Here is a 142,514-nt window from a genome sequence, read left to right on the forward strand (position 1 = left end):
TTTAGCAGCTTTACCTTTTGTCGAGGTGGAGAATGGCTGGTCTTGCCCACCCACTGCACCAACCGCTGCCTCCTGCACTGACTGTGCCTCTGCTTTTATCTCTCTTACTTTCATTTCTCGGGTGGTCTTTCTGAATTTTTGTTGCCTCTCCCACTCAAGGCTGGCCGCTTCATTTGTCTTTGCAATCAGCACATCGTCAGTGACTGCTGGATCATCCAGGTAGGGTTTGATCTGGTATTTCACATTGTCGCTAATCAGACCTGTGCCAACGGCTCGCAGAAACTTTTTCTGAATCAGTTCGACACTGTATTGTTCATCTGTTCCTGGCTCCCTTGATGATGCTAGGATTCTTTCTTTCAGCTCGATTGCCCTAAATAGAAAGTTCTGTGGGGACTCATTACTTCCTTGAGTGATATTTATCAGACGATGATAGAGGTCAGTAGAGCTATCCTCCTTGTAGTGTCCCCTCAGTATGGTACGAAGCTGCATGAGGGTGAGGTCTGTTTTAATCTCTAACATATCACGGAGACTTAGGCCTGGGCTTATGGCCCTAACAACAGCTTCAATAATTTCAGCTTCGCTGTGATTCTTTTTAAGTCTCATTTTGATTTGATGAATCAGGTTGGAGTATGACAGTTTGTCTTTCTGACCCCGTTCCCCAATTTGGCCACTGATTCCAAATTCCCTGCGTATAGTCACTTCAGGGGGCTGTGTTGCTGGTGAAGCAGGTAACGGTGATGGATGAGTAGGTAACTGTGCAGTTTCTTGGGAGGCCATTCTGTCTGTCAGTCTTGGCATTTCTTCCTCTAACCTTCTTGTTGAGGTTTGAAAACTTAGTCGCAATGCTGCATATTGTTCTTGTAGACTGGCCAATGCAACTGCATCCCTACCGATACTCTCTTCACGTTCCTGTGCAGGGTCATCTCTTTCCTTTAGTTCTTTAACAGTTTTAATTAATCTGTCCAGGAATGTGTGTGCTACTTCCTCTTCCTCCACTTCAATAATTGTTTCAACTGCTTCACTTATTGTTCTGATCAGCGTGTGCTTCTTTGTCTGTTTCCCAATTGAGATTTTAGCTTGTAAACACACTTCTTGTAGTTGGTCTGACCTTAACTGCAGCAAGCTCTCACTTAGCTGGTCTTGCAGTTGCTCCAACTCCATAATGTGTGTGACGATTCTGTAATCTCACACTGCTTCTCAGTAGCACCGCTGATCCCACCGCTGCCACCAAATTTTGTTGCACACTTGGATTAAAATGAATTGAAACCAGTGTGGCTTTGTGAGTTCGCCTTTACTGCATCTGCAAATATATACATGGACATAGCACAACGTTACACACTTTTGCAGTCTCACACAACTCTTATAGGCGCACTGCCTTATGGGTAGTCTTTAAACTCAAATCACTAATATTTCTTACAGTGTAACAATGAAATAAACACAAACAAAAGATAGTGTGATCCACCAGTCTATATCTGCTGTGATTACAGCCCGGTACAGGTATAAATCCACAAAAGTGCCACGAGGTTTCCGCACAAACTAATGAATTAGATCTAGCTGCTAATCGTTAGCGTCACGGCTAATTCACATTGCTACCAATAACTTATACACTAATGACACAACTTTCCCACATTCTCTGCAACCCCGTGGACTGATCTGTAGATACATTTTAAGTTATTTACCATCTTGTATCTGCTTACTCTCAAATATATACATGGACATAGCACAACGTTACACACTTTTGCAGTCTCACACAACTCTTATAGGCGCACTGCCTTATGGGTAGTGGCTGGGCTTATTTACTCCCGCTAGAGCTGCTCATTTTAGGGGATACTCGCTCTTGTGGTGTAACGGAGGAATAACTACACTCAAAAAAATGAATGAGGTGGATTGTTCAGTGTATATTAATTATTTATTTTCATTTTACTTAAAATATATGTTTTTGTTAAGTTAACATATGTTTTTCTAATCAAGTCTACGTAATTGTGTCTATTATTCAATGTACATAATACTGTGTTACTTGATCGCATAACATTTAAGTTAAGTCAATTAGGATCGATATACCTTGTATATCCACAAGGTGGCAGTAATGCAAAAACAGTTGTAATGAAACCGCGCAGAACAAGAAGGTTTCACGGCTTGTGCCTGCTCATGCGCAAGACTTCAAATTTAACTGAAAAAGGCTGTTTTGGCGCCAAGCTGCTGTTTCTTTGAGAGGTAAGACCACTTTTTTCTTTGACTATGTTGTGTAGTATCTATATGTCCAGCATGGTTATATTTTACGTTTGTCTTACAAGACATGTTATATCGTTTGCGTGTGCTTGTTTTACATTAGTTTTACTGGGTCCTGGACATGCTTATTTTGTGGACTGTGTAAGAAACATTTTTATTGTTTTTTGTTTTATTAAGGGATTAGCTACAGGGGTTCATGGGGTTATTCTTTCAAGGGGTTATTTTTCCATTTGCTTTCTTGGGATTCCTTTTCTGTAATCCGAGAGTCGGAAATATCGAATAGGATAGCAAGGATAGCATAAAGTGACATTTAAAATCCAAAAAGTGAAGGGCGAAAGCCACTGTGACACCATTGCTCTGCTCTATCAGTAATCTGTATTATGTAAAAATGGTCTGTAAATACAGCATGTTTCCTAGCGGAGTTATACATATCAATGTAGTTATAAATTACAGTTTGTGAAAGTACACACTTAATTTTTTTAATAAAATTATTCAAGACATATGAGTGGACAGACAATGGAGGTCGACAGACCTGGTGATAATTGCTTCTATAGAAAGTTAGCACATGGCAGTGTCAATCTCTTGCTTTTCTTCTGAGTAGTATTTTATTTAGTTGTAATTCAAACAATAATTTGCTTCTTGAAATTAAGTAATGAATTTCTTGTTTTACTTTATAAATCTCAGATCCTGCCTTTACCTGCTCCCTCCTATACTGATGTGGTGTATGTGGTATTGCTGAGCTTGTATGTGGTATGTGAACTGTTATACTTTTAAAAACAAAACTGTTTTATAAGTTAAGTTTTCTTTTGTGACCCATCCCATGCCCCTGTTATTTCTTCTCCACATCTGAACCATGGTAAAGGTTGCAGTTCAAGGGCCTGAGGCATGAAATTCTTTTCAGATCAGCTGTGATCAATATTTTTTGGAACTTGATAAATAACAATAAAAGCTGTAATGGCTCCATTAGCATTTTGTGTAAATGTTTGTGTTAAAATTATTGCTTTAATGAGGTCTTACTACATTAGTTTTAGTTTGTATATGTGTACATATAGTATGTATATTTACAGTACAGTATGTTGTGTTTGTTGACATATTTTCAGGTGGAAGCAGAATATGTGAGGATTACTACTGCTGCACATGTTCCAAGGCTTTTTACACAACTTGACCAATACACTGACCAGCTCATAAAAGTCTTCAAGAAAAAAGGAGGCGTTGCAGGGAAGAAAATTAGACAAACTTTGGCCCCAGCCACACAGGTGCATTATTCTGTTGGTAGCAAAATATTATGGCTAATAAGATCATTTTCAAATTTAAACAGCTAGTGTATGGTAGCTGCACAGTGCACTTACATTTATATTAAGCAAGACAAAGTTTGGTACTCAAAACGTTGGAAAATTTAAATTACCTAAACATATGTAAAATCTGATCCCTTGATTTAGGTTAAACCAGAAGTGAATGTTTTTATGTTATGTTTTGAATGCAAAAAAGATGATGTATTAGTTTGTCTTTACCTCCATTATGGACATATATAATGTGGTGGAAACCCTGCCCAACAGGTTAACTATTCATGTCCATGTGATGATTAGTTGGTCTTGTGTACATGTCTATCTGTGCAGTGGATATGTCATTCATTTTGCGTATAATGTGAGTTTCTGTCATCCTAAAGTATATCTGTTTTCTCTTCCTGTATCTCTGCCACTCTCTACAGAAGGAAACCATTGAAAAGGGGAGGGAGTGTGTCCTCAGGGCACTACCTTTTTACCTGAATGAAGACCCAAGCATCCTCTTCAAAGAATAATTGGTTGGTAATTTTAGTTTAGTTTTTTATCTGTATTAAACCAAATTTTGAATAACTAATGTTGTTGCATGTTGTAATGTTGTTGTTGTTGTAATTTGCATGGAACCTGTTTAAATGTTTTGGGAAATCTTCTTGTATACCCAAACTATTTCTATTTATCGTTGAATCTGTAGTCTAAAATAGTGGCACACTGGGGTGCATGTTCCTAATATTGTGTTTACGTCATTAAAGGGTAGCTTTGGCCCTTTTTCTTTCATTTTTTAAAACTGGATGCCATTTTTCTATGTTTTTGTGTCTAAGCTACAGCTGTTCAGAGGGAGCTGGAACAAATTACCCTTGCTATCTTTACCATCGAAAGAGCTGATGCCAGCACTCCTCCAGCCGATGTGGGTATAACCATCTAGTGTGTCCTGCATGGCCTGGAAGACCTGGCCTCTGCATGTGCACTCTTAATGGGTGGGATATATGCACTGAATCTCAGTTAACCTCAAGACTGAAAGCTAAGAGACAATCAAAAGTATTGAGATTTAAAGGATTTAATTGAGAGATGATACTGCACCAGAAATGTTGAAGGGTGGTGTGTATATTAGCGTTCAAGGCATATTGTTATGAGGTGGAAATATGTTCATATTCAGTTTGTGTTACATTGTGTGCATTGTAAAGGTAATTGCAATACATACTAAAAATAAGGGTAAGTTAGGAGGTTGATCTGATATCCTCGTGTTGGTGTTGTTCCCAGATCATCATACTAAATGTTGTTCCAGGATCAACATTGCAAGTGACCAATCAGAATGTTGTGACGTCATACTTTTGCGACTTCAGGAAAAACCGGCGTAAAACAAAAAACTGTACTTAAGCTGCGTGAAACCGCCTCTGTCCGCCGATCAACTGACCCTAACCCTAACCGTAACCCTTTAATAAACAGTAAGCAGAATTGATATTGTCCTTGCAACATTGGAATTTCATAAATGCACGAATGGCTTGGCGCGCAAAAGAATAACGTCACAACAATGTGATTGGTCACTTGCAATGTTGAACCTGGAACAACATTTTCACGATGGTCTGGGAACAACACCAACACGAGGATATCAAATCATCCAAGTTGGGAATGCAGGATGAATGTATATTTTGTGGACTTTTAAAGACGAACAATTGTTTCCATGTTAAAATGTTTACATCTGAAGTTTTTTGCCCAAACACTGGTAAAATAAATGTTGACAGTGGCGAGTGTTAAGTGGTTACTGCTGTGCTGTTGCAAAAAAACTGAACGCTGACAAGCTGTTTTATTGTTAGACCATAATGTTGGCATGTTTTGTTAAAGTTTTATTTGGGATGGTGATGTAATTTTCTTTGATTGCTAATATCAGTGGACTATTTATTATTATTATTATTATTATTATTGTTGTTGTTGTTGTTGTTGTTGTTGTTGCATAATTTTTTTTAAAATTGTGGCTGTTGAGGTGGACACTTCACTTTGCATTGTTAAAGGAAAGCACTTCATTGGCATTGTGTTACTGGACTGACCCTAAGCAATCATTGCAAATAGCAACTTTGCTATCCATTTTAGACACTAAAAGAAAAAAACACTCACAGACCTTACTAGCATCACATGTGCATAACTCAAGTGTCATCTTATTAATGTGTTATGTGATCTTCAATGCGTTTTTTTTTCTTCTATTTCTGGTAGATACAGACATTTAATTTAAAGTCTTGATGTTGCATCTGTCTACATACTGTTAATTACTAACCCTAATGAGCTGTTGTGTTTTATTTTGGACTGGGTTTACACAAATGCTCACTGAATGTGTTGGCAATAAAATAAATTTAAAAAAATAAGTTGGATGTACTTAATTCATTTGTGTGGAACCTGTTGACAAAATAGATTTAGGTAAAACTAATTAATAAAGCACAAGGTGGCTGAAAATATAATATTTGAATTAATCTAACTTAAATTTAACATTTTACTGCCACAAATAAGAAATGTGTTGAAGTAACTAATCTTAACTATCTAACCTGTAAATATATCATCTATGTTCATACAACATAACTTGATTTAGTTAGTCTTAAATATGTCTTGTTAATCTTAAGTAGTTTTTTTAAATTAGATGAACTAAAGATTTTTGCTTTAAACTAACATAATTCAATTTCGTGGAACCTGTTGACAAAATAATTTTAATTAAAGTCAACGTTTCATTTTTTTGCTTCCTGCACTATGTCATTTTTGGAGACTGGGGCACACATTATATTACCACAATCAAAGAAAATACATATTTGAACAATCAGACCATTTAACTAAAGATTATGGGGGGTGTCCTGTTTTGTCCACAATGTCTTTCTTGTCCTTACATGCACAGTGAAGGATTAAACTTATTGTGTTTTGATTTTGACCCAGGTGTCGTCTACATATCTGTACCAGTGGCTGGGTACTCTCCCTTTAAAAGAGCGAAGCGCTTTTCTTTCCACTTCTTCCATGTAAAGGTTGGCTGTAATAGGTGACACGGGGGAGCCCATAGCACAGCCATGTTTTACATGGGTTATCACTACGTCTCCACTGCTTCCGTGGTAGGTATGCAAGTGAAGAGAGAGACTACATACAAGGACACCATGGTTTCATCTGATTCCAGGGTAAGTTTCTGGACCTTGTCGGTGGAGTTATTGATGTGATGTGTGTGTGTTCCCCACAAGTGGTGCTAGGATGGTAGCAAGGTGTTTCGAAATGTTGTAAGTAGCTGAGTTTATGCTACTGACAATGGGTCTGAGCGGGACACCTGCTTTGAGGAAGTCCGTAGATGCAGGGTATGACATCCCCTGGGTAAAGGTGGTGATATGTAAAGCGGTCAATGGTTTTGTCCTTTTTCAATGTCTTGAAGCAAGCTATAACTTTTTGTAGCTGCTTGTGGGGTCTCGCTTTCAGGCTTCATAGGTATTGTTGTCATTGAGGAGAGTAGTGATCTTTGTGTGGTAATCCGTAGTGTTTAGGACCACAGTGCACCTTCCCTTGTCAGCTGGTAATATATATTGATGTTGTGGTCTTTGCTCAGGGAAGCGATGGCCTTCTTTTCTTGTATTGTGAGGTTAGACGGAGAGACTTTGGCACTGGAGAGGGTGGATGAAACTTTCATCCTGATTTGCTCTGCTTGTGTCTGTGACAATTTGTTAATTCGTATGGTGGTTTCTGTGGCTGTGATGAGGTCCACTAGGGGCAACTCCTCTCCTCCTTGCTGACTCCATATCTGTCAATATGTTGCGCACTTATCTCTTGCCCAAAAATCTCTTCGTGGTAAAACGCCACAAATCCCACCAGTGATTCACTTCCTTATAAACAATTGAGTCATTGGCTGTATCCCAATTCAGGGTCTGCAGCCTTAAAGTACGCAGCCTTAACGGTCCACAAGGGCCGCGTACTTAAAGACCGCTAAGGCCGGAAGTGCGAGCCTTGTGAAATGGGACGGTCTAGCCTCCGTTGCGCTGCCCAGGTTGCCCAGCAACCATGATACTAACAGCTGGAAACATTTCATACAGCTTTGTTCGACAGAAATGAAGGAGAAAATCTTTTGTTCGTTTGTTTGTTTCTACGTGAGCTTTGATCATTCTCTGTAAGATTAAGCTCAGCTATTGAACGGCGTATATTTTAAAGTAAAGGCGTTAAAACCAAGTTAGTACAAACGTCACTAATGTCACATAACTTTGTGTGGCCAACAGTAATGTTTTAATGTTCTTCATTATTAAACATTTGCACATAAATAAGTGACATAATATTCAGTACTTAAAGTTTACTCTTCGGGTGCCCCTCATCTGCCTTTTTTTCTTTTTTCGGCAAAATTATCCACACCCACCGCCGTGCTATGCATTCTGGGATATGTTGGGCCAGGAAGTCTACACCGCCATGTCCTTAAAATTCAGGGAAATGAAGGACGCATCTGAGGGCTGCATTTCGAGCAGCCTTTGAATTGGGACAGCCTTCGTCGCGACGCTGTGACGTAATCGGCCTTAAAATGCGGCCTTTAAGGAAAAGCATTCGATCGAGTGGAATCGGGGTATCTTTTTGCAGTCTTGAGGAAATTTGGTTTTGGTAACAATTTTATATCTTGGATTCATCTTTTATATACTACGCCACTGGCATCTGTTTGTACTAACACTGATTTCGGAGTATTTTACTCTCACCTTTACTTTTCACTTTAGCAATAGAGCCTCTCTCTGTGGCTCTCAGAACCTCGCCTCTGTTTCAAGGGGTTATTCGTGGTGGTACGGAACATAGGGTTGCTTTATATGCAGGTGACTTATTATTATATGTTACAAATCCAACAATTCATTTATCCTCTATAATGAAAATACTTCTACATTTTGGCTCTTTCTCTGTGAATGTTTTCCCATAAACCCAGCTGCACAAGAGCTTAGACAAACCGATTTTGATTTCCAACTAGCTTCTTCAGGCTTTAAAGTGCATATTACCAGTTCATTTAAAGCTTTGCAAGCAGCAAAATTTAACCCTTTGCTGACCTATGTAAAGTTGTCTTTTCAAAGAAGGGTAAACCTTCCTGTATCACTTCTTGGCACTATTATTTTCATCCCTTCCTGTTTCCCTGTTACAGTTTACAGACAACCCCTTTCTAATTGGCTCTCTAAAAATATGGTATCAATTCCAGCATCACTTCAATTCAGTCTCTGCTTCTGCTCTGACCCTAATCTGCAACAACCACCTTTTCCCCCCATCGCTGGTGGACTCCTCCTTTTGCATATACGCAAGAAAAGGTATCAAATGTTTTTATGACTTTTTTAAAGATAACATTTTTCTCAGCTTTAGTGACCTTTGTTCTTTGTATGATTTGCCCTCGTATCATTTGTTCTGCTACTTTCAAATAAGACACTGTGCATCTTCTATCTTGCCAGAGTTTCCAAGTCAGCTTCTCAAGCCTTGGTGGGAAGACTTATTCCAGTTGAAGCCTCACAGTAAGGCTCTAATATCACAAGTATATACTTTAATTATGGCATCGAGCAATTACTCAACCAAATAATTACTTTGAGTTGGGAAAAGGAACTGGGTCTTACGTTTGGGGAAGGTTACTGGGACAAAATAATTGACAAAATTCATACTTCAGCCTCATGTGCAAGACTCTCTTATTCAGTTTAAGACGGTATACAGATTACACATCTAGATTATCTAAAATATACCCCAGCATTCCTGACCTGTGCAACAGATGCAACGCCTGTTTTTTGCCTTCCCGACACTTAAGTTATACTGGACTTTTTATTTTGAAGTGCTCTCTCATGTTTTGAGCGTTACACTCCAACCATGCCCACTAGTTTGGTGTTTCTGAAAAGGCAACCGTAAACCTTAGTCATAAACAGCTGGATGTTATGTTCACTTCACTGCTGGCACGACGTAGAATTTTGCTGTCTTGGAAAGCTCATCACCTTCCAGCCCGATCACGTTGGCTGGAAGATGTTATGTTCTTTTTAAAAATGGAGAAAATAAAATTCAGACTCAGAGGAAATGTTAATAAGTTCTCACAGATGTGGCAGCCTTTTATTATTTACTTCAGTTCATTGAAAACACTTCCAACAGACTAAACTTTAGTACCATGGGGTTTTCTTTTGTTCTGGTTCTGGGGGGAGTGTTTTTTTGTTTGTTTGTTTGTTTTTGTTTGTTCTTTTTTTCTTTGCTTTTTCTTTTGTTTTGTTCTCTCTCTGTGTGTTTTTCCCACTTTTTCCTTTATTTTTATTTTATTTATTTAACTTTAATGGCCTAATCTGTATTGAGATATATCTTTGTGTCTGTGGTACCCTCTTTATTGGGCCTGATATGTCAACTTACATGTAAAAACTCTATAAATAAAGAGGGAGAGGGGCTGAGAAAGTTCAGTTTTGAATGGGTGTAAATATTTTATTTACAGTTTCTCATACAAAAGGCATATAGTATTCTTCATGTACATTCATACCAGCAGCAGGGTTAAATTCATACTGGCCGTTGTCTGGTGGCATCGACCAGCCAAATGTCTGGGGCGAGTTGGGGAAGGTCCACTGAGGTCCAGGAGCAAAACTGTCCACAGCATGATGATAGGGGCCCTGATGGTTTCCACCATTTGGGATTGGGTTTACCTCCTGGTGCTCGGTGTCCTGCTGCCTGAATGGGGGCTGTCCCTCTCCCTGAAACTGAAACACAGACAGGTGGACTGTCAGTAAAATAAGAACACTTTAAGAATACTTCAATCAATTCCCCGGATAATGACAGAATCAGAAACAGTGCTTTTTAATAATAGGAGATACTCTAATAGGAGATGTCTCTCTCCCTGAAACTGAAGGGGACAAGGGGACTGTCAGTAAAACGAGAATAGTTGTTTTAAATTATTGGCATTACACTTTTTTAAATACAGTCAATTCCCCAGATAATGACAGAATCATCTTCATCATCGTTTATTTGTATAGCACTTTAAGAACACACCAGGCAGACCAAAGTGCTGAACAACACAGATCAAAACAACAACCAAATTAAAAATACCATAAAATCAAAATCATAAACAATTCTGTTCAATAATTGGAGATACTTACATGAAGTGGGACGCCCTGATTCACATGCTGAGGATGTGACCTCCTCCTAAACTTACTCCGTCTGTTTTGAAACCAATTTTTTACCTAAAGACGGAAGAAAACAGAAAACATTTAATCAGTACAATGGACCCAAAATTCAATTTCTTATGTTCTATTGAATTGAAAAACACTCACCTGTCTGTAGGTCAGACCTGTCATCTCTGCCAACTGTTTCATCTCCCTTGGCTCATAGTAACGTTTCAAATTAAAGTGATGGACAAGAATATTCAACTGCCTCTCCGTGAACACCACCCGGGCCTTTCCTTTAGGTTTCTCTGGAGCAGTGCTGGGATGGTGCAGAGTGGCAGTGATGTTGCCATCCTGGCTTCTTGGGAGAGCAAAATCTTGTTTCTGCTCTGAGACTGAACTGGAAACAGCCTCAGAGGTATCAGCGGTTTTTTTGCTCATCTCCATTTTTAGAGCAGTCTCTGCCCATGTAGAGAGTTCTTCCAAGGATAGACTCCCTTCAGGGCCGCTGCCTGAACTCCACGAGTCTGTGAGGGTAAAGAGACAAGAGGACAAGTAAGCACAAGTCTATATGGTCCACATGGGTCAGTTGCTGATATGTTTTGGCACGACTGACTTTCTAACAGAAAAAATTAACAAAGGTTAAATTGATGAGTCTTAAATCCCAAAAGGTCTCAGACTGAAGAAGTCACAAAACATTTCTCCCATTGAAAACATTACATCCAGGTGAACTGAATCAACCTTCAGGGATTTACTTACCTGATGACTGAGCATCAACACAATGAATCTTAAACACAAAAGGTTCCCACAAAGTAGAAAAAAATAAGTCGGATATTTGTAGATTCTTTAAAACCAAAAAGAATTTAAAGTGGACTCTGTTCAGCTGTGGAGGGAGAAATGGTGACTTCTGCCATGAAGACTTACAACACAGAGTAAAAGAGTATTTTTACAAGTTTTCTTAGAGGTTAGCCAACTCTGTTCATATTAGCTCACCAGTCAACAATGCTGAGTACATACCTGGAGAAAAGTGCATCCCATAATCGTCCATGAAATCCCAGTGATTAAAAGAGGAAAACTGGAGAAAGTATCTCTGATGAAAGAGCTCCAAACCAAGCAGGAAGGTGACTTAAGAGCAATTCTCCTGGGCTTTTAAGGAGGTTTGTGGGTGTGGGCAGGAATGTGGGGGGGGGGGGTTGAGCTTCTTCTTCGCTTTACAACCAGTCAGGTTGTTTCTACCAACTGGCATCATTTACATTTCTTTAAAATGCTGTTTCTCAGGTCTGAATAAAAAAGTACAGTTAGAAAGCTGCCGTGCAAAATGAGCTTTACCAAATCTTTCCACCTCACACTTTATAAAATATGAAACACTTAATGCCTAAAATTAGCAGCTAAAATTAGCAGCTAATTACTGAAATGAACTCACTGCATGTTTGCATCAATTAACGCAGTATTAGATCACCCAAAGAACTTTCCACTCACATAGAACATTTTTGCAAAAACATCTTCACGTTATTTGACCTGCAGCCGTTCAGTTACACCTCTGTGTAAACCCCCACAGCAGCTTTTTGAGGCAAAAATGGTTTTTGTACTCACAAATGTGGCACAGAATATCACAATGACCGCTGACCACTCATTTTGTCTTTATTAACTTTAATAAATGAGTCTGGAAGTGGCAAGTGAAATTAAGTCAATTTATCAAGGTCTGCATAGTTAATCATGTGTTTAAAACGAAACAAGGTGGTCTATATAATGTGAAGAATTTATTTAATAAAACAAACAAACAAATCTAATGAGTTTAGATTGTTCTGCTTTCATGTCAACTAGATCTGTGTTAGATGATTTTGATTTAACTTCCTGCTCTGGTTGTTTCAGACAAGCAACCAGTTTGATCTTTTGCACCAATGATTAATTTACTTTCTATTATCAGGAGATTTGTGCAAATAGTTTATAATTTCAAATGTATCAGAGCAAATACAGCTGCTCTTTAAATATATTTTAAACAAAATGTGTATTATTAGTATTGAAACCTGATATTTATTAAATGTTTTAAAATAAGCCAAATTGTACCAATATTACACACAAATAATGACTTAGACCTCTAATTTAGATCTTTGTAATCATGTGGAGAACATTACTGAGTTTATAAGATAGCAAAAGGTAGTTTCCCCCTTCTTTGAAAAGCACCTCTAAATGTGTGAAAAGTGAAATTAAAAGACCCACATAAGCCAAGGTCAACAAAAGCAAGGCTAACGATCCACATCAACGCATCTGGCCTCCTCTGGCTCATTCAGAATTCGAGACGAATTCGAGACGCACCCAGTTCACCCAGTGACCACTAAACATACGCTAATGTGTCTTTTAGAGTTCCTGTATCACACCCTGCTACCTCTGATTAATTATCAAGTCAATGCAGACAGATGGCACCAGGGCCATGAGAGATAAATGAGGGTAAAGGTGTTTGTGTTAACATGTCTTGATTTGAAGTAACTGCAAAGACACAGAAGTCATATTGTTTGCAGATGATACAAAGTTATTGTGGAAGTAACTTGGAACAACTTCTGAATGAACTAGAAAATCAATTTAGGACTTGGTTTTTCTATAATGATTTAACACTGAATCTGAGCAAAACAAATCTCATACTATTTGGGAGTCAAGCAAATTATATCATTAATAAACTGATGATAAATAACATAGAATTAGGATAATAAACCAAACCCACTTTTTAGCCTTTTTATTAAATACTCTTACATTTAAAGGCTTGACTGACCTCAGAACTCTACACATAATTTATAAAGCAACAAACAAATCTTTGACCCACAACATTTAGGACTTGATCAGGGCTTGTGTGGAACCTTCTTTAAATCTCAGTGATTCACCGAGATAGAAAACAATTTGAAAGAGTGAGTGGTGAATCAAAGAGAAGAAATTAAATAAACTTAATGCAAACTGCACAAAAGAATGTAAAACTCAGCAATACATCTAGTGAGCAGCACTTCTCTGAGCGAAACGAGCTTCTTGATGTCAGAGGTCAAAGGAGAAAGACCAGATGACTTCATGCTAATAGGAAGGCAGCAGAGACTAAAAATAACCACTCATTTAAAGCAAACTATACAGAAGACCATCTCTGAGAGCACAACATGTCAGAATTTGAAGCACATGGGCTAGAAGCAGCAGAAGACCACACTGGCTACAACAGCTGTCAGCTAAGAACAGCAAACTGAGGAAACAGACTCACAAATATTAGACAATAAGAGATTGGAGAAATGTTTCCTGGTCTGATGAGTCTCCATTTCTGCTGTGACATTCTGGGTCAGAGGCTAAACACAAGATTTCATGACTTTCAATTTTTAATATCCTCAAATATTGTAAATTATGATGTTAGAGACTCAATGAAAGCAAAACAAAAATGCAGACAGTATTTAATCATAGCAAAGTCATCACTTGTTGGAAGAAAATGGATGGCACTGACTGCAACATTTACAATATATATAAAAAGTTGACTTTATTAATCTCCTACTCGAGCCTTTATCTGCCCCACCAACTCTGGGGAAAAGAAGGGAAAAAAGATTTACATTACATTTTAATGTTTTTCTTATTGTTTTATTTTAACTGAGATTCACTGAGTCTTATCAAAACAGCCTCTGTTTTATATTTAAATGGAAAGAAGATAGAATCTACAAGAAATAAAACAGTTAAACAGGATAAAACATGTGTGTAGCTTCCATGTTGAAAAACTGCAGATGAGTTGTGAGTCTTTTAAATCTTTGTGAAAAGCACCAGCATGTGGTTTGGCAAGACCAAGATTGAATAATAATAATGGATTACATTTATAATGTGCTTTTCAGGACCCCTCAAAGCGCTTTACAATACCACTATTCATTCACTACAGTTGTAGCCATGGCTGCCATATCGCGCCATCGCCTACTGTCCATCACCAGTAGGCGGTAGGTAAAGTGTGTTGCCCAAGGACACAACAACCGAGACTGTCCGAGCCGGCAACCTTCCGATTACAAGACGAACACCCAACTCTTGAGCCACGATCACTCATGATGGAAAAAATCTTCATCTGAAGCTTTGCTGAACATAAGGATTTCTCTCCGGTCATCACGATTCGGCCTTTATCCTGATCAAGTTCTAAATGTTTTGGCCAAAGATTTGTTTGTTGCTTTATAAATTATGTGTAGAGTTCTGAGGTCAACAAAGTCTTTAAATTTAAGAGTATTTAATAAAAAGGCTAAAAAGTAAGTAGATTTTAATTTTGAGATTGGACTCTCACTTTTATAAAACTTGTGTGTACTGCCAAGCACTGTTTTAATATATAAATATATTAAAACAGTGCTTGGCAGTACACACAAGTTTTATAAAAGTGAGAGACATCTGAAGAGAGTTCTTAGGGGACACACTCGTCACAAAAGCGTACTCTGACCTGCAAGTCTTGGTTAAATTCATTGACAACCAGTTGCAGTACTCTGGTAGCTTCACGCGTACTGATGGATATATGCTAAATGCAGAGAACATTGACTACGCGTGAGGAAAGAGGATGTGCACTTGGTGTTGACTGAGCTGGATCCCTGAGGGGTGGCATTGAGGCACACAAGACGTCTCAGGCGAAGGCGAACTATTTTTCAAAAGGGCTGAACTTCATCTGGCACCTGTACTCCTACGGCAAACTTAAACCATATGGCATCTCAATCAATGAGAGTGTTGATGGTTTGTCGAGAAAAATAATCTGTCTTAATGCATACACAACAAATAGTAATCTGAAAGTGATCGGGGGGTGTTACGTAGAAGCGGTGCAGCGGTGTAGAGTTGCCAGAGGTGATCTTGGAACTGAAAATGGCCATGTTATAGGCTTTCAGTGTTTCCTTGTGCCCGTGGCTCCTTACGACACCTTTGAGAGTTACCTGGAGGGAGGAAGTACTTCCAATGAAAGAATTGAATACTGGTGGCATTTTCTTCACAGCCAGTGTCTGGAGTTCTGGTTATTCTTATTTGCAGACATCAGAGACAATGGGTACTTTGATGGTGGGTTTCCGGACAAAAACCTTCAGTTTGTTTTGCATGGGTCTTATCCGGGGGAGCTAATAAATTATGTTTTCTTGCATGTATGGATGCATGCGTTTGTGAGTGAGAGATAAAGGGAATGGAGGAAGTGATAGAGAGGGAGTAGAAAAAGTATAGTGAGTGATGAGATGTGGACCAGATTGAGGGAATGGAGAGACTTGCAGGAAGAAAGAGACAAGAGAGGGAGAAGAGGTGGAGAGCAGCAGGGAGTAAATGAAATGAAAATTGTGTAAATACTATAATTTAGGCTTAAGAAATCGGCTACCTTAAAGAACAGTGTAACAACCAAGACTAGAGAAAGATCTGTGTTCAAGATGTTGACGTGGCATATGTAAACTTCTTATCTATAATATTAAGTCTTTACAATAAACACTATCCCCTGGTGAATAAAGCAAAGAAAACTGAAAACATGGCTAACAAACGCATGTAAGAAAAAGAATCTGTTATACAAGAACAAACTTATAAAAGGTATAAGATAAATTCATAATAATTATGAGAACGAGTAAAATAAATTACTACAGTAAACTTTTAGATAAAAAAAATATGAAAAGCGTGGACAGTACTAAATGATATTGTAAATAAAGGAACTAAAAGATTGGAATATCCCAATAACTTTCAAACACAAAATACACTGATCAGTGACATAAAACAATTTGCAAATGGTTTTAATGACTTTTTTTCTTAATGCTGGTCCTGGCTTACCTAAAGAAATTGTAAAAACTGGACACCCTTCTAAAAATAAAACATTAACTATTACTGTAGCAAACTCAGCGGGAGTAGATGAACCAAGCCAATGGTAAAGACTAATGTAAAATATCACAGCATTACAATCACAGGAGTTAGTGTGTGGAACACCTGTACGTATGAAATTAACAAAAGTACATCAATACAAAAATTCATACGATTGTTTAAAAATAATAAATTGCACAGTGGGGCAGCACAACTGACACAGCAACACACACGGGGAAACAAGGAACCAGGAGAAGATCACACCACAACCATAAATGATTAAGAAAGATGAATAAAACTCATATATATAGTTATATATATATATATATATAGGGCTGTTTTAATTTTATGCATTATGTGTTTTATTTCTATATTTTTGCTGTTTTCTGTTATTCTATTGTTTTGAACTTATTTTCTGTACAGCACTTTGTTCCTGTGCTGGGTATTTTAAAGTGCTTCATAAATAAAATTGGATTGGAACTTTGTTTTGACAAGATTGTTAGTTAAACAATTACAACTCTACAAATCAGTATTGTTTGCATGGACAGCAACTTTTTTTAAAATTTGTTTATTAAGAGATTATACAAACTTATATACGTTGTATTGTATACATCTTACGTGACATATTTTATCAAACATTTCTTTCCCAATCATTTTAACGTTTTCTTGTTAAACAAAAGACAAGTTAAAATACAAAAAACATCATACCAACACAAGAACAGAAAATTGAGAAAAGAAAAAAAGAAGAAAAAAGTGAGTAAATTAGAAAAAATATTCAATAAATAAATTTTAAAAAATTAAAATTAAACACTATATAAATACAATTTAAAAAATTAAATTAAATTAAAAAAGAATAGAAGGGGGGGGGGTAGATCCTATGCCTACCTTTAAAAAAAAGTACATTTCAAATTCTTTTCAATCTATTCGGAGGGTGGGTAAATTGCATTGTTCTAAGGAAAAGATTTGAGATATTCCACAAGAATGTCCGGACAGTATTAAGCCATTGCAATGCAGATGGAAGTAAAATACAGCATCTAGCAAGAAGGGAACAAAAAGCTAAGATCTCAGTTTGCTGGGGAGTTACATTAAGAGGGATCTTTGGAACTCCAAATATGGCAATTAAAGGCTCTTCTCAGATCTGACTTCCAAGAACCCCTGACAGTACAGAAAAGAAATCAGTCCAAAATTGGTTCAAACTTGGGCAGAAGAAAAACATATAATAATAATAGATTGGATTTATATAGCGCTTTTCAAGGCACCCAAAGCGCTTTACAATGCCACTATTCATTCACTCACTGGTGGAGGCAGCTACGGTTGTAGCCACAGCTGCCCTGGGGCAGACTGACAGAAGCGAGGCTGCCATATCGCGCCATCGGCCCCTCTGGCCATCACCAGTAGGCGGTAGGGTAAAGTGTCTTGCCCAAGGACACAACGACCAGGACAGAGAGCCCGGGGATCGAACCGGCGACCTTCCGGTTACAGATATGCTTCCCAAACCCCTGAGCCACGGTCGCAAGGGGAGGTGTGACATCTGTCACATTGGTCTATAATTGAAGGAAACTTTAAACTGTATAAGCTGTAGCCTAGCACATGGTGTACTTGAACGCATGATGAGATTCACCTTATCCCACCATGATTCAAACAGTTCAACACCTAATTCATGCTCCCAGGCGGTTCTGATTTTACCTGATGGATTAGATTCGGTCACCATAAGCATACAATATATATTTGATAGAGGTGATTTTTGATTAGGCGTAACAGCCAGAAGGTCAACCCATGATGGATCAGCAGGGAGAATTGGGGAATTTGGAAACAGTGATGAGACACAGTCTAATTTGCAAATAGAGAAGGGGCCTGTAGGACTCACAGGCCGTAGGCTCTTTGCCTTTCTTCAGTAAAACTGAAATAGATGCCTTCGTTAAAGTGGGGGGCAGCCAGCCTTTTCTCAGTGATTCATTATATAGATCAAGAAGGAGAGGGGCTAGCTTGTCTTTAAATTTTTTTAACAACTCAGCTGGAAATCTGTCTGAGCCTGGGGCCTTACCGCTCGCATACACTTGATTGAGCCAAAAACGTCCTCTATTTTAATAGGAGCGTCGAGCTGCAACTTTTTTTTTTTTTTTTAAAGTGAACATATAAGGAGAAGCGTCCACCAAGTATTTCCTGCCATGGCATCCACGTCACCATGGTAATGGCACAGCCAGATAACAACATGAGATTTCAAAACATATGTACATTTAACTAGTTACTTTTAATGAACCTCAACATAATTACTTTTATAATTCTTTGTTATTTATCAGACTCCTGAATAGTATGAGTTTTGTTTTGCTCAGACTCAGTGTTAACTGATTATAGAAATAACCGAGAACTCAGTTAAATTGATTTTCTAGTTCATTCAGAAGTTGTTCCAAGTTACTTCCACAATAACTTTGTGTCATCTGCACATAATATGACTTCTGTGTCTTTGAAATTACTTCAAATCAAGACATGTTAACACAGAAACCTTTATTTATGGCCCTGGTGCCATCTGTCTGCATTGACCTGATAATTAATCAGAGGTAGCAGGGTGTGATACAGGAACTCTAAACGACACATTAGCGTATGTTTAGTGGTCACTGGCTGAACTGGGTGCGTCTCTAATTCTGAATGAGCCAGAGGAGGCCATATCCATGTGTCCGTGGGTTTATGACGAGCGTTGTTGTGGATCGTTAGCCTTGCTATTGTTTACATCGACTTATGTGGGTGTTTTAGTGTCAGAGACTTTTACAATGTAGAGGTGCATTTCAAAGGTGAAAGCTACCATGTGCTACCTTATAAACTCAGTAATGTTCTCCACATGGTCAAAAATATCTTAATTATGTAAGTCATTAGTTGTATGTAATATTGGTATAATTTTGCTTATTTTAAAACATTTTCAAAGATGCTGAGTTCAATTGGTGTAATTTCAGTTGCCACTTTTAAACTGTTTCATTTAATAAAGTTAATGAAGACAAAACGAGTGGTCATCGTGATATTCAGTGTCAGATTTTTTTAATGGTTTGTCAGAGTTTGAAAAACTTGTTTTGACCTTAAAAAGCTGCTTTGGGGGTTTACACAAAGGTGCAACTGAACGCCTGGAGATCAAATTAGTGTGAGGATGCATTTGCAAAAATGATCTATGTGAGTGGAAAGTTCTTTCTAAATTCAATGAGAATGGGTGCAAATAATCAGGCCCACTTTTCTCATGCTGTGGGCAATTCTGCGGCTGGACCTCAATGGACCCTCCCCGACTCCCCTCAGATGTTTGGCTGGTCAATGCCACCAGGCAACGGGCATCACGAATACGACACAGCTGTTCAAAACCCAGCAAAAATGTCCAATATGATCGAAGCAATGGGAAGAGCTGTGAGTACTCAGACTGTTCTCATTGAACGCAACATGGATAAGATCTTGGAGAAGCTCACGGCTCTTCAACAAGAAATTGACAGACCTGGTGACGAGTGACAGACATTTAGACTGTCTGTGAAATTGGAGGCACCAAACCCAAACATCGTCTCTCCCCTGCATACCGATGTCCCTGGAAAGCCCATCAAGACCTTTTTTTTTACTGTTACTGTTTTAGAGGTCCTTTTTTTCCTCTTGTCCCTGATGTACGAATTTTCACTGTCTTTTTGTCTTTTTGGTTTCTTCCTGGTGCGGCTACATCCGCAGCCCCAGGACACAGGAATTTCATTGCATGTTGTACTTTGTATGACTGTGTATTTGACTAATAAAATTTGATTTGAACACCAGTTCAGCACTGAATGGAATATAAACAACCCAGGACTTTTTTAAAAATTATTTTTATTGTCTTCATGTAGCTCAACAGTCTCAGATTTGATCGCTTTCAGTAAAGTGGGAGGGGGGTATTCAATATCCAATGGATTTTAGAAATATTAGAATTCAGTAGGCTCCGGCTACTGTAAATAGTCAAAATAGCCAAAATACATACTGGGATATCAGAGAAAACACCATCAGAAATTCTGCATATAAGATTAAGAGATGAATTCATCAAAATGTGTTTTGTTTCATTTTGTTGTATTTGTTGTAAAAAATATTGTACATGAAGAAAATTCTCTTCCTTGTGTGTGAGAAACTGTAAATAAAATATTAGTTTCACCCATTCAAACTGAACTTTCTACATGTCTCCAAACCTTCTGTCAGAGACTGAACATCCCCATATGGAAAAGAAATAGTAAAAACTTATATGTGATTTACTCATGAAAGTGGCCACTTTCTCATTACTTTCATATATTGTTTTAGTAAGTATCCAAAACATACAAGTTTCATTATCTAATTTTTCAAGGGATCTTATATCTGTTTTCACTCTTATATGCTTTTCATACAAGTTTCACACAAGACAGATCCAAACTTTATAAGATTTATATATATCTTTTCCATATGGGTCCAAATGTTTTAGAGACTTTAAACCTGTATCTTTCCATGTTAACTTGAGCTACAATCCTCTATATTCACAATCAAAGTATGAGACAGATAATCTAAAGAATCTGGAGCTTTCAAATGGACAAAAAGATTTTTCCAGGAATACCTCAAATAACAACCCTACCTCAGACTTCATTTTAAGAAACCTGAGATGATACAGTGGAAAGTTTTTGCCTCTGTGATTATCTTCCTAAGACTCTAAATGTTGGGTTTTATTTTAATTGTTAACAAGTCTGATGCGGATTACTTGGTAAAGCTCCAAAAACATTTTATTGTCACCTTTTCTACTCTCTGCTCTGTGACTACAGAGTCTTGAAATGAAATGTGCAATGTTATTAAATCTTCCCCTTACTGAACACCTGAAGTCAGCTCATTTAAAGTGTAGGATGCTCCTGATGGCCATGTATGTTTGTACCAGGGCTGTGTTGGGATCTGTCAAGGAATGTTACGATGGGGCATGGTGGCTGGAGGTTGCCAGGTTCTTGCTCACAGTGCCACCATGATCATGACTGGGAAGCGTACCAGAAACCAGGCGCCTTGCAGCAGGAGCACAGTGGTGTCCAGCAGAGCCTGAGTGGAGCTGTCAGAACAGCGAAGCTGCAGGAATGAAAAATCAAGTCAATAAATGAGCAGCACTGACTCTAATAATCCATGTAATGTTGTCTTTGAGAGTTTCTGAAAAGCATTATGACATAAGGTGTTTTTCAATGTCCTGAATTTGAGCAATGAAATACAAGAGGCATACAGATTAATGAATGCATCATTAACTGAGTGAATGTGGATTGATATTGTACATTCAGCTAAGTAATTTCAAAGACACAGAAGTCATATTGTTTGCAGATGACACAAAGTTATTGTGGAAGTAAATTGGAACAACTTCTAAATGAACTACCAAAAAACTAAGAAATTGAAGACTTGGTTTTTCTATAATCAATTAACACTGAATCTGAGCAAACAAAACTCATACTATTCAGGAGTCTGATGATAAATAACATAGAATTAAAATAAATTATCTGAAAGAACAAACTTCTTCCGGTGATAATAAATCACAAACCATCATGGTCATTATCAGAATCAGAATCAGAATACTTTATTGATCCCTGGGGGAAATTATTTTTTGTTACAGTGCTCCATTTTAAACCAACATTAAGACAAGACAGACAATACGCTAACTAAGAATAGTACAATATATACATATATATATATACATACATACATAAGTCACTTATAAATAAATAGTTGGAAAAATTATGAATATATCGATAACCTGTAAAACACACACAAAGTGTAATAGGGATCATAAATAAAACCACTTCAACAGAACCATCATATCCACTTTTTATTAAATACTCTTAAATTTAAAGACTTGACTGACCTCAGAACTCTACACATGATTTATAAAGCAACAAACAAATCTTTGGCCCACAACATTTAGGACTTGATTAGGATAAAGACCAATCATGACGACCTGAGAGAAATCCTTATGTTCAGCAAAGCTTCAGATGAGGATTTCTTCCACCTTGGTCTTGCCAAACCACATGCTGGTGGTTTTCACAAAGATTTAAAAGACCTCCATGTCATCTGCAGTTTTCAACATGGAAGCTACACACATGTTTTATCCTGTTTTACAGGTTTATTTCTTGTAGATTTTATTTTCTTGCCATTTAAATATAAAACATAGGCTGTTTTGACAAGACTCAGTGAATCTCAGTTAAAGTAAAAAAAAGAAAGAAAGAATTAACATGTAATGTACGTCTGTTTTTGCTTTTTTCCTCAGAGTTGGTGCAGTAGATCAAGGCTCATGCAGGAGACTGATAAAGTCAACTTTATATATGTTGGAAATGTTTCAGTCAGTGCCATTCATTTTCTTCCAACAAATGACGACATTTCTAGGATTAAATACTGGCTCTAACATTATAATCTACAATATTTGATAGGATGTTAAAAAGTGCATGCATGTTACACTTTACAAGTCGTAAAATCTTGTGTTTAGCCTCTGACCCAGAATGTCACAGCAGAAATGCAGACTCATCAGACCAGGAAACATTTCTCCAATCTCTTATTGTCTAATATTTGTGAGTCTGTTTCCTCAGTTTGCTGTTCTTAGCTGACAGCTGTTGTAGCCAGTGTGGTCTTCTGCTGCTTCTAGCCCATGTGCTTCAAATTCTGACATGTTGTGCTCTCAGAGATGGTCTTCTGTATAGTTTGCTTTTAATGAGTGGTTATGTTTAGTCACTCCTGCTTTCCTATCAGCATGAACTGGTCTGGTCTTGTTGCTCTGACCTCTGACATCAAGAAGCTTGTTTCATCCAGAGAAGTGCTGCTCACTGGATGTATCGCTGAGTTTTACATTCTTTTGTGCAGTTTGCATTAAGTTTATTTAATTTCTTCTCTTTGATTCACCACTCACTCTTTCTCGGTGAATCACTGAGATTTAAAGAAGGTTCCACACAAGCATGCCCTGATCAAGTCCTAAATGTCGTGGGTCAAAGATTTGTTTGTTGCTTTATAAATTACGTGTAGAGTTCTGAGGTCAACCAAGTCTTTAAATTTAAGAGTATTTAATAAAAAGTGGGTTTGGTGGTTCTGTTGAAGTGGTTTTATTTATGATCCTAAGTCTGTTATTTATCATCAGTTTATCAATGATAGAATTTGTACATCTCCCAAATAGCAGAGTTTTGTTTTGCTCGTATCCAGTGTTAGTTCATTATAGAACTTTGTATCATCTGCAAACAATATGACTTCCGTGTCTTTGCAGTTACTTCAAATTAAGACATGTTAACACAAACACCTTTACCCTCACTTATCTCTCATGGCCCTGGTGCCAACTGTCTGCATTGACTTGATAATTAATCGGAGGTAGCAGGGTGTGATACAGGAACTCTAAACGACACATTAGCGTATGTTTAGTGGTCACTGGGTGAACTGGGTGCGTCTCTAATTCTGAATGAGCCAGAGGAGGCCAGATGCATGTGTCCGTGGGTTTATGACAAGCGTTGATGTGGATCGTTAGCCTTGGTATTGTTGACATTGACTTATGTGGGTGTTTTAGTGTCAGAGACTTTTACAATCTAGAGGTGCTTTTCAAAGAAGGTGAAAGCTACCATTTGCTATCTTATAAACTCCAAATGACCTCCACATGATCAAAAATATCTAAATTAGAGGTTTAATTCATTATTTGTATGTAATATTGGTATAATTTGGCTTATTTTAAAACATTTTAAACATCAGGTTTCAATACTCACTGAAATAATGCAGAACATATGCAAAAATATATTTAAAGAGCAGCTGTATTTGCTGTGAAACATTTGAAATTATAAACTATGTGCACAAATCTGATAATAGAAAGTAAATTAATCATCGGTGCAAAGATCAAACTGGCTGCTTGTCTGAAACAACCAGAGCAGGAATTTAAATCAAAATCATCTAACACAGATCTAGTTGACATGAAAGCAGAACAAACTAAACTTTACTCAACTCACCAGTGAAAAATATCCATAAAGATCCTGATATACACCAGCTCACAGTCAGCAACTCAACAGGTTTGGCTTTCTTTACAAAATGAGAATTTTTCACATCATATAGTCCATCATGTATTTCAAACACATGAGTAAAGATGTTTATTTAATTGATTTAAGCAGATTAAGTGTTTCATATTTTATAAAGTGTGAGCTGAAAGGATTTGGTAAAGCTCATTTGTATGGCTGCTTTCTAACTGTACTTTCTTTTTTCAGACCTGGGGTCCGTTCTTCGTACCTCGCTTACTACATCCAAGATCAAATCATCGCGCTAACTTTGAGCTCGCTAATCCGGTTCTCTGAACACACCTGTTGTTGACGATTAGTACAGCTGGATGTAGTAATGTGAGATCACTGGGTGGCTTAACAGGGGCTACGCATCGATAGTAGAAACATTGATCGGCAACCCTTTGATTGGTTGGCGAAAATGTCGAAGGAGCGAGTTCGGTATTTTGCGGCAGCAGAGCAAGAACTCTTGATTGAGGGATTTCAATCTGGCCAACACCAGTAGGCGGTAGGGTAAATTTATTATATTACACTATATTATATTATATTATATTACATTATATCCTCTTTCACATTAGTGCCACGACAGGACCCACTAGAACATGGGAACAAGTAAAAGTGAAATAAGAATATTCTACAGAATGGTAATATTTATCACTTATATTGCTTTTAGTGTCTTGGAAAGAGACCCTGAAATAATCTGTTTGTTTGTTTATAATAGCAACCAAGAAAAGGGCAGAGCAAAAAAAAGACAGGTGGTGGTCCTGCACCCCCTCGTCAACAAGTTGGTTAAGTAAATAATACCCTCACGGGAAAATCGATATCTCTCTATGAGCACACTGTCGCACTGAGCTAAAGGATCCTGACTATCCCGCAATATACGCTGAATTCTGAAAACTCTCCTTATCAATCTTGCACCTTCCGCAATGGGTGGCTCACGTATACGGACAGGACATTGCTGCGACAGACTTCCCAAATCCACCTTCGCTTTTATAGCCGTGGTCTCTCATCTTGATTACACGAAGTAATTTACTATTACTACTCTAAAATATGAATTACATCTGAAATAATCAAATACATGAAATAGAATGATTAATAGTACATTTCCCTTCTTTTTTAGGAAATGACCTGTATGTATCTGTATGAAATCAATAAAAGGATCAAGTACTGCATTAACTTTAGTTACATTGATAATATTTATTTATGGTAAAACAGTGGTAAAATATCGCTGTTGCTTTCATATAAATGAAGCGGACATACCTGAGTGGCCGCGATCTAATCCTGTTTACATAAAGTAAGCCTGCTCCCGAGCAGGTTTACGCTTACGGATCTGTTGCTATGACAGCAAATCCCAGATGAGCTTCGGGGAACCGAACGATTCAAGATCACGCGAAATCGTCAACAATCAAATCCAGCTAACTTAGCGAGGTACGAAGAACGGACCCCTGAGAAACAGCATTTTAAAGAAATGTAAATGATGCCAGTTGGTAGAAACTGCCTGACTGCTTGCAAAGTGACCAACAAAAGAAGAAGCGCAAACTTCCACATCCCTGCCCACACCCACAAACCTCCTTAAAAGCCCAGGACAATTGCTCTTAACTCCGTCAGTCTTAAGTTCCTATCCTGCTTGGTTTGGAGCTCTTTCAGCAGAGATACTTTCTCCAGCTTTCCTGTTTTAATCACTGGGATTTCAAAGATGGAAGATTATGGGATGCACTTTTCTCCAGGTATGTACTCAGCATTGTTGTCTGGTGAGCTAATATGAACAGAGTTGACTAACCTCTAAGACAACTTGCAAAAATGTTCTTTCACTCTGTGTTGTAAGTCCTGATTGCAGAAATAACCATTTCTCCCTCCACAGTTGAACAGAGAGTCCACTTTAAATCCTTTTTGGTTTTAAAGAATCTACAAATATCCGACCACTTTCTCCCCCCCCCCCCCCAAGGTTGTGTCAAACTGTTGTGTTTAAGACTCATCTATATAACCTTTGTTAATTTTTCTGTTACAAAGTCAGTTGTGCCAAAACATATCAGCAACTGACCCATGTGGACCATATAGACTTGTGATTACTTCTCTTGTGTCTTTACCCTCACAGACTCGTGGAGTTATGACAGCGGGGTTGAAGGGAGTCTTCCCTTGGAAGAACTCGCTATATGGGCAGAGAGTGCTCTACAAATGGAGATGACCAACAAAACTACTGATACCTCTGAGGCTGTTTCCATCTCAGTCTCAGAGCAGAAACAAGATTTTGATATCCTGATTGTTGCTCTGATATGTATTGTTAATCAGCACCTCAGCCTGACTGGTGGGCCTGTTTGTGCTTAACCCAACTTGCAATGTTGGTTAAAGTTAGCACCTAGTTTTCTTTAGATCTGTTTTCTCAGGATTAATAAATGGATATGGTTAAAAATTTTCCCCTGTGGCTCTGCTTTGTCTGTCCTGACTTAGCCGGGCATTTCACTATTCCACCCAGCATATACATTTCTGGTGTGGGCTTTCCCACCAGACACTGCTTCCACGGCTGATGCTGTTTGTTAGCACCTCATAAGGAGAAGCATGTCCTCACCTCACCAAAAGTGCTCTATGACCACTGGATTTAGATCAGAGCAGAGAGTTGGGGTGAGGGAGTGTTACGTCCCCCCCAAAGGGGTCTAGGCATGCGAGTGAGGGGACCAGTAACAAATTAGTCCAGAACAGTCCAGAACTCCTCAACATAGTGTCCCAAGTGACAGCCAGATGTTTTTTGAGCCATCACATATGGAGAACCCAGCGGATAGCTAGAAGGCCTTACTGAAACACTTTTCAGGCGCTTCTTTGCTAGGTCATGGCGACAGGCATGCTGGTTAGCCAGAGGTGCAGGTTGGAATGGGTGTGATACAACCAATCTGTCACACTGTAGGTCATCTGGACCTGAAAGACTGTCAACAGGTGGCGGATCACAATTAGTCGATTTCTGACAGGGACCAAATGACACCACCGAGCAATTATGCTCCAATTGTCGTCTCGGACTGGCAACTTTGTCCGTTTGTGAACCACGATTGACTCCTTTCAAAGCAGAGCCTTTTTGCTTTGAGTGGGCATTCAAACAGTTAGCAACCAGGTGGCCAGGTTTGTGGCAGAAGAAACAGAGCTGTGTTTTGGCTCTTGAAACCACACCTGTATCAGCTTTGCTAGCTCGTACACTCCTAGCCCTTTAGACTGACTGTTTCTGTTTGTAGGTCTTACAATTTGCTACTTGAAACAGAAAAACACTTTGGTTTTGCCTTGGGACGGGACACAGGTACCTCGCTCCTTGGGTACTGCACAGCTGGCACATTGCTAACCTTCACTGAGGCATCGCGTCGGTCGTGCTCAATAACACTAGTTTTATGGGTGAGGGCAAACTCATCAGCCAGTGCTGCAGCCTGCTGTAATGAGGAAACCTGTTCACTGAGGTATACTGCAATCTGCTTAGAGATACGGTTCTTAAATTCCTCCACCAACATTAATTCACGCATCAACGCCAGGTCAGTAGCTTTGCTGGACACACACCACCGATCAAAAAGCACACTTTTCTTCCTTGCAAAATCTCGGTAGGATTGATCCTGTCCCCTTTTTAATCCCCGGAAACGCTGGCTATAAGCTTCTGAGAGTAGCTCATAAGATAGCAGGATGGCACTTTTCAGCTTGTCATAATTCAGACTGTCCTGAGCTGACAATGAGGAACAAACTTCCTGAGCCTTACCTACCAGCTTACATCGTAGCAAAATAGCCCAAGAATCCCGTGGCCAGTGCAAGGCTGCAGCTATATGCTCAAAGGACTCAAAATAACTGTCAACCTCGATGTCGTGAAACACTGGAACCAGACAAATGTTTTTCCCCCACATCAAATGGTGTGTCTGCCTGCCGAATGGAGGCAGTCGGAGGAAGGGAAGCCTGCTGGAGTTCCAACTGTTGCAACTTAACAGCTGTGTCCACCTTTTTCAATTCAACCTCCTTGGCTCTGGCAAGCTCTGCGTCTAAACGCTTAAGCTCCAACTCCTTTAGCTGGAACTGCCTCTCATGATCCTCCTTTTCCAACTGAAGACGAGCCAGGCGGACATGTAGCATAGCATCGTGCTTTGAACCTACGGATGACTCTATGGAGAGTGGTTCAAAGTGAGGCAGTGTCATTGGCTTGTCCTGAGGCAGCCACTGAGCAACAGGTGTAGACACTGATGGAGCTACAGCTTGAGCTGGCACCTGCGGAACAGGCTGAGACGCTACACCATGCTCAAGTGGACTGGCAGACACTGGCAGGGCCACTATCCCTTTCTCCACCAAGCCAGACACAAGAGCAGCTTTCAGCTCAGCCTTACGTAGAGCCGTGGAGACAGAAATGCCATAAAATGATGCGACCTCATGCAAATCCATCTTCCTACAGGCGTCCAGCTGGACAAGCGAAGGGTTTTCCTTAAACACGGCAATTTCAAAGGTAGCCATTAAAACTGAAACTAAAACTACCTGAGGCTAACAGTAACAACAAAGAAGCACCACCTCCAATACACAAATGAAAAACAGGTGGGAAATGTTTGGCCACAGGTTAACCAATAAATAAAAATACCACCGACCCTCTCCCCAGACCTACCTACTAAAATCTTAGCCTAGTTAGCTTCTGGAGTGTACCAGGCTCGAGGCAACTTTAAAGGCTAAGCATCAAGTGCACAAAGCACCGACAAGCCTGCCCCCGACAGGGAACTAATCCCCACCCGGGATTACTCTGAAAATAAAAAAGGCAAAATAAAAAATGAGTGCCTGAAGGAGGAGCTTACGCTCAGCTAGACACTCCCCTTTGCTAACTGGAGAGAGAGCGTAGTAGATACCATACAACTAAACAGGCCACCAGCAAACAACTCACTAATACTCAATTGCTGTTCCTTCCATTCATATTCCGGACGAGCCCCCACATTGTTACGTCCCCCCCGAACGGGTCTAGGCATACGAGTGAGGGGACCAGTAACAAATGAGTCCAGAACAGAATGAAAGGAAAACAGACAGGTGTTTTTAGTAAATAAAATAGTCTTTATTATAGATAATCTTAACATAAAGAGCTGGCAAGGCCTTTTTACCAATAACACTTGGAAAAAGGTTGCAACAACACAGAACACAACAACCAAACAAAAACTCCACACCACGAGGAGGCACTTCCAGGGGCCCACAAGCTCACCCTGTCACTAGCAGCAGCTAGCTTTACTGCCACCAAGGCCCACAAGCCCACACTACTCACGTAAAGCAGGCATACTGCTTACACACTATAGGCAGGACCTTCACACAACTAGCACACAAAGCGGAGACACCAGAGAAAACTCCCTTGCTCAGAGCTCATCCCCAGCTTAAATAGCCTCAGAGGTGATTGCTGACTGGATTCAGGTGGCAAACAAGGCTAACCAAGAGCAGCTGTGTCCTGGGGAGAGAGGAGAGTGAGCGAAACAGAGGGGGTAGGAGTGGCAAGAGAGGAGGAGGTGGAGAAAAACACCACGCCCACACAAGGGCAGTTTCAGGAGGCCCAGCTAGGGCTGTAACAGGGAGGTTTACAAGGAAGTGAATTGGAACAGGTACATCCTTTTGCAGTTTATGAATACATCACTGATTATCATGCCTATGTCTTCCACTCACACTGAGCTGACATCAGCATGGTTGGTTATGTTGCAAAACCTTATAGTTTAAACAGAATCTGTGCAGCCTCTGCAACAAACTACCTGCTCCAGCAGAAATACTTAAACCAGTTTTGCCTTTTAGTCTTAGAATTCTGGCAGCAGCCTTAAAGGGAGTTGTCCCCTGGTAGACCTTACTACATGGGCTGAGAATGCTCTTGATAAGGTGATTTACCATGACCCATCGAAAATGAAAGAGGTGGTAAAGATGGCAGTACTATCCAAACAGTGTTTTTATTTTTATGTTTCTAGAATACAAGTGAGAGCCAGCCCCCACTCGAAGAAATTCTACAACCAGCGCATGATAGAGGCAAACTTGAGGAAAAAGGGTGGACTAATTAGAGGCATTGTGTAGTAATAACAATAATGTATACTTTATTGATCCCCGTAGGCCAATTACTCACCAAGTGAATTATGGGGCAACCACTTTACCTACTGAGCTATCCCTGCCCCAGATGACACAATCACACATGCACACCTGTTTTGAAGTCAGACATGCATGAATCACCAATGATTTTACTTCCAAAAAAATGAGGACTTTGGTAGAATGAAATACTGCTTCATGTGTCTATGTGAAGATCAATAATATTTTTTAATAAAGTGTTAAAAAGTTCATTAATCTTTCTGATTTTCTCCAGACGCCAGAAACACTCCATGTACATGGACAACAGTGACACCTACTGGTCCAACATTATATAACAAGTGTGTGTGGTCAAAGTTGCAGCAATGTCCTCACTGCACACACACACACACACACACACACAAAATCAAAGCTACACTTGAACAATTAGCATCCTCATTCTCACATTTAACAAGCAAAATAAAATAAAAAGATATTTGATGTACAGTGTGTTCTTCTTGCAGGTTTATACAAATTTTATGTTTTTTATTTTTTTTAAAAGAGTGGGACTGCCAGCCAGGACAGAAAGAATGAAAACCAGAGAGGAGGTTCATTGATGTAGTGAAGGAGGACATGCTGAGGTTTTGTGTGACAGATGATTAACCATTGAATTCAAAAGGTTCCAGAAACACTTCATGTACATACTCAACAGTCCAGCCTAGTGGTCAAACATTAAACAAGAAGTGTGTGTAGTTGAAGTCGCAGCAACAACAGATCATCTTCGTCCTCATGGCATGAAAACTCAGTGGGCAGATAAAATGAGGAAAAGAACAGGAAAAAAAGTCAATGCTTCACTTAGTTCACTTGAGCTGTTTCTCATCACACACGAACTGGATCAGGGCGTCATCCCATCGGCCTTCACTTCAGCTCCAGCAAGTGAAGGCCGATGTACTGCAGGATGGAACTGAAGTGCAACTCCTGAACGTAGACCCAATATGTGATTAAAACTGACATCATATTTAAGCTTTAAATTTGCAGTTTATCAAGCGTCACTGAGCACTTCAAATCTACCTTTAAATCTGTAACATAACAGCTGGACCTCCGCGTGCAACACACTGTGTGACAAACGACACAAAAGCATTGTCAGCTCAGACATCAGCAAACGCACAACCTTTGAATTTGAAATTATCTGACTAAGGTTTGATTCATGTTACAGCAGCTCATGAGTAAATGAACACGGTGCATTAAAACAACTTTTAGAAGTACATTTTTCCAAATAGATTTACTTTAATTTACTTGCGTAGGGTTAGGGGTTGCCACCTCAGCGCACAGTCAAGTTTCGATACCATCTGTGATCATTAGTGCCATGTGTGATGTAGCCTATCCCAGCTGTCATAGGGCGAGAGGCGGGGTACACCCTGGACAGGTCGCCAGTCTGTCGCAGGGTTAACATTTCGATATTCTCAGGTAATTTAATGCATTTTATATTAATTTACCACACCTCTGGCTTGTCAGTACAGAGTCTGTGTGCCTTTGTAACTGGAAAACCTTTGCAATGGCTTTCCATAGCGCTAGTCCTCTGTACACCATGCAAAGTGGCATTTTTGCTGTGGTCCTCCTTCCTTCGCACAGAGCTGGAAACACTTCAGCAGTCTCAAAGATGTTGTTCCTCATCTCCTAATCAAGAGCTCCCTCAGCCCACATAGTGAGGTATGCCAGGGGGAGACTACCTTCAAGGCTGCTGCCAGAACTCCACAAGTCTGTGAGGATAGGAAGACACAGGCCAAGTAAGCACAAGTCTATATGGTCCACATGGGTCAGCATGGTTACTGATGTGTGTTGGCATGAGTGATTTTAGATCAGAAAATACAAAAGTAAACCTCAGAGCTTTAAGGTTTTATTCTGGTGGCACGCTTTAAGACTTTGCCACCAAGTGTCGCCATTTGGGGGAAAAAAAACAAAACAAAACCAAAACAGTGGTGGTATAATTGGAAACAGGGATAGACCCCCGTTTCTAGTCTGGAAAGTACTTCTGGGAGAACTACTGAAACATGGCCTTACAACACAGAGGGTATTTTTGTAGCAGGTAATAGGTTAGCTAACTCTGCTAATATTAGTTCATATTACCAAAGAAAAAAAAAAAAGTCTTCCTTATAATATAAAGCACCGTGAAGTGACTGTTATTGTGATTTGGCGCTGTATAAATAAAAAATGAACATGCATACATACTATGATGAGCCACTGGCAGACAGCTTGGCCTGGCTTTCCTTTGTATACACTGGCTGAGTCCTGGTAGTGAAACTGGCCGTCCATGGTTTGCTGCTCAGAGCTGTGAGATGGGAGCTCTTCCTTGGTTCTGGCAGTAGCAGCAGCATTGTAGTACTTGGGTTCCTGTCTCCTGAGCTCACGTGGTTCTCCTCTGGAAAGATGTGATGCAGGTAGCATTAAGCAGGATAAAAGGAAAAGCTGAACATCATCAGCGTCTTCCAGTTCACCAGCTTTGCAGCCGTGTATGAAAACTGGCTTCAATTTATCTGCTTGTGATCAAGCTGCAGGAAGCTCTGTCTGCTAAATTGGACTTAAGGAGTAGCTCTTGAGGCGTTCAGAGGGCGTGGGGAAAGACATCGTTTTCTAATTGGTCCCTCATTCTTCATTTCAATCAAGCAGATTTTTTTTCAGGTTTGATGGGAACCCCCCTCCAACAAAAAACAACCCAGAAAATGAACTTAGAAAGTAGACATGTAAATGGACTTTATTAAATCTTTCCATCTTAAACTTTTCTGGATGTTAATCTCTGGATGTGTAGAATTTCTATGTCAAGAAAGGACAGCAAGGACAGAAGTGTAATCTCACAGATAATGACCAGTTTGTAGTATTTGGGGTCATAATTTTCTGTTTCTTTATACCAGTGATATCAAAATGTTGGCTGCAAGATTTGTAATCAGCTGTGTAAGATAATAGACTAGTATCACCTGCATATTAACTCACCTCCACATTTACTGTGGGAAATGGCCACTTATGTGTGAGTGGGTTTGTTTCACAACTGCTGTGAGCCAGTTGCTGTGATTGGGCTGGGTTCATTGAAGGCAGGTGTATTTGATTGCACTCTAGTCTAGTCTACTAATACACCACACTCCAAACCCACCTCGTATATTTTCTGTCTGGACAGATTTGTGACCCAGTATCAAAACTGTTTGGATAAAAAAAAAAAAAAAAAAAACAAAAAACTATGGAATGCATTTCCTGAAAAAAGCACTGCAAATGCTGATGCATGTTTTTTGTTGTTGTTGTTGTTGTTGTTGCTGCTGAAATCCTGTAATTTCTTAAATATTTGGGAAGCTTGTTAAATTTAACTGAAACACACATAATAATAATGCCAAATTATGGAAGAGGCTGACTGCTTTATGAATTGGGTCGCAAAAGAAGCTTAGCCCTCCACATTCCTGCCTTAAAAAACCCACTTGGGAGCATTGCTCTAGGTCAGTCTTAGGACATATAGCACCATCCTGCTTTGTTTTAAGCTGTTTCAGCAGAGAAACTGATTTCAAAGATGGGAGCTTGGGGATGCAAATCACTCTAAGTATGTACTTGCATTGTTGCTTATGAGCTAATATTAATAGAGTTAGCTAACCTCTAAGACAACTCGAAAGTCCTGTGTTGTAAGGCCATGATGTTAGCTGTTATTTTCTCTCTCCACTTCAGGTTCCTTTGGGTTTTAAAAGGTGGTCCAGATATCCTGCCACTTTGGTAAAATTCAATTTTAAGGTGGTGACATCTGGTAGCAAATATTAAGAATGCAGTCAACCTAAAATGCAAACAGTTTGTAGGAGCAGGAAACTGTTCTGTTTAAGGCTTGTCAGGCTACTATTTTTGGTTTAATTTTCTGTTCTAAAATCTCTCATGCAAACACATATTAGTGACCATGCTGACCCAGGCGGATCATATAGACTTGTGCTATAAGTCGGGCTTGGGATTCATTGCACCATCCTGCTTGGGTTTTAAGGCGTTTTAGCAGGTACTTATCCCAGGGTTCTTGTTTTAATTTGTATCCCATTCAAAAATAGGAGGGAGATCTTAATAATCAATACATCAAGGATGATTGGAAAGGAGCCATTAGCATAGTTAGGTCTACTTCTACCGCTTGCGAGAAACCCAATACAAACTTTTGCACCGCCTATATAAAGCTCCTAATGTTTTGCATAAGATTGCACCTCTTGTTTCCCCTTTATGTATCAAATGTCAAAAAGAAAATGTTATCTTTTTTCATTACTTCTGGGAATGTAAACTAATTAAAAGGTTTTGGAGTTCCATATCTCAAGAATTGAGCAATATTTTTAAGAATCAGATCCAATGGGACCCTGGATATTTTCTTTTTGGTTTAGCCTCAAAAGAAACAACATCAACTTATCCACAACGTAAACTATGTGATAAACTATTGTTGCTGTAAATGTATTCTTATTAACTCTGTTAAGGATAAACCACCTACTGTTACTTTGTGGTACAGTGAATTGTTTAGAGTTATTCCTCATGACAGAGTTGCTGCTATCTTAGCAGGAAATGAGAATTTGTTCCTCAATGTTTGATCTCCCTTGCTTATTTATTTGCCAGATGATTTGTCCCAACTGAGAGGGGCCGGTTGTCTTTATGATGCCTGAGCACAAATGAGTTCACTTCTGTCTCTTCTTTTTTAAATCTGTGGTTTAATAGATGGTAAATATTTGTCTTTTTTCTCTCTCTGTCCTTCCCATATCTGTGATTGCAAATGTGTGTAATTATTTTTAAATGTTTGTCATTCTGTTTGTTTTTGCTTTGTGCTGACAATGAATAAAAAATTAATCTTAAAAGAATTAACACTACAGTGTGTGTACTTTCTGTAAAAATAAATGTTTACTGAACTAAAAGTACAAATGTTCTCCATTAAAATATACTTCTAACTCTATAAAAAAGAGGTTTCAATGTTCTGTGTGTTTGTCTTTGGCGGGTAAAGAGTATGCAATATATTCAGTTTTAAAACTTATATTATATATAAATACATTAACTGTAGTAAGGCTATAATTAATGCTAGCTTATTTTAGTAAACGACACAGTCACAGTAAAGCCGCCCCGGTTGTATAACGGCTATCATCTGCAGAGAAATGCTTTATTTTCAGTGTTATTTTCAGCTAGCTTTTTGCTTTGAGTTAGACAAAGCAAAAAGCTAGCTGATACACTCCCCTTAGTTAACCTTTGAGTCTTAAAGACCTGGATTACCTGTAATTTCCTGCTTCTAAATTCAGATAAATCTTAGGTTTTTGTACTTGGCCCTAGAAAGCTTAGAAACAGAAACCTTGATTATTCAGGCCCAGTCTTATCTTAAACTAGTACCATCTCACCCTATTAGAGCACTTCGCTCTCAGACTCCTGGCTTACTTGTGTACTTACTAGGAAATTTAAAAGTAGAATGGGAGGCAGTCTTCAGCTTGCATACCCCTCTTCTCTGTAACCAGCTCCCAGTTGTGTTTGAGAGACAGACACTCTCTCCACTCTTAATATGGGGCTAAACATGTTCCTTTTTGATAAAGCATATAGTTAGGGCTAAATAAGGTGATAATGATAATCAGGCCTCAATCCTAAGGTAGGGTTGATCCTGCAATTAACCTAGCTTCTTGTGATGAGTGTTTCTTCTTCACTCACCATGTGTCTTCTGTCCCGTCATCCTCCTCTAAGCTAAACCACTTACGGCAGATAGTTACCCCTCTCTGAATCTAGTTCTGCCAAACATTTCGACCTCTTAAAGAATAGTTTTGCTCTTCCCGCAGTCACCAAGTACTTGCTCATAGGTGCTTGTCTGATTATTTGGGTTTTTCTCTTTTAATGTAGGCCTCTTACAGTACAAAAAGTCTTGAGGAAACAGTTGTGATAAAATGGAATTATGAGTTATGGATTGGCCTCTCCAGAGTACAGACCCCAACATGAAGGAGTGTAGCATCATCTTGACAGAAAACTGAACACAAGGCAACCAAAATCCAAGAAAGAGCTTTGAATGTCGTTCGAGAAGCCTGGAGAACTATTCCTGAAGACTTCTTAAAGAAATTAGAAGATGGCTCAGTTCCATGTACGTTTGCACTTTTCAAAACATTGCTGCAACCATTTCACATTTTTCTAAAAAGAAATTAGATTGCATGAGACTTTTGCATAGCACTATAGATTTTGAGGTTATATAGCATTTCTTTAGGATCTGGTGTGAGTATGAAGAAAGTTCTACTCAACAGTTGTGACAAAACAAGACTGAAGAGGGAAAAATCCAGAACACTGGCAGTATTGTATTAAAAAGAGTTTTACTGTAAAGACTATATTTACATCAGAACCAAAATCACAGTCAATGGAGACCACAGAATACAGTTACAATATTGCCCCATTCCCCACCAACTTCAATCTAAAAGGCATCATTCTTTTTATCCGCTGCAAGGCCATGTGGAGCTCAAACAGGCCAGTGCAAAACAATGCGTTTATTAATAGCTCTTGCACAATAAGCCAAAACTACAGTACCATTCTGCTGGTCTCAGTAGGTAAAGTATATTGTGGGAAATTTAGGACATATAGCTCCAGCATAACTGTGATGGACCATGAAGCGGGAATCAGATGCTGCACAGTCTGAAAAAATCCATTCACTCACGTAGCAAATCCAACAATTTACCCATTTATCCCTGATGGGAAGCAATCATCCCTTTGTGTTGAAATATCCCCTTTTATCATAAATCTATGCGATTCCAGCCCCATACTCATCTGAGCTTTCACCAATCCAGCACGCTGTCCAAGTTTAACTATTAACCCCTTTTAAATCAAGGAAAAGGCCCCTGTTTCTCCTCACTTTAATGCAACAGGTGTGTATGAGTGAAAAAGCAAAAGAGGAGAATGAAGATTGTCTTTGTGTGCTAAGTGGAAATGTCTGTTTTAAGTTGCGTGTTTCAAATTGAATTTCTAGTCCATCTTGAGGCTACGATAGATGTAGCGAATAAATGCCAATGAGGACCAGAAGGACACGCTGCCCAGCATCAGGGAGAAGACCATCGCTGTGAGCAGGGAGTACCCAAAGAACTCAGTGCTTTGCACCAGGCCGCTCATAGAGGACCGGTTCCTATAGTAGAAAACAGAGTAGACAAAGATGAAGATGCCGGTGGATCCCGTGCTCAGCACACTCCTCCACCACCATTGGTAGTCTTCGCCAGACAGCAGGAAGTAGGTCAGTGCCACAGAGATGCAGGCGCCCACAGACAGGAGAATGGCGAAGACACACAGCAGGATACCGTACAGCGTGTAGTGCTCTCTTCCCCAAACAGTGGCAAAGATGTAGTACAGCTCCACTGAGATGGCACTTAGGGAAAGATTGGATGGAAAACAGAGTTAAAAATCCAAAAATGAGAGGGAGTAATTCTAATAGTTTATTTTACGGAAGTCAATCAATCTAAATTCAGCTTCGATGTATACTTATGTAAATGGTGCATTAAAAAAAAAGAAAGAAAAAGGAATGAAGTGCAGCAGTTCCTGGATATTTTCCTGTTTAGTTTTAATTACAGGAAACATTAGTGAATAGTGAGCAGTGATCTATAAAACATGTGAATGCAAATGAGATGACCAAAAAAAAAAAAAAATTCACTTTTGCAATAACTGCCTATTATCTTCCTAGGGCTCTGGATGATGGGTTTCCCTTTAATAGTTCACAAGTCTAATGTTAATTACTTGTGATTAAAACCATAAAGTGTTTTATTGTCACCTTTTCTAATCTCTGATCTATGAGTACACTTCTACAAATCTCCCCTTGACTAAACACCTGAGGTCAGCTCACCTGAAGGGAAGGAAGCCACCGATGGCCATGTGCACAATCGTATGTTTGTACCAGGGCTGAGTCGGGATCTGTCTGGGGATATTACGGGTGCGGCACGGTGCCTGGAAGCTGCCAGCTCGGTTCTTTCCCACAATGCCACCAATGATTGTTAGCGGGAAGCCCACCAGCAACCAAGCGCCCAGCAGCAGGAGCACGGTGGTGGCCGGCAGAGCCTGAGTAGAGCCGCTCCACCAGTGGACAGAGTTCACTACACTCCACGTGAAGAACAGTGGAGCTGGAGGGATGAATAATCAAGTTAATAAAAGAGAAGCATCTAATAATCCATGTAATGTTTCCTTTGAGGGTTGCTAGATAGCATTATGTCATAAGGAACGTGAACAAAATACTGCAAAGTGAACACAGATTCATGAGTAAATAATTTACTAGGTGGATTGTACATTCAAATATTACAACTAAGTTCCTTTCATTTACTTTGAGGGTTTTTAAGCTTATATTTAATAACATAGTTATGAAAAACTGTGACAAAGAGTAGGTTAATGGCATTCAGCACAAAGCCCAACTGGGAAACAAACCAGAGATCAGCTGGAGAGACCATCTGTGCCCACATGGTGTATACCTTCACCATCAAGTCATCCCGCAAAATACTATCAAAATCAATTATATTGATTGTTCAAAACAATTTTGAAAAAGTTTAAAAAAAAGCACATGAAAACTGACCACATCCAAGTGCAGATATGAGAATGGAAATATCTCATTATCTAACTAAATCAGACATTAAGTCTTTAATCTTTAACCTGCCAGCTCCTTTGTAAATGGTCAACACGAGGTTTGAGTGCGGCAGATAACTGTTTCGCATTTCAAAAGTGTTGCTAGGAGGCCGAAAAACACGCACACCAACCGCACAGCCTTTGATGAGAAACTGACACGTGAACATGTGCTTTTAAATGCCGGGTCGCTTCCATTTTCACTTACCGGAGAAGAGAGATGATGTGAGGATGATGTTCCACACCCAGCGCTGGCCGTTGATCTGTGTGTAGAAACTGCACGAGACGTAGCCTGACACACAGCTGGTCAGAGCATACAGGACGATGGATGCTGAATTGATGGCGCCATGGCGGTGCACATTGAACATTCCCAGCAATGCCATGAGGATTATCGCTAAAGCAAACAAAGGACATATTTAGGCCCTTTATGTATATACAAGTTTCAGGTTTTCCCTTTTACTCTAATGCTTGGGACAAAGACTGTTGTTATGGGATAGAGGTGCTCAGAAAACCAGAATGCTCCATTTCAAAGGGAATAAAAAAACAAGACACCTCACTGGGATTTAACAGGCCAGTGTTTCATTGTGTTTGTGAATTTGAGAGTCAATACTCACCTGTGGCAAGGGTAAGGAACTGAGCCCCAACTCCCAGCACAGCACACAGCAAGCTTTTGAAAGGAGGAAACCTAAATACATCAGTATGGATGATTTTCCAACCATTGTCTCCTTGGTCCAGATCATCGCAGCCACCCTCCTCTTCCACATTGTACCTGAAGGTGAAAGCAAAGTATTTTTATGACTGGGAGAACCAAAATGAGAGCAAGAAAAGTCTCTGCTATATTTACAGGTCTTGCAGGTAATACAGGTCCAGGAATTGCATACAATTTTGCACATTTAGGCCAAAAAGAAACTACATTAAGGACTAAACTTCAAATTAAAGCTTTTATTTAAACATAGTAAAATGAGAGCTTGGAGACAGAAAAAACAACAAAAGCCCTTAAAGTGTTCAACAGATAAAAGGATATAAAATAAAGGAAAGGAAAATCTCAGATTTTCCTGCACACACATCTCCTGGTTTTACAGAAAATGGTCTGAAAAAGAGAATATCCAGTAAGCTGCTCATTGCTTTGCTTTGAGCTGGCAGGAAGGCAACAGTATCTCAAATAACCACTCGTCACAACCAACGTAGAAGAGCATCTGAATAAAAAACATGTCCAACCTTGAAGCAGATGGGCGTAAAGCAGCAGAACTCACTTGTGCTACTCCTGTCAGCCAAGAACAGGAAACTGGGGCTACAATCTCAATCAGCTTACCAAAGTCAGATATGAGAAGACTAGAAAAACTGTCTGGCCTTTTGATTTTGGTGTTAACAACGTGAAAGCATGCCTTATATCAACAAATCAGGCTGGTAGTGGTGGTGTGATGCTGTGGGAGAGACTTTCTTGGTCCACTTTGGCCTCCTACAGTATTGTGCCCAAAGGTTCTTTGGCAGGCAGACTGAAGCAGCTGGGAATTGCACCTCCAACCTTCTGTGCTCAGCCAACCCATTATTAAACCACATTAAAGGCACAAAGAGACCTGACATTTTGTTTTGTCTTTTATATTCAAGCAATGCATTATTCACTGTCTTTGCGTCACTTACTCACCTAGCAAAGTCATTCTTAAGGACTCTCATGAGAATGATGATGACGAAGCCAAGAAGCAGCACCACCAGCACCAGTGAGTTAATGATGGACAGCCAGTGGATCTCCAGTGTTTTGGGAAAGAACGAGTAGTCTCTGAGACGCTCGGCTCTCCGGGAATAGGGCAGAGTTGATTCAAACCAGTGCACGCTGTAGGTATGGGTCACCGTCAGGCTGCCTCCTCCTACTCCGACACCCCCCACTGCTGCACCTGCCCCCTCCTCTAATGGAACAGGCTTAACGTCTTTTACTGAGACATTGGCAAAGATCACATAGTCGCCGTTGTACTCAATGTTGAAATCCAGGTGAGTCCACAAACCCACCTAATAGAACAGAAAAGAGGCAGGAGTTTAGAAGTAAGAGGAATGAAGCTTAGTTTGGTTTACCAAAAGCTTAGCATTTCAATAAAACATTTCTATAGTTTCTACCTTGTGGCTGTGAGGCAGGAAACCACTCTCCTCTATGTATCCTACAAAACCCCAAATTGGAATATCGTCCAGGACAAATTCAAAGTAGTACAGCTCCTCAATGGCCTCACGAAGCTCGTCCACCTACCAAGGAAAAAAACAAGCACCAACAGTTAACAGATGACATATTTTAAGCAGTAGTTGTTGTCATTATTTGTTCTAATATGATGGGATCACTGTTTTTTGTCCTTGTCGATATACATGGTCTAGAAATAGTGTCTCTGTATGTTGCTATTAACTTGTATGTAACATCAACCTGGCAGAGAGTCTACAGATGAAAATTAGCCAAGGGCTATAATCTGGCACATTTACATTTGTTAAAATATTCATTAATATGTATTGTCCCTCTTTTTTTTTTTATTAGAACAAGGTTGTGGCCTCACATAATGAAACAGCTGTGCTAAAGTTGTACAGATGTTTATTATGTGAAACTGCTATTTTACAGACTCCAAGGTTCAGCATACAACAAAGTACAGGTGTAACAGCAAATATCAAGAGGGATTCGATCCTGATACGGATACATGTATCCAAGGTAACACAGGATGAAAGACTTCCATAAAATGCAAAAAACCCCAAAAGTTTTAGTTTTATTATCTTATCCAGGAAAAGAAAAAATAACTGCTACAGAACAGCAGATCTAAAAAGGAAATCCGTTTGCACATAATTTCTGGCCACTTTGAGAATGGCCTTGATTTCCATTAAACAAGGTCCAGGAAACATTCCTCAGAGACTTTGAGCACAGTCAATGCGATGTTTATTTAAGCTTTGTGACATGGTTTGTTAACCTCCTTGAAGCAGAAGATGGTGGTCAGCCAGTTCTGACTCATCAGACCAGGAAACATTTCTCCAGTCTTTGGTGAGCCTGTGTGAACTGTAGCCTCTGCTGTCCTGACAGGTGCTGTAGCCCATCCACTCTACTGTCATTTTATATGTCCAGAGATGCTCTTTTGCATACCTTGGTTGTAGGAGCCATTTTTGGGTTAATACCCCATGTCACCTTTTTCAGTTTTCTGTATGGGAAACTCGAGTTGAGGAGTAGAATAGCATTTTTGTTTCATTTGTAAGCGGTGCTGGTCAAAGCTTTCAGTGTTTGCAGTTTATAACCAACCAGTTTTCTGATGTTAAGCATGTTAACTATTACAAATTTACTCGTGTAAATACCTGTTTTTCTGAAAGAGTGAGCTGGCAGAGAATTGTTTTCTCCACATTCTTTTTGAAGCGGATGTTATATAAAGACTCAGCCATTCTGTCACCATCCAGCACTTCTCCCAGGCTCAGAGATTTATGATGTACCTGATGAAAGAAGTATTAGCATTTAATATACAGGATGTTTAAAAAAGTGCCAGATTAGTTGATCATAATTCTGAGAGCAGTTATTTTAAAACTGCCAGCTAAATAAAAATCAATACAATGTTACTCCGGCCTTTGAAAATGCAGGCTAAACTGCTACCAACACAATCAAACTTCCAATAATGACTTTTCCCTTAAACCTGTGAGCCATTAAATAAACTATCAACTTAAAGGAAAAGCTTGTGTTTTGGTGGAATGTGTGAATTCCTAACAGCAAATCAGTTACACAAAATTATTATTATTATTACTCTTATGTTTCAAGATGTCATTTTTTATCACATTTTTACAAGAAAATGCCATGATCTTTCTATAAAAAGACACTTCTTTACTCAACATGAATTAATACGTGTTTTCAGATTTTTTGGTTGGGAGTAACACTTCACCTCAATATCACATCCTGACGTAGAAACAAACAGATAAGGGATAAAATATAACATAGTAAAGTCTTTTCTTTGGACTCTGAGATAAAAATATGTTCACAGGAACTGGAGATGTAAGCCCTGAGATTTAGATATTATCATTACTCATCGACATGTCTCCAGTTCCTCTGTTTTGTTACAACAGACCAACACCACGCAGTGACACAGAACTAACACTGACCTTCTCCGGCCTGCAAACAGGCAATGTGTAATAGTGATATGTCTCCTGGGGGTTATGATAAGGGCCCACTTTGTTGACATAAAGAGTCACATTGTCTCCAATCTTGTAACCAAGGGCCCAGCCTAAGAACAAGAACAGGATCAAGACAGAGTGCAGCATCATCCTCTGACAGCCACCTGACGTGCGTCCTGTTCCACGACACATGGCCCCTGTTGAAAACACGACAGCTTATCAGTTCAGGTTCATTTTAAGCTAGCCTGTCTCTCACTTTTGTGCACTTCAAATGTGGCACGTAATTATCTTAACGCAGAGAGGTAGAACTGCACAATTTTATGCAACGTCATTCCTGCGATGCTTCAACAAACACAGCAGAAAATGATGAAACTGGCTCAAATACAGATGCTGTGTAACCACAGTGAATTGCAATGCATTTCATCAGTTTCATCAGCCCAAAAGAGGGTTTGGAATCAAATAAGCACCGTCAATTTCTGTATGTTGGAGTTTACAAGAGCAAAAAATAAGTAACATTGCTCAGAGCTTAAGTTTTCATCCAGGTGCAGAGTTTCAGAGTTGCTTTCAATTTCAAAGTATATTAGACAAACATTAGTGTTCATGTTATGCTTAACTTTCATATGAACATGTATTAAGTTTGTGTTGGAATGGTGACGCATTATATACAATGCCACACCTCCCCTTTCATTTGCATACTCTACAAAGCACACAAATGTGTTCCCTATCAACCACATTTCCTGAAAAACCACAATCCTCACATTTTTTTTTGCAAATGATAGAAGGAGAACTTCAGAAGGGCGACCTAAAGTTATTGCTGATGTGGCATTAGTGTTGAATTTCACAGCAATGCAAATTTGGTCTGAGTGGTAAAGTTGCAATGCCTTTGACATAAGGCATTGCAACTTTGATCGTCCCCTGTGACGAACTAAAGAGTAGCGTCACAGCTCTATGCACATCTGAACTTTTTACTAATTACAGGACTACATAAGAAGCCCATAAAGTATTTAGAAAGACTCAAGCCAAAAGAGTTAAATCAGTTGAATGAATAATAGCAGTAAACAGGCAGAAACAGGCAGAAATGCCTCACACAGCGAGATAAGTAATAGTATATACAAGAACTGTAATAAGCAGTAAGAGCAAGGTCGCAACACTACAAGCTCTGTCCTGTTTCTGTGGACAGCAGTATGCTTATAATCAAAGGGGGCCTCCTTAAATTAAGTAAAGCAAGCGATTCATCCACATCAACACTGTTTTACTCCAAATAAGCACATGCTCGCTAAAAAAAGACTACAACAACGAAATCAACACAGTCGATCTACCGTTCTCTCCGTCGTCAGTCCCGATGCTCCAGATCCAACAAAATCTGTCTGTCCGCCGGCTTCCTTGGACTTCAGGCCCCAGTAGGCTGCTCTCTTCTCCGCTACACTGGAGCTCAGTGTGAAGATTCAGCCTTACAGCCGAGCATCTTGGAAATTCTTGATACTTTGTGTAAACGTAATATCACTACCTTCATATCCGGGTACACTGAGTACTTTTATTCGCACATGGGCCAGTGTGGAAGAAGAAGAAGAGCTCCGACTCCACGTCACCTTACAAAATAAAAATAACGACGACTCGGCTGAGTTTTCCGGATTGGGCGGGGAAACAAGAATACACCTGAAATGTTACCGGTTAATCCCAGCCGGTGACAAATTTCACTCACAAGCAATGTAAAATAAACGTGGAGTATTTACGGTCTTTAACGCCTCGGGAAATTATGAACTAAAAGGTAGGAGTTCGCAGCTTTCGACGGTGTTATTTTCCCCCTTTTTCCAATAAACCGGATTTCCTTCAACGGTAAATAACCAATCAGTGCCTTCGCGGGTCTTCCGTGTCGGAACTCAGGCCTGATTAATAAACCCTGCACTATCGATGCACGGGTTTTAGGAGTACCTGGACGTGCGGCGCTCGATAGATCGATAGAAAATGCCTGCTATTTGATTTCCCGCGAAACAGTCACAATTCCTCGCGCTCTAGGACGTGGAGTAGCTGCACGAGCTGAGGCGTTTTACTAAATTGGTGAGTCCGTTGTAAATGTTAACATTATATAACCTGAAAGCTAGCTTTGATAATAGATGGCTACATCCTGTGGCATTTTCATTGAGGTCACTGGTACACACTAGTAGATCAAAGCCAGGACACATTTCTGCTCTCCAGTTTGCTTACATGAACCCGTCGATTTAAAGATCATTGTAAATTCACAAACCTGGCACACACATTGCTGAGAGATAACAAATGACGTGGAGCTCGTCTTTTAATTGATACGAAGCCTCCGTTAAAAAAAAAAAGGTTCGTATTTGTAAATAACTTGTACTGTGACCTCATTGTTTTCTCAAGCTTCTGCAGACCTGCACCAGTGATGGGGCCTTTGTGAAATGCAGTTGGGATGGAAATGACACAGCATGTTAATCCAAGAGCTTCACTCTCTCTCTTGTTCTCAGATATTCTGACACAATGGGAATACACGGACTTGCCAAGCTAATTGCTGACCAGGCCCCTGGTGCCATTAAAGAGCAAGACATAAAGAACTTCTTTGGTAACTGTTCCAGAATACACTCCTTATACATAAGTGATGCATGAGTGTCGGTCTACCCTCAGTTTGTTGCAACATACAGTCTGTATGATGCATGATGGAATGCTAACTCTTTATGTCATTGTTGAACAAGCACCTCTTTTCACCTTCTGTAGGCAGGAAAATTGCTATTGATGCCTCGATGTGCATCTACCAGTTTCTGATTGCTGTGCGACAGGATGGTAACGTTCTACAGAATGAAGATGGAGAGACAACAAGGTACTGCTGCAACAATAAACATTTAAAACTGAATAAGAAGACCTAATTGTAGATCATTTGCAGATGCAGTAGTTCCTCTGTTGAAACTTAGTGATTTGTAGCTCAGGTCTGAGTACACAAGAATGATTTTTGCCTTTACTCCTTTCTTCAAGCCACCTAATGGGAATGTTCTACCGCACCATCCGCATGTTGGAACATGGAATCAAACCTGTGTATGTGTTTGACGGCAAGCCCCCACAGCTCAAGTCAGCAGAGGTGAGTAAGGATTTCCTCTGGTCCTCACCCATCTGCAAATGGAAACATTTGTTTTCAGTGCAGTGGATTTCTGTCACTCATTTACAGTGGGGCAAAAAAGTATTTAGTCAGCCACCGATTGTGCAAGTTCCCCCACTTAAAATGATGACAGAGGTCAGTAATTTGCACCAGAGGTACACTTCAACTGTGAGAGACAGAATGTGAAAAAAAAAACCATGAATCCACATGGTAGGATTTGTAAAGAATTTATTCGTAAATCAGGGTGGAAAATAAGTATTTGGTCAATAACAAAAATACAACTCAATACTTTGTAACATAACCTTTGTTGGCAATAACAGAGGTCAAACGTTTACTATAGGTCTTTACCAGGTTTGCACACACAGTAGCTGGTATTTTGGCCCATTCCTCCATGCAGATCTTCTCGAGAGCAGTGATGTTTTGGGGCTGTCGCCGAGCAACACGGACTTTCAACTCCCGCCACAGATTTTCTATGGGGTTGAGGTCTGGAGACTGGCTAGGCCACTCCAGGACTTTCAAATGCTTCTTACGGAGCCACTCCTTTGTTGCCCGGGCGGTGTGTTTTGGATCATTGTCATATTGGAAGACCCAGCCTCGTTTCATCTTCAAAGTTCTCACTGATGGAAGGAGGTTTTGGCTCAAAATCTCACGATACATGGCCCCATTCATTCTGTCCTTAACACGGATCAGTCGTCCTGTCCCCTTGGCAGAAAAACAGCCCCATAGCATGATGTTTCCACCCCCATGCTTCACAGTAGGTATGGTGTTCTTGGGCTGCAACTCAGTATTCTTCGTCCTCCAAACACGACGAGTTGAGTTTATACCAAAAAGTCCTACTTTGGTTCCATCTGACCACATGACATTCTCCCAATCCTCTGCTGTATCATCCATGTGCTCTCTGGCAAACTTCAGACGGGCCTGGACATGCACTGGCTTCAGCAGCGGAACACGTCTGGCACTGCGGGATTTGATTCCCTGCCGTTGTAGTGTGTTACTGATGGTGACCTTTGTTACTTTGGTCCCAGCTCTCTGCAGGTCATTCACCAGGTCCCCCCGTGTGGTTCTGGGATCTTTGCTCACCGTTCTCATGATCATTTTGACCCCACGGGATGAGATCTTGCGTGGAGCCCCAGATCGAGGGAGATTATCAGTGGTCTTGTATGTCTTCCATTTTCTGATGATTGCTCCCACAGTTGATTTTTTCACACCAAGCTGCTTGCCTATTGTAGATTCACTCTTCCCAGTCTGGTGCAGGTCTACAATACTTTTCCTGGTGTCCTTCGAAAGCTCTTTGGTCTTGGCCATGGCGGAGTTTGGAGTCTGACTGTTTGAGGCTGTGGACAGGTGTCTTTTATACAGATGATGAGTTCAAACAGGTGCCATTCATACAGGAAACGAGTGGGGGACAGAAAAGCTTCTTACAGAAGACGTTACAGGTCTGTGAGAGCCAGAGATTTTCCATGTTTGAGGTGACCAAATACTTATTTTCCACCCTAATTTACGAATAAATTCTTTACAAATCCTACCATGTGAATTCATGGATTTTTGTCTCTCACAGTTGAAGTGTACCTCTGGTGCAAATTACTGACCTCTGTCATCATTTTAAGTGGGGGAACTTGCACAATCGGTGGCTGACTAAATACTTTTTTGCCCCACTGTATGTCAGCAACTCCTTACATGCTCTGTTTCATACTGACAGCTCTCTCTCATTCTGATCGTGTCTTCATCTTCTAGCTTGAGAAAAGAGGGGAGAGGAGAGCCGAAGCTGAGAAGATGCTTGCCCAGGCCCAAGAAATTGGTAAAGACTTTTGGGGGGGGCGGTTGTTGGTCAAAGAGTTTAAAGTCAGCATGGTTTGTTGGAAGTTGCTAGTTTTTAAACCAAACTTGAACTCAGACTATATCACAAGTATTGTGGGAAAGTCTGTGAACATGTTTTCCTTTAGGCATGAAAGTCTACCGTAATTGTCGGACTATAAGCCGCTACTTTTTGCACAAGCTTTGAACCCTGCGGCTTTTAGTCAGGTGCTACTAATGTATGTACAAAACAGGATTTTCCCCCGATTTTAGCTCGTGCGGCTAATATTCAGGTGTGCTTTGTAGTCCGGAAAATACGGTAATTGGATTTTATTCTCTCTCAAACCAGGGGAGCAAGAGAACATTGACAAGTTCACTAAGCGTCTGGTTAAAGTCACCAAGCAGCATAATGATGAGTGTAAGAAGCTCCTGACCCTGATGGGAGTGCCTTACATTGAGGTGAGATTTCTATTTCTACACATTTTTGTGGCATCGAGAATATTTCCACACTTCTTACACAGTTTGGAGACATCACTCCCATGAATGATTTGTGTTTTAGTGTTTTTACAATATAATAGGCTTCTTATCCTCTTACCCTTACTAAGTTACAGTTACACAGTCCAGCTGGGGTCAATCACAGAGAAAGACAGAAATGTAATGAAATTATGCCTAAAGCTTAAAAATATACATGAATTGGGATTCTGCAGTGCAGTTTGAGGTAGTTGCATTAAGACAGATTGTGTGTATCATTCTGTTAGATGTAATTTTATTTATTTATTTTTCATTTCCTTAAAGGCTCCATGTGAAGCTGAGGCCAGCTGTGCTGCTCTGGTTAAAGGAGGGAAGGTGTTTGCCACGGCAACAGAGGATATGGACGGGCTGACCTTTGGGACAAACATCCTTCTCAGACATCTCACAGCCAGCGAAGCAAAGTATGAACCGGCATCGCCTTTGACAGAGATATTAGCAGAGTGGAAATGACTTAAAGCTGTTGCCTTAATTCTACATCAGATTTATGTTTACCATATGAATATATGTGTATATGAGATGGTTTAAATGAATAAGTTCACGCTTAAAATTCATAAATTTGAACCAAGTTTCGAGGTTTTAGGATTTGGTAGTTTGATACCCACTATAGCAGCATAAATAGTAGTCATTAACTATAAGCTGTTCATTATTGTTTCAGGAAACTTCCTATTCAAGAGTTCCACTTCAATCGCATCCTGCAGGACATCGGCCTGACCAATGAACAGGTACATTTTTTTTCCTGACTTTTACAAAGGTTTATATAAATAAGTTTCTCTTTAAATCTGAAGCACTTCCCATGCTTCTCTCATGATGACACAACTATCACCTGGTGCGTGTCAGCATCCTGTGCTGTTTGTTCAAAGATATGTGGTGGTACTCTCCTGGCTATCAGATGTTTGTGCTGTGGAGCTTTAAACACAACATTAATCTCAGTCTTTCTTGACATTTCCTCCTTTCCGTGCTCCATCCCAGTTCATTGACCTGTGTATTCTGTTGGGCTGTGACTACTGCGGAACTATCAAGGGGATCGGCCCAAAGAGAGCAATCGACCTCATCAAACAGCACGGCAGCATCGAAGAGATTCTAGAGAACATTGATTCCAATGTAAGTTAAAGGTTGCTGTAGTCTGTAGTGCGGGTCAGCTGAGCGAGGTGCTGGTTCTGATTCTGTGTTTGTGCGCAATGCTTGTCTTTATGCAGAAGCACCCTGCTCCAGAAGACTGGCTGTACAAAGAAGCCAGGGGTTTGTTTTTGAAGCCAGAAGTGGTGGATTGTTCTACAGTGGAGCTGAAGTGGAACGAGCCGGATGAAGAAGGACTGATCCAATTCATGTGCGAAGAGAAACAGTTCAGGTGAACTAAATATTGACTCATTCTTATCTTCTGCTTTACCTATTTACTTAGTTTGACTGAGATGATCTGTTGTTGCTGTGACTTTGACTACACACACTTTTTGTTTAATGTTTGACCACTAGGTGGCACTGTTGTCTCTGTACATGAAGTGTTTCTGGCATCTTTTGCGTTCAATGGTTGATCATCTGCCTCCATCCAATCCTATCGTCCTTCTGTCACACAAACCTTCTGCATGTCCTCCTTTACTACAAACCGGATTCCAAAAAAGTTGGGACACCAAACAAATTGTGAATAAAAACTGAATGCAATGATGTGGAGATGGCAACTGTCAATATTTTACTCAGAATAGAACATAAACCACGGAACAAAAGTTTAAACTGAGAAAATTTATCATTTTAAGGGAAAAATATGCTGATTCAAAATGTCAGGGTGTCAACAAATCCCAAAAAAGTTGGGACAAGGCCATTCTCACCACTGTGTGGCATCTCCCCTTCTTCTTACAACACTCAACAGACGTCTGGGGACCGAGGACACCAGTTTCTCAAGTTTAGAAATAGGAATGCTCTCCCATTCTTGTCTAATACAGGCCTCTAACTGTTCAATCGTCTTGGGCCTTCTTTGTCGCACCTTCCTCTTTATGATGCGCCAAATGTTCTCTATAGGTGAAAGATCTGGACTGCAGACTGGCCATTTCAGTACCCGGATCCTTCTCCTACGCAGCCATGATGTTGTGACTGATGCAGAATGTGGCCTCTCATTATCTTGTTGAAAAATGCAGGGTCTTCCCTGGAAGAGATGACGTCTGGATGGGAGCATGTTGTTCCAGAACCTGAATATATTTTTCTGCATTGATGGTGCCTTTCCAGACATGCAAGCTGCCCATGCCACACGCACCCATGCAACCCCATACCATCAGAGATGCAGGCTTCTGAACTGAGCGTTGATAACAACTTGGGTTGTCCTTGTCCTCTTTGGTCCGGATGACATGGCGTCCCACATTTCCAAAAAGAACTTCAAATTGTGACTCGTCTGACCACAGAACAGTCTTCCATTTTGCCACACTCCATTTTAAATGATCCCTGGCCCAGTGAAAACGCCTGAGCTTGTGGATCTTGCTTAGAAATGGCTTCTTCTTTGCACTGTAGAGTTTCAGCTGGCAACGGCAGATGGCACGGTGGATTGTGTTCATTGACAATGGTTTCTGGAACTATTCCTGAGCCCATTCTGTGATTTCCTTTACAGTAGCATTGCTGTTTGTGGTGCAGTGTCGTTTAAGGGCCCGGAGATCACGGGCATCCAGTATGGGTTTACGCCCTTGACCCTTACGCACAGAGATTGTTCTAGATTCTCTGAATCTTCGGATGATGTTATGCAGTTGATGACGATAACTGCAAAGTCTTTGCAATTTTTCGCTGGGTAACACCTTTCTGATATTGCTCCACTATCTTTCAGCGCAGCATTGTGCGAATTGGTGATCCTCTACCCATCTTGGCTTCTGAGAGACACTGCCACTCTGAGAAGCTCTTTTTATAACCAATCATGTTGCCAATTAACCTAATTAGTGTTAATTGGTCTTCCAGCTCTTCATTATGCTCAAATTTACTTTTTCCAGCCTCTTATTGCTACTTGTCCCAACTTTTTTTGGGATTTGTTGACACCGTGGAATTTTGAATCAACATTTTTTTCCTTTAAAATGATAAATTTTCTCAGTTTAAACTTTTGTTCTTTATGTCCTATTTATGTCCTATTCTGAATAAAATATTGACATTTGCCGTCTCCACATCATTGCATTCAGTTCTTATTCACAATTTGTTTAGTGTCCCAACCTTTTTGGAATCCGGTTTGTACATCTATGAACCTCCTCTGTGCTTCTCTTTTCCTCCTGCCTGACGCCTCCACTTCTTTAGAAAAAGATATTTGATGTACAGTGTGTTCATCTTGCAGGTTTATACTTTTTTTTTTTTTTTTTTGCCTGTTAAATATGTGAACGAACATGCTCATAGGATAAGTAGCTTTTATTTATTTTGTGTATGTGTGTGCAGTGAGGACAGGATCCGTAACGGCTGTAAGAAGATTGTGAAGAGCAGACAGGGCAGCACGCAGGGACGTTTGGACTCTTTCTTCACTGTCACTGGGTCTGTGTCGTCCAAGCGAAAGGTACATGTCAGAAAACTATGGTACTGAGTGTGTGTTCCTTTTTGTTTTGTTTGTTTGTTTTTCTGTGTTTAAAATTGTTTCTATTCCTCTTGTAACTATAAAAAGCAGGCAGAAGTGTTTGACTGACATATTTAATTTAGATCTCGTTATAAAAACAGGAAACTGCTGGTGTAGACTCATTTCTTTTCTTAGTCCTGACACTTTCTATACTGCTTTCTTTTTCTTTGTCAGGAACCTGAGATTAAAGGATCAGCAAAGAAAAAGCAGAAAACTGGAGCCACACCAGGCAAATTTAAGAAAGCCAAATAGACTGAATGTATCCATAAATTAATGAGATGTTATTGTGATGAGTGATGTTTGGAGTTAAGACAAAAGGAAACTGCTACTGTTACTTTTTTGTAACTTTCTGTTGGATCACCTAACGAAACCTGAGCTAGCTGTATTTTAATGAGTGTTGGACATTTTTATTTCAAGTGTTGGAAATAAAAAAAATAAATAAAAGTTTTTTTTTGTAAAGATCCTCATTTGTTGCCCTTTAACAGTACTGTGCAAAAGTCTGAAACTTCCCCTCTTATCTTTATATTTTGCTACCAATGAGCTAGCCAATAGTTCTCCAGAGTTCCCTAATGTCTTGCAAAGTTTTTTTTTTTGTTTTTTTTTTTTGTCCTCTCACGTTCAGTATACTTGCATCCAACCATCAGGCAACATGACAAACAACTAATTTCAAACTTTTCAACAAGGTGATTTTCAAAAAACTGTTATTCTATGGCCATGATATAAAAAGCTATTAGGTGAAAATCTACTTTGATGAGTCTAATATTTAGAATACATTTTGGTTTATAGATAACATAAGATAAACCTTTATTAGTTCCAAAAGTAGGAAATTTACTTGGTCATGGCAGAAAGTGGACAGTATAAAGTTAAGAGCAGCAAAAATTAAGAAAAAAAAAACAAATCAAATCAATTTAAATGAAATTAAAAAAAAACAAAAAAACTTTGTCACAGGCAGTGGAAAATAAAATGTTCAAATGTACAGTCTAAAGAATGTACCATGTAAAATGGAATATAAATATGGACATCTGTATTTTAAGAATATAAATGTATGTATGGAAACTTAAAGTAAGACTAAATGTAGACTTGGCCAAGTTGTATACATGTACACAGCGAGCGTTTGTGTGTGTATATATACACAGAGTGGATGTGTAAATAAAACGAGAACATTGTAGACACACACACACACACACACACACACACACACACTTGCACATTCTGACCAAGCAGTAATAGCTTCACCCAAAAATTGCATGGCATCAGAAAAATTGCACTCAGTAATATTGCACATAAGAGAGACTAAGCAAAGGCATAGTGTATTGGAATTGTGTTTGTCCGTGTGTGTGGTCATCTGCAAAGTCTTTGTTGTGGAGTCTGACAGCAGTTAGAAGGAAAGTCCTGTGGCATCGCTCTGTCCCACATCGTGGGTGCTGCAGCCTGCCCCTGAAGGAGCTGCTCAGTGCCTTCAGAGTCTCCTGCATGGAGTGGAAGATGTTGTTGTCATGGAGAAATATATTCCATGATTTCTTTTTTTAACTCAAATTGCTTCAATTGGCCTCTCTGAAGTTCAACATAACTGTGGGATCAATTGGACAGAGAACAAAATCAAAAGGCAGCCAACATCCAAAGAAGAGCTTCAAATGTGCTTGAAGAAGCCTGGAGAACTATTCCTAAAGACTACTTAAAGAAATGTCAGGAAAGCTGCTGTACTGATGGGCCGATTGATCCAAATATCAATATTGCACTGCTATGTTTAGTTGTGCTGCAGTTATGTGACTCGGAGGCACTGAGAAGAGCTGTAAAGCTTTGTTTTATTGGAAATGAAAAAACATTCCTCAAACATGAACAATTTCTGAACTTCTTAATAATAATACTGATCCCCATGGGGACATTAGTCCTCTGCATTTGACCCATTCACTCAGTGAAGCAGTGGGCAGCCACTAAGCAGGCGCACCAGGGAGCAATGTGTAGGGACGGTACCTTGCTCAGGGATACCTCAGGGTTGTCATGTGAGGGCTGTGTGCAGGCAGGAATGGTGGACCCAAAGTGCAGACACTCGGAGGCAAAACGTGAACTCGAAACAGCTTTAATGCTAAACTAAAAGTTACAAAACTGAGAATCCAAAAATAAACTCAGGCAGACAGACAGAACACACAGCACAGACACAGAGAAACACGGGGCTTAAATACACAGAGGGAGCAATCAGGGAATGGGTAACAGGAGGGAAACACAGCTGGGGCAAATCAGCAAAACCAGATACATTAACATGGACCTTCAAAGTAAAACAGGAAACACAACACAGAGGCGCAGACTTGACACAGGGATACAGCGACTATAGAACAGAACAGAACACCAGAACACTAACAAAACCTAAACTAAGATTAAACCTATAACCCATAAGGCAAAGCTAGAATAATGAAATGAACAAAATCAAAAAACCAATAAAAGACAAAACACTGGGTCAACGGCCCAGACACCCTAACAAGGGTAGCCGTTCAGTGGCTTCTAATCCCCGACCTTCCGATTATGGGGCGACCACTACTGCGCCATCCCTGCTTTTTGTGTTGCTTGGCTGGTCAATTTATGTTATATAACACTTTAAAACCACTGCAGCTGGCCCAAAGTGCATATTTACATTCCAGGACTCTTAAAAAAGCAAGAAAGGTTAGTTTTATTGTGAAATATTATGGAGTTCTCAGTGATTTAGTGGTGATTAAAATGTGTCCAGAATTTTGAAAATTGATGACGATTTATTTCAGAAATCATGACACACATAAGATGTCTTTATAAGTTAAAAGTAATGGTATTGGCAATACTGGACCTCTGCTTGGTATCAGATCAATATTGAAATTTGCAGTATTACACAGTCCTAAGTTCAGGATTAACAGTGATCATAACAAATATTGACTTTCAAGCTCCTTAGAATTGTACAAAGTCTGTTTTTGCCTTATATACTCTATTTCTATGCATATATGCATAAAGCCTTGCTTCATGCCTACAGCTGAAATACTTATCATGTGTAAAAACTATATATCAGGGCATCCACACCATGCTGAGTGCAATTTCTCTGCAGGGCATTTGGGTTCCTGCTCTAAATAGAAAAGGGTTGATTGCACTTGCACACACATGTGTTGACAGGAAATCTTATATATTTATATATTAGGTTAAAGAATGCGTAAATTCACATAAAACAAACAGAATGTTAAAAGGAGAACAACATTACAGCAAGAAACACACAATGCGTGTGCTGCAAGTTCGTCCTGAGAATCCCACAGTCGTGGCATGACAACTAAAATGTGTGTCAAACAGTACCACTTCCTTTGTGCTTAACCCTGCAGGGTTTAATGGTTTGTTTGAGCTTGATGAAATTGCAGATATGAAAAAGTGAGATTTCATTTTGTGACCATCTGAGCCACAGTGAGATGAAGCTTGTATACTACACTGCCAATATGTCGTTTCATGCAGCAGATTCAATTTTACAGTTAATGAAGTTTTATCATCTTAAATATTATGGACAAAATTTCATGGCTTGCTATTGCGATGAAAAAAGAAAACTCTGCAAACACGACTGACTTTTTTGACACACAGACAAGTAAACATTTGATCATCTTCAAAACAATACTAATTAATAAGGTGGTACACATAGAAAAATGCTTAAAAGAAAATATGATTTCAAAAACATTTATTCAATAAATCTATAAAAAGCTGCAATGCTGTGAAGAAAAGTGTACCCATGATGTCAGAAGCTCTCATTTCCTTAGCAGTAATAAGTGTTGCACAAGTTCCCAACAGTCTTTGACATCAGCTTCCTTAAATTTATAACTACCGTCTTACACAGGAACTGATTGTGAACTCAAAGTTAAGTCCAAGGCTGCAGCCTGCACACTGCCTGAGCAGCATAACTACAGCAACAACACAATTTGCACCCACAGCTGCTGTTCAAGACACACATGTGTTATTCTTGACTCTAAACTTTCCTTTGACAGACAAATCTGTTCTGTTGTTGAAGATAGCTAAAGATAGGGAAAAGTCCAAAACTTTATTGCATCTGGATAACTGTAACTCCCAAGTCTCCTCCAATCTCTTTTGACATCGTTGGAGATAGTTTGAAATTCAGCAGCAACACTGTCAATTGACTCCAAAAAAATATAAATACCATTCCAGCCCTGGCCTCACTGCTCTCCATTTTAGAAGTCAGTTTAAGATTGTATTTAGTGTTTCTAAGGCTCTTGATGGTCAGGACCCATCTGCATAGCACCAGTCTCATTCATTTGCATTCTTTACATGTCCTGGGGTCACGCCTCAAACTAAAAGATATCAGAGCTTATGCAGTCACTGCTCCACATTTGTGGGATCAGCTGCAAGTTGATTTTGAAGTCTAGGCACAGAAATCCACCTTTATTCTCCAGCCCACAGAGAAAGGGCATGTGTGTATTAGTATCCTAGATTCCTACAGTTTTAAAAAATAATTTGGTGTTGTTGCTCCAAACAAGGCCTCACCATTTATTTTTACACAGACTTTCATAATGAGACACTAAAAAACATTCTTTAATGAGATGAAATGGATCTTCATCTCAGGGCATGCATGATGTAGACTGACCAATCAGGCTAACATGTAGCTGCAAAAACTGTGCATCTTTGGAACTGATTTTAAAGAAGAAACATAAATAAATGACTAAAAACACGAGTTCAGTGGCTTCTAATCCCCGACCTTCCGATTATGGGGCGACCACTCTACCCTACTGCGCCATCCCTGCTTTTTGTGTTGCTTGGCTGGTCAATTTATGTTATATAACACTTTAAAACCACTGCAGCTGGCCCAAAGTGCATATTTACATTCCAGGACTCTTAAAAAAGCAAGAAAGGTTAGTTTTATTGTGAAATATTATGGAGTTCTCAGTGATTTAGTGGTGATTAAAATGTGTCCAGAATTTTGAAAATTGATGACGATTTATTTCAGAAATCATGACACACATAAGATGTCTTTATAAGTTAAAAGTAATGGTATTGGCAATACTGGACCTCTGCTTGGTATCAGATCAATATTGAAATTTGCAGTATTACACAGTCCTAAGTCCAGGATTAACAGTGATCATAACAAATATTGACTTTCAAGCTCCTTAGAATTGTACAAAGTCTGTTTTTGCCTTATATACTCTATTTCTATGCATATATGCATAAAGCCTTGCTTCATGCCTACAGCTGAAATACTTATCATGTGTAAAAACTATATATCAGGGCATCCACACCATGCTGAGTGCAATTTCTCTGCAGGGCATTTGGGTTCCTGCTCTAAATAGAAAAGGGTTGATTGCACTTGCACACACATGTGTTGACAGGAAATCTTATATATTTATATATTAGGTTAAAGAATGCGTAAATTCACATAAAACAAACAGAATGTTAAAAGGAGAACAACATTACAGCAAGAAACACACAATGCGTGTGCTGCAAGTTCGTCCTGAGAATCCCACAGTCATGGCATGACAACTAAAATGTGTGTCAAACAGTACCACTTCCTTTGTGCTTAACCCTGCAGGGTTTAATGGTTTGTTTGAGCTTGATGAAATTGCAGATGTGAAAAAGTGAGATTTCATTTTGTGGCCATCTGAGCCACAGTGAGATGAAGCTTGTATACTACACTGCCAATATGTCGTTTCATGCAGCAGATTCAATTTTACAGTTAATGAAGTTTTATCATCTTAAATATTATGGACAAAATTTCATGGCTTGCTATTGCGATGAAAAAAGAAAACTCTGCAAACACGACTGACTTTTTTGACACACAGACAAGTAAACATTTGATCATCTTCAAAACAATACTAATTAATAAGGTGGTACACATAGAAAAATGCTTAAAAGAAAATATGATTTCAAAAACATTTATTCAATAAATCTATAAAAAGCTGCAATGCTGTGAAGAAAAGTGTACCCATGATGTCAGAAGCTCTCATTTCCTTAGCAGTAATAAGTGTTGCACAAGTTCCCAACAGTCTTTGACATCAGCTTCCTTAAATTTATAACTACCGTCTTACACAGGAACTGATTGTGAACTCAAAGTTAAGTCCAAGGCTGCAGCCTGCACACTGCCTGAGCAGCATAACTACAGCAACAACACAATTTGCACCCACAGCTGCTGTTCAAGACACACATGTGTTATTCTTGACTCTAAACTTTCCTTTGACAGACAAATCTGTTCTGTTGTTGAAGATAGCTAAAGATAGGGAAAAGTCCAAAACTTTATTGCATCTGGATAACTGTAACTCCCAAGTCTCCTCCAATCTCTTTTGACATCGTTGGAGATAGTTTGAAATTCAGCAGCAACACTGTCAATTGACTCCAAAAAAATATAAATACCATTCCAGCCCTGGCCTCACTGCTCTCCATTTTAGAAGTCAGTTTAAGATTGTATTTAGTGTTTCTAAGGCTCTTGATGGTCAGGACCCATCTGCATAGCACCAGTCTCATTCATTTGCATTCTTTACATGTCCTGGGGTCACGCCTCAAACTAAAAGATATCAGAGCTTATGCAGTCACTGCTCCACATTTGTGGGATCAGCTGCAAGTTGATTTTGAAGTCTAGGCACAGAAATCCACCTTTATTCTCCAGCCCACAGAGAAAGGGCATGTGTGTATTAGTATCCTAGATTCCTACAGTTTTAAAAAATAATTTGGTGTTGTTGCTCCAAACAAGGCCTCACCATTTATTTTTACACAGACTTTCATAATGAGACACTAAAAAACATTCTTTAATGAGATGAAATGGATCTTCATCTCAGGGCATGCGTGATGTAGACTGACCAATCAGGCTAACATGTAGCTGCAAAAACTGTGCATCTTTGGAACTGATTTTAAAGAAGAAACATAAATAAATGACTAAAAACACGAGTTGACATATTGCAAGATATTTCTAGCACTTGTAGCTGTGCTCTTATCAGAACAACGCAGAAACTGACTGGTGACACAGTGACTGTATGACAAACAATGAAAACCACGAGGACAGGAAGATGAAATTGTCTGGTTAGCTAATAATGCACTGGTTGCTTATGTTGGTGTGCAGCTTAAACAAAGTTGTTGTTTTTTTAAATGTATGTATTGTGCCCTACATAAAGAAGGCACAGCTTATAAGACTGCTTTGTGATTTTTTGATTGCTTTAATGCAGAATTACATTCTTTCAGGTCATCATACTGAGTCCCAAAATGGGTTTTTATTTTACAAAGGGAAATTCGTTCTTTCATTATTTCCCTTTGGCAGCTGAAATCCCAAAGTTGCTACACATTTGCAGAAATATTACAAGACCTTATTGTTTCTCTTTTTGATAGGTGGAGTGTGTATAAGTGCGTGTATGATACTTTTACTTCTTATCATTTTAAGCCAAAAAAGAGATCCTTGTTGGTTTGACTTTCAGGGTAAGTAGATTTTACACATTATCATATTATATGTGACAATGGTATTCATCCTGTGGATAAATATAAATGCCTGAATATATCACTATGTATAAAATATGTAAAGCTAGGAATTTGTCGACCTGTTGACTGAGTTGTGTTTGCAACGTCAGATGATGAGTGTCATGGCAGCACTGTGTGTGAACATGTTGAGAACCAACATGTTACTGAGTATCTTCATTCTTTCAAGTGAGTTGTTTTTATTTCAGAGACATTACTCCAACATTTGAACATCTGCATGCGTGCTAATATTTTCCACATTATTTTAATCTAGACACTAAATTCCTAAATTCACAGGCGCTCTGGCTGCTTGTCCTGAGGATTCAGCTTTACTCGTCACTACACCAGAGCAGATGGAAGCACTGAGTGGATCTTGTCTCCAAATCCCATGTAACTTTAGAGCTAAACCAGAAAAGGCTTTTAATGGGAGAAGAGCAGTTGCTGGAGTGTGGATTAAAAGTGACAGTAGACTTTTAATAGATCCAAACAATGTGATCTACAACAGTAGTGGAGCAGTTAGCATCTATCCAATGAGAATTACTGGGAACCTGAGTCAGAGAGACTGCACCACTCTGTTTTCTGATTTATCCACCAAGTACACAGACACATACTTCTTCAGAGTAGAGAGTGAACCATTCAAGGCGACAGCTTACTGTGATCATCTTCAAATTACAGTTAGAGGTAAGAGAGTTTATAATAAATAACAAATTATATTATTTATATTGTTATAGAAAACTTTAAATCATCATCATAAATCACAGGGCTGAAAGTTAGAGTAGAGAGAGGGAAAATGCTGTGCTGGAGTCATAACCAAGAAAAGAACTAGGTATAAATGTGGAAATCCAGAACATATGTCTATTTATTTAGATGACACCACCTCGACTTCACAAAGAGTGTTTGTGTTTGTTGTACCCTGTCCCAATGTGCGTGATTGGCTGGAAAGAAATATGATCCACATTTTACAGCCCTAAAATGAGCCCAGAAATGTTATAATCATCAAATCTCAGTTGTAGAAAAGAGGTTGCAGTTTAAAAGTAACAACTGTGGTGGTGTGACTGTATTCCAGCGTCAACAACTGACAGCAGAAATGTACTCATGTGTTTCAGCACAGAACTTTCTCCAGAGCATGTGAGGTGCAATAATGAAGCTTGATTATATATATATATATATATATATATATATATATATATATATATATTTTTTTTTTTTTTTTTTTTTTTTTTCTTTTGCCTGTCCCGTTTGGCTCTTTTGCCATCAGAATTGTTGTCTAAAGGCAAAGAAAGATGCCCAACGGATTTACTTTACCAAATGGACCATCCCAGCCTTGCCGTAATGGTCCATTTGATTCACCTTTTATTGTTTATTTTATTTTCACTTGCTGAATACGGGACAGACTTGACTGGGGGAAAGAAGGGGAGAAAGAAAGAGGGAAGGAGAAACAGCTGAGAAGAGGGACGGGGGAGAAGGGCAAAAAACAAAAACCAACAGAACGGGCAGAGAAAAAAAATGCATATATCAATCACCTGGATCACCTGCTGAGAAAGAAAAAAGAAAGCAAGCAGAAGAGAACAAGAGTAATAGAATAAACAACATCAATGATATATGGGAATATGACAGTAAATACTAAATATTAAACATTATTGTGCAGCACATAAGATCAACAGAACACAGTGTGCTTTGAGGTAGGAGCCAAAAAGGGTGTAGTTTGTGGGTGTGATCACCCGTGTGTACACCTGTGAGCATGGACGCGCTTGTTTTTTTTTTTTTTTAAAAGGTTCCTTCATGTAATGATCTGCTAGAGGGTGTGGGGGGGGGGGGGGGGGGGGGGGGGGGGGGGTCACAGCCCCGTCCTCCAGGGCATGAAGCAGGTATGGAGGAGATCAAAACTCCAGACATCCAGAGGCCCCCAGAACACAAGAGACCAAGGAAGACCAACAGAGGGGCAGCCGCGCCACTGTCCCAGAAAGAGCTGAGGAGAGTCCCAGATGAGGGCTCACTCAGCAGCCGCGGAGCAGAAGCCAGGGAGAGTTGCAGTGACGCGCCCGTGAGCTCCGCCAGCAGCCAGCCGTGCCTGAGTGACCGAGCCCCAGGCCGAGAGGCCCAAGCGAGCCCCAGGCTCCAGGCCCCGATAAGCGGCCGCCAAGGAGTGAGCTGGTGTGTACCTGGACGCCCATCCCCGGACACAAAGAACCACCAACGCACCGATGCCTGAGGGAGTCCGCCACTGGCAGGGGAAGTGGTGGTAGGGGGAGATAGGCCTCCAAACCTTGGAGGGCCTGAGATGTCCCCAGAGAGCTCGATTATATATTTAAGAGTAGATTTAATATGAAATGCAAAACTTTGTCATCTGGGACCAATCGGTTTACTTTAGTGTGCCTAAATTGTTTTCACAGGGAATGAGCACAAGTACATATTTGCTTCAATTCTAGGCGTATAAGATGTATCAATGCAGATGGCGATCCTCATTGATAGGTTTGTATTTTCAAAAAATCCACAGGAAAATGAAGGTGGTTTGAGTACTTGAGTAAAACGTAGTTTTTGTCAGCACAATAACATCATCACTGCTGAAGATCCAATCACAAAGATTTACAGGGTGAGTTGAAAGAGTGGCGTGAACTGAACCACCATCACTGAGTAGCTTTATAGTATTTTTCCTCAAATTTGATCAGAATTGGTTTATTTTTCCACTGAGCACAATGCTATTTTTTGAGACATTATTGTTCCCAAGTATGTATTATTATTAAATAATGTAATGAGATTACACCTCTATGCCAATGAGTCCTCAAAGCGCAAAGCTTAAAAACTACACACTTGTAAGTACACAACTGTATTTGAATGGTTATCAGCCTTGTGTACTAAAATCCAAATAATACCTGTATTAATTTGATGTGTCTGTTGTGAAACCACAGATTCTCCTTGGAGGCCCAATATTACAATCTCAGGTGATCTGAAGGAGAAGGAGTCTGTCACTATAACCTGCTCAGCTCTCACTCCCTGTCCACACTCCCCTCCTCAACTCACCTGGAATCTCCAACAAGACTCTCCCAACAAAATAGAGGAAAACACAGATGGAAGCTTTACAACTAAAATTCAGCAGAACATCACTCTGTCAGACACACATGATGGAAAGAAGATCAGCTGCTCTGCCAGATATCCTGTGAACCAAGGAAAAGACACCAAGACAGCAGAGACAGAAGAGACTCTCAATGTTTCATGTAGGACTTGAAGGCCTTATCTTTTAGAGAAAACCTTAATAAAGAGCCTCTTCTCTCTTTGTGCACCTTTATTCACTCCAAAATCTCTTCCAGATCCTCCCAGGCTGATCAGTCCCACTGGTCCTGTATCAGTGGGCAGCATGGTGACTCTAACCTGTTCCTGCCAGGCAAACCCTCCTGTTGACAGCTATGTCTGGTTCATGACCAGTGGTGATAAACTGGAGATGATCAAAGCTGACACAAAGGTTTACAGCTTTGAGGTGACCAAACTCGATCGAGACAAATTGTTTTACTGCAGCTGCGGGAATCATCTGGACATCCAGATATCAGCAGGCAGTCAGCTGCTGTTTGAAGGTAAACACAGGAATTGCATTTGTGAGGAGTCATTTTCCATCAAGGAGTTGACTGTGCTGTCGCATTGCAGGTGATGAACACTGGGGGAAAATGACTGTAATGAAGACTGTGGGAATCATAATACTTGTCAGCACACTGGTCATCTTTGAGTGGTGAGGCATTTCAAATGTATTTACATGAGTTACAGCATTAATTATAATGTAACCAAAATCAAATGAGAAGCTTTCCTCCTTTCTAACTTGTTTCCACCTTTTTCTTTCAGCTGGTTTAGATCGAGACGTCCCAACAAACCAGAGGCAGAAAGATAAGCAGAGCTTATAGTCTAACAACTAAAGTGTCTGCAAGTCTCATGAGGAAGTATAACCTAAGGAAGTAAAAACTTAAAACATCCCTGCATTTACTGCCACGGTTAGCAAGAAACGAAAGCTTGTACAAGTTTCTAAAATTCTCTGTTGTTTTAATGGTAGTACAGAAGAAAGGTGTAAATACTAGTGTCCTCACCAAATGTAGAGCACACAGCATACCGAGCAGCCACATGATAGAAAGGCAGTTGTTGCTGGTTTTGAAAAGTGCCACAGTGCAGCATTTAAAAGCTAAAGAAATATATATTACCCAATACTGGGTGGCAGAATCCTAATTCCCAAAAAAAGCATATCACTGATGTGTAAATGCACTTGTATTTTCTACCATTATGATCAGTTTGATTCATCCACAAAACCACAGAATACACTTTAAGAGTTTCATGTAACACTTGAAACTCTTAAAGACAAATTCATATAATAAACAAAAGCACTGATGAAAACAACTGATCTAGCCAATTATATATATTTAGAAAAAGATTCATTACTATAGCTTTAACAATAGCAACATAGAAACATTATCACCTTCATAGTACCAATGATGAATTAAGTAAATTCCAGACATTAGAAAACTTATGGATAAAGACTGTGACCTGGATGATTTTGGTTGTCGTGTGTTTGTTCTGCTTTGTGTTTGTCCATGTCATCTTTCAAAAATAAAAACAATCTTTATTGATTTCATGATTTTCGACTGATTGCTGAAACCTTTTTTTCCTCTTTAAAGGTCCACTTTGTGAGTGAACTGGATGCATGTGTTTCACAACATGTAGTTTTAAAGAGAGGAAACTGGAGTAGGGATGGGTATCGTTTAGGTTTTATCGGATACCGGTGCCAAACCGGTACTTTTGAAACGGTGCAGGTGCTTAAACGGTGCTCAAACTGGTGCTTAAAGAATAGAAAACACAAACTTTGTCCTAAAACCTCTCATGTTTAGCTGTTTTTTTTGTAAAAAGATAACAATGTTAGCCTTTTCTGCAGCTATGGGGCATATATGGTATCACTCTTGGCTGGAAGCAGTGCTTAATCAATGGAAAAAAAACCCACAAACTGCTAGTTGCTAGTTCATCTTACGTGTATTAATGTAATAACGTGGTTAGCCTACTCAACGTAAATTACGCACGAACAACATTAAGCCACTCACTCAGAGAAGAACGGCTGCTGCTGCCATCATCATCCTCATCATTTCTGCTACACTGGCAGGGCTAGGGGCCAGGACTCTACTCTTCGGGTTTTTGGGGGATGTTGCTCCGGGCCAGATAACAGGCAACCCACCAGCACTCGGTTTGCGCAGTGGCGTGTCTAGAAAATCTTTGTTGGGGGGGCCAGGTAGGGGCACAGATTTGGAAAAGGGTGGCAGATATAATTGGCAGATGATGTTTAAAAAAAATTCTACCAACTGTTAGTATTTTTACTGACATGTAGTGCACATATGTTTTGGGCAAAAACATTTTTGAATATTAAAATACGAACATTTCTAACATACAATTGGCAAATTAGCCAATGCCAATGCAAAACTTTATCTGCCTATTAAAAAAAGAAGATAATCTTCTCACAAACTGGTGTTTGATTTTGAAACAGGAAGAAAGTGGGGAAACAAATGAAAAGACTAACATTTGAATGAAACCTGAAAGCAAGTAAATACTTTCTATGCTGCCTTATGATAAACTTTGGTAATAATGATGTATAAAGAACAACACTCGCTGATGATGACATACAGTCAGCTGGCATGGTAACACTGCCAGTATTAACCTGCAGGGCTGGACTGGGACAGAAAATCGGGCATTTTGACTAGAGACCGGCCCACCAGGTATTAAAGCCATAAAGCCTTTGAATGAAAACAAACGCTGTTGTGACAGTGATGTACACTGTCTTGTTGGTATATGTATGATTTCTATGCATTTTAAATCAGATAAAAACTTTGTTCGCAAGATTCAGATAATTATTTAATAAAAGCGAGACATTTTAAATGAGAATAAGAAAGAAAAGTATTTCTTTGTGCCCCCCTCTCCCTGTTAATGCCCTACCTGGCCCCCTGGCAAAACTTTGCTAGACCCGCCCCTGCACAGTTACCAGCTGTCAGCTACATAGAAAAAATGATCCTGGTGTTATTTGTCTCTCAGAAACAGTTCATAACTTCCCTTCAACTCATTCATGTCACCTAAAAGGTAAACCTGTTTCTCCATCACCTGTTCAGCTCTGATGATTCAGTAAGGACATCTCCTGGTTTCATCTTCATGTTTCCCTCTCACCACATATCCAAACTGACATCATGACCAGCAGTTTTACAGCTGTGGCTCCAGCAAACATCAGATGATACTAGAAATTAATATTAAATAAATTCTAAAAACAGCTGATCAAGCTTAAACGTGCTGCTGTTGTTTAGCGTGACATCCGCTGGTTTCCTCTTTCTGGCGCAAAGTAGGCGATAAACAAACAAGAGAGAAAAGCCGATCAGGAGAGGGAGGGGGAGAGGATGAGAGAAGAAGAGGCAGCTGTGCAGCGTAACGACAGAGTAAAACCAGCTTTGTGTCTTTTTCCATTGTAGCTAAAGTTCGGGACAAACTGCGTCCCTTCTTAGCTCAACACGAAACACATAATATTTTCTCTGAATGAGGGACCATTAAATTTTTTAAGGAGCCGTTGGCAACTCTACTAACTAACCTTATGAATAAAATAAAGTTCACTATCAGTAACATCATAGCACCCACCCAGCTATAAATAAACTCCGTCATGCTAGCTAGTACACAGTACGTGTTATTGTAACTGACAGTAAAAAGTCAGCACAACGAAAATAAACTCCACCTAAACTTGGTTTATATCTGACCCAGATAGACTGCAGGTCATAACTTCTTACCTGTAGTTCAGTTCACCTGACACTCGGACCGGCGGCCGCCTCGGGTCTCTCCTCCTCCTGCCTCCCCTTTCACTCATCCACCTGCTGGCCTTTGTGGAAGCTCCGCCATAGTCACCACCAAACAACTGAGTTATTTTTACACATCTGCCAGCATCTGGCCAATGCACCACCTCTCATTGTTCATGCCGTTACAAAAAAAAAAAAAAAAAAAGTCATCAGCCCACTGGGCAAATGCTTGGGATGTAGTGATGTGCGATACCACTGATTTCCTTTCCGATCTGATACCAAGTTAAATTCAGGGTGGTATCGACGATATTGATCCGATACCGATACTTTGTACAATAACGTATTTTATTTATTGTATCTTTTATTGTAACTTCATCATGATTACAAGACATGAGATTACTAAAGGACTCCATGAGAGACGTCTATCTCCCCCTAGCAGCACCTCTCCCTGTCCACTCCTCCTCTTCAGTTCCCCCTTAACATACGCTCGTTATATTCTGTGATATGATTTACTCTGAAGTGTTTGACGAGGTTAGTGTTGTTGCCACAACACCTCACTTTTTGCCACATGTATTGCAAACCACATCTCGGCTGTTTGTGGAGGTAAAATACTTCCGCACATGACTCCATTTACGCTCAGCCATTGTTGTGAGTGCGCACGCCATAGTGCTGCGACACATTTATACAGCTGTATTTTGCACATGACTATGGAAGGCGGAAGAGGAAGTAGTTCCTTCCAATGTAGACAATCCGAATGATATAGTTTCTTTCCACTGTGTTCCTGTTAATGATAAACTACAAATTTACCCTAAATTACTCAAATGTCGATATTTTAATGTGAGAATCGATTCTAGAACATAAATAACTGGTATCGGAGGAGTCGATATTTCAGTATCGATCCGCACATCACTACCGGTATGCCTGATGGCCAGTCCAGCTATGTTAACCTGCAACCAAATCTGCAGCTCCCTACAGCAATGTTATGACTTGGATTGTATCTTATAACTTATAACTCTTATGCTCAGGAAAAAAAATAAAGTACCGAAATGTGCGCTGCTTTTCGGTCTGGTTACTGTCTGGTTACTACCGTTTATGTCAGAACTGGTGCCATAATGGCACCGGATACCGGTACCCATCCCTAAACTGGAGGTTGAGATTAAAGCTTTCAGTTATAACCAGTTTTAATCATTTGTGCCCAGACATCTTCAGAATACTTGTGTGTATAATTACTGTTGATATTGCAAGGATCCGAGATGGGTGGGGTTTGCTTTTCCTGTTTTCTTTAGGTGGGTGAGTGGGTGTGGCCGCAGTTCTCGGGGTGTTCAGCTTGTGGTGTTTGGCATCGTCAAGCTGGTGATGAACAGCGGTGTGCCAGCTGTGCTTCAGCTCTGTGGTAATGGGCTCATTCCGGGACTCTCCAGCTGTAATCTTCATCTTCTCGTCATCCCTCTGCAGCTACTCCTACTAAGATCGCTCGTCTGTTTACTCCGTTCGCCCCCTGGAGAACAGCGTTAGGCACGGATTCCTCACTTCGGACCTTCACGCTGGTGCTTCACCTGCTTACCTGGATTTCTCCTCATCACCTTCCTGCACCTTTCCCAAACGTCCAGCTGCCTGCTCCCATTAATCTAACGTTACTGTGTGTGCGCTTATCACCGGTCTTTGTCCTCTTCCTTTCTCCTCAGGTCCTTCCCGTTCCACTTGCTCACCAAGTGTTTCCATTTTTCTTCTTTAATTCACCATAAATCAACTTTTTCACGTGTTTGTGCGACTGAGTTGGTTTGCCCCTTTGAATCCACTCTAAGTGAAACATGACAGATATAATTTCATTCATGTTATTAAATATATAATATAAAAGCACAAAACCTTAGAATAACTCAAGTTAGTAAAGAAGCTCTTTGATGGTTTGTAAGTACTTTGAGACGTTAACGATGTTGTAATCTTTGACTTTCTTTATCAGAGGATATTAACAGGAAGGACAGATAAGTGACTATTTTTCTGCTTCGGTCAGAGCATCATGTGATGCCATGCCTGTAGCAGCTTTGAAACCAAGCAGGCTGGCCTTAGGACACTTTCTTAAAGAGCATGTTCTCCTTCTGAACTTCCTTTTTTTTAACAGCAGTCAGGCTACATGGTTCACTGTAACTGTGCTAAAACCCCCTCATTTCGTTGTGAAATCACTCGTTCACTTGGTAAGGAAACATTTCACTGTTACTCTCTAAAACTAATAATTATTTATTCTTTTACTTAAATGAAAGACGCATTAAGTAATTTTAAATGTAATATGTATTAAATTTTACTTAGTTGTGTTGTTGTTTTAAATGAACTGTGTGATTATAGATTCAGAGAGATCACTGCTAAGAAAAAAAAATGTCGTTAAATAGGGGAAGTTCTCTGTGAAACAACTTTGTCGGGGCTGTTTTAAAACTTCATGTGTGGAATGATTAGATAAACAGATGTCTTTGTGTTTGTCTGTTAAAATGCAGGGAAGGAGTTTGTGAACATGGTGACAGTCGGCATGTTATCGGTTCTCCTCTTTGTTTCAGGTGAGCCGTTTGTTCACTTATATTGAAATCATTTAAAATGTGAATTTTATTTGGAAGAAAAAGTGACCCTACAGCTACTTTTTCCAACTGTTATTGTCCTAACTTGAAATTGAAATTCTTTAATTGGTAATTTCTCTTTGGTTTGTTTACAAAACAAGAATTTAAATGATAACAGAAGAAGAAGTCAAATGACTGAAAGGGTGTTGGCTGAAGCTACAGCTTGTAACACCTACAGCTTAAGAAAAAATAAAGAAAGTATATTAAATCAACTACACTTTTAATGTCTAATTTAAAAACTGAATCATGACAAAAGAAAAAGAAATAATCAGTAACCCTTTATGTCTAATTCAGCTCTAGATGAGCTCTGTTAAAACCTGTGATTGTGTAATAAACACACAGATACAAAAATCAATGTAATTGAATCATTTAATCAAAGATTATGTTTTAAATCTTGGTGGGACTACAGTACAGTATTAATGTGTGAATAACTTAATCCATAAAATGTATTTACAGGTGCTTTGGCAGACTGTACAAAACAACCAGCACTCTCCATAACTGCACCAAAGAAGCTGGAAGCACTGAGCGGATCTTGTTTGCAAATCCCATGTAACTTCAGACCCAAAGACGAACAGACATTTATCAGCACAAGAAAAATCTTTGGAGTGTGGATTAAAAATGATTCTAGATTTCGCGAAAATCCAAACAATGTGATCTTCAACAGTAGTGGAGCAGTTAGCACCTATCCAATGAGTATTACTGGGAACCTGAGTCAGAGAGACTGCACCACTCTGTTTTCTAATTTAACCACCACATACACAGACACATACTTCTTCAGAGTAGAGAGTGAACCATTCAAGGCAACAGCTTCTTGTGATCCTCTTCAAATAACTGTCAGAGGTAACGAATTCTTGCTTTTTCATAGTTAAAGCAAACAATAATTTTGTAGTTTTGTTCTTGATTGTTAGATTTTTTTTCTCTGTCTATGTCTGTTGAGGATATACTATGTTACAGTCACAATTATTGTCTTAATAGCCTGAATGGTGTTTATATTTCCTTATTTATAATGTTTGCTCTGCTCAGGATCTGATTTCTAAAATTATCTATGAATTTTGGATAACGAGATCACAGGATGAAGTTTGAAGATTTAAACATGTATAAAGTGTAGTGTGCTCTTCATTTCTAATATGTTTGTGATGTGAAACCACAGACTCTCCTTGGAGGCCCAATATTACAATCCCAGGTGATCTGAAGGAGAAGGAGTCTGTCACTATAACCTGCTCAGCTCTCACTCCCTGTCCACACTCCCCTCCTCAACTCACCTGGAATCTCCAACAAGACTCTCACAACAAAATAGAGGAAAACACAGATGGAAGCTTTACAACTAAAATCCAGCAGAACATCACTCTGTCAGACACACATGATGGAACGAAGATCAGCTGCTCTGCCAGATATCCTGTGAACCAAGGAAAAGACACCAAGACAGCAGAGACAGAAGAGACTCTCAGTGTTTCATGTAAGAAAATCAGAGTTTATTGTTGGATCCTGTCAACATATCATGATTGATGGGATCCCCATTATTTATTATTCTGTTTATAATGAATAATGGGGATATGTGTTAATCTTTTTCTCCAGATGCTCCTAAAGACACCTTAGCATCCATCAGTCCATCAGGTTTGGTGTCAGCAGGCAGCTGGGTGAACCTGACCTGCTCCAGCAGAGCCAAACCTCCAGTCAGCAGCTTCACCTGGTTCAAGAAGAGCAGAGATGGAGCTGTGAAAGTATCTGAAGGAGAGATTTACAGCTTCAATGTAACAGATGGAGGAGTTTATTACTGTGTGGCCACTAATGATCTGGGTAATCAGACATCAGCAGAGACTCATCTTAATATTTCAGGTAAAGGCTCAATTCTAATCATTGTGTTTAACTTTAGTCATAACAGATTGATCAAAATAATCAGGAATGGGATAAATCTTTTCAGAAAAATGTAGGTAGTCAGCTGTTCATCACGGTTGAACATCTTCACAAAGTACAAGTGCAAATAGCAGGGGAAAGTAAAATAAGGAGGCTGGACATATATGAATGAACACTGAGTATACCGAGCAGAAAGACTCAACATGTGTTTCTTTAGGAACTGATACGTGGTGGGCTGCTGTTGGAGGGATCCTTGGGATCATCACACTTATTTGTTTGGTTTTCATCATTTGGTAAGTGTCTGTTTCTTAACCTATTTTAATAATTTTTTTAGCATTGTGAGTAGCTTGTTCATCACTTTGTTTATATATATATAATTATTTCTTTTTTTCCCTTTTACTTCTACAGTTAAGCTAAAAGTTGTCTTGTTCCTTTTAGGCGGCTGAAGTCAGTCAAACATGGAGCTTCCGATCAGACACAGGTGGGAAAACTGAACTTTATTGTGATTTTAACATGACTGCACAATAGTGACTGCAGTCTTTTCAATTCAGTTTAATTTTTTTTATACAACGCCAAGCCAGCTTCATGAAGAGCTTTATAGTGTAAGGTAAAGACCCTACAATAACAGACAAAAAACCCCAACAATCATATGAGGCCCTATGAGCAAGCACTTGGTGACAGCAGGAAGGAAAAACTCCCTTTAAACCAGAAGAAACTTCCAGCAGAACCAGGCTCAGGGAGGGGCCACCATCTGCTGCACCTGGTTGGGTTGAGGGGAGGAAGACACGACAAAGACACCCTGTGGAAGAGAGACAGAGATTAAACATAATTAAATGGAGAGTGGCATATAAACGCACAGTGAGTGAAAAAGCAACATAATGGGAATCATCCAGCAGACTATACCAACTGCAGTGTAATAAGGGAGGATTCAGGGTCACTGATCCAGTCCTAACTATAGGCTTTATTAAAAAGAAAATCTTATCTTAAAAATCTTAGAAAAGTAGAGAGGGTGTGTGTCTCCTGCATCCAAACTGGAAGCTGGTTCCACAGAAGAGTGGCCTGAAAGCTGAATACTCTGCCTCCCAGTAAGTAAACCAGCAGTCTGAGGACAAAGTGCTCTAATGGGGTGAGATGGAGCAGATTCCTCACTCACATGAAATGCGATTAAACGTCCTGTTTTTTGTGTTTTACTTGCTTTCAAAGCATCAAGTTGCTACTCTGAAGGTATCAAATTATATCACTGATTGAGTCAAACAGAGTTTTCTCCCAGTTCTTCATTACATCTCAAGTTTGGTGTGTTTGATTTCAGAGTCTGTCTCTCCAAGAAGCAGCCAGAACAGCAGAAAATGAAGACATCCATTATGGACAGATTGACTTCTCCAAGCAGAGACCCGGACCTTCTTTAGACCGATTGCAGGAGAGCACACAGCAGCAGGATTTGGTGTATTCACAGGTCAAAGTGTGCAAGACTCAAAGCAGAGACAGGCCATCACAGACAGCTGATGGCCCAGAGTGTATCTACGCTCAAGTGCAGAAGAAATGAGTGTGGAAGTGTCTGTTGGTGAAAAAGCACTTCCATACAATATTTCTTTTAAAAAGGTACTTTGAAGTGAAGTTTGATTAGCTGTTTATCTCCAGTAAAATATTTATTATTATTTTTTATCATTTCGTGTATTTTTGTGTATTTATCATAAGTTTATCATATATATTTTATTTTTAATGTTCCTAAAATGAAGATGATGCACAGTTATCAAATTTTCTCTTTAATGGCTTGGCATTTTGTATTTATTGAGCCAAAATATTGTGTTCTTGGAGGAGAAGCAAAACTGCAAAATGTTGCATGAAATTAGCTTCTTACATTTATTAACCTTCCCAAATTAATTTATCATGTTTTACTCTGAAGTTTTACTTATAACCCACAGTAAATATCACACTAACACCCTCACAATTCCTAATACACTGTTTATTTAAAAAATGGGGATGTGCAATGTTTACTTTATTAGGTACACATTGCTAGTATTGGGTTGGCCTCCCTTTTGCCAGTCTTAATTCTTTGTGGCAGAGATTTAACACGGTGTTGGAAACATTTTTCTTAATTTTGCAACATTTTGTATCACAGCTGCTGTGGAAGGCATTTGAGTAAAACTCATTCTATTATTAAAAAAACACAATCTGATATAATCTGAATATTGTGACATGGTGGCTTAGTCTGCTGAATATCCATTACACCACCAACAACCTGGCCTGTTATTAGCAAGGATCACTCCATTCTTCCATGATCTTCATGTCGTGCTATCAGAGATGCTCTTCTGTGAGTGGTTATTTGCATAACTTTCAGCTTTCTGTAAGCTTGAAGTAGCTTGACCAATTCTCCGCTAATGTCTGGCATCGTCAGCATGTTTTTTTTTCCCCCATCACTCACTGGAAGTTTTCCAGTGAGAACCTTACAGATGGCTGTGTGGGGAAATCCCAGTAGATCAGAAGTTTTGAAATACTTGGAGCAGACATTCAAAGTCACTTAAATCACCTTTCTATCTATTTCTGTTCAGTTCAATTTATTTTATTTATATAGCGCCAAATCACAACAAAAGTCGCCTCAAGGCGCTTCATAGATACAGAGAAAAACCCAACAATCATATGACCCCCTATGAGCAAGCACTTTGGCGACAGTGGGAAGGAAAAACTCCCTTTTAACAGGAAGAAACCTCCGGCAGAACCAGGCTCAGGGAGGGGCGGCCATCTGCTGCGACCGGTTGGGGTGAGAGAAGGAAGACAGGATAAAAGACATGCTGTGGAAGAGAGACAGAGGTTAATAACAGATATGATTCAATGCAGAGAGGTCTATTAATACATAGTGAGTGAGAAAGGTGACTGGAAAGGAAAAACTCAATGCATCATGGGAATCCCCCGGCAGCCTACATCTATTGCAGCATAACAAAGGGAGGATTCAGGGTCACCTGGTCCAGCCCTAACTATATGCTTTAGAAAAAAGGAAAGTTTTAAGCCTAATCTTAAAAGTAGAGATAGTGTCTGTCTCCCGAATCCAAACTGGAAGCTGGTTCCACAGAAGAGGGGCCTGAAAACTGAAGGCTCTCCCTCCCATTCTACTTTTAAATACTCTAGGAACAACAAGTAGGCCTGCAGAGCGAGAGCGGAGCGCTCTAATAGGGTGATATGGTACTACAAGGTCATTAAGATAAGATGGGGCCTGATTATTTAAGACCTTGTATGTGAGGAGCAGGATTTTGAATTCAATTCTGGATTTAACAGGAAGCCAATGAAGGGAAGCCAAAACAGGAGAAATATGCTCTCTCTTTCTAGTCCCTGTCAGGACTCTTGCTGCAGCATTTTGGATTAGCTGAAGGCTTTTCAGTGAGTTTTTTGGACATCCTGATAATAATGAATTACAGTAGTCCAGCCTGGAAGTAATAAATGCATGAACTAGTTTTTCAGCGTCACTCTGAGACAGGATATTTCTAATTTTAGAGATGTTGCGCAAATGGAAGAAAGCAGTCTTACATATTTGTTTAATATTTGTATTAATATTTCTGATGTCTACATGCATGAATGCTGCTACACAACTGGATGATTAGATATTTATGTTAACGAGTGAATGTAAACGGCAATACATGGGTTTGTTTGTTAGTGAAAATGAAACACGGTCAGTGAGCCGATGCAAATGTTTTGATGTATGGCTTAACTAGCCAGTACACCTGCAATATCATGATATTTCTGTATTTGACATCCATACCCTAAATCTAATTTCAGGTACTGGATGCTAACATGCTGCCATTAGGCATACTCAACTAAGGTACTGTAATTGTAATGTTACAGTTTCATAAACAGAGGTGCGTTTTGTGCCTTTCTCTATTGACCTGGTCTTTTATACTCTGCTTTGACCTCTGGTGTGCCTTAACACCACACAGGCGGAAAACAGTTGGTAAGCAGGTTAACAGGTCTGTGTGCTTGTAGACGATTTGTCACATAGTAATCAAGAAGATGTGACAGATAATGATAAAAGTGAAGAGAGGAAATGAGAAAAAGTGAAAGATGATGAGAGGACAGACTGTTAGAAATGTGTTAGATGACGACAACAAGAGCAGCAAGGCACATATATCCTTAAAGGTGCAAGTGTTTAAGTATAAAGTAGTAGAAGACTGCTGTCCTGCATAAATGTTTAAGAGACTTTGTGAATCACAGTGCCGCTATCTGTCACGTGGTGTGACTACATCATATTATTCCTTTACCTTGTTGCCTTGGAAACACTTTGCCTGCCAGTACTGAAATTTAGTTTAAGTTGAATAACTGATACCTGGTCAGACGTAGAGTGACTATATTATATTTTCTGGACCGTCAAATACAAGAAACTAAACCAGTAAACTGAACATGACACACACCAGACAGGAGACTATCAAAGTAAAACAAACGCACAGAGGGGGACACAGAGGACAGAGACACAAGGGGAACCTAATGGACAAGGAACCAAACAGAGAACAGAAGAACCTCAAAACAGACAAAACTAAAGACTACTAATGAGCCTAAGACATAAACCATAATACAAAAATGACACCAAAACACACAAAACTCAAAACACTGGGTCAAATGACCCAGATAAATGACAATTCCTTCATGAAATTATGAACTGTATAAATTACACAATACTAATATTGATATTTTCAATGTTTTCTGATGTTTTACAGAAAGAGGATTATTACTTATGAGAAGGTTCAATAAAGTCAAGATAACTTTTGTTTGGAAAAGTTCATAATGTAAGTCACCTGTCTGTCACCGGTAGGGAGAGTACTCAGGCACAGACTGGAATTCAAAGTTCAATACGACAGTTAATTTACACAACACCAAGCGCACAATATATACATGTGGGGGGAAAGATCCAGGGGTCCAGGGAGGGAAGGGAAAGGTCCTCTCACATACTTGTGCTCCACCACATAAATCCACACACCAACAATCCAAAGCAGGAAAGTGGGCAGCAGGTTCTGGGAGACTATTCACTAGTGATGGGCAGATGAAGCTTCATGAAGCACTGAAGCTTTTCATCCAATTGGTTCACCCCAGCACAAAGCGTCTTGAAGCTTCATTTGCTCTAGTAGGACATCTACTGGACGTAAAAATATTAGTTGGCATGAATTTGAAGAGTGTGGCATTTTGCACACAGCCTGTAAATGTCAACAACAAAAGGAGTGTGTAAAACATGTATATTGTAGTGATGGCAGTATACTGTGTATATTTATAGTGGCAGTATGGAAAATGATTATTTGGAAATGCTTAAAATGGAAATGATCATTTACTGTGAGGTGAGGTGTGGTTGGGGTGTGGACAGTGGTTGTGCTTTTGTAACGTTGAGGTATGGACAGCTACACACTGAGGCTTTGAGCCTCAGTCCTGCCTGTTCACATTTTATTCTGTAAAAACTAAATTTTCACTGCTTTTACGACCTTTTTAGTGGGGAGAACATAGCTGGGATTTAATGATTTAACAAATCTTTTAAATCCTTTGTCCTCCACAATGCTAAATGGCTGGGAGTCCTCAATCACCATGCTGACCAGGTCTTCATCTATTTGAGATTGTTCTCCTGAGGAAAGACAATAAAGATAAAGCACAAATATAAATATCACGTAACTTATAACAGTTGTATAATATTGTTATATCATTTAGTAACATTACTGCATGCTATATTATCATTGCATTTGATGGCTCACCTGGTCTTGCTCCACAATCGGTGTTCCTCTTATTCTCATGCAAAGCTCTGTAGTGCCTAAGCATGGATGAGGTGTTGTTATATCCCAGCTCCCTGGCACATAGCAAACACTTCACCTTGTACAAAAGTAAAGACAGCTTAACATAAATTGTATTGCACCATCAGTATTATGAAAATACATCTTCTGTAGAAATTTACATACCTTGTTGAGAGATATAAGATCAAAATGTTCCCACACAGGGGAGGACATCCTCCTCTTCTTAGCTGGCTCCATTCTCTTCTCACTCTCCTCAACCTCCAAACTCTCTCCAAACTCTCACTAACCGCAACTCTCCATCAAACACCTACATTTTGTCTGAGGGGTTTATATCGCTGTCATAGCTCGCAGCAAAGTTCGAACCACTTCATGAACCAGTCACGTGGTACAGCCGGGCAGCGAGGCTTCGGACATCATCATTTTCAGCTCCTCCCATAAATGAAGCAAGCCTCGATACGCGCATCGCGGAAACGCCCTGTAATGTTCTGTCTCAAATTTATGAATAACGTGTTCGTAATCTGCTTCGTGAGCCACCATTATCTTTATTGCCGCTCGTCCAGTTCCACATAAAACACCCCCACTGTCGTGAAAACAAACACTCCCCGTTGCCACTACGGTGGACCACAAGGGACAGTAAGCACGGAGTGCAAACATTATAAGCAATATAACACGCCCCCTCAATTACTCGACACAAGCTTTGAAGCCTCGATACAGAACGTCACATCACTACTATTCACAAAGAGAGATGAATCTCAAAAGGCAAACTCACTCATGAAATACAGAAACTAACACTAACGCGTCTCAAACAATCATCCAGCGATGAGAAGATCCGAGCCCCAGCCATAAATAGCCATGGAGTAATCAACTGAGGAATTAGAGCCAGGTGCGTGGGCCAAAGGCAGGAGCCTGCAGTGAGCCCCGCCCGGGCAGAGCGACAAGGGGGAGAGAAAGCACAGAGAACACAGAATAACCACAGCATGTGGAGACATGAGATTTGAAATATGAGTGGATTTCAAACTGTGCAGACTGATGCACATAACAAACATTTTTATTAAATGTGGCGATTGAACATTTCTTACTGGTTACCCTAATTACCCTAATTACTACAGATTACTGCTAATTATTTACTTAAAAAAAATCAGGTGATGATTGAGCAGTATGGCTCAAGAAATGAAGGAGTTGAAAAGAGACCCCTTATGTGTATGTCCCAGTGGCTTGAGGCCCCAGTGGTGTTAAATGTGGTCTCTGTCCATGTGTTCAGCTGCTGTTAGGGTGAACAACTGGTTTTCTGCCTGTATAAAGCTGTGTGTCATCTGCAAGAGGAAAAGATTTGGTTTTGATATTGTTGCAAATGAGTAATCACCAATTTAGTATTGATGATTCAGTATTGATCAGTATCTGAGGTTTTTTAGAGGAAAAAAGTCGCACTGATGATGAAGAAGTATCAGAACTTACAAAGCCAAATATGACACTTGGCATTACAGCCAGCAATATCTCACTTCCTCTTTCAGCGGGTTGTAAGCAGGAAGGCCAAACATAGTGCATCTCGTGTTTTAGTCAGTGAGTTTCTCAGTGCTTGCTTCTTTCTGATATGATGATCACTAGTTTACAGGGTTTATTGTAATTCTGCTTCATTTCACTCTAAAACTGTGAGACTAAACTGGGACTTGTTTGGTAAAAAAAAACAAACATTTGATGCTTTTGTAACCTGGACGTGTGTCCCTCTATCTATAAAGAGATGATCTATACTGCTCGCCCAAGTGCAATGTCTACAATATCCGAATCTAGGTTTGGGAAGGTGATTGGCAGTAGCAACTTTGTAAGAGCAATAAGACTTCCAACCCACATAACACGCACAACCACAGGTTTGTGAAACAAAGTTTGCTTTATATATATTTTCTTTGAATCAGTTCCCTTTGCTCATCCTCAATGTAGGGATACCTTCAAATGCAGTAACGATCTCAAATGCATCACAAAAATAATTGAAACAATCAAAATAGATGTAAGACAAGAAAGAACACACAATATTTCAACACCCCAAAGAAAAGGAAAAAGAAAAGAAAATAACATGTGAGTGTCCAGTTCCTTATGGTGTCAGTTTATTCAGTTACCCACTGTCTTGGGTTGAGAACTGAAAAGGACCTGAATCTCAGGTGGGGAAAAAGTAGCAAAAGAAAATGATAAGGTATCTCTCAGGTGGGCTTCCTTTTGTTTTTTCCCTACCGCCCTCCTGGTACGGCAGGCATCAACGTGTCAGCGTCCTGACACACAGAAGGCCTCCCCAGCAGCAACAGTGTTCAACTTTGTCCACAGTAAAGTTACAGCGGGATACAAATAACATCAGGCTGATCCTGCCACGATTTGTTCCCCGGTTCAAATCACAGACAAACATTATCCCACAGCTGTTTATGTTTTTAAACCCATTTTCCACAGAGAGACATTTTTTGAAAAATGTATTGACAGCAATGTTGAATATTATTGCACAGGAAAAAAACAACTGAACATAAAATAATTACACCTTGACGCCTCTGCCTTTCTAAATAGAGGGACAGTAACTGCGTGTGCATGTAAGCTTGTAAAACCTGAAGATAGAGACAAAATACTGTTAATCTGACTCTCTGCCATTCTGCAATTCCTCTCATGTAAGCAATAACGTGGCGCCCAGCTGACGTGAAAAAAGGCACATACCTTTAACTTTGCATGACGAACTCTGTATTCCTCGTCCACACGTAGACGCAACGTTTTAAAAAATCTCAGTTTTCGGTGATTCGAAACACCGTTTACGTGTGGACGAAACAGCTGCGTTTTCAAACATACCGGTGTAGCTGCGCGGAAGTAGCGTAAAAGAGTTAGTAGTTTATTTTATTACTACCTGCAGATTACTTGTATTTGCTTAATTGTTTACTAAATGTTTGAGGTGTGAAATAAACCACAATTGAGCAAAATATGGGTGTGTGTGGTTGGAGGATGTGTTAGTGCGTGCGTGTGTGTGTGCGCGCGCGGGGGGGGGATTTTTCTGTAAAACAAAGGGGGGCCCAGCGAAAAAAGTTCGGGAACCACTGTCCTACACCACACCTTCACGCGCACCGAGCTGCAGATGATGCCTTCAGGGCAAGCCCGGAAATTAAGCTATCAGCCAAGAACTACGATGCATTCAAAGAACCCTGTACTTCTGATTGCTGTAAATCTTACCAGGGTTACACTTTTATTTAATGAAACTAAAGCTTTTATTTTGTGATTCTTATTTTAGTGCACTGACAGTGACCCTGTTGTATTATTACTGTTTTTATATTTCATGCAGCAAATGCTGTTAACAATGGTTCCTTATGAAAAAACGACAGCTTCTACTGCACAGAGTCTGGATTATGAATATGTTTTAAGGAATAATGAAAAATCTCTTCAAAATCCATAATACAAATTATTAAATATGTGATGTGTGTTTGTAAATCAGGGTTTCAACAAGTTCCTGTGTGTGAAAATGGTGACAGTCGACATGTTGCTGATTGTCCCCTGTGTTCCAGGTGAGCTGTTTGTTCAGTCATTCACAGACATGGAGTCATTTTGTGTTCTGAACTTTAACAAAGAAAATCTTAAAGGTCAGTGAAGATAGAATCAACAGCTAATAATGACACTGTATTTAAGCTGCTTTGGTAGACTAAAAGAAGCATCACTCTCCATAACTGCACGATTTGTTTAAAAATGTGCAGTTGTGTGATTGGATTAATCATTATGTTGTATTTACAGGTGCGTTGGCTGGTTGTACTGTTAAAGCAACACTCTCCATAACTGCACCAAAGACTCTGGAAGCACTGAGTGGATCTTGTTTGCAAATCCCATGTAGCTTCAGACGCAAAGAAGGACAGAAATTTATCAGCACAAGAAAAACCTTTGGAGTGTGGATTAAAAATAAATCCCAATTTGGCAAATATCCAAACAATGTGATCTTCAACAGTAGTGGAGCAGTTAGCATCTATCCAATGAGTATTACTGGGAACCTGAGTCAGAGAGACTGCACCGCTCTGTTTTCTAATTTAACCACCACATACACAGACACATACTTCTTCAGAGTAGAGAGTGAACCTGTTCTGCCTTTTATAACTTAAATCGGATATTATAGTTGTAAGCTGCCCTAGAGCTCCCTCTAGTGGCTGCTTTGTAATATGGGTTCGGTTACTTTGGGAAAGGAAAAAATGAGAACGTGAAGAAGAAATAAAAGATGGCGGAAAGTGATACCGTAATGTTATCGTTCTAAGCTGATACGGACCTTAAAATGTTGTTGCCTTGGACAAGATATGTCTGTAAGTATGAATGTCGATAAAATAACTATTATCTTTTGTTTTGTGTAAAAATGGCACAATAATTTGTACATTTGAAAGTTTTATCTTGTTAGCTTGCAGTAAGAGTGTAACAAGCTAGTTTACATGTTAGTTAGCTAATACAGTATTTTGTACTTTCAGTTTTACGATGGTCAAAGAGAAGGCAATGGTCAGAGGCCATTCTTCAATAAATCAGCGCAAAAAGGAAAATAAGTCTGGTTATTGGAGCATCGTTATCTCGCTGTCTAGCTGGTGAAACTAAGAGACTCAGGGCGAGGACAGCATAGAACCATTCAAGGCAACAGCAGAATGTGATCCTCTTCAAATAACAGTCAGAGGTGAATGATTAAGTTTTAATGTTTAATAACAAAATGACAATAACCCACATTCAAATAGTTGCTCTCTGTTCTTTGCATACAATATCTCTTAGAGCTAAAAATAGCAATGTAGGATCAGTGATTGTCCTTACAGATTATTCATGTGCTACATAAAAGTCTTTCCAAAAAAGTCAGGCTGTAAAATGTAAGTGTCACGGTTCTGGGTCCATTGGACCCACTATTTTGAGTTTATTGTGTTTTGATTTAAGTTTGCATCAGGGATTGTGTTCTTGTTCTCTTGTCGTGTTATGGTGATGATTATGATGTCTATTATTAGAGTTCCATGTTTCTGTTTATCTGGGTTTAAGATGTGGGTTTAGTTTCATATGTCATTTCCTGTCTGTCTCTCGATGTCGAGCCTGTGTGTGATGTTTTATTGTGAAGGTCTGCGTCTCATGTGAGTGTGTTCAGTTTTACCTCTGTCTCATCTTACTGATTGTTCCCAGCTGTGTCCACCACCTGTGTGTAATTCCCGTGTTTCTCTGTGTGTATTTAAGTCGTGTCCTCCGTCATTGTAGTTGCTGGTCTGTCTGTGTATCAACCATGTCTCACCCGTGTGTTCTCCCTGCTGTCCATCGCCTCTGCTCGTTCTCATTCTTGTCCAGGTTTGTGCTCTGTAGTTTAGTTGTTTCCAGTCTAGTTTAGTTCGTGCTCCATTTGCTGTTTGTCCATATTTATTTCGTGTTCAATAAACCACCTTCACTTCTCCACTACTGCCTGCGTTTGGATCCTCCTTCATTTCCTCCACACGGCTCCTCTCACTCGCCGTGACAGTAAGTAAATGAATGGATGCAGTTTTCACTATTTTCAAAAACAGGTTTGGTCAGTTAAAGTCTGTTTTAATCTCTGTCTCACTTCATGTTAAATAAGTTCGCAGAAATGGGCTTTTCTGTTTCCAGCTCTACTGAGGTTTGATAGAACTGTCTATGTTCACTGCAGTTTGACCTGAAGGCATGAAGATCATTTTACAGATTTTTTTAAAGTGTGCTTAGATATTCCCCAACTTCTCCCATTCCCTTCTCCATTCCATTCACACGTTTACTGCTGACAGGCCTCACTCTTTTTAGGTCCATAAATATTTATTATTAAACTTGTTATTTGTTATATATGAAAAGATAACAAAACAAATTGTGGCGGTTGGGTCCTGAGAGTGGTTTTTGGTGATGTGTGTGGCTGGCAGCTGTAGAGCTGCAGCCAACTGTGTACAGCACCCGTGTGTGCAAATAAAGTAAATGCTAAAAAGCATAAACATGTGGACGAGTCTACTGTGTGATTGTTAGACAAATATCTTAATGAGGTAATCTGAAATCAAAATAAAGTAAAAAAAAAAAAAAATCTTAATGAAATTCATTCCAAGTAAATTACAAATGATTATATAAATTATTTCAAAATTAATACCGAAGCGCTGCAACAGCAAACATGTGACAACAGAGTGGTTCGTAATAACAAGTGTAGTGTGCAGTACATTGCCGTATACTGGATTAGTGTGTGTTAAGTGCAGAGTTTAAATAAAAGACTAAATGATTCTACATTTGACAGATATAGTGCATTATATACTGTATTTATTTGTATGTATTTGCAACATCTTCGAAACCACAGATTCTCCTTGGAGGCCCAATATTACAATCCCAGGTGATCTGAAGGAGAAGGAGTCTGTCACTATAACCTGCTCAGCTCTCACTCCCTGTCCACACTCCCCTCCTCAACTCACCTGGAATCTCCAACAAGACTCTCACAACAAAATAGAGGAAAACACAGATGGAAGCTTTACAACTAAAATCCAGCAGAACATCACTCTGTCAGACACACATGATGGAAAGAAGATCAGCTGCTCTGCCAGATATCCTGTGAACCAAGGAAACGACACCAAGACAGAAGAGACTCTGTGTTTCATGTAAGACAATCAGACTTTGTTTTTTCATCCTGCAAACATATCATGATTTATAGGATATAATTTATTTCTCCAGATGCTCCTAAAGACACCTCAGCATCCATCAGTCCATCAGGTTTGGTGTCAGCAGGCAGCTGGGTGAAGCTGACCTGCTCCAGCAGAGCCAAACCTCCAGTCAGCAGCTTCACCTGGTTCAAGAAGAGCAGAGATGGAGCTGTGAAAGTATCTGAAGGAGAGATTTACAGCTTCAATGTAACAGATGGAGGAGTTTATTACTGTGTGGCCACTAATGATCTGGGTAATCAGACATCAGCAGAGCTTCATTTGACTGAAGGTAACGTTACTCAGCAGATTTTTTTTTTTTTTCATTTCAAAATGTTTTTGATTGGATCCAACAAATGAAGTGTTAAAAGAATTTTTTTTTTCCATTATTCTATTTTTTGTAATATATGTCAGAAGAAAGCAGAGAGAGAGGTGTGTTTTATGTGAGACTTGAATTGTGTTTTATGAACTTCTAAGATTTTACTTCATCCTTCATCAAGACTAAGACCTGAACCTGTGGTTGTTCAGGTCTTATTTGTTAAAGTTATGGTTTTCTTGGATCTTGTTTCACCTTAAACGGTTCTATTTACTGTTAAATGTTCATTCTGTCACATATTGTTTTAATCACTCTAAAATCTTGTTGCATTAAAGGTGGAAACCAGGTTGGTGTCTACACTATAGTGAAGACTGTGTTAATAATAATGCTCGTGAGCACACTGATGGTTTTTGTTTGGTGAGACAAATGTTTCTGTGACACACTCATGTAAAGAAACTCATCTGTTGTAAAACAAAATGATTTTGTCTTTTTTTCCTTCAGCTGGTTCAGATCAAGACTCTCCAACAATCCAGAAACTGAAAGCTGTCAGATGAGCAGAGTCACATCACAACACATCAACTGAAGTTTCTTCAGGAGGACAAAATCCACCTGAAAATATCAGTAAATTCACTGCAGTGATGTTCAACAGTTTTGCTTTTTGTGTAGAGATGGTGTTGCAGGAATGGAGACATTTTCTTTGTGGACAAGTTCATGCCGGTCCTCAACTGGACTGAAATTTTTTAATAGGACCAGCTTCACTCTAAGGTCAAGCATTTTATCCATGAACACTGATCTAACCCTACACTTATGTAAGACTGCTGCAGCATGATGCTTGGACAATCCTGGCAGTTTCCACTCTGTTACAGTTTCAGCTGTTTTCCTAACATTAGTGTTAGATTCAGAATCAGACTTTATTTGGCCAAGTTTGTGCACACAAACAAAAAACAAGGAGCAAGTTACACAAAGTATTAAGAAACTATACAAAGTATTGGTACCAAACTGAGTGGTGTAATATGCATATGTGTTATGACCTGAATGATGTAAGAGTGGGTCATTTAACAGTGTTCATCAGAGTGACACCTGGGGGAGGAAACTGTCTCCGTGGGTTTTGTAAACAGTGGTTTGTAGCGCCTGCCTGAAGGCTGCAGTTTGAACAGTTATTTCTGGGATGTGAGGCCCTTGTGGATCTTTGCCAAAACAATTACAAATATTTGAATGCCCCGAGGTGCTCAGGCTGAGGTGGGGGAATATCAGTGATTTACAAGTGCAAATTAAGTTGTCATCCATTTACTCTGAGCTCATATCATCCCTTCAAATCTAAGTATGAAAATCTATTTTGTTGTATTATTATCCACCAACCTCCTAAGTCCTGCGATGACTTCTTGAATTAATTCTCTCATCTATTTTCATATATTGCCAAATCTCACCAATTCCCTTTGGTCAGTAATTTTGATTTAAACACTGATAGTGCAGCATGGTAATGGTCCCACACATAAAAGCGAGCACCCCTGGATCATGTTTTTACTCCCATCTTATCTACAACCTCCCTGCATATGTTGTCACGGTCCTGGGCCATTGACCCAGTGTTTATTGTTGTCTGTGCCTCCCTTATGTTTGGTCTCTGTGTGTCTTAGTGGCTCTGTTTCCCCTGTCATGTGTATCCCTTAGTCAAGTCCGCGTCTCAGTGTTACGTTTCCTGCTTTACTTTGAAAGTCTGTGTCCTTGGTGAATGTATTGAGTTTTGCTTCCCTTTGGTCTCGTCATGTCAAGCCCTGTGTTTTTTTTTTTTTCTGCCTCATGCTGTGTGTTTCCTTGTGTGCCTCTTGGTGAAGTTTAGGTTTTATTCTCCAGTTTACTTTGGTCCTGTATGATTTCCGTGTGTCAGCAATAAAGCTGCATTTTGAGTTATTCCCATGTGTTGAGATTTCTGCATTTTGGGTCCTCATCCTGTCTGCACACAGCCGAATCATGACATATGTCTGATCTACTGGCCACACATCTGTAATTTTTTTTTTTTTTTTTTTTAAACAGAGTTTTTCACTTACTGTTGTTCCCAGGAACAAACTGTTCAGTCTTGTATCTTTAAGGAGAATTCAAGAGCTGTATCAACACATCATTTTTCAGATGTCAGTGATTCACTTCATGGGTCTAATAGTCTATGTTAATCATCTATATTAAGTTTTAATATAGATGAGTAATGAAATTTGTAGGATTCTTCTCTGTCTCAAGCTGACTTTACAGAATGAAATTCTCTAAATTCTTATTGTGTCTCCATGTAATCTTTAAAGCAATTGTTGCCGAGTTTTCTGTTGTATAAATGTTCTAAATGTACTCTGTGATCATGGCAGGTAGATGCCTTCTCTCTGTAAATATTCTAGACTTACAATCCCTCTGTGTCAGAGGGCATGCAGACTGTGGTCATGCTGTCTGTACTGTTGTTGATTTCTTTGCAAAGGTAAATAAACTGGTAAAGAGTTTCAGAGTTGATTACTAATCAGTTTTTTTTTTTTAGTATTAATTAGTACTTGAATATTAATTTTTACGATGACCCTAACAGCTTGTAATAACTCCTGAACAGTGGCGGTCCTAGCCTGTTTGGTGCCCTGGACACACATAAAATATATTAAGGATTGTACATTAATATAAAACTGTTGTCGGAACCATACTGAATTTCACCAGAGAGAAACAAACACACACACACATATGGAGAGAGAGAGAGAATGCATGCATAGTATGCAAACAGCTACTAAACAGCCATCATAATTTGTCATACAATGAGAACAGGACAGATCATCAATTGATAATGACTAATTAATATTGTGCTGAACACAGTCCAAAAGATTCAGTAAGCGACATCAGTGTCTACTGTTTACTATCATAGCCAAGTGACACTTCACTATCCCTACTAGTTGATGTTATTATCTCTGTTGTGGTCAGTGCAATCCTCTGTGCTGTTGCATGCTGGGGCAGCAGGTTGAGGGTCACAGATGACAACAGACTAAATAAACTGATCCACAAGGCCAGTAATGTTGTGGGGATGGAGCTGGACTCCGTTAGGGTGGTGTCTGAGAGGCAGATGTTGTCCAAGATAAAGACAATGTTGGATAACACCTCCCACCCACTCCATGACATGCTGGCTAGTCACAGGAACACGTTCAGTGAGAGACTGAGATTACCGAAAAGCACCACTGGCCGACACAGGAAATCATTCCTGCTCGTGACCATCTCCCTGCACACCTCCTCCATCTAACACACTGTAAACACTGCTATAGTTACAGCCATTTTACACACGCTCTTCTCTACTCTGGAATATTCTTGTCAACTTTCTTGATATTTATTTATAATCCCCTCTGTTTATCATTGATATTTATAATTTAGTGGTCTGTGTGTATTAGTGCTATTTCTTAAATGTGTAAAATCTGTAACATAATGTATTGTTTGGAGTTTAGTCCGTTACTGTTACTATTTTTACCATTTCTTCTTGGAGCAACTGTAACCCACATAATTTTCTTAGGGATTAATGAAGTATTCTGAATATGAGTCTGATTGTTTCAGGATGACCTGCCATTATCCAATGACACATCTGCTTACCTGCATCTTTTGCTCGTTTCTCTTGCTCTTCTTTTCTCTTTTTTCTAAACTGAGGACCTGATGGCTTTGAACTTTTCTTGTTCATCTTCCATTGGTTTTCATTTTGCACTCCAGTATGAACACCCATCCCCCAACTCAGGGATCACCACAACATAACCTAATAGACCTACACCTTAGTTCACAGATTTGCTTTGTCTAAGGTTTATTTCTGGGATTTCAAATCAAGAATACATAATGGGCTTGGATTTACAACATTATGAAATAAATTTGCTCTATTTGCAAGCAGCAGGTCTCTCCTCCACTGTCGACAGGTTGTGTGTGACTTTAAATCATCAAACTGTAAATTATAAATTTTAAATTGTTATTGATCCCTTCACTCCTAGTCCTAAAGTGTATGTTTATTTTCTTACTCTTCTTATATTTGTTGTTCGTTTACTTGCACTGCTGTAACTGGAGCCTCGTCGTCTCGTCTCTCTACATACTGGACTGTATAGCGGAGATGACAATGAAGTTTACTTTGACTTCAGCACAGCAGCAAGCAGGCGCACTTTTCGCATACAGAATTTCGAAAAAAACATCGGTGCAAATTATAAGTCTGTATCATGATGTCTGGTGTTTTCGTGTTTGTTGGTTTGTTTTTATTTTGTTTTATTTTGCGAGTTGGTTATTAGATGCTGCTCCAGCCAGCCAGAGAATCCCCCGCCGCCCCGCCCTCTCCTCCCTGAGCCGCAAGCAGCAGGCGCACCTCGCAAACAGAGGGCGCCCTTACTCCCAGCAAATGGGCGATAGAAAACCGATGCCATTCCCAATATGCGCTGGCTGATGTCGGGGCAGCATGAGTACGAGCAATTTTTTATTTATTTTTTGCCGATGCCCCTGATGCCGCCCCCACCACGATGCCGCCCCAGGCAACTGCCCGTGTCGCCCGTATCAAAAACCGCTACTGCTCCTGATGATAAGTGACGTTCATATTGGGATTTTTTTAAAAAATATTTTAACTAAGGTTAAGTTTGCAGGCTCTGAAGGATTGACATTAAAAAAATCTTTTAGGTTGTGAATGTGAGTTCAGAGTGGACGTTAAAAATAGATTGACATGTCATATCCCCTGTTTCAGCTTTTAAGCAGGAAGGACACAGTTGATTGTATCGTGTGGTTTAGTCAGTGGGTATGTTAGTGCTTGCTTCTTTCTCAAATGATGACCACTAGTTTACAGGGTTTATTGTAATTTTGCTTCATTTCACTCTAAAACTGTGAGACTAAACTGGGACTTGTTTGGTAAGGAAACATTTTATGCTTTTATTTAACGAAACTGAAGTTTTTATTTTGTGATTGTTCTTTTAGTGCACTGACAGACACATTTATGTCATTTTCTTTCCTGGTGATTTAGTTTCACTCATTTCATATGTCAGATGTTGTTAACAATGGTTCCTTATGATGACAGCTCGTATTGCACAGAGGAAGTTTGGATTAAGAATTTGTTTTAAAGAAATATGAATAATCTCTTCAAAATCCATAATTCAAGTGATTAAATGTCTGATTTGTGTTTTTAATTCAGGGTTTCAACAACAGCATCAACAAGTTCCTGTGTGTGAACATGGTGACAGTCAGCATGTTGCTGATTGTCCTCTTTGTTCCAGGTGAACTGTTAGTTCAGTCATTCACAGACATGGAGTCATTTTACAATCTGAACTTTATTGACAAACAAAATCTGAAAGGCCAGTGAAGATAGAGTCAACAATTTATTAATCATGACACTGTATTTACAGGTGTTTTGGCTGATTGTGCTGATCAACCAGCACTCTTCATAACTGCACCAAAGAAGCTGGAAGCACTGAGTGGATCTTGTTTGCAAATCCCATGTAGCTTCAGACCCAAAGACGAACCAAAATTTATCAGCACAAGTGAAACTTTTGGAGTGTGGATTAAAAACAATTCTTATATTACCAAAATCAAAAACAATGTGATCTTCAACAGTAGTGGAGCAGTTAGCACCTATCCAATGAGTATTACTGGGAACCTGAGTCAGAGAGACTGCACCACTCTGTTTTCTAATTTAAACACCACATACACAGACACATACTTCTTCAGAGTAGAGCGTGAACCATTCAAGGCAACAGCTCAGTGTGATCCTCTTCAAATAACAGTCAGAGGTGAGTTATTTTTAAAATAAATGAATGTTTAATAACAAAATGACAATAAAACACATTCAAATAGATTTCTGTATTCTAAAATATAATTTTTTCAGCCTAAAAGTTTCAATACAGTCACAGTGATTTTCCTGATTTACATTTTATTTCTTAACTGTACAGGATTCTTTCTGAAGCAGTCAATATACTGTTTTTATTGTGTCATAACATTTTGAAAACAGTTTCAGAGTGTGACAGGTCTGTACAGAACACAGTATCGTTTAAAGCCAGTTCTAATCTCCGTCTCACTTCATGTAAAATAATTCCAACTAGACGAAGCAAGAATGGACTTTTAACTTCCATTTCTGCATCCAGCTCTACTGATGGCTTTCAGAAGTGTTCCTGAGCTCACGCACTGATTCTTTTGACAGAACTGTGTGTGTTCAGTGCAGTTTGACTTGAGGCCATGAAGATCACAGTCATTCAGTAATGATTTTGGGATTTTTACAACTTCTGCCAATTTGGTTTAAACTGTCCATTCCCTTAACATATTTACTACTGACAGGCTTCACTCCTTTTATGTCCATGCATGTTAACCCTATAATGCCCTTTGTATCATAACCTCTATCTCATCAACATGATCAATATTTGCCATAATTTCAAAATGTTATGGACAAAACTGTTTTTTTTTAAAAATGAACATTGTTTTTAACAAACAGTTGCCACGTATCTTATGCAATACAAAAAAATATAATAAATATTTAATAAAAAATATATCATGATATAGCAAACAAAATGTGGATTTTGTTATAAGGGTTTATAAACATCTCATTTCTAAAAAAATCTGAATTTTCTGGCTATTTTTTGATGGGTTGGGTCTTACAGGGTTAATAATAACAATTATTTGTAAGATATGAAAAGATGACAAAACAAATATCTTAATGAGATAAAAAGTAATCTGAAATCAAAATAAATTGAATAAAGTAAAATAGAAATGATAATACACATCATAAAAATATTTGAAAATCAAAACAAAAACAATGCACCAGCAAACATGTGACAGTGGAGTGGTTCATAATCACCGTGTAAAGTGTAGTGTGCAGTGCAATGCAGTACACTGGATTAGAGTGTGTTAAGTGTAGAGTTTAAATAAATTGATAACAGAACAAATGATTCTACATTAGAAAGATATAGTGTATTATATACTGTATTTATTTGTATGTATTTGCAACATATTTGAAACCACAGATTCTCCTTGGAGGCCCAATATTACAATCCCAGGTGATCTGAAGGAGAAGGAGTCTGTCACTATAACCTGCTCAGCTCTCACTCCCTGTCCACACTCCCCTCCTCAACTCACCTGGAATCTCCAACAAGACTCTCACAGCAAAATAGAGGAAAACACAGATGGAAGCTTTACAACTAAAATCCAGCAGAACATCACTCTGTCAGACACACATGATGGAAAGAAGATCAGCTGCTCTGCCAGATATCCTGTGAACCAAGGAAAAGACACCAAGACAGCAGAGACAGAAGAGACTCTCAGTGTTTCATGTAAGACAATCAGAGTTTATTGTTGAACTGGATCCTATAGGACAACATGATTTGTGTGATATGTCTTTGTTTGTTTGTTTCTCCAGATGCTCCTAAAGACACCTCAGCATCCATCAGTCCATCAGGTTTGATGTCAGCAGGCAGCTGGGTGAACCTGACCTGCTCCAGCAGAGCCAAACCTCCAGTCAGCAACTTCACCTGGTTCAAGAAGAGCAGAGATGGAGCTGTGAAAGTATTTGAAGGAGAGATTTACAGCTTCAATGTAACAGATGGAGGAGTTTATTACTGTGTGGCCACTAATGATCTGGGTAATCAGACATCAGCAGAGCTTCATCCAACAGGTAAATGCAGACAGCAGCACAAGAATCAATCATTTATTAAAATTAATAAACTGTATGCAGAATTGTGATTAACAGGTTTGAATTTATTGAAGAAAGTTTGGTGAGAATAATGGGAACACATCCATATTTACAGAAATGAAAGCACTGTCAACAGGATCCAAGAGCTTTAAGTCATCCTCAGAAAATTCAAGCCCAAATAGAAGAAACAGAAGTGCCCATAATACATTAGTATCAACTGCTTGCTTGTCTTCTTCTGGTCAGATTCATTGCCCTAATGCACAGAATGCTTTATTGTCTATTGAACTGAATGAAGTGACTTGATATCAATTAGGCCACGCAGAGGATGAAGTAGGGAGAACTGCTTTGCTGACTCATTCTTAAATAGACCAGCAAACAATCCAGCTTCCATTCATTTTCCATTGAGCATTTATTCCATATTTCAGTCATCCATCCACCTTGCAGTCAAGCGCAAGCACATGCAAGCTACTTGAGGGCAATCTAAAGAAGGCAAGGCATTTGACATGCACAAACGAACACAGTCAGCAAAAGAAATACAGTCTATTAAATCTATCATTCATTAAAACCTCCCACATGACCCCAAATCCCTGGAATAGACATACAACACCATGCAGACACAACCTTATCACCACAAAGTTTGTCGCCCCAACATTGAATATGATGCTGTTTTAAATAAGACATGAAATTATTGATTGAGATCATTAAGTTAATAGGAAAGCTTTCACTCTCTTAACATTTGATTGAATGTAAATAGATTAAACCATTCACAGCAACTTGAACATTTAAGTTACCTTCAGATAAGCCTGAACACTCAGTGACAAACATGATATTTATCAAAGTGCATTTGTCACTAACCTTTTTATATCTGCAGGAACACATCAGCCTTTATCATGGTCTGCTGTAGGAGGGATCACTGGGATCATCGTACTCATCTGTATGGTTTTTGTGTTTTGGTAAGACTCTAAGATCAACATCCAGTCCAGATTTATTCCATCCGTGGAATATCGAATTTTGTCTCACTTTTCTTTATCTTGTGATATTGCTTGAAACTGTCAATGGTTTCATTTTGACTGAACTTTTAACTAAAACCAGTGGAAGTGTTGAGGTATATCTTTAAGTTTATAGCTTCAGTATTTCAGTTTTTGTATCACTGGGAAAACAAAGCTACAGATGTGAAGTTTCTTCAGATTGTATCATAAGATGCTGAAATATTCCACAAAATAGAAATATTTTTTCATGCAAATGATGATAGGATGCATTTTATCGTTCCTGTGTGTCTGAAGTTCCCTTTGTGAGTTTCTAAGTTATGTAATTAATTAATTGCACAAGATTCATAAACATATTTTGAAGAGTGTAAACACGTAACCATTTATTTTGCAATGAATGTGTTGCTGTGATGGATTCTGGACTGACCTGTTCAATTAAGCTGGTAGGAAATGTTTCAGGTAGATTGCTCAAGATATCATTATTATTATTATTATTATTATTATTATTATTATTATTATTTCTGATGATTACATCTCTGTAACTTCTAGGCGACTAAAATCAACACGTCAAGCTTCACATCAGGCACAGGTAGGAAACTGACTCTGATGATTGTAGTTTTTACATGTGCACTCATAAAATGAAGGCTTAGCGTGACTGTGCTCAAAAACAGATTTTAGATGTTAGTATCACCTTATTGTATCCTCAAGCTCTTCATAGCATTTCAAGTTTGGTGCGTTTTATTTCACAGAGTTTGTGTCAAGAAAATGAGGACAGCCATTATGAAGAGATTTTCTTCTCCAACCAGAGACCTTCTTTAGACTGAATGTAGACAGCAAGTAGGCAACAGTGTAACACAGACAGGTAATCGGGGTGCTTCAGTACCTATGTAATTAGCAGGCTGCACATCTGGAAAGGCACCATCACTGCTGATGCATATTACAGCAAGATGAATCACATAATGTATCTATTACACCTGCTTGAACTCATAGTAGAAGAATCTGGGCGATGCACTGGTCTGCCTGCAGTCCAGGCCTTTAACCACCTGGAAACATTTGGCACATTTTGGAACCAAAAATATGACAAACTGAACACTGTTGAACCCTATGACACAAGAAAGGGACAACAATCTTTTCCAAAAAGTTTCACAAATGCTCTCCTCTGTTCCCCGAGTTTTACTGACTGCTGTTAAAAGAACAGGAAATGCTGAATGTGTCTGTTTTTTGGGGGGAACAATCAAACTCAGTATGACCTTTTTCTGTCTCTGAAAATAGTATATTTCCTCTCTTTAACCATTTGATATGTGTTCTATGTTCTGCTGTGAATAAAATATAAACTTATGAGATTTTGTTACGCCCCAGTCTAGGGGTACAGGAACGTAACATAAGAGTTAAAAAAAAGAAGTGACCCCGCCCTGGGCCCCAAAGCCACACAGAGAAAAAACAATTTCTTAGTGAACAGTGGTTTATTGTGCCTAAACTGAAGCGTGACTTCTGGGGTGAACAAAGGGCAAAATAACAAACAAAACCAGCTTAATCAGTCAAGAAGGTGCTACCTGAACCCTACATGATGAAAAGAACAAACAAAACACAAATGCTACGCCTAACTCCCTAACTGAATAAACAGAAGGAAATAATACAGAAAACAACAAGGCAGCTCACCACTTCGGCTTCAGTGACTATTTACAAGTGCTATTTACAAGTGAAGGCTAATTTACACACTATATTCAAAGCTCTGTAAGTCACGGGAATCACAAATATTACAGCGTTTGGAGGCCAGGGTCAGGTCTGCTGCTGCTGTCAGTGGCTGCCCCAACTGCTAGTGAGGGATTTTGAAAGCAACCACATGATCAGGGGACCAATCGGCAGCCGTCAGCTTATCCAATCAGGGACCTGCAGAGACTTAAAGACACAGACAGAACAAGAAACGGCTACCAAGACACATTATGGCCAGGGCCGTAACAGATTTGCAAATCATTTAATTCTGTTTTCAATTTACATCTTACAGCATCCCCAGAGTTTTTTTTTAGAACTGGGTTTGTAGAAAATTGCTACATTGTATAAATTGCACCCATGAATTTAGATTATTATATATTGTTTCAAAAAGATCCTGACTTCAGTACCATATTTGTTATAGTTTACTTTTATTTATTATTGCATATCTGTAGATGTTGTCAATAAGACACTGACAAATCCTAGCAAACTGTAGCTGAAGCAAAGGTAGTTTTAGGAACTGAAATGCTCACTTTTATATGAAAACATGATTTACATGAAAAACACTTACCGTATAAAAGAAAAAAAATGGAACATAGACTGACATGTAACATATAACAACTTATGTAATGTAGAGTTAAATATACGAGTGGCAGAAGGTGCACTCTGATGAACTATGCAGAAGGACAATCTGAAAAAGACAGGAGACTGCAAGTTGGTGGCAGGTGAGAATGCAGCTAGGCAGCATCAGTAGTCTGTAGGATGACTTTTACATGAAGAAAAGAAATCAGGTGAAGGCAAAATTTAAATAGTGTAAGTTCAAAAAAGAATAATGTTGCACAGAGTTCAGGCGTTTTAGTTGACTGAGCTAAATCTGGTAAATTACTTAAGAAACATAAAATGCAATTAAACTTCCTGTTTTTCAATTTTACTCTATTGGCAAAGCATTGAGGATTTCTGTGACTGTCTTCAGTAAGAACTGTTTGTTCTAATATTATCAAAATCAAGTGAATGAGCCTTTTCCTCCAGTTTTTTTTTTTCATTTCACGATAGGTGTGAGTCTGTCTCTTCAGGAAGCAGCCTAAACAGCAGAAAATGAAGATGCTCATTATGATGAAACTGAGTTTTTGAAGCAGAAACCTGGACCTTGTTTAGACTGAGTGCAGGACAGCACGCAGCAGCAGGATGTGATGTTTTAACAGTTCAAAATGTGCAAGGCTAAAAAAAGCCAGTGCAGAAGAAATGAGTGTGGACATGTATTGCACAGATGTTGTACAGAGAAATGTTGTTTTGTAGTTCATCTCAGGTAACCTGATAAGAATCAGGATGTTTGTGTCCGATCCATATATAGTTAGATAATGGCAGTGAACTAAAAAAAACAAAACAAAAAAACCCTCTTTTAAATGAGGCATTAAAGTGATGTCACACTAGCAGTTTACTTCCTGTGAAATATTTTTGTTGTGTGCTTCCTATCTGTGTGTATTTTTGTTATGGAACATATTACATGTTTTAAATTCTGCTAAAATGAAGATGAAGCACACTTGTTATTTTTAATAACAAGCTTTGCACGTAATTGAAACATAAAATTCTCTTTTTGCATTTATTGACCTAAAATGTTGTGTGTTGGGCTGAGAGGCAACAGTAGTGACAACTTCACAATACTTGTGCATCCAAAGCTTACAGATACAATGTGATACTCGTACTGAGTGATGTGTATTCTGTAAAATGTTATGCACATTTCGAATAACCAACGTTAATAAAAAAGTGCTTGGGCTTGAGTAATTGCAGACTTAAGACCTTTCTGACTTCATCTATCACAGGACAGTATTATTCTTGCATTTTTTTATAATTAGCCCATAATTTCATGTCTATAGCAGCTTTGCAACTAAAACTAATTGACCTAAAGCACCTGTACTATGTATTCTCCCTGCATCTTGTGGTGGTGTAGCTTGTAAATATTAACTGATGATACAATGTGACATTCATACTTGAAGTTAGTAATTATATTCTGTAACCTTAGGTTTTGAATGAGGGAAGTTAGAAAACTTATTCTCAGAGTGACGGAGTCATTTTAGACTTTCAAGAAACAGTATTGACTGACTTCCTCTTTTACAGGATATAAACAGAAAGAACAAAATGCGAATTTCTGAGGTCAGATGGCCCAGGTTGTGAGTGGTCGTTAAGGCGTCTGGGGAGGGAACTCAAAACTGGATTATAGATGGCAGACAGTTGGTGTCATAAACCACCGCTTCTTTCTTTGCAAGCTCCTTTGACTACGATGACCTGGATGACTGAGAACCTTCACAGACATTCTGGACATTAGTTTTGTAAATAAACTTGTGAACTCTTTCTCCAAAGAGCTCGAGTCTGTGCCTGAATCCATTCACACAATTCACAAATGTACATAAAGTAAAAAAAACAAAACAAAACATAACATACTTACAGCCATGAAATAACACATAAGGATAGAGTTGGGTTCAAAGAGACTGTTCAATCAAGACGGCACATGTGAGAATTACTTTCTGATCCTGGCTCTGCCAAGTCCTGATTGGTTACTGCAACTATGACCCGAAAAATACAATAGTACCACCTGCTGGTGAGTTTTAATCTCTGGCAGCACACAGCTGGTTAGGTAATATTAAGAAATATTTTATTTCTTAGCTTTGCTGTATGTTCAGTTCTACAAAGATAGAATCTTAACTTAATTTAGAAAGAAAACCAAAAACCCGAGGACAGAGCCAGCTCTTCATGCAGTTTTTTTGTATACCTGATATCCCTATGTTGGTTTTGTCCCTGCATTATAATGTGATTGGTCAGTGGAATGTTGATTTAACTGATTAGTTCTGGAAAGTGAGTTAAGAAACACAAATTGTGGCAAAGCATTAAAGTTTTGGTTAGTCTTCAGTAAAAGCATGTTATTTTTATAGTATCATAATGAAGTGGATAAAGGTATTCCTCCAAATCTTCATTATACTTTAAATTTGGTCTGTTTGATTTAATAGAATCTTCAATATTTTAGGATTTGGGGGTAAATTTATAGTTTATCATTAACAGTGGAAAGTAACTATATTATTTGGATTGTTGAAGTGATTGTTAGGAAAAACTTCTTCTTTTGCCTGTTACACTGATATACCAAATTTGCCTGCATAAATACATCATGGCGCATGTGTGGTCATTCAGTCAGTTGAGAATTGATGATCGTAAACTGAGTTATATGTGAAGCTGTTTCAACTCACACAAACTGACACATTTACTCTTAATGACAAAAAATATCCCGTTGAAAATCACTGAAAATGCCATTTTTGATCACACATTTATCTTAATCTCATCTAATATATTCCTTTATATTAAAATTTTATTTTGGTATACTTGCTCTTAATTTTTATATTCGTCCACGAGGAGGAGCGTTTACCATTCAAGCATGCAAATGTTGACACTTTTTACTGTGATGTTGAATAATGGTGTGTGTATGTGCTCATCCTACTTCTCCCTCCTACAATAGACTGGGGAGCACTGGCTTGACCTGAGATACATGTAGGATGAATTCACATGGACATAGGGAACTTTAATCTGACTGCTTATTACGGCCCCAAGTTCATAGGGACCAATGTAGCATGGGGATAGCCTGTGGAAGAGAGATTTTAGGGGAATGTCCTTGCCAGATAGCCATTCATGTTGTCCTGCAGTGTGCCTGGGAGCTAATGTATGTAATCAGTGTGCATAAAAACACTAATGGTCAACTGCTTTTGGCAGTGCCTCCCAAGTCATTCAAAAGGAGAGAGACCAATGGAGGATGAGGTGACACAAGAATTTCACTCACATGTGCTGTACCAATGTACCTGCACATGTGATGTGACAATAAAAGTGATTTGATTTGATTTGATTTGAGTGAACTGTGATGTCAGAGATTTACAGTTAACAAACAGTCAGGTGAATAAACAACAATGAGACACTTGTGTAGGTTAACGTGCTGCACGGGTGAAAAGCTCAGAGCAAATCACACCGAACTGCAGTATTCGTTTATTTTTATAGGTTACATCGTCAATATGCAAATATAATCACATTTCCTGTCACGCAGGTCCTGATGTCTGTCTGCATGCAAGCTGTGTGTGTGTGTGTGTGTCACAGAGTATGTGTGTTGCAGGTCAATTTCTAAGAATAATATAATGCAAGTCAACTTCTGCGGATATGTATTTCTGTGCTGGTCTCTTGTCAGTGTCACAGGCTCAGAAAACTGTGTCTGGTGAAATATGTATAACATAACTTTTGAAGCATAAGCAAATAAAACAATAAAAACTCCCTGACATGTGAGCATACTCTACCCAGGGGAGATATCAGGGCCAGGTTGCCAGTGTGACAAAGTGGTCAATGAGGTTATTTGAAAAAGTAAAACATGACAACGCAACCTCGGGGAATTTCACCCCCATGAAATACAGTGTTTTTAAAACCAGAAAACGATTACACACGTTCAAAGATGCACAACAGAGGCAGACTGGCTCTATTATTAATATATCTTCAATTATATTTGTAAAAATAAAAACAAGGAATAAAACAACAAAAGTTGACTGTGGTACAGCCCATTCTGTGATAGTTTGCTAAATTAAATAAAACTATATATTGAACTGGACTTACCGGGAGCTGAGGACCAAACGAAACTCACATGTAAAATCAAGTCTACACCCCAGGTGCTGTACAACAACGGAAGTGTGGAAAACGATTCACCACCGGAGGTCCCACAGCTACTGGTATGTCCTCAGTTCACTGCAATAAAAACAAAAACAAAACTCATTAAAGGTCACAAAAACCTTAAAGTACACCGAACACCAGCATTGCACACACTGACAAAGGACTATGTATATTTCAAAATTTAATTAAAAAAAGAAACCACTTAAACGCACGCACACAAACAGACACACACACACACACACACACAACCAGCACAATCCACGGGCAAAGGATCACTCCAGACAGGCTACGTGGGCACAAGTATGAACAATATTACAAAGTAAAACTGTAGATAAAACAGTTTTACTGTCTTGTCTGGAGAAGACCAGACAAGACAGGAGTTCTTCTAGGAGCTCAGTTAGGATTTTTTGTTTAGAAGGTTAGGTAAGTGAATTGTCTTTTGGTTGGTTTTCATTTGACAATGACAGAAAGGATCACAGATTTACCAGAGGAGACAGGTAAGGCAGTGACGAAATCAAAGGCAATATGCAACCACGGCTTGAACCCCAAGCAATCACACCAAAATGTGATTTGTGCTAGAGAAGTGTAGTTGGATGATAACAAAGAGAAAGTAGTCAGAACTGAGGGGATTGCACTACTAGAAGGAAAAATTGCACACAAATGAATCCAGGCGATCGATACCTATAACCTACCACTCATCAAAAACCAGGTGGCCAAACGAGGAGACATAAGCCACTGGTATCAAGACAAGAAAGCTCCTTATAATGCATGCAGGGTTTCACCAAGTCCAGCACCCTGAGACTGTACACTAAGTGGAAGGAAGGGGTCTGAGGACTGGTGAGTGTCAGAACCACCATCCAGGATGAAAATACAAACATCCATGAATACATCAGGAAGATGGCCACAGCTGACCTACTTAGTGAATACCTCAGGCAGCAGAAACCTGAGAAAGAAATGGTGCAGGAAGAGGAACCATCATGAAAGGCACCTGCCTTTCCAAGTATTCATATTTACATATATAGATCTCATTCATAGTTAATCTCTTTTTTACTCTAAAGTTGTATTTTTTGTCTCCCATTTTAAACTTCAGCATGTTTATATAATTCCAGACACCACCCACAAAGCAGCAAAAAGAGACCGCATTAGAAAAACATTTTGAAGATGACGACAGCAAGCCTTTGTCCTTACAGCAACAGCAACACCAGCCCCTCATCTGTAGCACATAGAATGGATCAAGAATCCAACTGTATAGAAGGCTTCTTCCTATTCCAACCAAGGACAGCACCACCCTCTGGTAGAGGATGAAGAAGGCCACATATTAATAATAATATTAATGCAGTGAGGTGTATAGACAGAAAGTGAAAGAGAAAGATCACTGAAGTAGAAATACTCAATGCATCATGGGAATGCCACAGCAGCCTACACCTATTGTATCAAAGTTAGAGGAGGATTCAGGGTCACCTGATCCAGCCCTAACTATATGCTTTAGCACAAAGAGAAGTTTTAAGCCTAATATTAAAAGTAGAGATAATGTCTGTCTCCTGAATCCAAACTGGGAGCTGGTTCCACAAAAGAGGGGGCTGAAAGCTGAAGGACAAATAAAATGTGATGTCATCTGGATACCAGTTAAAATGTATCAAGTTTCAAGTTTTATTGTCATATACAAATAAACAGTGTAGCCACATTTACCCGTAATGAAATTCTTTGGTTCGTGCTCCTCAGCTTTACGTGAACATATAGAAGTGTGCAGTTATAGAAAAAAATCCGGATCGGCTACATCTTCCTCATGCAGCGCTGTCTGTCTGCTGATCCTGCATCGCTGGCAATTCAGACCTGGTGATGCGCTGTGCTGATCTCCCCACTCTTTGCAGAGCTTTGCAGTGCGGAGCGTTACAGCTGCACACCTGGTGGTGATGCAGCCAGTCAGAATACTTTCAATGGTGCATCAGTAGAAGTTTTTAAGTATTCTGGAGTTCATGCCGAATCTTCTCAGGCGCCGCAGGAAGAAGAACTGCTGTCTTGCTGCTTTTGTGATAACACCAACATGGTGTGACCAACTCAGATTCTCGCTGTTGTTGATACCTAGGAATCTAAAGCAGCTGACTCTCTCCACCTCTGCTCTTTCGATGTGGATGGAGGTGTGACCTCCTCTCTGAAGTCTCCTGTAATCCTCGATGCGCTCCTTGGTTTTGTTGTCGCAGCACCATGGTATCAGGGCTGTAGCAGAATTCCATCTTTTCTTTGTTTTCTTTCTTTGTTTTCTTTCTTTTCACCTGTCCCCTGCATTGCTTTCCTGAGTGCATACTGGGATGTTTTGTATTCACCTGGGTCTCTGGGTTTAAAGGCGGTAGTTCACGCTCTGAGTGCTGCACGGACCTCTCCTTTAACCCACGGCTTCTTGTTGGGGTAAGGTCGTACATTTGCCTGTGGTATGACATCATTGATGCATTTTCATTTGTAAATAAAGTCTGTTACATACTCAGCATAATTGTTGATGTTGTTGTCAGCGGCAGTCCGGAAGACCTCCCAGTCTGTGATGCTGAAGCAGTGACGTGGGGCGCTGTCTGATTGGTCGGTCCAGTATTGAACCGAACGCGACATGGCTGATCACTTTTCAGCTTGCAGCAGAACCGAGGAGTGATCTGATTTGCCGAAGGTCAAACATGGTCCAAAATGTTCCCACTATGCCTTCTGATGATACTGCCTAAAGGAAGCATGTATAATGTAAACAGAATTGGTCCTAACACAGAACTCTCTGTGGATGTGATATTGATAATGGAATCGGAGTGTGCAGAGATGCCCCTGACACAATCCAGCACATAACAGCAGGGTACAAGATGCGACAGAGGCATCAGGATCACACTGGAAGATGGGCAGGAAGGGAGTAAGTCGGAGACCAGTGGCCACCAACTTGCAGTCTCCTATCTTTTTTAGATTGCACCTTCTGCATAAGATATAGTCCTCCAATGTGCACCATTTGGCAAAAGGAAACAAATTGGAAAACAAAGTGGTGCCAAAAAACAAAACCCCACATGCACCACGACGCAACCTCCAGCATTAGTCATTTTCAGTGGCTAGCACAACTGTCGCCACTAGGTGGTGTAAGCTACTTGGATGGTAATCACTATGTTGTTGTCTCCCCTCTCAGGACTTTGACTGGACCCATTCATCTACTTCCTAATATAGAATCATGATTAACAAACTGCTGTTGTAGTCCTCCATTTCTTAAGCATTTCAATTTAGAAACAGGAAATGAAAACTTGACTCTGACCTCAAATCCTTTAGATTTATTTCTAAAAGAAGTTGTAAGATGTAAGATGATTGTAAGATGATCCCATGTCTTGGAATAACTACCCAGAGAGCTCACCTGAAAAAAAGCCACAGTAATATTTATGATTATTAACATCTGTGAGTTCAAAACAGTTGAAAAATAAAAAGTATAATAGCTATAAGTATTTGTGAGTAAAACTAAAACTGTAAAAATCAAAATCTTAAGATCAGGAAATAAGATCCCCACATGTCAGTGAAGTAAAAGAAAAACAATTAAATAAAAGTTTGAGTGAAATGAAACCAGCTTTTGAACAGCTAAGATAAATCATGCAAACTAGTTTTTATCTTGTCAGAAAGAACATATAGACATGCACTGACTATCACACTGCATAATGCAGTCAGTTTTGTTCTTTCTCCTTTTATCCTGCAAAAGAGGAAGTCAGTCATTACTGTTTAAAATTATTTGCCACCCTCAATGTTCTAACTTGACTCAATCAAAAGCCTCAAAAGCTCAACCTTACAGAACATACATAACAATATGAACTACAGTGTGCTAGGACTTGTTAGTATGTTATTGACTTCTGTCCCAGCTACTGTGCTGACGTTAAGATGCTGTTCTGCTTGTAAAATGTAGCAACTTTCTACAAACCCAGTTCAGAAAAAGTTGACACTGTGTGAAATTGAAATTAAAAATACTGACGGCCGCCAGTGCTTCACTTCATTCTCATAATAAATACACATAGGGTATCATTTTCAAAAACCCCACATTACCTTATTCTCGATTTATTACACTCACAAGATTTTTAGAAAACGTGACATCTCTTTACTTTACCTTGGTCACCAGGATTCGTGCTCATCTGAGATTTTTAGCAGATGCACCTATGGTACGAATTTGAAATCCTGTCAGCCTTTTATGGCTCAGGGGTAAAAACAGAATCCAAAGATTTGAAGTCTCAAACGTTTCCAAATATGCAGGGCTTTGGACTAAATAATGAAAACAAGCCAGATGCAGCATCTGTGTTTTCCAAAATAATTTTTCTGACTTCCACTTTTCCTCAGTCCATTTTAAATAAACTTTTGTTAGGACTAAAACGATCAAATAAAGCTGTTTTTATGATTTTATATAAACATTGCATGTGATCATTAAAGTGTTGGCACTCTGTGTTTTTGAGTCGGATGCTTCATTCAACAAGGTTGTCTTTATGAGTTTTATTTGCCTTTGCAAAGAAGTCAAATGACAGTACAGAGAACATGACGGCACTTTATGTTTTTACAAAGAGCTACAGTAATACTAGAATATATACAGAATCAAAGTATCTACCTGCCAAAGATTACATGATGACAGAAAGAGACAATATGAAGCCTTTCATTCAGTAAAGTCAGCTTGACACACAAGCAGAAGAATCTTATAATACATCTTATGGAGAAATGATGAACATAGACTCTCTTGCATATTTATATCAGGGAGTTCTTTTCTCAAGGTGCATAACATAGGAAGGAGAATATTTAAATCAAGTACACAAACGATTCAAACATTTTTATGGTTTACAATTTCCTGCTAATTGTTACGACATAGCTATGCTGTAAATTTCCCACTGAAGCAAAAATCCCCAGTTAATATTTAAACTTGCGCTAAGTTACGTGGCTCTTGGCAAACTGGACATTTCATATTGAAATGAATTGACGGTGCTTGTGAAACTAACCACACCTATCCTATCAGCACCATTTGGAGATCGCGCCCACACAATATTTTGGTCAGATATAATGCAGAAACTACAGTATTATACCGGTAACACAACTTCGGCTCTTTGCAAGTACCTGCACAGACAGTATGCTAACACGAAGTTAGCCAAGAATCCAGAGTCATGTTAAAGCTGAGTAAATGCTGAACCTTGCCCAGCACCGTGATAAAGGGGGGTGGGGCGTGGGGTGGGGGACGTCCTTTTCAGTGAAGCTACCCACTTTTTGAACATTTGAACCTGGGTGTACTTAAGCAATATACTGCATTACCTTTAAGAAAAGTTCTGTGTAATGTGTAATAACTTTTCTACTTTTTTGAGTATTGATCCCAACACTGATCACAACAAATGAATCAATTCCCATCCTTAGGGAAGGCAGCAGTGGTTTGAGGAGAGATAATTCTGTAATAACATCCCTATAGTCAAAGTAAAATGGTCATACACAGCTGTTGAACATCAAACTATAAACAAATATGTTACATTTTAATGGTTTAGCAGGTAGCATTTATCATCCTGCAGTCACTTTAGTTGATGTGTTGTGATGTTACTCTGCTCATCTGACAGCTCTATGTCTGTTTGTTGGAGCATCTTGATTTGAACCAGCTGAAGGATAAAAACAAATGAGAAACAATTAATCCTTTTTGTTTTATTAGAGACGAGTCGTTTCAAATGAGTTTGTCATAGAAACATTTGTCTCACCACTCAAAGATGCTCAGTGTGGTCAAAAGCATTATGATTCCCACAGTCTTCGTTATAGTGTAGACACCAACCAGGTTTCCAGCTGTAATGAAAAAAAGAGTGATGAAAAATAGCGGCAGAATAAATGTTAAAGAGTAACTGAGGTCTGTTAAAGTGAATCAAAGTCAAGAAAACTTTAATTTATGAAACAAACAGTGCAAACAACTGCTGAAGAAGCATTGTTTTGTTTTTAAAATTTCACAGCTGAAAAACAACATGTTGAAAGATGAAGCACAATCTATAAACAAAAAACCATACCGACGCTCACATAAGGCACACTTCTTTTTGTCTCTTGTATAGGTATAACACAAAAAAGTTTGAAAGAAGGAAAAGAAATTATATTAACACTTTGAAATTGGATTCATTAAAGAAAAATAAAATAAAAATCTGTGACTGACTTTACCTTCACAGTAAGTAAGAGTTGAGAGAGCAATGTCTGCTGATGTCTGATTACCCAGATCATTAGTGGCCACACAGTAATAAACTCCTCCATCTGTTACATTGAAGCTGTAAATCTCTCCTTCAGATACTTTCACAGCTCCATCTCTGCTCTTCTTGAACCAGGTGAAGTTGCTGACTGGAGGTTTGGCTCTGCTGGAGCAGGTCAGGTTCACCCAGCTGCCTGCTGACACCAAACCTGATGGACTGATGGATGCTGAGGTGTTTTTGGAAGCATCTGGAGAAAAAGAAATATCCATAGATCAAACTCTGACTGACACACAAAGATGATCAGTGTGCTCACAAGAATTGTGATTCCCACAGTCTTCACTACAGTGTAGACACCAACCAGTTCTGTAATGCAAGAAGATTTCAGAGAAAAGAAATCTGCATGAAATGACAGAATAAATGTTTAACAGTAAATTGTCTGCTGACTGTGTGGAGAGACACGCAAAATGAAAACGTGATTGGCTGATTAAAGAACCAAAAACCAAAGGCAAAGCCAATTCAATGATAAACAAAAACCTAAACTGGGAAGACTAGAAAGAAAACATTAAATATCTTAAACGTGAAAACTTGGCATGGATACATTAATAACTAGAAACATGACAACAAAATAACAGATGACCGGGGACAAGGAATGAATGACAGCAGACCACATGAATACACACAAGGGTCATGATGGAAAAGAGAACACATGGGGAACACAGCTGGGATGAATGAACATAACGACAAGACAGGAGGAAGTAAACTGAACACACAGAACATGGGATGTAAGCCCGTCAAAGTAAAACAGGAAACACGCAGACTAAGACAAACAGGCTTAACATGACGAACCAACGAGGAAAACGTATACTATAAACCCAGACGTAGGGAAATGGAAACTGGAGATGAGACATGGACATAACTAAGCAACAAACAGGACTTGATGGCTAGGGAGAACACATGACAGATGGAAATGAACACAAGGGGAAACATGTAAACAGAGGGAAGAGAGAGAGGAAGAGACGGGGACACGAAGGAAAACAAGGACATCACTGAGACACATAAAGGACAAAAGGGACTTAAACACGGGGGACATGACAAACTTGCACACTGAAGAAATGATACTAACCAACATAGTGGGAGAGACACTGACATGGGAGGAAACAGGGAAACTGAAACTGAAACTAAATTGTAAATTATACAAAATGGAACATAATAATACAAAAAGGGCAGGCAACTCAAATTGTTTTTAATGTTTAAAGGCTGAACAACCACACAGTGATGGATGAAGCTGATTTTTATAAAGTGAAATTCACTCTCTTATCAATTGTGAAGTATATCACAAAGAAAACTTGAAAAAATGAAAATGCATTTTTTTTTTAGAATAACTGGTGAGTAACTTTACCTGCAACAGTCATATGAATCTCTGATGATATCTGATTACCCAGATCATTAGTGGCCACACAGTAATAAACTCCTCCATCTGTTACATTGAAGCTGTAAATCTCTCCTTCAGATACTTTCACAGCTCCATCTCTGCTCTTCTTGAACCAGGTGAAGCTGCTGACTGGAGGTTTGGCTCTGCTGGAGCAGGTCAGCTTCACCCAGCTGCCTGCTGACACCAAACCTGATGGACTGATGGATGCTGAGGTGTCTTTAGGAGCATCTGGAGAAAAAAAATGAAGTCCCACGAATCATGATATGTTGACAGGATCCAACAACAAACTCTGATTGTCTTACATGAAACACTGAGAGTCTCTTCTGTCTCTGCTGTCTTGGTGTCTTTTCCTTGGTTCACAGGATATCTGGCAGAGCAGCTGATCTTCTTTCCATCATGTGTGTCTGACAGAGTGATGATCTGCTGGATTTTAGTTGTAAAGCTTCCATCTGTGTTTTCCTCTATTTTGTTGTGAGAGTCTTGTTGGAGATTCCAGGTGAGTTGAGGAGGGGAGTGTGGACAGGGAGTGAGAGCTGAGCAGGTTATAGTGACAGACTCCTTCTCCTTCAGATCACCTGAGATTGTAATATTGGGCCTCCAAGGAGAATCTGTGGTTTCACATCAAACACATATTAAAAATGAAGAGGACAAAATCTTTCAAACTAATCATGTGATGCTATCTTCCTGAATTCACATAGAAGTTCAGAAATGTAATCAAGTCCTGAACAAAGCAGCACAGAAATTAAAAGAAAGAAATACATACATCCTTTTAGTGTCAGGATGTTAGTTATGATGATCATTATGTCTTTCATCTAACATTTCCTCAGCAGTTAATTTAATTAAAATTAATTAAAAATAACATGTTACAAAGTATAAACTCACATTTCTTTACCTCTGACTGTTATTTGAAGAGGATCACAAGAAGCTGTCGCCTTGAATGTTTCACTCTCTACTCTGAAGAAGTATGTGTCTGTGTATGTGGTGGTTAAATTAGAAAACAGAGTGGTGCAGTCTCTCTGACTCAGGTTCCCGGTAATACTTATTGGATAGATGCTAACTGCTCCACTACTTTTGAAGATCACATTGTTTTTGATTTTGGTAATATCAGAATTGTTTTTAATCCACACTCCAAAGGTTTTTCTTGTGCTGATAAATGTCTGTTCTGCTTTGTGGCTGAAGCTACATGGGATTTGCAAACAAGTTCCACTCAGTGCTTCCAGCTTCTTTGGTGCAGTTACAAAAAGGTCATCATGGCAGTGAGCCGAAGCACCTGTAAGGATAGTTTCATGGTTAACCCATTCACACATTAAATATTGTTAAAAAAATAATAATAAAAAGAATTTTGCTCCCAACAAAACTTTAAACAAACTTTGATCAAATTATTAGTATCATTATGTTTCTGTGTGTGTATGTTTTATGTAGAAACAAACTGACATTTTCCCTCTCGTTTCTACATAAAGCTTTTCAAGACATAAAGAGAAAAAGTCTCTGTTTTCACTTTGCTTGAAGAAACAAATAATATTATAAATGATTCAAAAATGTCTTAGATTGACTAAATAAACAGCTCACCTGAAAAAAAGACGACCATCAGTAACATCCCGACTGTCACCATGTTCAGAAACTCATTCCTTGCATTTGTGAACAAAAATGATTTTTTATTTAAATGATTTCACACATGGAGCTTTTATACTCTACTGGTGTGTTTCAAAACAAGTTAACAATCAAAACTTTTATCAGCAGATTTTCCATTTTTATTACCAAAGATGAAGAAAATCTAAAGAGCTGTGTGATTTGAAACCACTTGAAATAAGAAAACAATAACATAACAGTTCCTGGAAAACTGAAGCATCAATAAATAAAATATGTATGCTTCTCTTAGCAAAAGACGAATAAACAAAAGTTTTTGTGACAAGAAGCAGTAAAATGTTTCCTTACCAAATACACCCAAGTGAAGATCTCACAGTGAGATGAAAATGTTTTTAGTGAAACATTTAGTCAACTTAACATATAAGTCACTAGATTAAAAAGGAGGTACAAAAAAAACATGCAGTTCAAGAAAGTTCAACAAGTCTGTTTTGTCTGGTTGCAAAACTGCTAGAGGTGTGACACGATGCCCCTGAAATACAGCAGTGAAAAAATCGTCAGTTTTTAGCTTCCTGCAAAAATCCTGTGAAAGAGGAAGTCAGACATGACAGCAGCTTAAGTATGAAATTACTTCCTCACCCTCAAATACTTTTTACTACCATGAGTTATTCCAAGAATGTATAAGCTGAGAGTAGATACACTCTGTGCCACCACCTGTCTGTGTTAAGCTATTTTCAGTCTTTGAACTGTGAATAAATCCTGCTGTGTGCTGTCCTGCACTGAGTCTAAAGAAGGTCTCTGCTTGAAGAAGCCAGTCTCTCTGTAATGGACGTCTTCATTTTCTGCTGATTTTCAACCAGCACATGAAGAGTTGGCTCTGTCTTCAGGTTTGGATGACTGAGAACCTTCACAGACACGTTGGTTTATTAGCTTTGCTTCTAAAAGAAATTTAAATAGTTAAAATAGTCTGTATATTTAAAAACTCTGGAGCAGGTCAGCTCACCTCAAACAAAGAGAACGATCAGTAATGTGCGTACTGTCAGACAGAAACTGACTCCCTGGATTGGCAAATATACAAAATACTAGCTACTTCATTGTTTGTTGATTACTACAGAGTTTTGATTGTCTTTAATTCACAATAAAAAACTTCCCCTCTGCAACCAGAGTTGAATCATGTCTAATAAAGATGATTATTCACTTCTGTGAGAACAAGGTGGCTGAAAAATAAAAACTATAATAACACAGTGTTCCAGTTTTTGAGAGTAAAATTCAAACACCAGTCAATGAAATTCCTGAACATATCTGTCAGTGGAATATGAGAGAAATGACAAAATACAGCTGAGAAATCAAAACATTTCAGTACCAAAGAAACTGAACATTAAGTTCTATGATTTCAGAGCAAAATTAATTTCTTTAACACAGTTACAATAAACCATACTAACAAGTTTCATGATAGAAAGAGTGTCACATGCATCAACTGACTATCACACTGCATAATGAAGTCAGTTTTCTCTTTCCTGCTTATATCGTGCAAAAGAGGAAGTCAGATGTTACTGTATTGTGAACATCTAAAGTGACATGCTCAACATTAATCATTTTTCTGTTACTAATTCAAAGCCTGCAAATTTACAATGATTAAGTTTATCATTTACAAGGTATAATAACACATGATGCTGAGAGAATAAGTGATACAAATGAGTTTTCTACTAAAAATCATCATCTGAACAATTTTATTGAAAATACATTGAAATGTCATTAAATAAAAATAATTTGTCTGTTAAACAAACCAGTGAAGTAATGGAAATTACACGGTCCACTCATCTTTGATATACTGATAGAAAAAGAGAACAGGCACTCTGTTGGGGAGAGATGAACTAAATGTAGCTAAACTTATAGTTTCAGATTTGAACAAAGTGAATAAAATGTCATAAACTAAGTTCTTAAACTTAAGCTTCAAACTTCACTTCAGCTGAAACTTGCCTGCTAAAACAATATGTTTACTAGGGCCAGGTGGCCAAAACCCAAGAGAATGGATTCAAATGCAAACACAGCTTGGAGTCAAAGGTTCAAACATTATAATAAGATTTTATTTTCAAACAACCATGACAGTCAGGAGATGGCTGTGAACTAAATTATCTCAAACCTGAGTACTATGTCTGAACTATGAAACGAAACAAAACGCTAGGAAATAGAAACATAACCTATGAACGAGAAATATGAACTGTAGACAATGAAACATGAGCTAGGAAGTGGATGCATAAGCTAAACTGGTCTGGGTGAGTGTCCAGAAACCAAGGGTCCAGAGGGAGGGAGTTCTGTGAATCCGTTGAGCAATGGCAAGGAGTCAGGCAGGTGAATGGAAATCCAAGTGGCTTGGCTGTGACGGTGATTACCTAGCAGACCAGCATTTGGAAATGGTGAGTATTGCTAAAAGTGAAATGGTGGACCAGAGAATTCCCAAAAATCGCAGGGAGAAGAACACCAGGTAAGCATACGCTGAAAACTATGATGCATAGAAAAACTTGGAGGCCTCACACTAACTCATGTTAGCAGAAGATCTGGCCAGGACTCACAGAGATCGCTGGTCTTAAGTGCAGGTAGCCCAAATTGCAAACAGGTCCAGACTGTGATTGGAATGAAGGGGCTCCACCCACAGGTGAAAAGTCCAGCTCTATGAAAAAACACAGCCACTCACCCAGACCATGACAGATGTAGACAACATCTGCAGATATGCTATTGTAGGTATTTTAGTGAAGCATGTGCATTGGTTCAATGGGGAGATCTACATTCAGTCATATGTCTGCTTTCCCAGGTGTTTGGCTACTTGTCTATTCATTACATCACTTTCCCTTTCCCACGGTGTAAAAGTCAATGCCGATGGCATTGCTGTAATTCCCAGTGTTTCTGCTTCTTCCAAATCAATCACTCGCAGACGAAAAAGAACCAGAACCAAGCCTATTTGCTGTCTGGGTCTACTAGCTCTATCTACGATCAACTATCTACTCCATCTACTAGCTGCATGGATGTGGTGCAGTGCTCTCAGACAGTCATGCATCTCTACATGATGCCTAGCATGCTATGTTCATGCTATGCCTTTGCCTCCATATCCTCCCAGCAGTTCTCTGGGAACTGCTTCTTCCACCTCCTGCATAAGAATGTTGCAGTAAGAAGGTTGCTTCTTATAAGATAAGATAAGATAAGATAAGATAAGATAAGATAAGATAAGATAACCTTTATTAGTCCCACACGTGGGAAATTTGTTTTGTCACAGCAGGAAGTGGACAGTGCAAAAGTTATGACGCAAAAATTAGAATACAATAAGAATAAATACAGTACACAGCTGTACAGAATAGAATAAAATAATATACTATATACAGTAGAATAAAATAGAATAAAAATATACAATAAGATAAAAATAGAATACGAATGCTATATACAACTGAGTAAAAATACAACGATGCCAGAAAAGATTATTGCACTTAGTGTTATTGCACATGTGTGGATGTGTGTGTTTGTTCAGTTAAAGTCTTTATTATGGAGTCTGACAGCAGTGGGGAGGAAAGACCTGCGAAATCTCTCCGTCCCACACCGTGGGTGCCGCAGACTCCCACTGAAGGAGCTGCTCAGTGCTGTCACAGTCTGCTGCATGGGGTGGGAGACGTTGTCCAACAGGGATGACAGCTTAGCCGCCATTCTCCTGTCACTCACCACCTCCACTGGGTCCAGAGGGCATCCTAGAACAGAGCTGGCCCTTCGGATCACCCTGTTCAGTCTCTTCCTGTCCCCAGCAGAGATGCTGCCGCCCCAGCAGACCACACCATAAAAGATAGCAGAAGCCACCACAGAGTCATAGAAGGTCTTCAGGAGTGGGCCCTCCACCCCAAATGACCTGAGTCTCCGCAGCAGGTACAGCCTGCTCTGCCCTTTCCTGTAGAGGGCGTCTGAGTTATGAGTCCAGTCCAGTCTGTTGTTCAGATGAACACCAAGGTACCTGTAGCTGTCCACAGCCTCAATGTCCATACCCTGGATGTTCAGTGGTTGCAGTGGAGAATGCTTGTGCCTGCGGAAGTCTACCACCAGTTCCTTGGTTTTACTGGCGTTGATCTGGAGGTAGTTCAGCTGGCACCAGTCCACAAAGTCTTGAGTCAGACCTCTGTACTCCTTGTCGTCCCCATCAGTGATGAGGCCGACTATTGCAGAGTCATCAGAGAACTTCTGCAGGAAGCACTGGGTGGAATTGTGGGAGAAGTCTGCAGTGTAGATGGTGAAGAGGAACGGAGCCAGAACCGTTCCCTGTGGGGCCCCCGTACTGCAGACGACCCTGTCCGACACACAGCCCTGAGTCCTCACATACTGTGGTCGGTCGGTGAGGTAGTCCAAAATCCAGGTAGTGAGGTGATGGTCCACTCCAGAGTTCTCCAGCTTGTCCTTCAGAACCGAGGGAAGAATAGTGTTGAAGGCACTGGAGAAATTATGCCAGTTTAGCAACTGTTCTCAAGTCATCTGATCCTTGCCTGTCTGTTGGCAAGTTACAGGTTGCTTTAGCCATTCTTCAAGACACCATCTGCTTGGTTTATCCTGAACAATTAGAAAACAAATTAACTATCAGATTAGCTATAAAATTAGATAACAGATTAACTATTGGATTAGCTATCATTTCCAAATTTCTGAAGAAATATGAATTAGCCGAGTGGTGCATTGTAAGTGTCACGGGTCTGGGTCCGTTGGACCCAGTATGTGGAGTTTCATATTTTTGTTATTCCATGTTTGAGGTTATTATGTTTTGGTTTTAGTTTGCATCAGGGATTGTTTTCTTGTTCTCTTGTTGTGTTTATGATGATGATGATTATGATGTTTATTATTTGAGTTTCATGTTTAAGGAATTGTTCTCGGTTGTATCTCACGTTTAGTTTAGTTCAGGTTCCATGTGTCACTCTGTCTGTTTCTCAGTGTCAGGTCTGCGTCTTGGTGTTCTCATTTCCTGTTTTATTGTGAAGGTCTGGGTCTCATGTGAGTGTGTTCAGTTTTACCTCTGTCTCGTCTTGTTGATCATTCCCAGCTGTGTCCACCACCTGTGTGTAATTCCCCTGTGTTTCTCTGGGTGTATTTAAGTCATGTCCTCCGTCATTGTAGTTGCTGGTCCGTCTGTGTATTCCACCCTGCCTCATCTGCGTTTCTACCATGTCTCACCCGTGTGTTCTCCCTGCTGTCCGCCGTTAGTCTCTTCTGGTCGTTCTCGTTAAGGTTTGTGCTCTGTAGTTTAGTTGATCCCAGTAGTGATGGGCAGATGAAGCCCCATGAAGCACTGAAGCTTTTCATCCAATTGGTTCACCCCAACGCGAAGCTTCATGAAGCTTCATTTGCTCTAGTAGGACACCTACTGGACGTAAAAAATAATAGCTGGCATGAATTTGAAGAGTGTGGCATTTTGCACACAGCCTGTAAATGTCAACAACAAAAGGAGTGTGTAAAACATGTATATTGTAGTGATGGCAGTATACTGTGTATATTTATAGTGGCAGTATGGAAAATGATTATTTGGAAATGCTTGAAATGGAAATGATCATTTACTGTGAGGTGAGGTGTGGTTGGGGTGTGGACAGTAGTTGTGCTTTTGTAACGTTGAGGTATGGACAGCTACACACTGAGGCTTTGAGCCTCAGTCCTGCCTGTTCACATTTTATTCTGTAAAAACTAAATTTTCACTGCTTTTACGACCTTTTTAGTGGGGAGAACATAGCTAGGATTTAATGATTTAACAAATCTTTTGAATCCTTTGTCCTCCACAATGCTAAATGGCTGTGAGTCCTCAATCACCATGCTGACCAGGTCTTCATCTATTTGAGATTGTTCTCCTGAGGAAAGACAATAAAGATAAAGCACAAATATAAATATCACACACGTAACTTATAACAGTTGTATAATATTGTTATATCATTTAGTAACATTACTGCATGCTATATTATCATTGCATTTGATGGCTCACCTGGTCTTGCTCCACAATCGGTGTTCCCCTTATTCTCATGCAAAGCTCTGTAGTGCCTAAGCATGGATGAGGTGTTGTTGTTATATCCCAGCTCCCTGGCACATAGCAAACACTTCACCTTGTACAAAAGTACAGACAGCTCAACATAAATTGTATTGCACCATCAGTATTATGAAAATACATCTTCTGTAGAAATTTACATACCTTGTTGGGAGGAATAAGATCAAAATGTTCCCACACAGGGGAGGACATCCTCCTCTTCTTAGCTGGCTCCATTCTCTCCTGACTTTCCTCACTCTCATAAACCTCCAAACGGTCTCCAAACTCTCACTAACCGCAACTCTCCATCAAACACCCACATTTTTGAATGAAGTCTGAGGGGTTTATATCGCTGTCATATCTCGCGGCAAAGTTCGAACCACTTCATGAACCAGTCACGTGGTACAGCCGGGCAGCGAGGCTTCGGACGTCATCATTTTCAGCTCCTCCCATAAATGAAGCAAGCCTCGATACGCGCTTCGCGGAAACGCCCCCTCCATTACTCGACACACGGTCCGAAGCCTCGATACAGAACGTCCCATCACTAGATCCCAGTATAGTTTAGTTCTAGCTCCATTTGCCGTTTGTATTTACTTTCATGTTCAATAAACCACCTTTACACCTTCACGACTGCCTGCATTTGGATCCTCCTTCATTTCCTCCACACGGCTCACCTCACTCGCCGTGACAGTACGGACCAGCCAGATATGGATCCAGCGGCATTCACCCCACCCACGGAGCTTCGGGACCTCATCACGAACTCCGCCTCAAACATAATCAACCTGTGGCTGGAGCATGAGGGAGAAGCATTCCTCCACGTTCTGGAAGCCAGACTGCAACAGCTGCTCACGGATTATCCCTGGCTATTGGACTCGCTACACCCACTCGTGCAAGACTTCATCCTTCACGAACTTCACCTACACCCACCAGCCGCTACCGCTTCCCAACCCAGCCGGACGCCGGAGGTTTTGCCCGGCCCGCCGGAGGTTTTGCCCGGCCCGCCGGAGGTTTTGCCCGGGAGGAAGCGGCGATCGCTTCCTCCCGGGCACAGCCCGGAGTCCAGCCGGAGATTAGGACTTCGGAACTGCCGGCTGTGGTGAGTGGAAGAGACTCTCCGTCTGTTTCACCAGTTCATATGACTGTTTATACCGGGGCTGTGTTCGTTGAGTCAGCTGCTCAGCCGGTAGCTCGGTTAGCTGCCCAGCAGTCGCTAACTCAGTCAGCCGCTCAATCATCACCTCCATTACAGTCACAGTCAGACCCAGTAGACACCATGTTACAGTCCATAGCCCAGTCAATAGCTCAGTTGGCAAGAGATTCATCAGCCTTATTATCAGTTCAGCCAGCCACTCCACTACCTGTTACTACTTCGCTACCTGTAGCTCAGTGGCCACCAGTTCAGCAGCCTGTCCACTCATTTACCCAGCCTTTATCCTCACAGCCTCATTACAAGCAGGGAACACACTCCACACAAACTGTAGCTGGTTCATTTAAGCTGGCCATCTCAGAGACAGTTGCTCCCTCTAGGGCCTCCCCAGAGGCTGGGTGCCAGTCACCAGCCGACTCTGGACCCCTAGAGGTCGAGATGCCAGTACCAGCAGCTTCATTAGAGGACTTTACTGAGCAGTCTCGGCCGTCATCCCCTGCTGAGAGCTCCAGTGAGTCCACCCCTCTGCCCCTGTCCTCTGCTGGAGGACCAGAGGGACCCATTCAGCCGTCAATCTCAGCTGGAGGGCCCGAGGAGCCCGTCCAGCCTCAAGTGTCGCCAGCTGGAGGGCCTGAGGAGCCCAGCCAGCCTCAAGTCTCATCTGCTGGGGCTTCTGGAGAACCCAGCCAGCCTCAAGTCTCGTCTGCTGGGGGTTCTGGAGAACCCAGCCTGCCTCATGTTTCGTCTGCTGGGGGTTCGGAAGAACCCAGCCAGCCTCCTGTTTCGTCAGCTGGAGGGCCCGAGGAGCCCGTCCAGCCCCACGCCACGTCTGCTGGAGGGCCCGAGGAGCCCGTCCAGCCCCACGCCACGTCTGCTGGAGGGCCCGAGGAGCCCGTCCAGCCCCACGCTACGTCTGCTGGAGGGCCCGAGGAGCCCACCCAGCACCACGTCTCGTTAGCTGAGGGTCCTGAAGGACCCAGCCAGCACATCCGCACATCCGCTGACAGTCCGTGGGAGTCCGTTCAGCCATCACCTGCTGGCTCATCCCCCGCGACTTCCACGCCACCACCTGCAGCATTCACGCCACCGCCTGCAGCGTCGCTGCCGTCAGGTTCCGCAGCCGTCCCGCTGCCGTCAGGTTCCGCAGCCGTCCTGCTGCCGTCATCCACGCCTGGTCCTGCTTCAGCTCCGCCCTCGTCTGGTCCTGTGGTTGCCACGCCGCCGTCAGTGCCAGCTCGACCCGTTCCGCCTCGCCTCTGCCAGCCGTTTTCCGGGCCTCTAAGATGGCATCATGGCCTTCAGGGACGGCCTCCGGAAAGAGTTTGTCGCCGCCGCTGGCATCGCGGCCATCCTCCGGACCTGCTCAGTGGCCGCCACTACCTTCCAAGAGGTCGGCCTCCTGAACTGTTTGCCCGTCGCCGCCGTTGCCGTGTGCACGGTCGGTCCCCAGAACTGTTTGCCCGTCGCCGCCGTTGCCGTGTGCACGGTCGGTCCCCAGAACTGTTTGCCCGTCGCCGCCATTGCCGTGTGCGCGGTCGGCCCCCAGAACTGTTTGCCCGTCGCCGCCGTTGCTGTGTGCGTGGTCGGCCCCCTGACTGTGTTACGGACTAGTGGACAGTCGTGTTTTGGTTCTGGACTCTCGTGCTCCTGGTTTTTTGTGTTTCGGGTTAGTCTCTTCTGGTCGTTCTCGTTAAGGTTTGTGCTCTGTAGTTTAGTTGATCCCAGTATAGTTTAGTTCTAGCTCCATTTGCCATTTGTATTTACTTTCATGTTCAATAAACCACCTTTACACCTTCACGACTGCCTGCATTTGGATCCTCCTTCATTTCCTCCACACGGCTCACCTCACTCGCCGTGACAGTAAGGAGCTCTCTGATTGGTTAGACCAGGGGTTGGCAACCCTAGGAACGGGTTAACTGATGGCACGGCCATAGCTGGACTGGCCATACCGGGCATTTTCTCGGTGGCCCGATGTTTTTTTTTTTTGTTTTTTTTTTGTAACGGTATAAACAATGAAAGGTGGTGGATTGGCCAGATGCTGGCCGGTGTGTGAAAATAACTCAGTTGTTTGGTGGTGGCATCGCGGAGCTTCCACAGATTCAGTAACATTAACAAGTGGTGGAGGCTGGCAGGTGGATCAGGGAGAGGGGAGGCAGGACAAGGAGAGACCCGAGGCGGCCGCCGGTCCGAGTGTCAGGTGAACTGAACTTCAGGTAAGAAGTTATGACCTGCAGTCTATCTGGGTCAGATATAAACCAAGTTTAGGTGGAGTTTATTTTCGTTGTGCTGACTTTTTACAGTCAGTTACAATAACTCGTACTGTGTACTAGCTAGCATGATGGAGTTTTATACAGCTGGGTGGGTGCTATGATGTTACTGATAGTGAACTTTATTTTATTCATAAGGTTAGTTAGTAGAGTTGCCACCGTCCTGTAAAAAGACGGAATTGTCTAGCATTCAGAGAAATTATTACTCGTTTCGTGTTGAGCTGAGAAGGGACGCAGTTTGTCCCGTACTTCAGCTAGAATGAAAAAAGACACAAAGGTGGATTTATTCTGTCATTACGCTGCACAGCTGCCTCTTCTTCTCTCCCTCTCTCTCCTATTGCTACTTTAATCATGAAACTGATCAATGATCAGCTGATTGGCTCTCTTGTTTGTTTATCGCCCACTTTGCGCCAGATGTCGTGCTAAACAACAGTAGCACGTTTAAGCTTGATCAGCTGTTGTTAGAATTTATTTAATATTAATTTCTAGTATCAGCTGATGTTTGTTGGAGCCACAGCTGTAAAAGCTGCTGGTCATGATATCGGTTTGGTTATCTTGTGAGAGGGAAACATGAAGATGAAACCAGGAGATGTCCTTAGTGAATCATCAGAGCTGAACAGGTGATGGAGAAACAGGTTTACCTTTTAGGTGACATTAATGAGTTGATGGGAAGTTATGAACTGTTTCTAAGAGACAAATAACACCAATATCATTTTCTAAGTAGCTGACAGCTGGTAACTGTGCAGGGGTGGCTCTAGCAAAGTTTTGCCAGGGGGCCAGGTAGGGCATTAACAGGGAAAGAGGGGCACAAAGAAATACTTTCTTATTATCATTTAAAATGTCTGGCTGTTATTAAATAATTATCTGAAGCTTACAACCAAAGTTTTTATCTGACATAAAATGAATAGAAATCATACATATACCAAAAAGACTGTACATCACTGTCACAACAGCGTTTGTTTTCATTCAAAGGCTTTATGGCTTTAATACCTGGTGGGCCGGTCTTTAGTCAAAATGCCCGGGCTGTTTTTTTTTTTTTTGTCCCAGTCCAGTCCTGGGCACGACACGCAGTGAAATAATCTGAGAAGGTGCATCAAAAAATAATTGGCCGCGCCAGCGGTGCACATCGCAAATCAGCTCGCATAGACACATTAGTTGTTCCTCTTCTTAATGACGGTATCTTAGCTAACAACCCCAACTACCAGATTCAACTTGTAATTGGCTAAAAATAACTTAGCCTACAGGTGAGAGGGTCGTTGTTAGCTTTCCGCATTCCGACACTTCAAAAGCTTCAGGAGCTTTCCGCTCAGCACAGCATCAGCACCACGGAAATACATGGATACATCTGTGGACTCGAGACACAATGGATTTTTGGGACTTTCAGGTGTATGGACCAATGTTTTATTTTCTGATCAAACCAGAAATCTTTAATGAGCAGCTAGATTTGTCTCGCATTAACTGGCTGAGTTAATGCCAGTTAATGCAACATCGAAGCAGCTGGAATCCACAGCTGTGCGTGTTCATGGAGCTGCATTTTCACCTGCTGGACATTACTACCTGACAAGTTTAACTGTCTTCAGAACATTGCAGAGGCCTTATTGACATGATTTGGCTCTGCATATCTGTGTGAGCAGATTTTCTCTCACATGAGTCCTCAGGTAGCCGTCTGAATGCTGGACACTCGGAGACCTGTGTCACTGAGTGGGAGACCAGAGATCATATTAACATGCGTGTCTCTGTATTAACAGACATGCCATATTGGCTTAGTTTATTTTTCATATCATTCTTGTGAGGAGACCATAAATAGCCTTCGATTTTTCTGTTGTACAGTTCATTTGCTGTTATGGAGTTCTTCTTATGGATAAAAAGTCTTTTTTGTCACGGACCCAGTTCCGGGGACTTGGGGTCCGTGAGCAGTGTGGACCTTTAGTATTACTATTGCTGTTGTTGTTGTTATTATTATTAGTATTATTGTTATTATTGTATTGGATGTATATTTGCTGCACTGTGCTCTTGTGTTCCATGCTGGTGTGTGTACGTGTGGGTGTCTGCGGGTGTGGCTGAAGGATGAAGGACAGCCACCTGCAGGCCTTATGGGCGTGGCCCTGCCGGCTGCCAGTCACGCCTAGGTTCTCACACACCTGCTTCTGATCAGGCTCGTCGGGGGAGCTACTTAACAGTGCGATGGAGCTTCCTCTGGCGCAGGATCGTTGAGTTAGACTCCATGTCAGTGTTTAAAGTGCTGTTCAGTGTATGCCTGCTGGAGTTGGTGCCATAACGGCTGTGTCTGTTGTTTTTCCTCAGGAGGACAACGGAACACAGGGCTGCAAGACACACGGGGTGTGCGAAGGCACAGGGGCAGAGAGCACGAAATACCAGCACTTAGGAGAAGACACGTCACGGGTGTCGAGGGAGCACTTTGGAGATTTATTGTGTGGTGTACATTTACCTCACTGTAAATAAACCCACTGCTCATTCCACTAAGTCCAGCGTTTGGGTCCTTTCTCCAACATCCCCCACATGACATTTTTTGTTTCAAAATAGCTGATAACTATTCGCTGATAGCTGCCAACATCTGCGAACAAATATAATTCTATAAAGTGGTTCTATATAGTGTGTAACTGTTAATATAGAGCGTTGTTAAATTTATTGCTAATGCAATCATATGGCACACTGACTTCTGACTCCTCTTTTGCACGATATAAGCAGGAAAGAGAAAACTGACTTCATTATGCAGTGTGATAGTCAGTTGATGCATGTGACACTCTTTCTATCATGAAACTTGTTAGTATGGTTTATTGTAACTGTGTTAAAGAAATTAATTTTGCTCTGAAATCATAGAACTTAATGTTCAGTTTCTTTGGTACTGAAATGTTTTTGATTTCTCAGCTGTATTTTGTCATTTCTCTCATATTCCACTGACAGATATGTTCAGGAATTTCATTGACTGGTGTTTGAATTTTACTCTCAAAAACTGGAACACTGTGTTATTATAGTTTTTATTTTTCAGCCACCTTGTACTCACAGAAGTGAATAATCATCTTTATTAGACATGATTCAACTCTGGTTGCAGAGGGGAAGTTTTTTTTTATTGTGAATTAAAGACAATCAAAACTCTGTAGTAATCAACAAACAGTGAAGTAGCTAGTATTTTGTATATTTGCCAAACCAGGGAGTCAGTTTCTGTCTGACAGTACGCACATTACTGATCGTTCTCTTTGTTTTAGGTGAGCTGACCTGCTCCAGAGTTTGTTAAAATAGTCTGTATCTTTACAATCTAAATTTCTTTTAGAAACAAAGCTAAAAGAATCTGAGGACAGAGCCAACTCTTCATGTGCTGGTAGTAAATTAAAAGGCATAACAGATTAGTATCAAAATGAAGTACATGAGAAGATGAACTGAAGAAGCTTCTCGGATGAGAGGTGAAAAGTCTTCAAGCAACTTAAAGAAGTCCAGACGCTTTTTTTTGCAAGCTCCTTTGACGAAGTGTATGAGAGTTTTCCTCCAGCTCGTCATTGCAATTCACTTTGGTATATTTGATTTCACTGAGTCTGTCTCCTCAAGAAGCAGAAGAACAGCAGAAAATGAAGATGTCCATTACAGAGAGACTGGCTTCTTCAAGCAGAGACCTTCTTTAGTCTCAGTGCAGGACAGCACACAGAAGCAGGATTTAGTGCATTCACAGATCAACATGTGCAACAGCGTAACGCCGAGACGTGAAGGCCCAGAGAGTATGAACTCTCATTGTATCTACTGTGTGTGCAAGTAAGTGTGCAAGACTGAGAACAGAAGAGAAGTGCAGAGTAAATGAGTGTGCAGTTGAACAAATGTTGTTACAGAGAAATGTTCCCTCTGAATACGTCCCAATTAAAAGGTCCATTGGAAAGGTTCAACCAGGAGCTGGAGACACAGCGGCACGCATAGGTTGGAGGAGTTCAGCATCAGCATGCTGTTACTGATCTCACCAACATTTCTTACCCTCCCTGATATAAATGACCTAAAACATACATTTTATGACATCAGCGAGCCAGAAGTTGGAACATCAGGGAACCTCTGTGCTACACGATTGATGATTCACCACAAGGATCCTCTGTAGCCAAATACCTCACAGAACAATTACATTGAATTCAATTTGGAGTTTCCATTGCTTGAAGGAGAAAATGTAATTCAAAACCTTTACCAAGCTTCTACTAATAAATGAATCACATAAACAGGTCCCACAGCTTTGCCACTTCTATCTTCCAGTATCACCACTCCAGCAGCACACGCATGGCCTCTCAGGGCCCAGCAGTCAAAGGCAAGCAACACTTGATACTGGACGTCCAGATAACGTGTGTGTGTAGAGCGAGAGAGATACAGTCTGTCATAGTCCATCATCATGATTTGTGTTAGCACAGGTTGTACATTCATACTAAAAATGATTCAATCACTTGTGTAAGGTTAAGGTCAGAGGCTTCGACAGACCAAAAGTTAAAAATGTCTTTAAGGGCAACATCTGACTTCTTTCACAGGAAATAAGCAGGCGGCACAAAACAGACTTCATTATGCAGCGCTACAGTCAGTGGGTGTCTCTACATGTACTTCCTCAGATGATCATTTGTATTTTACAGTTTATAGTAGTTCTGCTGAAGGCTGCTTTGTTTCACTCATAAGACAATCATCAGATCTAATGTGGGGTAAAGAAACATTTTACTGCTTTTATTTCTTAACTTTCTAAACTGAAAGACATTTATTATTTTGAACTTGTCTTTCTTAAAGAGCATGTCGTCTTTATAAACTTCCTTACAAACTGCCTAATGTTACAGTAAAACACATTTTACTCATTGTATTCATTAACTTTATAGACTAACCTTTTTCTTATTTTTCCTTCAGTCAACTGACTGACACATCATGTGATTTTACCTTGTTTTAATATTTCAGCTATTTTCAAAGCACACAGCACCACAGATATAAATAATAATAACTAAATCATTATCATTCACTTTTTTGTTGATTTTATTGTTTGTTTGTATTTTGTGAATCCAGATGAAGATGGTGACAGTCAGCATTTTACTGACTGTTCTCTTTGTTTCAGGTGAGCTGATTGTTCTGTTATTCAAAGACATTATTGGATTCATTTGTAATTTAACTTTCACCCATTTTAAAACAACCTGAAACACAGAGCCAGCGCTTTGTGTTGTGATTGAAAATGTAAACAGTTTACAAACAATGAACAGCAGCTTGTTAATAATGAAACTGTATTTACAGGTGCTTTGGCTGATTATCCTCCCTGGATAGCACTCTACATGACTGCCCCAAAGCAGATGGAAGCACTGAGTGGATCTTGTTTGCAAATCCCATGTAACTTCACACCCAAAGACGAACAGAAATTTAACAGCAAAATAAAAATCTTTGCAGTGTGGATTAAAAATAATGGTGACAAAAATCCAAACAATGTGATCTACAACAGTAGTGGAGCAGTTAGCATCTATCCAATGAGTATTACTGGGAACCTGAGTCAGAGAGACTGCACCACTCTGTTTACTAATTTAACCACAAACTACACAAACACATACTTCTTCAGAGTAGAGAGTGAACCATTCAAGGCAACAGCTCAGTGTGATCCTCTTCAAATAACAGTCAGAGGTAAAGACTGAAGTTTTTAATCCATTTATATCAAAAAATAATACAAACCTTTGTTCTGATACTCACTCTCTTTAATGAATGCAGACATTTACAAATCATTTATAAAAGAACATAATATGAGATAAAGAAGAGAAAATTTATTGTAATTTTTTTAAGAAGATGTTTTTTCAGATTTATTTCATTTCTGCGTCAGTTTTAGTTTACTTCAGCAAACTGAGAATGCACAGCAGTTCAAACTGCATGTATGCAATATACTGTTCTTTAGTGTTAACATGTTTGTGATATGAAACCACAGATTCTTCTTGGAGGCCCAATAATACATACCCAGATTTCCTCCAATTTAATGGATTTAGAACATACCTGTCACTCCATCCGTCCTTTTCCTCCTTTCCTCATCAGATATCCAAGGGGGCAGGGATTTATTTCAGCTGTCATCGGGCGAGAGGTGGAGCACATCCTGCACAGGTCACCAGTCTGTTGCAAGGAGACAGATAACCATTTCTACTCACACTCACACCTATGGGCAATTTAGAATCATTTACTTAAAGCCAACAAGGTTGATACAGAATTTTCTTTACGTCTTTGTCCTCGACAGGTCTATGACAGGCCGCTCAGACTGGCTGCTCTGCCAGTTATTGAGCTTTAAGCCACAATATGGGTGGCTGTAGTTCAGGAGGTAGAGCAGGTCGTCTGCTGATTGGAAGGTTGCTGGTTCAACCTTTGGCTCCACCAGTCTGCATGCCAAAAGTCCTTGGGCAAAATTGCTGTCCGATGCATCCATTGTAGTATGAATAGGTGTGAATGTTAGTTTGAAAGCACTTAAAAGCATTGAGAAAGTGCTTGTGTGGCATGTTGTATAAAGCGCTTTATGGTCTGGGAGAGTAGAAAAATGCTACACAAGAATCAGTCCATTTACCAATAGCAACAGCAGACATGTGGAGTGTGTATGCTTTTCTGCCTCTCATAACCCCAGTGATTTTCCTGTGGTTGGAAATCTCACGTGATCTTGTAACATCACAAGTTCAGGCAACTAACCACTCCTACTCAATTGTATCATGTCATCTCAACAAGAATACAATTAACTAGTTTTAAGTTGTTGAATTTCATGCAGATCATCGATGATTTAATTCAGTTCACCGTGGAAACATAAAAGTATTTTGTTCAAATTTCACTTTAGACTCTTGTAAATGTAACAACAACACAAATTTCATTTTTTTGCAAACATGCCCAGAGAAAGCAGCTGTGTGTGTGGTTCCTCTTGTAGATATGTTTTTTCTTTTCATTATAGACGAACAATTTGAAATTCTTGGTGCAGAAATGGTCTTCAAAATGTGTCGATATTAAGAAAAAACATCAAATGTCTCACTTTTAACCAGTGATGTTTCAGGTTTAATCGATTTGACTGTCAGTTGTTGTTTATATTGACAAAACTGAGAATCCATAGTGTCACAATACGGCCGTGTGCAGGCAAGAGTAGGACCCAAACGCAAACTCACAGAGTCAAAAGGTAAACTCAAAAAACACAGCTTTATTGCTGGCGTGAAGTGGGACACGAAAAACAACACAAAATAAACTAAACTGGGAAAAACTAAAGCACAAGGAGCCACAGGGAAAAATCACACAGCTATGATGGAGGACGCAACACTGACAAAGAGAAACATGGGGCTTAAATACACTGAGGGATAACGAGGGGGAATGAGCCACAGGAGGAGAGCACAGCTGAGAGTAATTAAGCAGGACGAGGCAAGGGAAGCAAAACTAGAAACATTAACATAGAACAGACTGTGAAAGTAAAACAGGAAACACACTGACGGAACTCAAGACATGTGGACTTAACAGACTGGGGGAGACAGAACATAGGGACCTGAAACATGGAACAGAAAGGCACAGTAGATCAACATGAACATAACAACGCCACAGGGGAAGAGTAAAACTGAACACGATGAACACAGAAACACCAGACCTCTTCACAATAAAACAGGAAACATAATGAGACGTAGACATGACAACCCAAACTTCACAATGTAAGACACAGACATGAAACACATGAAGAGCAGGGGAGATTTACCATAGTTGGAAACACGAGGGGGAAATAATAAGAACTAGAAACACTTAAGCATGATAACAAATGAACTTAGGAACCTGAAGGGCTTACATAAACTAAAACATCAAAATGAACTAAAACTCAAAACACTGGGTCATAAGACCCAGGATCGTGACACATAGTAGTTCAAACTGCATGTATGCTTTAGTGTTAATACGTTTGTGATGTGAAACCACAGATTCTCCTTGGAGGCCCAATATTACAATCCCAGGTGATCTGAAGGAGAAGGAGTCTGTCACTATAACCTGCTCAGCTCTCACTCCCTGTCCACACTCCCCTCCTCAACTCACCTGGAATCTCCAACAAGACTCTCACAACAAAACAGAGGAAAACACAGATGGAAGCTTTACAACTAAAATCCAGCAGAACATCACTCTGTCAGACACACATGATGGAAAGAAGATCAGCTGCTCTGCCAGATATCCTGTGAACCAAGGAAACGACACCAAGACAGCAGAGACAGAAGAGACTCTCAGTGTTTCATGTAAGACAATCATAGTGTTTTTATGGATCCTGTGAGTAATGGAATATTGAATGTTTATAATGGATAATAGGAATCCGTATTAGAGCTATTTCCCCCCCTTTTTTTCCAGTGCTCCCCAAAGAAACCACAGCATTTATCAACCCATCAGGTTCAGTGCCAGCAGGCAGTCAGGTGAACCTAGCTTGTTATAGTAAAGCCAAACCTCCAGTCCGCAGCTTCACCTGGTTCAAGAAGAGCAGAGATGGAGCTGTGAAAGTATCTGAAGGAGAGATTTACAGCTTCAATGTAACAGATGGAGGAGTTTATTACTGTGTGGCCACTAATGATCTGGGTAATCAGACATCAGCAGAGATTAACTTGACTGTTGGAGGTAAAGTTACTCAGCATTTAGCTGTTTTTTATTTTTTAAATCATTTTTTGAGGTATTTCTTAAAAGTGAGTTGAAAAAGAAGCAAATTTAGCTTTATGAAGTTCAAATCTTGTAATTTATCCTACAACGTGGCTGTTCATCTGTTAGACTTGAAAACTATTTTTTCACCTAAAACAATCTTATTTACTGTTTTCTGCATTACAGGTGGAAACCTGGTTGGTGTCTACACTATAGTGAAGACTGTTGGAATCATAATGCTCATGAGCACACTGATCGTATTTGAGTGGTGAGACAAATGTTTCTGTGACACACGCATTTGAAACCAACTAACTCATCGTAAAACAACATAATTCAGTCTTTCTGGTTTCTTTGATTTGATTCTGTTTTTTCCCTTCAGCTGGTTCAGATCAAGATTCTCCAACAAACCAGATACTGAAAGCTGTCAGATGAACAGAGTCACATCACAACACATCAACTAAAGTTTCCACAGGAGGAAAAACTCCACCTTCAATCATCACTTAATTCCCTTCAGTGACTTTCAACAGTTGTACATGACCATTTTACTTTGAATGTAGAGATGCTGTTGCAGAAATCGAAACATTTACTTTGTGGATAATTTCATATCATTCCTTCGCTGCCCTGAGTCTGTTAAACAGGGGCTGCTTCAGCCTGACCATCTTATTTTTTTATAGTGTATCCATGAATATTGATCTAACACCACACTTCTGTAAGACTGATCCAGCATAATGTGTGGAGATCCACGCAATTTTACACTCTATTACAGGTACAGCTGTGTTCTTGCTATTACTATAGAATCGATTTTAAGGTTTTACTATTTGTTTTTAAAGCTCTCCATGGTTTGGCTCCAGGTTACATTTCAGATCTTCTTAGCCTGCACTTACCCACTCGATCTCTGCTCTCCTCCAGTCAGATGGTTTTATCAGTTCCACGCTCCCAGCTCAAATCTAGAGGGGACAGGGCTTTCTCCATTGCCGCCCCGAGACTCTGGAATAGTCTTCCCCCCTTCATAAAATTCTCTTCATCCTTGGAAGTCTTTAAATCGATTCTCAAGACCTACTTATTTTCCAAGGCTTTCAGATCTCTTTGATATCTTTTTTTATTCTGTCTATTTGGTCTCTTATATTATGGATGGTGTTGTATGTGTATATACGTTATATTCACATATGTGTGCTTGTGTGTGAATGTGTACAGTTTTGTATATGTATGTGCATATTTGCATGTACATTATATGCTCTTACATGTCTTACAATTCTTTTTTAAAATGTTTTCTTTCTATTTCAATTCTTTTATTATATTATCCCTCTGTTCAGCACTTTGGCCGACACTTGATGTCTTTTAAATGTGCTATATAAATAAAGATGACTTGACTTGACTTGACTTGACTATTGAATAACAGCTTCTGCTGCCCCCTTTGTGGACTACACAAAAGAACATTTGTAATGCCCTGAAGTGTTCAGGCTGCATTGGGGGAATAGCAGTGATTTACAAGTACAACTTCAGTTATGATACATTTACTCTGAGCTCATTTCATTCCTTCAAAGTTAACCATGAAAGTCCAGTTTGCTGTAGTATTATCCACCTGTGATGACTTTCTGAATGAATTCTTTGATCTGTTTTAATACATTGTTGCAAAATTAAACCAAATCCCTTTGGTAGGTGATTTTAATTACACTGATGATCTAGCTCTACAACCTCAGAATCTGTTAACAGTGCAAAGTCACTTGTATGTGAATGGTCTCCTTGTGATCCTGCAGTCGTCCCATGCTGACTTAACCATTTTCTCTTTATCTCTCCTGTCTGGACTTTTCTGTCAACACTTCAGAGTAAGTTACTGAGAGAGCCCTGGAATCATTAATTGGAAATCCTTCTGTTGTCACATTCTGTTGTTGCTTCACTGTGAATAAACACACTGAACTTAATCCTCTGAGTCTGCGTTCTTAGTCTAACCAGTCCATTACTTGTGACAGTGGCAGCAGCACCCCCTTTGGTCTGTTCAGCTAATCTATAAACTCCCTGCAAATGCCATACGTAGCTATAACACCAGTCATAGTCATTTCTTTTAAGTAATTGAATCTTTGTATCAACAAATATTTGTATTCCTGGTCTGGTCATGTCAAGGCCCGTCATCTAGTGGAATAGCAGAAAAACCATGTAATGGCTGGAGTGGAGCTTTTACTCCAAGCAATCATTTCACAAGAATGAAAGTACTACAAAAGGTACATTAGTAAAAGCTCTGAAGAATGCAACAGTTCCCTGAGTGCTCAATGAAGCCATAAATGTTTAGCTTGATGCATAGGATAAATAGAAGCCCACAGCTGAGGGCAGAGAAGTCCAACAAGATCTGTGATCACTCATCTGCCCTCTTTCATGGGTGTTAGGCTGCTTTTCTCTTTACATCACTACCTGTTTCTTATACTGACACAGTTATACTCTAGTCCAAGCATATTCTTATTTGAGCCAATCAGCCACCACTTTGTGTGCTCTACATTTGTGCTCTCTGTCATTCTCTCTTTGTGCAACACACCACCTCCCCATCTCCACTTCACAGACACCTCAGAGCTCCATCCAAGCTTCAGCCTTCAAATTCATCCCCGCCAGCTTCTAGCCTTCAGGGGGTCGTGTTCAAAATCTCTGGTATTCCATTCTAACATGATGGGTCATCAGGGTCTAAATCCCAAATAAATTAATCATTTTATATAAATCATTATCAATTCTTTTAACTAGTTTTTCTGTAGGGATGTTGCTGGCGACTAATGTCTTTGTCGACTAACTGACGAGTTTAAAACTAAGAAATACTCAAGTTATATTTTGGAAACTTTAATGTCAAAAACTAAATATGACAAATAAAAACACCTGAAAAATGATAGACTGAAATATGTCTTTCCCTAACGAAACATATTTTTCGTACAATGTCTTAAACTCTCCTAGAATGAAGATGAAGCACATTTATTATTTTTTTCAGATATTTATTTATTTACTGCTCTTGACATGCAACTAAAATATAAAATGCCTTTTTGTATTTATTGACCTCAAATGTTTTGTGTTGGGCTGTGCAGTAACACTGGATTCCTTTGTAACATCTCTGAGTGTCACCGAGGCGATCGTGGCTCAAGAGTTGGGAGTTCGCCTTGTAATCGGAAGGTTGCCGGTTCAAGTACCGGCTTGACAGTCTCAGTCGTTGGTTCCTTGGGCAAGACACTTCACCCATTGCGCCTACTGGTGGTGGTCAGAGGGCCCGTTGGCGCCAGTGTCCGGCAGCCTCGCCTCTGTCAGTGCGCCCCAAGGTGGCTGTGGCTACAATGTAGCTTACCATCACCAGTGTGTGAATGTGTGTGTGAACGGGTGGATAACTGACTGTAGTGTAAAGCGCTTTGGGGTCCTACAGGATATTTGCAGAAAGGACAAAACTGTTGTTGCAGTGTTGTATTTGGTATCATCACGTCAGGCCTATAACAGCTTTGCAACTAAAGTAAGATTGCATCTTCTTAAGTAGCGGGTTCTCTGTCTGTACTTCCTTTTTTGTTTGCAACCGCACGGAGCTAGTTTCTGTGTTTGACCACGCTTTTTCGACATGGATATTTTTGCTGCCTATCATTAAAAATAATTCTTAGCTAATATGTTATGTACGCTCAGTGAATGAGAAGATAATGACCTTTTTTAAAAAAGAGAAAAAGAGGAAAATGGATAAAGGATGCCATGTGTGGAAATATAAGAATCTTATATATTGAGTCAAATCTACATCTACTGAGGAAGAACACTGATACATAAACACAGGACACTTGGTCTGATTCTTTGCACTGCACCTCAAATATGGGAGTAGATAGTGACTGTAGGAAGCAGTGGTACAGGGGTGAATTTAGAAATGAATGCTTTGCTATCACACTTGTTCTGGTCTAAGCATAACTGTTGCAACAACATCTTCTGGGTATGTCTCCTTATGTATGGGAAGCTCTCCTCTCTGAGAGAAGAATTAAAACCCAGCAGTGTTAGTAACATGAAGTGCTCCGCTTTAGTGAATCAAAAGTGAACCAAGCCTTCTATTACTCAGAACTCTTGCCCAGATAAAGTTAACTGCCCTAGTTACAATATCAACAACATGGTTCTTATTTTGCACAGACTTAAAACAACACCTCCTGGTGCAGAAGAAATGTGTGGATGTTCTCTTCATCATGTTCAGATTGTTCTGTCATGGTCCCTGTGCCTCTCCGGCTCACTCATGTTGGCCACAGGATTGTTTTCTTTTCTCTCCTGCTTCCCTGGGTGGAGGTCATTGTGGGCTCTCACCCTTGGCCCACGCACCTGCGGTGATTACTACACCTGTTGCTGATCAGGTGGGGTCTCCCTTGCCTATTTAAGTCAGCACTGGAACGTTGAACCTCACGTGTTCGTGCTCTCAGTTCTCCTCAAAGAAACTCTCTCGGTATTGTGTGGCGTATTGATCTAATCGGACTCTTTGTGTTTAGATCTCCCCGGAACTGGTGGTGGACCCTGATCCCTGTGTGTGTCGACATAAGTGGAATTTGGAGCGAGAGTGGCTGTGGGCGAGTGTGCGTGAGAAGAGGAGTGGTGGAGTTTGGATTGAGTGGAGAGCAAGTGTGGATTCCTTCCTGCCCCATTCACTCCATATACACATCACTATGGTTTCCCTTCTGTGTTAATAAATTGTCAACCTTTTGCTTACCACAACGCAGTCTGCACTTGAATCCATCTGTTAGCCCTGACATGTTCATGTGTGATGTATATACAAGTTAGTGTCAGCAGTGCTTCCACACAACTTGAAAATAAACTCTTTTAAAAAGGAGGCATTAAATTGAAGTCACAAAAGCAGTTTATTTACACTGAAATATGTCTTTCCCTGATGAAACATATTTTTTTGTACAAATGTCTTGAACTCTCCTAGAATGAAGATGAAGCACATTTATTATTTTTTCAGATATTTTTTTATTTACTGCTCTTGGCATGCAACTAAAATATAAAATGCCTTTTTGTATTTATTGACCTCAAATTTTGTGTGTTGGGCTGTGCAGCTCAAGAGTTGGGAGTTCGCATTGTAATCGGAAGGTTGCCGGTTAGGGACTAGAAAAGCGCTATACAAATACAGGCCATTTACCGCATCGCTCCTGTGGTGGTGCTGTGACTGCTCATAGCTTAACAATACCTGCATATTTGATGTCTACAGATATAATGTGACATTCATACTGAGAGTTATATGTATTCTGTAAGCTGCAATGCAGGTTTGGAATTAACTTAAGTTAGTAAAAAGGTTGTTTGACTGTGATAAGTAATTATCTAGTGTTGTCTATTACAGGATATTTGCAGAAAGGACAAAACTGTTGTTGCAGTGTTGTATTTGGTATCATCACGTCAGGCCTATAACAGCTTTGCAACTAAAGTAAGATTGCATCTTCTTAAGTAGCGGGTTCTCTGTCTGTACTTCCTTTTTTGTTTGCAACCGCACGGAGCTAGTTTCTGTGTTTGACCACGTTACTGATATATGCCGACTGCCACACATTGTAGTGGTTATTCAGATGGTATCAACTCGTTGCATAATTATTAACTGATGAAGAAACAAACAAAATAAGGTGGAATACAGTTTTCCTCCAGCTCCTCATTGTCTATTGTGGTAATCACTGTCAGCCTGATCTCTGGCTGCAGCACAGGGCTTGTTTGATGTGTTTGGTCTGTGTGATTTCACAGAGTGTGTCTTTTTTAAGAAGCAGTCAGAACAGCAGAAAATGAAGATGTTCATTATGATGAAACCAAAGCAGAGACCTTCTTTAGTCTCAGTGCAGGACAGCACACAGAAGCAGGATTTAGTGTATTCACAGATCAACATGTGCAACAGCGTAACGCCGAGACGTGAAGGCCCAGAGAGTATGAACTCTCATTGTATCTACTGTGTGTGCAAGTAAGTGTGCAAGACTGAGAACAGAAGAGAAGTGCAGAGTAAATGAGTGTGCAGTTGAACAAATGTTGTTACAGAGAAATGTTCCCTCTGAATACGTCCCAATTAAAAGGTCCATTGGAAAGGTTCAACCAGGAGCTGGAGACACAGCGGCACGCGTAGGTTGGAGGAGTTCAGCCTCAGCATGCTGTTACTGATCTCACCAACATTTCTTACCCTCCCTGATATAAATGACCTAAAACATACATTTTATGACATCAGCGAGCCAGAAGTTGGAACATCAGGGAACCTCTGTGCTACACGATTGATGATTCACCACAAGGATCCTCTGTAGCCAAATACCTCACAGAACAATTACATTGAATTCAATTTTGTGTTTCCATTGCTTGAAGGAGAAAATTTAATTCAAAACCTTTACCAAGCTTCTACTAATAAATGAATCACATAAACAGGTCCCACAGCTTTGCCACTTCTATCTTCCAGTATCACCACTCCAGCAGCACACGCATGGCCTCTCAGGGCCCAGCAGTCAAAGGCAAGCAACACTTGATACTGGACGTCCAGATAACGTGTGTGTGTAGAGCGAGAGAGATACAGTCTGTCATAGTCCATCATCATGATTTGTGTTAGCACAGGTTGTACATTCATACTAAAAATGATTCAATCACTTGTGTAAGGTTAAGGTCAGAGGCTTCGACAGACCAAAAGTTAAAAATGTCTTTAAGGGCAACATCTGACTTCTTTCACAGGAAATAAGCAGGCGGCACAAAACAGACTTCATTATGCAGCGCTACAGTCAGTGGGTGTCTCTACATGTACTTCCTCAGATGATCATTTGTATTTTACAGTATATAGTAGTTCTGCTGAAGGCTGCTTTGTTTCACTCATAAGACAATCATCAGATCTAATGTGGGGTAAAGAAACATTTTACTGCTTTTATTTCTTAACTTTCTAAACTGAAAGACATTTATTATTTTGAACTTGTCTTTCTTAAAGAGCATGTCGTCTTTATAAACTTCCTTACAAACTGCCTAATGTTACAGTAAAACACATTTTACTCATTGTATTCATTAACTTTATAGACTAACCTTTTTCTTATTTTTCCTTCAGTCAACTGACTGACACATCATGTGATTTTACCTTGTTTTAATATTTCAGCTATTTTCAAAGCACACAGCACCACAGATATAAATAATAATAACTAAATCATTATCATTCACTTTTTTGTTGATTTTATTGTTTGTTTGTATTTTGTGAATCCAGATGAAGATGGTGACAGTCAGCATTTTACTGACTGTTCTCTTTGTTTCAGGTGAGCTGATTGTTCTGTTATTCAAAGACATTATTGGATTCATTTGTAATTTAACTTTCACCCATTTTAAAACAACCTGAAACACAGAGCCAGCGCTTTGTGTTGTGATTGAAAATGTAAACAGTTTACAAACAATGAACAGCAGCTTGTTAATAATGAAACTGTATTTACAGGTGCTTTGGCTGATTATCCTCCCTGGATAGCACTCTACATGACTGCCCCAAAGCAGATGGAAGCACTGAGTGGATCTTGTTTGCAAATCCCATGTAACTTCACACCCAAAGACGAACAGAAATTTAACAGCAAAATAAAAATCTTTGCAGTGTGGATTAAAAATAATGGTGACAAAAATCCAAACAATGTGATCTACAACAGTAGTGGAGCAGTTAGCATCTATCCAATGAGTATTACTGGGAACCTGAGTCAGAGAGACTGCACCACTCTGTTTACTAATTTAACCACAAACTACACAAACACATACTTCTTCAGAGTAGAGAGTGAAACATTCAAGGCAACAGCTCAGTGTGATCCTCTTCAAATAACAGTCAGAGGTAAAGACTGAAGTTTTTAATCCATTTATATCAAAAAACAATACAAACCTTTGTTCTGATACTCACTCTCTTTAATGAATGCAGACATTTACAAATCATTTATAAAAGAACATAATATGAGATAAAGAAGAGAAAATTTATTGTAATTTTTTTAAGAAGATGTTTTTTCAGATTTATTTCATTTCTACGTCAGTTTTAGTTTACTTCAGCAAACTGAGAATGCACAGCAGTTCAAACTGCATGTATGCAATATACTGTTCTTTAGTGTTAACATGTTTGTGATATGAAACCACAGATTCTTCTTGGAGGTCCAATAATACATACCCAGATTTCCTCCAATTTAATGGATTTAGAACATACCTGTCACTCCATCCGTCCTTGGGCAAAATTGCTGTCCGATGCATCCATCGTAGTATGAATAGGTGTGAATGTTAGTTTGAAAGCACTTAAAAGCATTGAGAAAGTGCTTGTGTGGCATGTTGTATAAAGCGCTTTATGGTCTGGGAGAGTAGAAAAATGCTACACAAGAATCAGTCCATTTACCAATAGCAACAGCAGACATGTGGAGTGTGTATGCTTTTCTGCCTCTCATAACCCCAGTGATTTTCCTGTGGTTGGAAATCTCACGTGATCTTGTAACATCACAAGTTCAGGCAACTAACCACTCCTATTCAATTGTATCATGTCATCTCAACAAGAATACAATTAGCTAGTTTTAAGTTGTTGAATTTCATGCAGATCGTCGATGATTTAATTCAGTTCACCGTGGAAACATAAAAGTATTTTGTTCAAATTTCACTTTGGACTCTTGTAAATGTAACAACAACCCAAATTTCATTTTTTTGCAAACATGCCCAGAGAAAGCAGCTGTGTGTGTGGTTCCTCTTGTAGATATGTTTTTTCTTTTCATTATAGACGAACAATTTGAAATTCTTGGTGCAGAAATGTGTCCATATTAACAAAAAACATCAAATGTCTCACTTTTAACCAGTGATATTTCAGGTTTAATCGATTTGACTGTCAGTTGTTGTTTATATTGACAAAACTGAGAATCCATAGTAGTTCAAACTGCATGTATGCTTTAGTGTTAATACGTTTGTGATGTGAAACCACAGATTCTCCTTGGAGGCCCAATATTACAATCCCAGGTGATCTGAAGGAGAAGGAGTCTGTCACTATAACCTACTCAGCTCTCACTCCCTGTCCACACTCCCCTCCTCAACTCACCTGGAATCTCCAACAAGACTCTCACAACAAAATGGAGCAAAACACAGATGGAAGCTTTACAACTAAAATCCAGCAGAACATCACTCTGTCAGACACACATGATGGAAAGAAGATCAGCTGCTCTGCCAGATATCCTGTGAACCAAGAAAACGACACCAAGACAGCAAAGACAGACGAGACTCTCAGTGTTTCATGTAAGACAATCAGAGTTTGTTGTTGAACTGAATCCTTCAGGACACCATGGTATATGGGATATCACTTTCTCTCTTTTATTTCTCCAGATGCTCCTAAAGACACCTCAGCATCCATCAGTCCATCAGGTTTGGTGTCAGCAGGCAGCTGGGTGAACCTGACCTGCTCCAGCAGAGCCAAACCAGTCAGCAGCTTCACCTGGTTCAAGAAGAGCAGAGATGGAGCTGTGAAAGTATCTGAAGGAGAGATTTACAGCTTCAATGTAACAGATGGAGGAGTTTATTACTGTGTGGCCACTAATGATCTGGGTAATCAGACATCAGCAGTGATTGACGTGACTGTTGGAGGTAAATTTAGGTCGAAACCACTAATGTGTTGCATGTTCTTATCCAATTTTTCTTCATCTTATCTACTGTTGTCTTCTCTTTGTTTATTTCTTTTTTTCTAAACAGAGCTATACAAAATATAAAATGAATCCGTATATGGCTTCTGTTTAACTCTTTAACTGAAATGTTTTTTCTTATTGATCTTGTTTTTCAGGAGAGCAGAATGGTAGCTCCTTCCCAACATGGCTAATTCTTCGAGGAATCCTTGGGTTCATCTTACTCGTCTGCCTGATTATCTTTGTTTGGTAAATATTACATTACAGCAGAAAATATGATCTCTCACCCTCTCCCTCCCTTATCTTTCCTGCTTGGCTTCTATATCCTTGTCTAATCTCGTCTAACTCTAACCCTCAGAGTTTCTCAGTCTTGTTCTCTAAAACCCAAAGAATTGTGGATCTGATCAACTGGTTCCTCAATGGATATTGGCACTCTACTCTAGACGAAAAGCCTGGGCTCAGGAGTAGGGATGGGTACCGGTGTCCGGTGCCATGACATAAACGGTAGTAACCAGACCGAAAAGCTGCGCACATTTCGGTGCTTTATTTCTGTGCTTTTTTTCCCCTGAGATGTCATACACTTTGGATTCTAGCCAATCATTTTACCTTTCCGAGGATAGTAGGCGGGCCCAGGTACGTACGTTCTTTTAGAGCAGAGCTACAGATTAAAAACGCCCAAGGCGAAGCGGTCAGAAGTCTGGCTGTACTTCACAGCAAAAGATGCAAACTCAGCAGCCTGCAACAAGTGCTTTAAGGTGATACTGTGATACTGTGCAAAGGAGGTAACACCTCGAATCTGATGAAACACCTGGTGACGCATAGTGTTTTTTTAAAAGCAGAGAAATGCATCGTATTTGATAGCTTGCTGCAAGACCGAGCACCGTACACATCTACTGCGGGTGTGGTGCCTGTTATCGGACCCAGAGTTAGCAACATCCCCCAAAAACCCGAAGAGTATAGTCCTGGCCCCTAGCCCTGCCAGTGTAGCAGAAATGATGAGGATGATGATGCAGCAGCAGCCGTTCTTCTCTGCGTGAGTATCTTAATGTTGTTCATGTGTAATTTACGTTGAGTAGGCTAACCACGTTATTATATTAATGCATGTAAGGTGAACTAGCAAACACCGTCGTAGCTACATGCAGCTGTCTTCTTGTTTGATGGCAGATACTCCCTTCACCCTGGCCAAAAAGGCTAAAATGACCAAAGAAAAAGTGGAAAACAGTTAAACATGAGAGGTTTTTGGACAAAGTTTGTGTTTTTTCCATTGTTTAAGCACTGCTTCCAGCCAAGAGTGATACCATATATGCCACATAGCTGCAGAAAAGGCTAACATTGTTATCTTTTTACAAAAAAACAGCTGAACATGAGAGGTTTTTGGACCAATTTTGTGTTCTCCATTCTTTAAGCACCGGTTTGAGCACCGTTTAAGCACCGGCACCGTTTCAAAAGTACCGGTTTGGCACCGGTATCGGATAAAACCTAAACGATACCCATCCCTAGTTACAGCTATTCAAAACCTGCATTAGGCTGGCCGACATGATTGACGATGTGCAAGCTGTGAGTACTCAGACTGTGTTTATTGAACACCATATGGGAAGATCTTCAAGAAGTTCACGGCTTTGCAATATGGATAAGATCTTGGAGAAGAACAACAGGATCTGAGAGACCCGGTGACCAGTGAAAGACATTAGACCAACTGTAAAACTGGAAGCAGTTTCTTCGCACTAACCAAAACAACTACCATCTCCATCTCATGCGGCCCCCCTGGTGCCAGCTGGATGCTCAAGGCAAAAGCTGACGGGAATAACAAAGTTCTTCCTTAGATAACAAGACTATGTTGTGACTCTCTCCCTCCTCCTTCAAGGCTACCTGCGTCGACCGAAGATTGTTGACTTTTTCCCAACCAAGTGAAGGGACACTTTCTCTCGGCTGAACACGGAACAGACACACACACGCACACATATGCATGTACTCTGACACAGACCTACACTTACCCCCCCACCCCCTCCAAATGCCTTCGAAGCTTATGTCTTCTATGTTGTGAGATGTGATGATTTATGTGCTATGTGCTGAGGTGGGCTTTTTTTCTGTTCTCAAACTGATCTCCTCGTTGGAGCTCAGTCTGGGCGGAGTTCTTTTTTCTCCTCGTCTTTCCTCATGTTGTGCATTTTCCATTGTTTTGGTTCCAGGTCGCTGCTCATGTGGCCAGTGCTACCTAGCCTGACCTGTCTTGCCAGTGTGATGTTTGTGTATTGTATGTACGGTCGGCAAGGTATCATCTATCTTAACTGCCCCTTGGGGATAAATAAAGTGTCTCTGACTCTGACTCTGATACTTAAACAGCTCATGAACAAGGTTTACAAGGTTTAGCTATATTTTGATACCAAGATTGTTTACACAGCGTTTGTAATAGCAGAAAGATACTCTATTCATTTTGGCTATTTGATTTTCAAGCGGGAACCCCAGAAACGTGAGTGAAGAGCCAGCAAGTAAATCAGAAGGAGAAGAAGAAAACATCCATTATGGAGAGATCAACTTCTCTGTGCTGAGATATGAAGCATCCACTGACTCAGTGCAGTACAGAGGACAGCAGCAGGATACGGTGTAGTAGTTAAGTAGTTACTTAAACAAAATCCTGCAGCTTTTTATGTTCAGCTTTAATCTCACACGGCTGTTTTCAGTCGACTTTTTTGTTTAGATTTTTCTTAAATACGTGTAAATAGATGTTGCAGCACTCCAATAAGGAACTACTTTACATGACAGTTGAGACATTTCTGCAGATGACTAGAAACCTCCACTTACAAACTTATTTTAGCTTTCATCGTGCTCATACAGTATTTGCATGTTGTGTGTGCTCTTGAATGATTTATTATTTACATTGTAGACATGTTGAAATGAAAAAGTTTGTCACAGGTAATTTAAATGGCTGCAGGCAAGCTGGCATCAAAACATGTAAATTTGTGTTCAATAAAATATGTTTACTTAATTTAAAGTGTTTTTGTGTGATATTTAATATAATTTGTGCTGAAGGTTTACTCCGTATTTTGTGATGTGAAGTGCTGGATGTCTTTTTCTTATCTAAATAAGTGGGTAAGAAATTTATTTTGTCTTCAAACTCTCCATGTTTCAAATGTTGGACACTGCTAGGTAATTACTTATAACAGTCAAAGAGACCCTGCCTCACCCTATCATGTGACCTATTGAGAACAACTGACGCAAGACTGTCCAGTGCTGGGAGTGAAAACGAGGAGGTTTGGTTGCAGACACACGTAAAGTAATTGGTTGCTGCATATACCTTGGTACACTGAAAGATGAAGGACAAAGATGGAATTTTTGTGGAATGATTTGGTGTGTGTTGTAAAGGAGTGGTGTATCTGCCTTTTGACTAGCAGAGCAATGATTTATGGAAGCTGGGTGTGGTGCCAGTTTTCTGGGTAAAGGATCTGTGGGTTTTATGAATATAACTTACTATAATAACAGTTTATTTACTGATTGAGGGTGGTGATGGTGCTTTTTTGTCTTTGGACATTTCAATGTGGTCACATAGTTTATGCACGAATGTGTTGAGATTTAAACCAACAGCATGGAAAACTTTGATCTGGTTGTAGGTACAGCCTTTTAAGATTTATGACTGTGTCAGAGGTTGTGTGTGGAGGCGAGGAAGAGATGACCCAAACACTGGATTCACGGTGTAGAATGATGATGTTTTACTGGAGCGAGTGAAAGAACAGAGCAGGAACGACAGGACTGACTGACTGAAAGACTGAATGGCTGGCTGAACAACTGACAACATGTGGGAACGACAACATAATATCTACAATGACACGACAAGGAACTGGTGGAAACTGAGGGTTTAAATACACTGGCTACACTGATTTTTGTAATATTGACATTCATATTGTGAGTGGAAATTTTTTTAATGGACATTTTTTGTGTTCAGCAGTGACTCTTTGTTGTCCTTCAGCTTAGCCATGTAGGGCAATCACATCAAAACATCTGGGTGCTGCTCTTGTAAGAGCAGAGTAACTTCTACTATTTTCATCACTTCCTTCAAAATCTGCTTCATGTGATATACATTTCTAATTTTACATTTCTAATTTTACTCGAGTACTGATGCCTAACTTGTTTGCAGAGTATGTACATGTGAACTGAATGTAGTTCCTTCAAAGCTTTGGTGTGATCATTTGCATTGCAATGAAACACATATTGTTTGCTGATCTTAAGTTACAGCTTAGACATTTACTGATGATTAACCCTTTTATGGCCTGGTGCTGTTTGAAATATAATTTCAGTATGTAAAAATTGAGCACTTTGTTAATAAATGTATCTGTCAGGGCTCTGTGTGCGGGCAGGCAGAGATGAGGATCCAAATGCAGGACTCGGAAAACGGAATGTAACTCAAAAACCTCAGCTTTATTGCTGGCAGGAAAACAAACATGAAGTGAGGATGGAACACTGAGACCAAGGACACACAGGCATAATCTGTGGGTACGACGCAACACTGGGCACGGGAAAACACAGGGCTTAAATACACAGGGTAGTAATGAGGAAATGGGCCACAGAAGGGAGACACAGCTGGGAGAGATCAGGGCTAACGAGACATGGGGAACAAAGCTGCACACACTAACATAAGACAAAGACTTTCACAATAAAACAGGAAACATGAATCACAACTCAGAGACATGGACTCAACACAGAGACAGAAAATGAAACATGGAACTGAACTATACATGAAACCACCATTCCTAAAACATGGATAATAGAAACATGAAACTAATAATAATAATAATAATAATAATAATAATAATAATAATAATAATAATAATAATCACAACAAGAGAATGAGAAACAATCCAAAACACCAAGATAACTGAAACACAAGGTACCAGAGAAACAAAGAATAATCCATGATGCAAAAGTGAACCAAAACATAAAAAACTGAAAATACTGGGTCCAACGGACCCAGAACCGTGACAGTATCAGACTCTCTCAAATGTGTTTGCTCATAGGGGGTTAAATTATTATTTTGGTTTTTCTCTGTATGTATTAATTTAGGATCTACCTTACAATGTAAAGTATCTTGAGGCGACTGTTTTTTGTGATTTGACACTGTATAAATAAAATTGTAATGACTTAATACTGACTACACTGTAAAAAAATATTCCGTAGAAAAACAGAAAATGTCCTGGTAATTTTCTGCCAGTACATTTTCTGTTTTTTTACGGAGGTTTGACGGACCTTTCTGTAAATGATAAAACGGAAAATTCTGTAGATTTACAGTATACTCTCTGTACTATTTACGGACATTTCCTTCAGCTATAAAACAGAAAATTCCGTTTATTCACAGTATATTTTCTGTATCATTAACTGATATTTTCCGTTAATAGAAAAATTGAAATTTCTGTTTATATTACTATTTCCAAGCACTTCTTTTCACTGTAACTCATTAAATATAGTTCTTTATATCCTTAAACGTACATTTCTATGCAATTACAACCTAGTACACCATGTACTCAAAAATTCATAAATTAAAACTTAAATTAATTTGTGCTTCGTACACAACAACATTGGTACAATTAATGTTAAATATTCTTTTATTCTCCTTAACTCAAACACTATACTAAAATATAATGACAGCATCCATCTTGTCATAAAACTACTAAACAGCTGATACATGAACAAAATAACTCACAAGCTTTCAAATTTGAGCATTTTTATTTCCTTGAAATCAGGTTGCCCTCATGTAAATGTGTTTATTTACATTCATTCAAGTGGCTACCAAGTGTTTTCTTCAAACAGGACACCTGACAAACAAAAAATGTCATATTTAACGACATGTTCACATTTAATAATATCCAGAGTACCTTTGAGTTAGAATCACTGCCTTGTGGTAGTTTTGCATCAGTAGTTTCACATTTGTGTGAACATTTGTCTGAGATTAACTCTTTGGGCTCTTTACCTTACAATATAACATACTTGAGTCAAAATTTGTTGACTGTTTAAGTGGTGCCACATGAATACAACTGAACAGATCTAAAGAAGATGTTCCTGAACTTTGGGTTTATTCGAACAGGACTGATGGATAACCACAGGACTTTTCCCCATATGATAACTACAACACATAATAAATTAAGACAGATTACTGTCCCAAACTTAAAGATAAAAGTGTATTTACGGGACTTGTTTTGTCAGTGAGGAGCAAAGTATAATTAGAAGTGCTTGTTCTGATGAAAAGTTAAACTGTAAACAGCAGCATAGTGAATAAGGATCTGTGTCCACGAATCCTCAGCAGTGACAACACTTAAACATCATAGTTCAAAATCCTTAATGCACACCTTTTTCTCCACGGTGTTCAAATTCTCTAAGCTGGTTAAGTAGAGGAAAAAGTCTGACATATTTCATGACCATTAAATGTTAGACAAGGCTCTGAAAACGAGGTTACAGTTACAAACAAAAACCTCTGCTTGTGCGCACAGACCCTAAATCACAACAAATAAGACAATAGTAAGACAAATTACTACAAAGTCTTGTTACCGCTCTTCATATAACAGTGTGACAAAGTCCTGAATGCAGCCTGCATGTTAGTACATCAAGGTCCATCTGAGCTTTAAGTAAAATACACACAGCTTTTCCTTGGATTTTAAGAGTTGCTCAGTTCATACAGGAACTGCAGCAGTCGGAGTTAACGTGTCGCTGTGTTGCTCCTCCGTGTCAGCCATTGAGACTAGTCGCAATTTATTCTGAGGAAAAAAAGAGAAACAACAAGACATTTTTAAAAAGTTTGTATTTTTAATATTTTTTTTTTACCTAGAGCATAAACAACATAAACAAAAAAAGGATTAGGGCTGTGCGATATGACGATATATATCAGATTACGATATAAAAATGTCTATCGTTTCATATTATACACTATTCTTTGTTTTGTGGTGTTGCAAAATAAACTGTTTACGGCAATATTTTTTTCATGGTTTTGATGGTCACTGTAGTTGCTATATTATTTCTTAAAGTTCTCTCCTTCTCTTATACTTAAAATAACCACACTATGGACGGACAAGTGACTGTTTTTACGCGTACTTTCGTTACCAACAATGAGGATAAAACCATCGTGTGGCTCCGCCGTCCGCTTGTTTATTTTCCACATAAACCTTTCACAATAAAGCTCAAGTTTCTGTTGAGACTTTTCAAACTAAACTGAAATGATATACATTATTCTCAAACATAAAATTTCAGAATATGCATCAAACAAATGACCTCAAA

General features: G+C 39.7%; 9 protein-coding genes, 4 long non-coding RNA genes and 1 pseudogene across 15 annotated transcripts in view; 8 read left to right on the forward strand and 6 right to left on the reverse strand.

The window, feature by feature from the left end:
• The window catches only part of LOC146567560 (uncharacterized), a 2,865-nt gene extending 1,540 nt beyond the window's left edge, over positions 1-1,325 (reverse strand). The window contains exon 1 of the mRNA XM_085285857.1: positions 1-1,325. This exon is cut by the window's left edge and continues 1,098 nt beyond it. Within this exon, the coding sequence (XP_085141983.1) occupies positions 1-1,161 (1,161 nt within the window). The 5' untranslated portion in view covers positions 1,162-1,325.
• A 702-nt stretch (positions 1,326-2,027) lies between these two features.
• Positions 2,028-5,044, forward strand: LOC146567561 (uncharacterized). 2 transcript variants are annotated; one of them, XR_014893948.1, is made up of 5 exons: positions 2,028-2,214; positions 2,914-2,979; positions 3,330-3,485; positions 3,938-4,030; positions 4,328-5,044. It is a non-coding gene; the product is annotated as an uncharacterized LOC146567561 (long non-coding RNA). The 2 variants fall into 2 exon arrangements; XR_014893947.1 differs by lacking the exon at positions 2,028-2,214 and having other exon boundaries at positions 2,569-2,979.
• A 25,579-nt stretch (positions 5,045-30,623) lies between these two features.
• Positions 30,624-32,945, reverse strand: LOC146567562 (uncharacterized). The gene is made up of 4 exons (XR_014893949.1): positions 32,602-32,945; positions 31,659-32,132; positions 31,444-31,487; positions 30,624-31,350 (listed from the first exon to the last, which is right to left on the reverse strand). It is a non-coding gene; the product is annotated as an uncharacterized LOC146567562 (long non-coding RNA).
• Positions 32,946-36,672: 3,727 nt separating this feature from the next.
• tm9sf1 (transmembrane 9 superfamily member 1) lies at positions 36,673-44,922 on the reverse strand. Its single transcript, XM_085287503.1, has 9 exons — positions 44,391-44,922; positions 43,060-43,268; positions 42,271-42,402; positions 41,071-41,193; positions 40,607-40,965; positions 39,576-39,730; positions 39,170-39,355; positions 38,198-38,471; positions 36,673-37,726 (listed from the first exon to the last, which is right to left on the reverse strand). Exons 2-9 carry the CDS (start codon positions 43,261-43,263, stop codon positions 37,333-37,335), a joined length of 1,827 nt encoding a protein of 608 aa, XP_085143629.1. The 5' UTR covers positions 43,264-43,268; positions 44,391-44,922; the 3' UTR covers positions 36,673-37,332.
• Positions 44,923-44,971: 49 nt separating this feature from the next.
• Positions 44,972-52,505, forward strand: fen1 (flap structure-specific endonuclease 1). 2 transcript variants are annotated; one of them, XM_085287516.1, is made up of 12 exons: positions 44,972-45,129; positions 45,552-45,646; positions 45,799-45,901; positions 46,054-46,156; positions 47,909-47,972; positions 48,318-48,427; positions 48,764-48,900; positions 49,155-49,221; positions 49,469-49,600; positions 49,696-49,847; positions 51,890-52,004; positions 52,236-52,505. In XM_085287516.1, exons 2-12 carry the CDS (start codon positions 45,565-45,567, stop codon positions 52,311-52,313), a joined length of 1,143 nt encoding a protein of 380 aa, XP_085143642.1. In that variant the 5' UTR covers positions 44,972-45,129; positions 45,552-45,564; the 3' UTR covers positions 52,314-52,505. The 2 variants fall into 2 exon arrangements, with proteins under 2 accessions (XP_085143642.1, XP_085143643.1); XM_085287517.1 differs by lacking the exon at positions 44,972-45,129 and adding an exon at positions 45,153-45,399.
• Positions 52,506-59,347: 6,842 nt separating this feature from the next.
• On the forward strand, positions 59,348-64,099 carry LOC146567565 (myelin-associated glycoprotein-like). Its single transcript, XM_085287515.1, has 7 exons — positions 59,348-59,465; positions 59,615-59,690; positions 59,799-60,182; positions 62,411-62,716; positions 62,810-63,070; positions 63,141-63,222; positions 63,333-64,099. Exons 2-7 carry the CDS (start codon positions 59,615-59,617, stop codon positions 63,376-63,378), a joined length of 1,155 nt encoding a protein of 384 aa, XP_085143641.1. The 5' UTR covers positions 59,348-59,465; the 3' UTR covers positions 63,379-64,099.
• Positions 64,100-68,375: 4,276 nt separating this feature from the next.
• LOC146567566 (B-cell receptor CD22-like) lies at positions 68,376-72,515 on the forward strand. The gene is made up of 8 exons (XM_085287506.1): positions 68,376-68,481; positions 68,776-68,835; positions 69,349-69,732; positions 70,043-70,348; positions 70,468-70,728; positions 70,964-71,039; positions 71,185-71,227; positions 72,056-72,515. The coding sequence occupies exons 1-8, from the start codon at positions 68,421-68,423 to the stop codon at positions 72,287-72,289; spliced, it is 1,425 nt and encodes a 474-aa protein (XP_085143632.1). The 5' UTR covers positions 68,376-68,420; the 3' UTR covers positions 72,290-72,515.
• A 266-nt stretch (positions 72,516-72,781) lies between these two features.
• On the reverse strand, positions 72,782-77,323 carry LOC146567567 (uncharacterized). The gene is made up of 3 exons (XR_014893953.1): positions 76,665-77,323; positions 76,464-76,578; positions 72,782-76,336 (listed from the first exon to the last, which is right to left on the reverse strand). It is a non-coding gene; the product is annotated as an uncharacterized LOC146567567 (long non-coding RNA).
• A 2,324-nt stretch (positions 77,324-79,647) lies between these two features.
• Positions 79,648-85,900, forward strand: LOC146567568 (B-cell receptor CD22-like). Its single transcript, XM_085285858.1, has 7 exons — positions 79,648-79,680; positions 79,951-80,020; positions 80,244-80,574; positions 81,101-81,153; positions 82,792-83,079; positions 83,160-83,417; positions 83,943-85,900. Exons 1-7 carry the CDS (start codon positions 79,648-79,650, stop codon positions 83,993-83,995), a joined length of 1,086 nt encoding a protein of 361 aa, XP_085141984.1. The 3' UTR covers positions 83,996-85,900.
• A 2,687-nt stretch (positions 85,901-88,587) lies between these two features.
• On the forward strand, positions 88,588-92,028 carry LOC146567569 (myelin-associated glycoprotein-like). Its single transcript, XM_085285859.1, has 5 exons — positions 88,588-88,669; positions 88,799-89,182; positions 90,407-90,712; positions 90,799-91,053; positions 91,943-92,028. The coding sequence occupies exons 1-5, from the start codon at positions 88,627-88,629 to the stop codon at positions 92,026-92,028; spliced, it is 1,074 nt and encodes a 357-aa protein (XP_085141985.1). The 5' UTR covers positions 88,588-88,626.
• An 11,814-nt stretch (positions 92,029-103,842) lies between these two features.
• The window catches only part of LOC146567570 (sialoadhesin-like), a 163,886-nt pseudogene continuing 125,214 nt past the window's right edge, over positions 103,843-142,514 (reverse strand).
• LOC146567571 (B-cell receptor CD22-like) lies at positions 121,715-126,146 on the forward strand. The gene is made up of 7 exons (XM_085287519.1): positions 121,715-121,760; positions 122,110-122,158; positions 122,332-122,709; positions 124,992-125,297; positions 125,407-125,667; positions 125,872-125,953; positions 126,065-126,146. The coding sequence occupies exons 2-7, from the start codon at positions 122,110-122,112 to the stop codon at positions 126,144-126,146; spliced, it is 1,158 nt and encodes a 385-aa protein (XP_085143645.1). The 5' UTR covers positions 121,715-121,760.
• On the forward strand, positions 132,462-137,865 carry LOC146567572 (myelin-associated glycoprotein-like). Its single transcript, XM_085287514.1, has 8 exons — positions 132,462-132,507; positions 132,857-132,905; positions 133,079-133,456; positions 134,572-134,877; positions 134,965-135,222; positions 135,419-135,508; positions 135,946-135,991; positions 137,724-137,865. The coding sequence occupies exons 2-8, from the start codon at positions 132,857-132,859 to the stop codon at positions 137,863-137,865; spliced, it is 1,269 nt and encodes a 422-aa protein (XP_085143640.1). The 5' UTR covers positions 132,462-132,507.
• The window catches only part of LOC146567573 (uncharacterized), a 6,042-nt gene continuing 4,709 nt past the window's right edge, over positions 141,182-142,514 (reverse strand). The window contains exon 3 of the long non-coding RNA XR_014893950.1: positions 141,182-141,997. This is a non-coding gene — a long non-coding RNA (uncharacterized LOC146567573). The remainder of the gene's footprint in view (positions 141,998-142,514) is intronic.

Source organism: Mchenga conophoros, linkage group LG9, assembly GCF_057382185.1.
Source record: "Mchenga conophoros isolate Kocher_MC1m ecotype Shallow Benthic linkage group LG9, M_conophoros_male_GT1.1, whole genome shotgun sequence".
Taxonomy (NCBI): domain Eukaryota; kingdom Metazoa; phylum Chordata; class Actinopteri; order Cichliformes; family Cichlidae; genus Mchenga; species Mchenga conophoros.

What these genes read in the sequence shown, in the direction of transcription:
- tm9sf1 (XM_085287503.1), bottom strand. Translation starts at nt 43,263, where the DNA reads ATGTGTCGTGGAACAGGACGCACGTCAGGTGGCTGTCAGAGGATGATG. An exon ending in CTGTTTGCAGGCCGGAGAAG is followed by an intron (nt 42,403 to 43,059) that starts GTCAGTGTTAGT and finishes TTCTTTCATCAG; the next exon opens with GTACATCATAAATCTCTGAG. An exon ending in GTTCCTTACCCTTGCCACAG is followed by an intron (nt 39,356 to 39,575) that starts GTGAGTATTGAC and finishes TGTTTGCTTTAG; the next exon opens with CGATAATCCTCATGGCATTG.
- fen1 (XM_085287516.1), top strand. Translation starts at nt 45,565, where the DNA reads ATGGGAATACACGGACTTGCCAAGCTAATTGCTGACCAGGCCCCTGGT. An exon ending in GAAGATGGAGAGACAACAAG is followed by an intron (nt 45,902 to 46,053) that starts GTACTGCTGCAA and finishes CCTTTCTTCAAG; the next exon opens with CCACCTAATGGGAATGTTCT. An exon ending in TCGGCCTGACCAATGAACAG is followed by an intron (nt 49,222 to 49,468) that starts GTACATTTTTTT and finishes GCTCCATCCCAG; the next exon opens with TTCATTGACCTGTGTATTCT.
- LOC146567565 (XM_085287515.1), top strand. Translation starts at nt 59,615, where the DNA reads ATGATGAGTGTCATGGCAGCACTGTGTGTGAACATGTTGAGAACCAAC. An exon ending in TCTTCAAATTACAGTTAGAG is followed by an intron (nt 60,183 to 62,410) that starts GTAAGAGAGTTT and finishes GTGAAACCACAG; the next exon opens with ATTCTCCTTGGAGGCCCAAT. An exon ending in CAGTCAGCTGCTGTTTGAAG is followed by an intron (nt 63,071 to 63,140) that starts GTAAACACAGGA and finishes GTCGCATTGCAG; the next exon opens with GTGATGAACACTGGGGGAAA.
- LOC146567566 (XM_085287506.1), top strand. Translation starts at nt 68,421, where the DNA reads ATGGTTCACTGTAACTGTGCTAAAACCCCCTCATTTCGTTGTGAAATC. An exon ending in GGTTCTCCTCTTTGTTTCAG is followed by an intron (nt 68,836 to 69,348) that starts GTGAGCCGTTTG and finishes ATGTATTTACAG; the next exon opens with GTGCTTTGGCAGACTGTACA. An exon ending in TCTTCAAATAACTGTCAGAG is followed by an intron (nt 69,733 to 70,042) that starts GTAACGAATTCT and finishes GTGAAACCACAG; the next exon opens with ACTCTCCTTGGAGGCCCAAT.
- LOC146567568 (XM_085285858.1), top strand. Translation starts at nt 79,648, where the DNA reads ATGCATTCAAAGAACCCTGTACTTCTGATTGCT. An exon ending in TACTTCTTCAGAGTAGAGAG is followed by an intron (nt 80,575 to 81,100) that starts TGAACCTGTTCT and finishes CGAGGACAGCAT; the next exon opens with AGAACCATTCAAGGCAACAG. An exon ending in CAAGACAGAAGAGACTCTGT is followed by an intron (nt 83,080 to 83,159) that starts GTTTCATGTAAG and finishes TTATTTCTCCAG; the next exon opens with ATGCTCCTAAAGACACCTCA.
- LOC146567569 (XM_085285859.1), top strand. Translation starts at nt 88,627, where the DNA reads ATGGTGACAGTCAGCATGTTGCTGATTGTCCTCTTTGTTCCAG. An exon ending in AGAGACTCTCAGTGTTTCAT is followed by an intron (nt 90,713 to 90,798) that starts GTAAGACAATCA and finishes TTGTTTCTCCAG; the next exon opens with ATGCTCCTAAAGACACCTCA. An exon ending in AGCAGAGCTTCATCCAACAG is followed by an intron (nt 91,054 to 91,942) that starts GTAAATGCAGAC and finishes TTATATCTGCAG; the next exon opens with GAACACATCAGCCTTTATCA.
- LOC146567571 (XM_085287519.1), top strand. Translation starts at nt 122,110, where the DNA reads ATGAAGATGGTGACAGTCAGCATTTTACTGACTGTTCTCTTTGTTTCA. An exon ending in TCTTCAAATAACAGTCAGAG is followed by an intron (nt 122,710 to 124,991) that starts GTAAAGACTGAA and finishes GTGAAACCACAG; the next exon opens with ATTCTCCTTGGAGGCCCAAT. An exon ending in AGAGACTCTCAGTGTTTCAT is followed by an intron (nt 125,298 to 125,406) that starts GTAAGACAATCA and finishes CTTTTTTTCCAG; the next exon opens with TGCTCCCCAAAGAAACCACA.
- LOC146567572 (XM_085287514.1), top strand. Translation starts at nt 132,857, where the DNA reads ATGAAGATGGTGACAGTCAGCATTTTACTGACTGTTCTCTTTGTTTCA. An exon ending in CCTGATTATCTTTGTTTGGT is followed by an intron (nt 135,509 to 135,945) that starts AAATATTACATT and finishes CAAGGCGAAGCG; the next exon opens with GTCAGAAGTCTGGCTGTACT. An exon ending in CAAAAGATGCAAACTCAGCA is followed by an intron (nt 135,992 to 137,723) that starts GCCTGCAACAAG and finishes CGGGAACCCCAG; the next exon opens with AAACGTGAGTGAAGAGCCAG.